At 40.8% G+C, this 108,693-nt stretch overlaps 5 protein-coding genes across 5 annotated transcripts; 2 read left to right on the forward strand and 3 right to left on the reverse strand.

Moving 5' to 3' along the window:
• Positions 1-601: 601 nt before the first annotated feature.
• On the reverse strand, positions 602-18,255 carry LOC115774344 (potassium voltage-gated channel subfamily H member 5-like). The gene is made up of 12 exons (XM_030721564.1): positions 17,984-18,255; positions 16,663-16,786; positions 16,423-16,529; positions 16,134-16,262; positions 13,126-13,241; positions 12,643-13,035; positions 12,436-12,525; positions 11,434-11,863; positions 6,071-6,270; positions 5,374-5,626; positions 4,949-5,145; positions 602-2,658 (listed from the first exon to the last, which is right to left on the reverse strand). The coding sequence occupies exons 1-12, from the start codon at positions 18,054-18,056 to the stop codon at positions 1,582-1,584; spliced, it is 3,189 nt and encodes a 1,062-aa protein (XP_030577424.1). The 5' UTR covers positions 18,057-18,255; the 3' UTR covers positions 602-1,581.
• A 4,126-nt stretch (positions 18,256-22,381) lies between these two features.
• LOC115774773 (sphingosine-1-phosphate phosphatase 1-like) lies at positions 22,382-32,383 on the forward strand. Its single transcript, XM_030722180.1, has 3 exons — positions 22,382-23,404; positions 28,642-28,731; positions 29,821-32,383. Exons 1-3 carry the CDS (start codon positions 22,706-22,708, stop codon positions 30,370-30,372), a joined length of 1,341 nt encoding a protein of 446 aa, XP_030578040.1. The 5' UTR covers positions 22,382-22,705; the 3' UTR covers positions 30,373-32,383.
• Positions 32,384-33,572: 1,189 nt separating this feature from the next.
• Positions 33,573-45,555, forward strand: abcd4 (ATP-binding cassette, sub-family D (ALD), member 4). The gene is made up of 19 exons (XM_030721470.1): positions 33,573-33,895; positions 33,994-34,112; positions 34,332-34,459; positions 35,469-35,608; positions 35,701-35,817; positions 36,630-36,755; positions 37,294-37,344; positions 37,501-37,595; positions 37,691-37,812; positions 39,377-39,468; positions 39,579-39,668; positions 39,858-40,063; positions 40,519-40,610; positions 40,718-40,754; positions 44,130-44,179; positions 44,266-44,318; positions 44,408-44,484; positions 44,631-44,746; positions 44,980-45,555. Exons 1-19 carry the CDS (start codon positions 33,855-33,857, stop codon positions 45,079-45,081), a joined length of 1,854 nt encoding a protein of 617 aa, XP_030577330.1. The 5' UTR covers positions 33,573-33,854; the 3' UTR covers positions 45,082-45,555.
• Positions 45,556-45,719: 164 nt separating this feature from the next.
• LOC115774930 (acetyl-coenzyme A synthetase 2-like, mitochondrial) lies at positions 45,720-62,477 on the reverse strand. The gene is made up of 14 exons (XM_030722403.1): positions 62,017-62,477; positions 61,704-61,800; positions 61,435-61,634; positions 60,293-60,468; positions 58,426-58,578; positions 58,086-58,233; positions 56,685-56,822; positions 55,659-55,751; positions 50,226-50,338; positions 49,680-49,806; positions 49,429-49,556; positions 47,271-47,334; positions 47,055-47,176; positions 45,720-46,966 (listed from the first exon to the last, which is right to left on the reverse strand). Exons 1-14 carry the CDS (start codon positions 62,327-62,329, stop codon positions 46,793-46,795), a joined length of 2,046 nt encoding a protein of 681 aa, XP_030578263.1. The 5' UTR covers positions 62,330-62,477; the 3' UTR covers positions 45,720-46,792.
• A 2,865-nt stretch (positions 62,478-65,342) lies between these two features.
• LOC115774306 (visual system homeobox 2-like) lies at positions 65,343-71,202 on the reverse strand. Its single transcript, XM_030721514.1, has 5 exons — positions 70,717-71,202; positions 70,187-70,274; positions 69,382-69,505; positions 67,620-67,800; positions 65,343-66,900 (listed from the first exon to the last, which is right to left on the reverse strand). The coding sequence occupies exons 1-5, from the start codon at positions 71,147-71,149 to the stop codon at positions 66,578-66,580; spliced, it is 1,149 nt and encodes a 382-aa protein (XP_030577374.1). The 5' UTR covers positions 71,150-71,202; the 3' UTR covers positions 65,343-66,577.
• Positions 71,203-108,693: the final 37,491 nt, after the last annotated feature.

The raw sequence follows: 108,693 nt of genomic DNA on the forward strand, positions 1-108,693 counted from the left end.
GTGGTAATCAAAACACGCAAGGCAGTGACCCCCAAAACTGGGAGAACGGCTCCAGCAGATCTGTCCAGAAGACCTCCTCAAGCTCCCAGGCCTCTGGTAGAGGACACAGACCGCCACAGGGTGAGTGGGGAATTTAAGCTACTATTTGCTTCATTATTAGCAGTGCTGGTTAAAAACTCTGGAACAGTCACTGCAAAGGTGCAACTTTGTTTCCACTGTCAACTACTGAATAAAAATAGTATTTTAAAGAGACAGTCGAGTGGATCTACAGGCTAAACCCTTTTTCTGTTTCCACGAGAACGACTGTCATAAGCTGCAGGGTTCCGTCATTTTCAGCTCTTCATGTTCACAATATCCTTCTGTGACTCACCTGGATTAAACAAAACACGTTTAACACAAAAACCGCTCGCGTGTTGTTGTTACAGAGACATCCAATTTAAAGGCAGACTTTTGTGTTACGTAAGAGAAGAAACTAAACAACAGATGGTGAGCAGACATCACTTTTCATTAATCATTTCACAGTTGACAGGTTTCCCTTGGATGCATGCAAGGTCGTTTATGAACGTAACATAAAACAGACATACTTAACACATGCTGGAACCCTTACAGTTCATACTGAGATGATTTGCAGTCACAGAAAACTATGCCGTCATCATTTACAGAATTTACTCAGTATTTTCAAAACCATATGAACAAATGGGGTTTAGTGCACTGGACCCTTCATTTAGATATGCATAGTAACCCACCATTTAAAATGCATTAAAACAGGAAATAGATTACCCTTTATCTTACAAAACCGCTAAATAGTGAAATTCAGTCTGAGAACAAAGATACCTGAGCAAGATGCAAAGCTACATGAAGAAATGTACAATAAGTCTGCTGCAATAACCTGCTGACATGTACACATCTTGTTGCAGAAAAATAAATCTTTAAAAGTCCAAAAGTGACATTATTGTATTGCTTTTTTTTTTCCTTTACATGCATGTGAAATGAGTTTCTAAATAAGGTAATGCATATGTATCATCATTAACATTATATCTCATCAAAAACAGCTCGCAGTGAGGCTTTGCTATTGTAAGGCACATTTAATTACCTGACAATTAACTCTGAAGGTAGTCGATCCACTGAGGACGAGCAACAAAAACTCTCGATTCCCCCTCTTAAATAAGATAGACAGCCATCTATTTATCATACATTGTGCACGTGGAAGGTTCAAGGTTTTCTACCAAAAACTGTAAACTGACTTCCAGAAATGTAAAGAATCAAAATATGCAGCTTGTGTTCTCCACCATATTTTCATTAAACTTGCATGTTTCATTAAGCACCTTCGTCATACGTGAATTGTAGCTATAATGTGTGCATCGTTTCTTAGAAACATATTCGTTTGTTTATTATTTGTCCCCGTTTCTTCTCACACACAAGTTAAAAGTGTCTCATAAGTTAAAAGCTATAAGATAAATCCCTGGATTCTTGTGGTGCTAAGGTAACATGAAAACAATTTCTGCATGCAATCAAGTATTAAGTTTGTGGTCCAGCAGGACATGCATGATGCTTATTTAAATATTTTTTTATTAAGAAAATTTAAAGAGCCCCATCATCGGTTTTTGGTGAGGACGGCCTGGAGGTGGTCACCGAATCTTGACTTTTCCGTCTTGCTTTTGGAGAGGACACCGGTGGCAGCGAGAATCTCCTTTTGATTGACAGCAACCTGAGGATCTCGCTCACCTGAGCCTCGAGGAGTGACAGTCGGCCGCTCAGTATCTGAATGTCTCCTTTCAGCTCCAGCTTGGCTGCGTGCAGCGTCGTTTGAAGCAGAGCTTGTTCAGACAGCGGCTGTACAAAGGAGTGTCTGAGGGAGACCTCGGCGTAAACACCGAGACTGTGCTCGAATGGATTTCTCTCCATGGGGCTCTTTTCCAATGGGCTTCGCTCAAAGGAGCTTCTTGAATCTCCTGCCCGGTCGATGCGTAGATCGCTCTTTGTGATACCACTGTCACAGGAGTCGGTTTTATGCAGGGCGCTTGTTTCCTCACCTGCATTGTTGCTGCCCTCCGTGCTTCCCCTCTCTCCACCTTCCCCTGATTCCTGGTTCTTTTGGGGGGCTGCAAACTGTTCTGAGGACTGCAACGCTTTCGGCCACTCATCTACTTTCTGTGTCTGCTTCTCCTGCTCAACAGCAGGGCATGCTGATTCAGCAAACGTAGCATTTCTAAACTTTGCCCAGCCTCTGACAGCCCTGCTGCTACCTGCAGCACCCTCCCCACCTGCACCACTGCTCTGACTGCACTGACTCTCTGCACAAGGCTTTGATACAGACTCCACACCCTCCTGTGTGCAGTTTTGCTCTGACTTTTCAGGTACGTTGCAGCCGCTTCCCCCTCCTGCCAAGCTGTACTCCTGCTGCTGCGGCGGGGGAGATACCGACTGACTGGACTGAGTGTAAGAGTTTGAGTCGGTGTGCTGCTGGCGGTGCTGCAGCTCCACCTGCACGCAGTTATGATCCAAGTAGGTGTTGGACTCTCCTGCTGTTTGAGCATCTCTATGCTGTCTGAACTTCTGGAACAACTTGCGAACAGGGTGGTCTTCAGGAATGGAGAGAGCAACATCACTCTGACGCTCCTGCTCCCTCTTCACATCAGCAATCTTTCTGAAGATCACCTGCAAGAGGGAGAGTCTGCATGAGGACACTGATGCAGGACACACTGCAAATTGTCGTAGCTGCCCCAAACTTGCTGCATACTCTAGTGCAGGGCTCTTCAACTCCAGGCCTCGAGAGCCCCTGTCCTGCAGGTTTTAGATGTGTCCCTGATCCAACACACCTGAATCAAATGGCTGAATTACCTCCTCAGTATGCAGTCAAGTTCTCCAGAGTCCTGCTAATGACTTCTATATTTGACTCAGGTGTGTTGAAGCAGAGATACATCTAAAACCTGCAGGACAGGGGCTCTCGAGGCCTGGAGTTGAAGAGCCCTGCTCTAGTGCTTGACCTGGATGAAGCAGATTGCACAAAGGAAGCATAATGCAGCTTTAAAGCAAGGATAACTGCCTGCAGCTGTTACCAATGCTGGAATATTTATGAGCCCACAGCAGCAATGCACAAGGGAAACCATTAATGGAGAAACAATTCAATAATGGAGGACAATTTAAGCTCTGAGTCTCCTGAATTCCTTCTGAAGACAAAGGAAAGAAATGTCGATCAACTCCAAGCATCTTGCTGCCTTCGCCACTTTTAAATTCCCGGTTCTGATACCACTCTGGTAACAACTTTCATTGTAGTAGCTGAGAAGTTCATCTGTGAAACTCCTACTCCCCTGAATCCCAGATTAAAGCTCCCTGTGTGGTGATGGTTTTTCTACAAACTCTCTCAGCTGTTTGGACTGGTGTATTAATGGTTCAATAATTAGCATTCAATTTCTATAATATCATCTGTGCATTAATCTGAAACTGACTAGTTTAGCTATTAAAAACCAACATAGAAGATAACTCAATCCTGGGCTTATCCTGCAAGAATTTAGCTCAGTTAGAATGAAGTTAGAAAGTTATGTCATGAACATGCAAGGGAACTGAATACATAAAGATAATTAGATTACATAGGTTAGAGTACTATGCAAAAATCTTGAGCCACCCCTTATTTCTTTATATTTTATAAAGTGGTCTTGAGCAGTAGTTTTCCAGGTTTTCTGAAGGTCTTCAAAGTTTTTCTTTGGAAAACGGCTACTTTTTCTACTCATTTTCAACCCAGTCCTCGTACCTAAAGATTCAGAGGAATGTTTTGTTTGTTAAACCACTTAAGAAGCATTATAGGCATTAGAGAAGCCCAGGTTTTCAAAGATATGCCAAAACTTGGCATCTCAGCATTGTGTGCAGTGTGTTTTTTTTTATTGAAAACAGCCTCATAAGCACCTCATATAAACCAGTCGTGAACAAAGAACAACAAACTACATGTAGTGGTGTGACTTGACGGGAACATCCATTAAGAACTTAAAAGATAATATTACAGCAGTATATATAAATTAGAAACCTACTCTCAAGGCTGGAAAGTAAAGTATCTCAGTGCTGTAAAGGGATCAATATGTGTAGCCTCGAGAACCTGTGTGAAATATTAGAGCCTTAGTTTAGACTGGCTTTGCACTAATTTTTTGTGATTGCCCTTTTTGCAGACAGGCTCTGAAATCTGGATGGAGACGGCGTGCACATGCAGATTTATTTAAGTTTATTCTTTTCACATTCCAGCTGTTTAGTCTCAGCTTGTAATTTGATAAAAAGGCTCTCTGAGCGGTCGATGCAAAGAGAAAAGTGATATAGACCTATAGTCCATTTACCACAACACACGTTATGGAAAACTATAAGCAGCTCTGCCTCGTACTCAGGTATTCCATGCTGCCTAGCTCAAGGCCACAGCACATGTGGTATGATAGAAGTCTCATCTGTAAAGAAGGGATTTAATTAAAATTTTTGTCCAAGTTTATAAACATTTTTGCTCTCTTTCTGTGCTTTTATTGAGTTAGAAAGGACAATTGTGTCGATGTGTCATTGAAATACTATATTTTGCACATTTTTGTTTGGTCTGTGATTTTAGTCTGTTAGGTGGTTGCTAGGCAACATGACTGCGTCATAAAATCTGATATAGTTATACCTGTGTGTCAAGTTTGGTTACTGATTGTGTAGGAGGAGTTTGTGGACAGAGACTAAGTGTAATGAAGTAAAAATGCTGCATGTATAAAGGAGCAGGTTTGGTTGACTCAAATTTGTTGCAGATTGTAAAGGCAGATGGCTACACATTGGTGGTTTTAGTGGTATAATGTCCCCTGTTGAAGTTAAATTGGGGAGTCAGATTTTTTGCCTTTCTTGCTTTAAGCTGAACGTAACAGCTGCGTTTGACCAGCATCGATTACAAACAGGAAGGACAGAACAGCCGTAAAGGTTTTTTTTTTTTTTTTTTTTTTACCCGTTTTCGCAGGTTACAGGTGAGGATGAGGTGGCGGGAGAACGAGTTGGCGAATGCCGTGTAAAATTCCAGCACCCGCATCAGAGGCTCTCTCCGGATGACGTGCAGATCGCAGTACGTCAGCGCTCGCACGTTGGCACAAGCTCGAGCCAGTGAGGTCTCTTTCCAGAACGCGTCTCCAAACACGTCACCTTTACCTGCACAGGGCCAGACATTACTTTGCGTACTTACAACAAGCTTTTAAGATAAACATCTAATGGATCAGAGAAATATAAATTTAAAGGGGATAAAATCTATCACATTTAGGTAATATCAGTGTAAAAGGGGCTTCGGAAAACACTTTGCACTGACACAATCTTCGCTGTCATAACTGAGAGCCGCTGCTAAAACTTGGCTGCTCTCAGCATAATGTTCCACTGGATTACCTAGTATTGCGATGACCTCATCATCCTGGATTACTTCGAGTGAACCCGAGACTACAAAGCAGAGCGTATCGACGCTCTCCCCGATGTGGAAGATGAGGTCTCCAGGTGCGCAGTGTGTGGTCTGAAACTCCACAGCGAGAGAGCGCAAACAGCCGTCACTCGCCAGACGAAAGGCTGGATGGTCATTGAACACCTGCCTGTTGAGGTGGACGCAGATGTCTGCACGCATGTCTTTAGGACAGATAGCGAGAACCTAAAAGAGATGGTGAGATTTTACAGCAAACAATGCATCATCCAGGGAGATTAAATATGTAACATTTCCAGCTGCTCACCTGCAAGACATATTAATGGATATTTTAATACCCAAGATTTAACAAAAGGCAAGCTGCTTAATTAGGCTGTTGCAAAAATCCATAAAGCAAAGCATGAATGTTTAAAGACCTGCAGTAGTGATCATTATTGAGGCAATTATCAATCAAAGCTAAACCTACACTCTGCTACCACTCTGGATTACAACATGGCCAAATATAACTCGGTCTGGGATTATAAGGACAGACAGACATAACTGAGGCATCCTAACTTCACAGAAGGACTATGCTAAGTTTAAGTAACTGCACATCAGTTTGATAAATAAAAACATATTACCACATTGTTTTTGAAAGCACCCCTCCACTTCAACTTTTGCACAGATCTGTACCTTATCTGTGTCAATGCCCTTAGACATGGCCCAGGTGGAGACAATGAAGTCCATAACCCTCTCGCTCAGACCTTTGGGAACCTGATAAAGCTTGAGAAAGTCACGCACGTTGTTGAGCATTTCGTGGTAGCGGTTTGTGTTGGTGTACATCTGCTGAAAGATGGTGGTGACGTTTCCAAAGATGGTGGCATATAACAGTGCTGAAAGAAAAGATGAAGAGCAAAATCAGGTACTGTGGGGTGGGGGTGGGGGGGCAGCCATACTGAAAAGCAGGGCAGCTTTACTCAACAACAAGAGGCGGGAGAGCATGTTTTAGGTCATCTTATTTATTCAAACTGAAGTTTATATGGAAGTCTGACAAATAATCATATTTATGAGATAACAGTATCCAGCTTTTGGCGCTGGATCCTATCCCAGCTGATATAGCAGGAAAGGTGAAGTACACCCTGGACAGGTCACCAGTCTGTTGCAGGCCAAAACCAGAACGTGCTGATACTTAAAAGAGCAATTCTGCCCTCTAACTGTACAATGCTTTCCACGCTACCAGCTGACACACGACCACATGAAAGCTTGTGTTTGACCCACATTTTTAGCATGTGGCAAGATAAAGTGACTCTTTCATCAAACCTTTTCCCTCCAAACTATAGTCTTCAAACAAACCAGCTCATCTACTTGCCTTTCTAGGCCTTTGAGGAAATGTTGCAGCTTGTCATAAAGTCAAAGGTAAGGCTTCCTCCTGATAAGGAGTAAACCTGTAGACCCTGTTCGTGCAGAATGGTTGTTCCTCCAAGCCACTGTGAGCAAAACCTTCTTGCAGCTCCTCTGCAGTCATATGAAGGCTTTTGCTTTGCCCACCTGCCCAGCAGATATTTTTATTATGGAATTATTTAATATGGGGTTTAATGAGACAAAATTGTGGAGGCACTCAGTTAGCTTTGTTTTTAGGAGTTCATGGTTGATGAGTGTTCCAAAGATCTGTAAGCCCTTGAAATGCCATCATCTTTTCTTAATGGCAGTTCCTGAATGGATGGATGGATGAAGGCCTAATAAGCTAAAGGTTTTAGAACAAAGTTTGGATAAAAAATACAAAAACAAATCTAAACTGTGAACATGTCACTGTGTAGTTTTATCTATTTCAGTTTGTGAAATGGAAAGTGCTGCTGCTCCACTTTTAGCCCCACCCCACTGGGGCACTTTGGGCCAAGTGGGTGGCACGGTGTTGCAGTGGTTAGAACCACCGCCTCAGAGCAAGAAGGTCCTGGGTTTGAATCCAGTCTTTTGATGTGGAATCTGCATGTTCTCACCATGCCCATAGTCCAAAGACATGCGGTTAGTGGGGATAGGTGTGAATGTGAGCATGAATGGCTGTCTCTATGTGTTAGCCCTGCAACAGACTGGTGACCTGTCCAGAGTGTACCCCACCTCTAGTCCTATGACAGCTGGGATAGGCTTTTTTTTTTTTTTAATAATAATGACCAAATTATGTAGTTTAATCATGATTGCCCAAATGTTTACATGAAGTTGTTTACTACAATCTCCTAATTTATACGTGACACATTTTATTAATAATGCTGTAATTCATTGGTGTATAAATTAAATGAATTTAAAGGTTTCAAAGAGTTTACAGTGAGAGAAAAATAAAAACCTCATTTGACATAATGCTGTATGAGTACTACAAGCATATAATTACTATATATTGGTTATGATAATATTAACAATAATTTTTTTTTTTGAATTTGGACGAAACTCTTTGGTGATTTTTTTTTTTGCAAATAATGGAATTTTGTTTTGTAATTTAGTGAAGTGTAAATACACAGAACACCACTGACAGTGCAGTTTTCTTAAACACATGCATGCACAGCCTCATATACACAATGAGGCATGGGCTAACTCTTTATGATATAATTTCCAATCCACATTTCCTCAGTAAGAGCGCTGTGCTGCAGTGACCTCAAAGAGTCAGTCAGCATCTCTTATTGCGAGGTTTTATCCACTCAACGGGAAAGCTTCGTCTCCGGTCGCCACAGCGTGATCACAGAGGTTAGGATACATATCTAACGTGATGGCTCATTGTCCACTTACTACACCCGAGCCTGCAGGCAAACCAGCCCTCTCTTCGATTCCCTCTCCACTCACATAATTACTGTATCTATAGCAGGAGATTTATGTGCCATGATTGAAGCCGACACTGCAGTGTGACTGAATGATCTTTGTGAGCCAGGCACCATCAGAATAATGGGTGTTTACTTTCGGTTGTACAAAGCTTGAAGCGTGGCTGTCACTTTCTGTGTTCTCACTGGTCTTATTGCATCACTCTACATGCTGTTTTAGAGGAGTGGGCCAAAGGTTAATGCACAAAGGCGAGTGATGACCAAGGTACTATACAGGCAATGGCACTGAAGGTGAACCTATTACTCTATCTGCAGTGTGTGATGAAAGCAATACACTGGAATAAAAATAGACATTTCTATTTTGGTGAAGTGGAACCACCAAAGGTTATTAAGATACAAAATATATAACTTCAGAAAATAAACCCACTGGTTTGTTTTTTAAATAAAGCATTTGTCTGTGTGGCATTAATATCATTACAACATTAAGTTCTTGCTAGTTTATGAAGTTGCGTTATGAATATTGCGTGACTTATATGTAGACTTATATAACATAATGCTTAATTTCTAAGTTCATGTTACACAAGACTCTATATAAGCTTCATGCTCAGCAAACTGACAGTCATGTCCCAAACTCAAAGTCATGTAACACAGAGAATGTAAAGATACATATTTGTATTTGCTGAAGCTTTTAAAGGCAAATCAGAACAGAATGAAGTATTCCACTTTGTACTGACCGTGTGCAACACAGAAGAACTGCAACAGCATTTGTTCCCTGCATTTAAAAAAAGCAATTAAAAGAGGAGAACTTAAGGAGGAAAACGACTGACTGAATTAAGACGCGATACTATTCTGATATGATGGCCGGCCCACAGACAGACACTCACAGAGCAGGCTGTGATGGGCGCTGAACATGTCACTTTTGATTATTGACAAAGCCGAAACTCAGAGTGGTTCAAGCACCGCGGCTGCAGCTAAATGTGAATACATGACGAGAACGAAGAGAAGAAAATGTTGTCTGTGGCTTATTTTGTCCTCTAAGGTAGAAACACTTATTTCCCTTTCTGATTAGTGAATACTATCATTGTCAAAATGGGATTTTAAATAATAAACTCTCGTTTTGTTCCATTAGGGTGGCAGTTACAGACAGACAACCTATTTACACCCCTGGCTAAAAAAACTTTAAGTGTGTTGGATCAATTATAACATCTCCTTACTGTTTTTGTCAAAAGGGTTTTACATGGTGATCTTGATGGCTGCTGGCTTTACAGCTTTCATGGAGAAATTTTACACTGAAATTTCTTTTTAGTATGTTTTAAATGGATGCCTATTTTATATTCTTGTGAAGCTAATACACTCACAGGCCACTGTGTTAGGTACACTTATCTAACTGCTCATTAAGGCAAATATCAGCCAATCACATGACAGCAACTCAGAGCATTTCGGCATATAGACATGGTCAAGATGACTTGCTTAAGTTCAAACTGATAATCAGAATGGAAAAAAGAGATGATGTGACATGGCTGTTGGTGCCAGATGGGATTTTTTTCCACATAACCATCTCTAGGGTTTACAGAGAATGTTCTGAAAAGGAGAAAATATCCAGTGAGTGGCAGTTCTCTAGGTGGACATGCCTTCTTGAGGTCAGAGGAGAATGGCCAGACTGCTTCAAGCTTATAGGAAGGCAACAGTAACTCAGATAACCGCCCGTTACACCCATGGTATGCAGAACCACATCTTTGAACGCAAAATATGTCAAACCTCGAGGCAGATGGACTACAGCAGCAGAAGACCACACTGGGTGTCACTCCTGTTAGCTAAGAACTGGTAGCTGAGGCTACAATTTGCATGAGCTCAGCAAAAGATTGGAGAAACCTTACCTGGTGTGAGTCTCGGGTCAGAATTTGGCATAAAAAAACCATGAACGCAAGGATAAATCCTGGCTTGTATCAAAAGTTCAGGCTGCTGGTGGTGTAATGGTGTGGGGAATATTTTCATGGCACACTTTAGGCCCCTTAGTACCAAATGAGTTTTGTTTAAATGCCCCAGTCTACCTGAGTATCGTTGCTGACCATGTCCATCCCTTTAGTGTACCCATCTTTTGATGTCTGCTTCCAGCAAGAAAATGTACCATGTCACAAAGCTCATATCACCTCAAACTGATTTCTTAAGGATGACAGTGAGTTCACTGTACTCAAATGGCCTTCACAGTTACCAGCTCTCGATCCAATAGAGCACCTCTGGGATGTGATGGAACGGGAGATCGACATCATGGATGTGCCAACAAATCTGCAGCAACTGTGTGATGCTATCATGTCAATCTGTGCCATGAAGAGTTAAGGCAAAAGGTGTACCTAATAAAGTGGCAAGTGGGGGTATGTAGGTTATCATGCAACATAATAAAAGACAATACATACAGAAAAGAAAAAATGGTTCAAAAATATCTTATTAAATCAAAATTTAAACCTATAGTCTGATCTGCAATGTTTCACTTTCACTTTGTTGAAAATGTAAAAAGTCAATAGCAGGTACATAAAAACATTCATTTCTAAACAAAGTCATCAACAGAAAATACATTTTCAGTGCTGTACGCTATGTTAACTTTGTGTAACAGCAGCCATGTATTGATCACAGCAAGCTGGGACTTAATTTCCCGCACACCATGAAGATCCTCCCCATATTGTATAACTTATATACCATATGTTGCTTTACTGGCAGCTGGTAGATAGCCAGCAGGACTGTGGAGAGCACGTTATCTTGACTAGCATGCAAGTAAGTGCGACCAGATTGTTTCATCTCCTGCAAGGTTCAACTGGCATATTCTGAATGGATGAATGCACAAATGACATCAAAGGACGTATGCTTTGTTTGGTGTGGAGTGATGGGGACACAGGACAGTTTTTGTTGTTGCAAAGCTGTTGTTCTGTCAAACTTTACCTGCAAGAGATGCTATTGAATATTGTTAAAACATTGCTTCCTAGTTTCAAGTGCTGTTTAAAACTCATGGATTATGCCATTATATGACACTATTACACTATCACATTGCAGCTGCCAGATAAATGATTTGAGCCTCAGCATAACAATAGCTAAAACTCCAGTAACCAAACTGGAGGGATCTGGCATTTGAAGGTGAATGTATTTTAAGGTTTTTTAATTAAAAAAAAAAAAAAAAAGATTTCCAAGGTTTTGTGAAACCTTTGGAGCAACTTTAAATGTGATGAATACTGAGAATGTGTGTGGTGACTGAGTACTTACAGCCCACCATCATCATAGCCACAGAGAAAATCTTCTCGCCATCCGTTGTTGGAGCAATGTTACCAAATCCAATGGTGGTCAGACTCGTCATGGTGAAATAAAGAGAAGAAATGTACAGCGTGTCTTTGTTAGGACCCCCTTCCCACCGCCCGTTACCGCTGACATTGTAGCGGTAAGGAGTTCCAATGCTCAGTGCCAACTGGTAAAGCCAGCTGTCTGTCTGAATGGTGTTGGTGGTCTCATCGATCACCTCGTGGTCCCCAATGCTGTACCAAATGCAGGCAAGCCAGTGAGCCACCAGGCCAAAGACACACACCAGCAGGACCAGGACCGCAGCTCCATACTCCAGGTAGTGGTCCAATTTTCGGGCCACGCGGCCCAGACGGAGCAGGCGGATGACTTTAAGGGAACTGAAGAGGCTGCTGAGACCCTACAGAGTGAGAAAAGGGAAATGTGAGCTAGTACACCCTAGACATGTCACCAATCTATCACAGGGCTAACACAGAACAGACCACCATTCACACTCACATTCACACCTACAGCCAGTTTAGAATCACTGTTAAAATAGTGCTCCGCACAGAAAAGGCCCCAGCCTGCCAGTGGATTCAAACCCAGAACCTTCTTTCTGTGAGGTGACGTGCTAACCACTGCGGCACCATACCACCTGAGTTTGTGGATATTATTGGTGATATTGTCAAAGTTCTGGGTTGAAAACTTAAAACAAAGAGCTCAAAGATTCTGAAATATTCCATAAAACAGGCAACTTCCAACTTTGTGATTATTCAGTGTGAGTTTGTCACCACGAGGGATCAATAACATGACCTGATTTTCATCCAGCCATCCATTCTCTTTCGCTTATCCAATTCAAGGTCACAGGGGGGCCAGAGCCTATCTCTGTTACAGGGCGAGAGGCAGGGTATACCCCGGACAGGTTGCCTGATATCAGTTTTTAAAAACCATATTTATCATAGCAGATTTAAAGAAAGACATAAATTTACTTACTGGGAGCACAGAGTCTTCTGTCCGTGTGCTATTCCTGTGGAAGTGTGACTCACGAAGATGACCTGCCGAAGAGGCATGTGTGAGGATATCCTACATTAAAACAAAAAAAAATAACAGAAGCATTTTAATGTTTACATTGAAAGAACTACCACTGTCTGAGCAATTAATCCCACATTATAAGAATTATCATTATTCAAGTTTACTCACGTCGTCACCATTTTCAAAGGCGTTGATGATATCGTAGGGCAGGCAGGACAGCAGGTCGATAACAAACCACGTCTTCAGGTAATTCATTCTAATGAGCTTGGCATCTGAAATCACCTCTCCAGCTGGACCCACAAAGGTGGTGTGGAAGTTAAGTACAATGTCAATCAAAAAGATGACATCGACAACACTGTCCACAACCAGCCAGGCCAAGTTGTTCTGCTTGGTCCTAAAGGAAACATTATAGGGCACCATGATGGCAGTGTAGAAGGTGAGGATGAGGATGACCCAGTCCCACGTGGTCTTGAAAGTGCAGTAGTGGAGGATGATGTGTGGAGGGGTCTTAGGGGCCTCCTGCTTGTACTGAGGGAGAATGTCTGATCCCAGCTGGAGAGCCTTTCATTGAGAGGAAACATTTGCCACCTTACTGATTTAACTGGTGTTATTCTTAAGAAGATTCTGGAAAGAAAACTGGGTCCTGCTCACCTCAGCCAGTCTGGAGGGCTTGTGGCTGACCTCCGACTTATTGAGTGGTGTTAACTGCTGCACCAGGTTTCGATTGTTGGCCAGTGCCCGTGTGAGCCTGGCAAACTTTGTCCACCCTGTCCACGGACAGCAACACAGACCGTTTTATGAATGCACACAGGACAACCTGGCATCCGGCATTATTTAAGAATAAAGGAACATTTAATAAAAATGTTAACACATTTTTATTTTACTGAGTATATGGCAGCAAACAAGACAGTCTATGGGAGTATTAAGTAATGTTTTTCTTTATTAAATGGGCAATAGACACATTTTGACTTGAACTTTTTGCCATTGAATAACAACATCTGTGTTTAGACTGGTTGCCTACTAGCCTCACTTTAACTGTGCGCTTCTGTCTGCTACCTGCCACAATCACAACTGCTCCGTCAAAACAGGAAGAGGACAGAGCATTTGTTTTCCTGACAGATGAAATTAGGAATGCTGAAACACTTGGAAACTTTACCCAGCAAAAGAAACCCTGTTCCAGTGCCCGAGGAAGCACAGAAGTGACAGAACCTGAAAGAACATAAAGAGTGGGCCCAAAAGTGACTTTCCATTTCTACAAGATTTATAATAAACAAACCTCGTGTACTTACAGCTAATATATCAAGGAACCACTGTGTGCATGTCTGTATTTCATCTATTTTGAAAGTCAAAACAAATGAAATACAGACATGCGCACAATCCACTTCACACTAAGAGGGTGTGCTCCTGCAGACACAAATAAGCGCAGTGCCAAATTTGAGGTCAATTGCATGCGCAATTGCACCTGGAGTGGTGGCCTAGGGGAGAAGAAGAGGGTTCATCACTGAGAGGACCCTGGTTCAAATCCTCGGGCTGGCATCACTCTGGGTCCCTGAGCAAGCCCACCCCCCCAGGTTGCTCCCTTGGCTGCCCCCTGCTCCATGCTGTGCTGTGTGTACTACATACTCCATGTGTGTGATGGGTTAAATGCAGAGAATGAATCTCACTGCATGTATATGTATGTGACAAATAAAGCTCTTTCTGAGGGGTGGTCTCAGTTCCAGTTTCTGTTTGCATTAGTTTATTTGTTCCCACAGTGTTTCTCATCCTCCTGTGGCTTAACCCTCTATGTCAAGTTCATTCTTGTGTCTGTGTTTCCCTGTTTAGCTGTTGTTTCTCACTTTCTGTTTAAGTTTGTTAGTTATTTGTCTCCTGAATCTCGTGACTAGTTTTACCCCCCCCCTTGTTTTGTTGCCTCGGTTGAATTCAGCTGTGCCTTGTTACCCTTTAGCTTCCAATCTCCCTGATTAGCCTCATGTGCATAAATAGTCCCTTCCTTCCTTTCCTCTCAGTCTTTGGGTGTGCTTCAATAGTCTGTTTTGCTTAGGAATAAGATCTGTTCCAATTCTCCAAATACTAAGGAAAGGAGCTTCAGTGCTTCCTTTATTGCTTCCTTTAGCAGAGGATGCACTGGGACCATCCTTTATGAAAGGAGAGGAGAAAATGCCATAATTCATTGTAACAGACCATCCGACCATTCATAAAAACAATCAACGTAACAAAGTGGTGCAGATCATGTACATGTTAATTATAACTGCATTTTCCATTTCATCCCATAACCCGCTGATATATTTAGAGTATTTAACAACATGCATGTGTTTCCCTCTGGAAACAGTGAGGCAGTTCAGAACCACAACACAACCACAACAGGCATAAGACATGATTTTTTTTTTTTTAGCATTCGTCCAATTTGCAGTAAACTGTGTGCCACAGACTTTGTAATTCACCTTTGCGTGACTCATCAAAATATTCTCCTCCTGAATACATTTGCCATAAAGCCAGTGGCAAAAAAAAAATCCTGTTCATACCTTTCAGTCACAAAATTGTCACTCACTGTGCTTCTTTAGTAAATCCAGCAGCTTTTTAAAATCAAAAGAAGGCTTTGTACTTCTGCAGATGTTAGCAAATCTGGCTCTATATGTTCCTTTTTCTTTAAAATTCCAACCTCATTTTTCACAGGCTGTTCTCCTTTAAATGGCCTGCATAAAGCAACAGGGTTAGAACAAGTTGGTGAAGAAAGACGCGCATTTTGTAGTCCATCTTCTGAAATTTGTAGTTTCCACATGGCAAACGTCCAGCATCACGCGTCACGTAAGGTCATTCAGATTCTCAAAGCACTGCTCTTCTCTTTTCTTAACTCCTTAAACGCTCCACGCAACTCTGCAGATTCATGACTTCAATAAATCCCAACTTTAAATATATACTGAAATTGAATTTTTTAGAAATAGAAGCTACTTTCAGCTGCTTCCTTATTCACACAGTGGGTGGCTCCGCATATTTGATTTGGCAGATTTTTACACTGGATGCCCGTCCTAACACAACGCCCAAGGGATTTGTGTCTCCTCCCCAGCGTGAACCATCTTTCACTTGTTAGGCAAATATGTAAACCACCACACTGTGGAGGCATAATCAAGACAATTCAAAATTTTCATATTTTTGAAACCACCAAAATAGATTTGATCTTGAATGAGCACAGTGTTATGTAGCTCAGCAGTATAAGTTAATGCAATATGTTTCAGCAGCTCCGAGACAATAACGGTCTTGATAGCTTGCTGCTGTTTCCGTCTTCACTGGAAAACCTGCCTTTTTTGTACCAGCAGTATTTTCATACAGCTACCTCCTCCTTGTGCCCTTACTATCATTTAGCTCTGCTTGATGTATGTAAAAAGTCTCTTTATGCCCGGGGACATGGTCTCACAGAGACCAGTGTTCACTGACCCGGACAAATAACACCTGGACAGTTGCATGTTACACACCAGGGGAAAAAAAGGCTTTTTAAGTCACAGCAACTCATACGCGCTCACGACCTTTCACCCTCCTTTGTCTTTCATTCTAACGGCTGGACCTTTAGAGATCGCTCCAAACCTTTCCATGTAAAAATGCCAGAAATGCAGAATAATGTCAGTTGGCACTCATTTGGACGGTAACATAAACTCCCTCACCTCTTGTGGAGTCATCCTCAATTGGCTGTTTGAACAGAGTGATATCTCTGAAGGTGCAGAGGAAAAGCACCACCTTGTCATTTTCATTTCTGATTGGGGCTATCTGCATGTAAAGCCATATTGGTGTTTCTGTGGGAAACAATCAAAATGAGAGTCCTGTATTAAGAGGACAACTGGGAAAAACTGCGACGTAGTACAGTATAAGAAAGAAAGTAAATGAGTGCATATCACTTCTAAACATGCATTTCATTTTTTTTTTTGTGATTCTAAAATATTTTATAGTACTTACTGTTCTTTGTATACAGGAGCACTTCATAGAAATTGGACTCATAATTGTCAAACGTTTGTCTGATTTTGTCTATGGTATTTTTATCAGTCAGATCGCCGTACATGAAACTGCAAAGTGAGGCAGAGAGACAAGGAAGAAAACATAATCAAACGTAGCAGCAGACCACACGAGGAAACTTCAAACATAAACTGTCCGCTGGTGCTTTACGTTCAGGTCATTCTAAGAAAAAGAGCATCTTACTTGCACGTGCTGCTCTTGTGCATGACCTCTGCTCTGTGGTATCTGGACAGCTTGCAGAATCCATCGTTGCTGTATACGACCGGCCACTCCACGATCTGTGCATTTCCCAACAGGAAGCTTGTTTCTGAGACAAAATGCAACAAATATCACAGATCACACAGTCAAGAGGACAATTAGTTATGCAACAATGAATCTATTTTATATCCCATTAAGAAAAAAAAGTTGCATTTTTGTAATGATTTATTTATGGTCTCTTTACGTGCCGACCACTCTCACAAATTATTTACCATATCAACAAGATGCAAATGTCATCCACATTTAGAGCAGTGGTGATCAGGTGAGTGGCAGAAATAGCTGTTTATGTTCCACTCCTAATGCAAATGAAATATTGATGAGGAGCTAAAAACTTATTCCGCTTTACTGCAGTTTCAGTGCAGTCTGCAGTCTTCAGACTAAAGGCTGACGGCATTTCTTCCAAATTAAACTCTGCAGGCTTTTGTTGTGGGACGCTCAGATAATAAAGACTAAATTTCAGATAATCATCACATTACTGAAGGGAAGAGTAAATTTTACACACACTGAATCAATCTTGCACGTCTCCATCTCTGCGTTTGTAAGAAAAACCTTCCGTTGTCATGAGAATAATGTCCGTATTGTCTCTCCTGCATACACTACTTTAAATTTTAAAATCAGCAATACTATTATTGGCTGTTTTGCTGACATGTGTTTCCTTTCTGGAAAAAAAAAAAAAAAAAAAGAAGTGTACAGAAAATCTATGCTCTACTCAGTGGCATGTGTAGCTAAGAGATAAAGTGCCATAAATCAAATTATAAAGGAAGGGCTGCAAATCCAATTTTTGCAAGAACGTGAATGCATGTTTTCATATTAGGAGAACTTTACTCTTCAATGCCTTTGAGCAGACACCGCGCATCAAATCTGAAGCTACAGACTGGTCTGAATTTCTTTTTTTTTTATGAACTTTATCTTCTGTCACAAGGTATAGAAATAAAATCAGCTACTAAAATGCTCAAATGACTGTCTTAAAATCTTCATAACATGATACTCATTATATGCGATGATGTAAAATCGCAATCATCACAAAAAGAATAGTCTTTATTTTGTCTTTATTCTCACCTACTTTCTGGTAAATTTTTACTTTAAAACAAAACAGGCGTTTGCTGATTCTGTTTTCCAGTAAACGGCACAAAATAACCATCGGTTTACTTTAGCATCCCAGTCCTGTGTTGGTTCCCAGACTGCCAAATCTAATCGAAAGCATTTATTTCTGGTTTCCATGTCAGAAGAAAAAAAAAAAACTCACCGCTGGAGCGCCTGACTATATTTTCCAGGAAAGTGTTCTGCGGAGCCACCAGCCCTCTTTTGCCCCCATGCATTATGGAGGTTTCAGGTCAGAGACTCGGTGCTGCTCAGTGGTCGCGCTGGTACTAACTGACCCTCTCCGCTGTCTGCCCGCCGGGAGCGCGGTCCACTAGAGTCAAGTTCACCGCGGTGGGGAACTGTGTATCCGGACTGAGGCTTCAAAAATAAAAGCCTCTTTGTGTAGTCTGGACTTGGTCCAGATTGGTGGCCAGTTGGTTGTGTGGAACAGGGTCAGTTGTAATTATTATGCGCAAGTGCTTCCACTGTAGCCACAACAATCTACACAAACTCAAAATGATTATATGCACTCATAAAATGAATGCCAACTGTTATTCACTGAGAAAACTAACCTTTATTTTTAAATACTTTTTCTTGCTTATTTCTGGTATTAATATATCTGGCTTCCACAGTGTCCAAACACATGAGCTGGCCTGAAATGTCTGATTATTTTCCGCATGAATTTAAATGCTGGAGTTGGAGACTTATTTGTATTTGAGAGACTTGTTAAAATATGTGATTTTATCTTTTTACTAGGGGTGGGACTTTAACGCGTTAATTTCGATTAATTAATTATGGGGAAATTAACGCGTTAAAAATTTTAACGCATTTTAATCGCACTTTGCACCGTGGAACGTTTCTCAGTGCGCGAGTTCCCGGCATACAGATTATATCGACGCACAATGTCCAAATTAGGGGCCGCATCCTGCGAAGGACCCGGCCCACGTCTTTCGCAGCCCACGAACACCACAAAGGCCGGAAGTGAGCGGCTAGCCTTCATATCAGCTGCCGTCACCTCTGCGTAGCTCATGTCGCCTAGCAACCGTGAGTGTGAAGCACAGCTGTGTAAAAGCAGCTGTTTAAACGGAGAACGAACTTTTTCTCCTTTTTGTGGTTTAATTTTAAGTCTTTAATTCAAAATAAGCTGTTAAAACAAGGATGACACATTTCAACATCAAGGAATACAGCTGAGAGAATGATTAATTTCCAACTATAACAAGTGAGACATTAATGTTGAATAAAACTATCCAGTTATGATGCTTAACTTTAATTTCAGGAGTTTATCACAGGAGTACTTCCACCCTTCGTTGGTCTGTGTAGTAGACTGGTGGGAAAATAAACAACATTTTGAAGTTTAAGCTTATGTATATTGATTCATTCATCAACTAAACTTAAATTAATATTTCTCATGCCAAATATTGAAATGCGATTAAAATGCGATTAATTTCGATTAATTAATTACAAAGCTTGTAATTAATTCGATTAATTTTTTTAATCGAGTCCCACCCCTACTTTTTACTATATATATAGATATGAATTAATGTAACAGACTGCCATAGGGAATTTTTAGAGTATAATTCAAATAAGTCATGCCTTCAGCGTTTCAGGGTTAGGGGGTTGAAGGAAAATTCAGTGCAAAAATCTTGAGCCACCCCTCATTTCTTTATATTTTGCTTCTAATGAGATTTTCTTGTAATTTTCAGCCTCTGATATGAATCATTCAAACATAAAATAAAATAAATTGTACTAACAAGGTGATTCCCAAAGAGCTTTTAGCTGAAAACCTGTCATATTTTGGCATGGAGTGCAGGTTCTTGACTCCTGGTCACTAAATCCTCATCAGAAATGGTCTCAGTGGAAGGAGCCATTCTTAAGGAAGGGAAACAGGGAGAAAGGGCTGAGGTATGCCACATTACATAAGAACTGGACTGAAAATCAGTGGCAACAGGTCTGATGGAGTGATGAATCCAAATTCTTGGTTCAAATCATTGTCAGTATGTACAGAGGAGGTCAGGAGAGAGGTATAACGGTGAGTGTCTACAGCCATCTGTAAAACACGGTGGAGGCTCTGTCAGGGTTCGGGGCTGCATTTAAGCCAGTGGTGTTTGTGGGGATCTTGTCAAAACTGAAGGAATTATGAATGCAGAAAAGTACAGTCAGATTTTGATCCACCAAGCATCTGACTGACTGCAGCTTCATTTTTCAGCATCATCTGACAATGAGTTGAGTTGAGCTGAATTGAGGTTTTATTGTCATTTCAGATATAAACAAGTATATATTGAAACAAAACAATGTTCCTCCAGGGTCCAGGGGTGCTACATAGAACAAAAAGTGCAAGACAAATTTAAATACAAAAAAATATATATACACTACATTAAATACAGAATAAGTTCTTATTCTAAAAGTAAGAAGTAATAAAGTAAGAAGACAGTACAATGGATGATCTACATTAATATACATTAACAGCATAGATTCTAGCAGCAAGATAACAAAGTAAGTGCAAATTGCAAGGTTGCAGTAGTGCAATAAAATAGCTGTGTGCATTAAGTTGTGTGTCAATAGGCCATCACGTATGTATGTGTGTAAGTCTATAATGTATGCATGTGTGTGTATGAGAGTCCGTCATGTGTGCATGTCAGTCCATCATATGTGTGTGTGTGTGTGTGTGTGTGTGTGTGTGTGTGTGTGTGTGTGTGTGTGTGTGTGTGTGTGTGTGTCTGAGTCCATCAGTTCAGGTTGGAGTTCAGGAGCCTGATAGCTTGTGGAATGAAGCTGTTGCACAGTCTGGTTGTGTTTGTGCAGTGGCTACCTCCTCCCAGATGGCAGGAGAGTAAAAAATCCTTTGTGAATGCAGCGGTTATTAAAAATGTTTGTGAGAGATGGAAGAGAGACCTTGATGAGACCCCTGCAGTTCGCCTACCGGCCTGGCATCGGGGTGGATGACGCCATCATCTACCTCCTGCACCGAGCTCTGACCCACCTGGAGAAGCCTGGAAGCACTGTGAGGATCATGTTCTTTGATTTCTCCAGTGCTTTTAACACCATCCAGCCAGGACTTCTGAGAGACAAGCTGGAACTGTCAGGAGTGGACCACCACATCTCCGAGTGGATACTGGACTACCTCACTGACCGCCCACAGTACGTGAGGACACAGGGCTGTGTCTCTGACAGGCTGGTCTGCAGTACGGGGGCCCCACAGGGAACTGTGCTGGCACCGTTCCTCTTCACCCTCTACACTGCAGACTTCTCCATCAACTCCCCACGCTGCCATCTGCAGAAGTTCTCTGACGACTCTGCCATAGTTGGCCTCATCACAGGTGAGGATGACTCAGAGTACAGACAGTGGACTCAGGACTTTGTGGACTGGTGCCAGCGGAACCACCTCCTGATCAACGCCGCTAAAACCAAGGAGCTGGTGGTGGATTTCCGCAGGCGCAGACCCACCACACGGACACCGGTGAACATCCAGGGAGTGGACATTGAGATAGTGGACTCTTATAAGTACCTGGGTGTTCACCTAAACAATAAACTGGACTGGACTCATAACACTGATGCGCTCTACAGGAAGGGTCAGAGCAGACTCTACCTGCTGAGAAGGCTGAGGTCTTTTGGAGTGCAGGGGACACTCCTGAAGACCTTCTATGACTCTGTGGTGGCATCAGCCATCTTCTATGCAGCAGTATGTTGGAGCAGCAGCTTGTCTACAGCTGAGAGGAAGAGGATAGACAAGCTCATCAGGAAAGCCAGCTCTGTCCTAGGATGTCCTCTCGACTCAGTGCAGGTGGTGGGAGACAGAAGGACTCTGACCAAAATAACATCACTGATGGACAAGGTCTCCCATCCCATGCATGAAGCTGTTGCTGAGCTGGAGAGCTCCTTCAGTGACAGACTGCTGCATCCTAAATGCACAAAGGAGCGTTACCGTAGATCCTTCCTCCCAGCAGCTGTAAGACTTTATAACCATCACTGCTCCCAACAAAAACCACAATAGCCTACACAATGTAGGATAATATATAATATACTGTAAATAGTCCGGCCTGTTAAGGTTCAACACACAGGCACATCATGTACATTGTATATAGTGTTATTATTAGTAGTATTAAGGTTAATATTGTTTGTTGATTTTATATATATTCTTTTCTTAATAGTGTGAATTATTATATCTTTATTTATATTTATAATAACTGCGGCTGCTGTTACACCCAAATTTCCCCTCTGTGGGACAATAAAGGCTGTTTCTTCTTCTTCTTCTTCTTCTTCTTCTTCTTCATTTTGACAGAGACTGCAACAAAAGGCAGCGAACATTAAAAGAAGAGCTTTGAATGTCCTTCAAGAAACCTGGAGAACTATTCCTGAAAACTAAGAGAATTCAGGATGACGATAAGTCTTAATGTATCTCCTTAATCAGGGATCATCAGACTGAGTGCCTGATTGGCATTAACTGGCCATCTACCTTGGGCAGTATTTTTGAACAAATGTAATGTGCTACTTGATCGGCAGGGGGTGCTAGGTGAACATTTGTGTATCGGCCTTAGATTGCATTAAATCAGGTGAAGAAGAATCCAAGGAAACCCAGGAGTAACTGGCTGACGCAGTTAGTCGGCGGTTGTATGAATTTGCGTTACGGACGCAGTGACGTAATGGTTAACTGTAACGGACTTTGGGTGCTCGGGGCCAGAGCTTCCATGCTACTATTCAAGCTCGGTGCTTTGAATGCAGACAGCAGGCAGGAGTGTAAACTAACCGTTCTGCTAGCTCGGCAGCCGCCGACGAGCTGTGCTTCTGTCTAGCTTCCTGGATGATGAACTCCGTTTCTTAGACTAAATAGAGCTGCGTCCTTATTTTATTTATTTTTTAAAAAACTGTTATAAAACTATTTTAAGTCATGGCGAACTTTGTAAAGACATTTGTGCAGATTTGTAATTATTTACAAGACCCCCAACTTGTAGCGAGGTTTCAAAATTTCTGCGGCGTTAAAGGGACATTTCCGGATAAATCGACCACACCGGACAGCGGGGGGTCGGAACCGGACCGTCCCGGGTTGAGGAAGAGGGTCCAGCAGAGCGCACAGAGCTCAGATGCAGGTGTTGGGAATGGAGCAGCCGGAGATGGCCCCATACCGCAAGTTAACGGGACGCTGGTCGACGATACCGCCGAGCCCGATGGCTCCTCCTCCTCCTCATCAGCTGCAGCAGACTCAGAAACCACCATAGCAAAACCCCTCCGGAGGAACTCACTGACCGGGGATACCGGTCAGGAGTTCCTGATCCACAACAAGTTTCTGTTTTACCTGTTCACCTTTGGCACTGAGCTGGGCAACGAGATGTTCTTCATCGCCTTCTTCCCTTTCCTCTTCTGGAACATCGACGCCCTGGTTAGCCGGAGACTCATCGTGGTCTGGGCCTGGAACCTGTTCGTGGGACAGTCCACCAAGGACATGATCCGCTGGTCCCGACCGGCCTCTCCCCCTGTGGTAAAGGTGGAGGTCTTCTACAACTCCGAGTACAGTATGCCCTCCACGCACGCCATGACGGGCACGGCCCTGCCTTTCTGTCTCTTCATGCTGACCTACGGACGGTGGCAGGTGAGTGTATGTAAACAGGCCAGGTGCTTTATGCACTTAAAATAAAAAGGTAATAAATATGTAGTCAGAGTTTGTCACACCCCAGAAGAAGAAAATCCAAATAATTAGTAACTAAAACTTTAAAATTAATGTAGTAGAGTAAGTGCTTTAGCTTCACAATGCATGCTGCAAATGTCAAATCTAGAAAGAGACAGAGTGGCTGAGGTTATATTTTAGATGATAAGATATTTACAAACTAAACAAACAGTTTGTCTGCATATGGAGAGCTTTCATCTTAGCTTCTTCTTAATTCAGTGGTGTAATCAAGTGCCTCCATAGTGTAGTGGTTTACACATTTGCCTAACAAGCAAAAGCTGCTCTGGGAGGAGGCACAAATCCCTTTGGGATTTCATCAAGAAGGGCATCTGGTGTAAAAGCTCTGCCAAATCAAACGTGGTGCAACCTGCTGGGGTGACCCCTTGTGAACAAGGGAGCACCTGAAATGATGTGGTGTTCTTGTTTTTAATTCAGTGGTGCAGTCACTGTGTAAACCGTTGGTGGATGGGAGCAGGTAAATATCTTGCAGTTAAAGCATCTCAGCAGGCGTTTTAATGAGTTGTTATTTTAATGTGGAAAAAAAAAATTGTTCTGTCCCAGAATGTGCCTTTGGATGTTCACTGTGCATGGTGGTAAGCATGATCAGTCCGCATAAAATTGTGATTAATGCAGTTAAAATTACAGAGAGACTCCAGTACAGTCTGATCCTCCATAATAAAACTGAGATCCCAGTAGTCCCAGCTTCATAGCAGAGTTTTCAAGGCCCAATCCACGCAATGGCTTTCCTCTGGCTCAACCTCTCTGGAGGGCACCAAAAAAATCCTCTGTACAGGAACAGCCCTGAACAGAATGCATACACTTTGCATGCACACTGTAGCACCCCTGGAAGTGTTAATCCACACTGTTTATATAGAAATATTATGTTTGACTAAAAGGTGCTATTTAATACATCTGCTGGTCAAAGAGAATGTGTGACTCTGTAAATGTCTTTAAAACAACCACAATGTTTAGTGATATTTCTATTTCTTATCTGAATCTGTCATATGAGATCAGTACATATGTCTGTATTGTGTAAAGTGGAGATTACGGTTCAGTGTTGGCAGCTTTAGACGGCCTGTCTCCCCACAGAAGAGCGTCTGTCAGATGCAGGCAGTGTCAAAAATATGTGGTACAACTGGTCTGTGGGCTACTCTTGTTTGTGCTGTTGTTGGTCCATCAGTCAGCCGTGGTGAACAGTGAAGTTGTAACATACAAAGAGCTGAAGAGAAACAGACTCTTGAAACAATGAAAAGTGTCCACTGCAGCTATTGTCTGTTTTTCATCCCACAATTTATTTATTTAGAAATCTTTTTATGGGTTTTTGCTCGTCTCCCATTTCTGGTGAACTCCGCTGTCACTCTTCTCCCTGTTCTGGCCCATTTGTCAACCAATCAGCATTCAGCTGAAGCACAGTGTCATCCACATCAAGCACCATGCAGTTGGGATTTTGGAGGACTGCACAGGAGCATGTTTGCATTGGTTGAAAACCCCTCTCCACAGGCAAATACCTCTGCAAACAGACACAATTGTTGTATCATAAATTATGCCTTAAGTGTTACTTTCACCTCTATAGTGGAGATCTTTTTGGTTCAGAATGACCTTCGAGGGGGTGACTGCATACATAGGCATGTTTGATCTGCACATATTCAAGGCAAAGAGCATTTTCCAGTCCTGGTGACTTTGCTTTGCAAGGGCTAATTTCTTTCCTTTTTTTTAATTTTTTTGCCAAATTCCCTTATATGATGGTGAAATGCTGCATAAGCATGATTTGCTGCTGTTTCGCTTCTTTTTGTGTCAGGATGACACTTGGTGAACTTCTCATTTTGTTTTCCACTGGGGGAGGGGTGCACATTTTTGAATATTTTGAGGGCAAATGTCAAATATTAGTTGGCTTTACTTTAAATATGGTATTAATACACAGCTTTTCTTTATATAAGCTTTCCTTTATATGCCATCACAAAGGATTTACAAATGTGAAATTTCTAAGGCATGCCCTTTGAACACTAGTGCAAAGACTCTTCTTCTTAACGTTGCCTTAGATTCCAAAGATCTAATGTTAACATCGACATTAGGGCTGCAGCTGTTGATCAAGTATTCTGTCAGTGTTATGTCAATCTCAAATGCAATAAGGTATACATACAACCTAAACTAAGGCATAAAGTTAAATAGCCTTTACTCAGTCTTCTTGGAAGGTTTTCTTACATCAGTAGGAAGCAAAACAAGAGATCTGACAGTGTTGTATCTCCTGGATTAGGTAAATTTGGTGTGTGTGTGTGTGTGTGTGTGTGTGTGTGTGTGTGTGGTCGTGCATGTGCATGCGTGCGCGCCTGCATGTTTACGTGTGCTAGTGAGTGAGTCAGTATGTGTGTCTGTAAGCCTTAAAAGGAGCATGAAGAAAAGTGAGCATACCAGCATTCTCAGAACTGGGGTGTGTCCTGTGCTTTAATACAATGTTTTCAACAGACGTTCTGATGGTGTACATGATAAAAATTTATGTTAATAATAATTCAGTGTCCAGCCCAAGAGCCCCAGGTCAGTGGCCCAGAGCTTTACTGGCCTCATGTATTTTTTAAATAAAAATTTTCACTTGCCTGTGAAAGAAAAGCTTTTATATTTTTATATATATTTGAAAAAAAAAAAACCAGCTCCGCCTCTTTGCGGTCCGCCATGTATGTAGACAGACTCCGGCTTCACGTTAAACTGTGATAACATCGTCTTCACAACTGCTGTTTTGTTATCAGGCCTTTTGTTGATAAAGTCGGGGCTGCATGGACTTAAATGTTCTAATACTTTTTTATTCACACACATGGTCCTAAATAGTATCGCAGGTTTATTTTTAGTTGCAAATGTGGGTGAAATGCTGGTGCTTACATGGTGACACCTGAGCGCAACTGAATTTGTGAATTAAACATAGCATTGAAGCAAAATATTTGCATTGAGGATTTATTTTATAATTGACTTACTCAAGTTACTCGAATCATTGCTGCTCTAATGTAAAGACTGTTTTTCATGTTGCCTTAGATTTCAAAGGTCCAAACCCACAGAAAGCGCAGCTTACTTTCATTTTTTATTTTTGTGCCTGGACACTCTGTGTCAAAGAGGTTCAGCTGGCCAGTCTGACTGAAGGACTGAAAAAGCACTGGCTGCCTTTTAAATCCCAGTTAATCCTCTGTGAGCATTACATTTGTGCCCCATATAAGACATTCAATAAGTGGACCAACAGGTTGTATCAGAGGTTCATGTAAGGAGAGAGAAGGAAGCTTCTTTTTTTTTTTTTTAATTTAAATAAACAATGACTTATTGTTTGATCATATAAAAACAAAAGGAAGTATTGAATTCTACTCGGGAGGAGACAGTGTTGAAGTTGTCGTGTGATTGAATCTGTTCTCTGGGAAAGTGGGTGGGGAAGATTAGTTCAACTCGACAACTTTTTTTTCAACTTAATCCACTGCCTGCATACGCCAGTTAAAATTGTGTTTAACTTAAAACACAACAATGAACACAGCTACAAATGTGTCTTAATGCTGTGAACGGGTTATGATCAATCAGTAAATTACCAAAAAAGAAATTAACTCTGCCCCAAAACAGATAAGACAGCGACTCTTAAATCCATCTTTTATGATTAATTAGAGACCCAAACTACAGTTAATGCTTACCTAATCTTTCTTTCATTTGGAAAGGTAAGACTATTACCCTTCTCTTTCATATGCCTCACTACTTTTTCCAGCCTGCACAGTGATGCAGTATCACAAACCTAAACAAATGAAGGAAACATTGTAACAGGGGTCCTTTTAAGTTTCTCTTCTTAAAATGTTGCAGCGTTGATCTGTAGTAATAGCTGTAATGCATAATGGCACATGCCAGAGACAAAAACACGAGTTGTCAAAGAATCTGTGGTCACTGCATGTGGCCTGCATCGTTGAGCAATGGCAGAGACAGAAAAAGGAAGTAAGGAACCAAGACAGGCAGGATATAAGGGGAGTTTTGGCAGAGAGATAAAAAGTAGGGAAAGAGAGAGCGAGGTCTCCCACCAGGGAGGAAGCGCTCAGCACCTGAATAGTTTTTGTTGTCGATGTACACCTGCACTCAGGCCTTGAACTGAATAAATGCAGCTGTGTGTACTGCGTGAACTTTTTCAGTGTCATTAAGTTGCTGCAGTGTCAGGACTTTAAAGGAAGATGTGAAATATTTCAGAGAAGCTGGTTACAAAAGATAAGATGTACACCATAAAGCACTTTCAAGGTTGATTTGGAGGGTTATCTAAATGTATAAACCACAAGTTGGCTGATAGCCAGTGCCAATGTTTTTGCAATTTTGTTTTTGGTGTTATTTATTCTCCCCTCTTGTGCTAGAGAAACACAGGAAGCCTCAATATCAGAATAGCTCAGCTGCTATAAAGATGTTCAGCTTTTCTTCATACTATTTTTCAAACATTTAGCCAAGCCAATATTAATATGGCACGACAGATACAGGGTTCTAGCCAGTAATAAAATTCACAGCCCGGTGGTATCGGTCGCCGGAGTGGGGGTGGGGGCTGCTCATGTAGAAAAGCGCTATGAGAACCAGACCATTTACCATTTACAATCAGGTCACTGTACTCTCACAATACTTGAGTTTACACTTGGAAAAGTGACAAGGATCTCACTGGCTTCAGTTCTCACCAGTGTCCTGTTACTCAGCAAATGCTGGTGGTAAACAGATCCCTCAGCATTGTGGTCACTGTGAGCGTGCAGATGTTAGTATTCAGCTCCACGCACTGCTGTGCCAAAGTGCAGGCTGACGGAGCTGCGAGCATGGCCGGAGACTTTGACTTGATTTCACAACCTGCTTTCAGTGACCTTTGTATCAGTTTCTTTGAGAACATATATCAGCCAAATACAGTATGATTAATGTGCTGATCACAGTAGTTCTTAGAGCTGTTATTTCTTCTGACAGTAAACAGCCCGGGTGACTTAACGTCAATTGAGCATATTGCTGTTGTAATATATGTATTGATCTGAACAGCTTCTTGCTGCTTTGTGGCCGTAAGATAATTAAAAAAAAAAAAAAAGTCCTCCAGATGTACTGCATGAGGCTGCTCTGTTCCACAAAGTCTACATGTTTTTGAGTGTCTTCAGGCATCTTTCCAACTTTTTAATGCAGCGTTCTGCTTTCTCTTACAGTATCCTTTCCTCTTGGGCTTCTGTGTGGCTCTCAGCTGGAGTGTCCTGGTCTGTGTAAGCCGAGTGTACATGGGGATGCACTCTGTTCTGGTAAGCAGGTGCAGTCTTTAACATGAAATGAATATTTTCTCACTGAAATAATAAGAAAATAAAGTGATGATCCTCATCCCGGATCTTTTACTTCCATTATGACTTGCAGCCTTTTATACTGCAGTCCCACTTCAGCCTGAACCTGGTCAAATGTAAAACTTCAGGGAAGCAAAATACATTTCCGAGAACTTCCAGTGTCAGTGATTTCATTCATTTGTGCCTCACGTGTTGTAAGAGCAGATGTACAGTACCTGCTGTGAGCTGTCTGTGTCTATGAAATCACTTGTGCGCATATTTTAATTTTCTGAGTGCAGCGGTTCCAGTGAGAGCAGCTGTCAGACCAGCTTTAGTGTAAAATTTCTCTAAAGCCACAAACAAGTTCTCAAGTATTTTTTTCAACTGTTAATATCAAATTAACTGATTTCTGATTACTTAATACGCTTCCTACTATATGTAACTTAAGTAATTAGAAAAGACGTGTAGCTCATTAAATGCAAGTAATCCCACAGAGGATTTAGTGATAAACTTTTAATACCATTTCCTGGATTTATTTATATCTAATTTTAATATACAGTGTTTTGACATTTCTTTGTATTCACTGAAGTGCATTAACAGGTTGATAACATAAGAATGAACTTGAAATTTATGATTTTAATGTAAATTTATGTTAGTAGAGCCAATAAACAAATTAAAGCCCTGAGATTAGATTAGATTCTCTGACCTGAAAACCTGTGACCTGGCAGCATCTCTGAGGAGATTCTGTTTCCTCCAATGGTAACACCTGTTTCATCAGTCAGCGCCTCACCTGATCTTGATTGGACTTTTTTATGACTGGGGAAATCTGCAGCTTAGAGGAAATGTTTTGGGGAGGAAAGTGTAAGTGAAGCGCCTCCTAGGGCAGGTAGCAAGAAAGGAATTTTTGTTTGGTTGTTTATTGGAAATGTGTACTGCTATTCCTTTTTTTTAATGTTAACTCCATTATTAAGCATACATTATCAGTTTGCATTGATAGGCCTTTTTCATTACTTTAATGCAACTGAAACTGTCTTTTGCTGCTGCTTTACAATAATTTATGTCCCTGTGTTGCAGGAGGTAATCAGTGGTTTCTTGTACGCCCTCCTTGTTCTTGCCTTCTTCCAGCCAATCCTGGGAAAGATCGACAACTACTACATGATGGGCCACTATGCTCCACTTGTGATTGTCTTGTCGCATGTGAGCTTTGGACTTGTGGCTTTCTCTCTGGATTCCTGGAGCACTTCTCGGGGCGATACAGCTCAGGCACTGGGCACTGGAGCAGGAGCTGCTTTAGCTTCTCATGTGAACTATCAGCTGGGGATGCTGCTAGATCCCCCACTTTCCTCGCTTCCTCTAACTTTACCATCACTCAGTATTAGCTTAGTGTTACGCTCCCTGCTACGCTTCTTCATTGGAGTTGCCGTCATCCTCGTCACAAGGATGGTTATGAAAGCACTGACAATTCCCTTCTTATGTCGACTATTCGGGCTGCCCACAGACGATGTAAGACGGGCGAGACAGCACATGAAAGTGGAGCTGCCGTATCGCTACATCGTCTACAGTGTTGTGGGTTTCAGTTGCGTGTGCTTTGTGCCTCTCCTCTTTAGGGTCTTAGCTCTTGCCTAAGCATTGTGTGTAAACTGTCATGTCCTGCTGACATGGTGACGGCCAACAGCACGTGGAAACATGTTGCTTATTTTGACCCAAGTGAAGTTTCTGTTTCTGCATGATAGAGGATGATTTAAAGGATAAATCCTATGCTATTCTGTGTTTCCCTTATCATTAAATCACATCAAAAGACTAGAACCAATAATGAATCGACCCTCAATATGGGGTGAATCCAGCCAGAGGGGTGTACTATGAGTTACTACTTAACTTCAGAGTTTTGTGTGTCACAAAAGTTGATCTTTTTATCTGGCTAAATCACTGTGGTGAACACCATAACCTGGTTGGGAGCAGGTTGTGCTCAGAGTTTTGGTTTAAAATGAGCTCATTCTCACTGATTCTTTGAGAAATATGTTCTATATGTGCAAGCTGTATCTTACTAAAACCACTGAACGAACCACCACATGTGCATGTATAAATTTGGCGATGCAGGAAATGTTAGAGCTATTATATTGTTATATTGTTAGAGCAGCACATTAGAATCAAGGATGTCTGTTTTGCATTGCTGGAATTGCAGGTACTAGAACACAGAACACATGCCGAGAATACCTGTTAGGTTAGTGAAATTAATTTCACTTTGATCTGCAGACAAACTGAAGTGATTTCCACGTCTCCTTAATTAGGCTGTGAGACAGTAAAGCTTTAATATTTAAGTGGATCCCGTGTAAAGTTTCAAAGCCATCACTAAGAAATTAACAGCAGCTTCAAGATCGATAAAACAACTAACTTGAATTAAAATGTTTATTTTTACCGCTCTGTGTGATAAATCCTCACATTAATCTCTTGCGACCTGTCCAGGTTATACCCTGCCTGCCCCGCCCCCGTGACCCTGAATTGGATAAGTGGAAGAAAATGGATGGATGGATTAATGTCCTATTTGTAATGGTATAGGTTTTGTCGAGTCCACTGAGGCAAAGAAAGCCTGTCTGTGTTGAACTTCATCTGTAATATACCCCTCAGGTGTTGCGTTTCATTACCATGACTTGCATATGCGGTCATGCTGCTACAATGAACTGGACTGAGTATTAATTATTCATAAATAATTACTGGATAAAAACTACAGTACCCAGTTGTTTTAAAGAGCTATAGGCTTAAGTTCAAGGGCTGACAGCTACACTCTGGAGGAGTTTAAAAGTCATTTTGAGGTATTAACACATTGTTGGTTTTGGTCTTTTGGGGGGATTTTGTTGACTTATTAAATAGGATATCAGCCGCCTTATCCTTTAAGATCTGCCTGTGGTTGACACATTTAAGTGTTAACTGGAACTACACAAATACAAAGTACTGTAATGATGCTCATGTTCATCATTGTGGAATCTATTGTTCAAATATATCATAACATTTTTATTGGAGAGTTTCAGTCTCTGGGAATAAACCAAACCATTAATATATATAAAGTCTGAAGTTGCTTCATCTTTAATTTGTTGCCATTTTTAAACTGAAACTGCCTGAAAGCAGTGACAGGTGCTGTAAGTATTTAAGCTTTTGGGTGTCAGGGCAGTTAATGATCTGTATGTAAATATGGAGAACTCTTTAAATTTGAGTGGGTTTTACATGTCGTCACTTTGTTTCTACATTACCACAGTCAACAGTGTCTTGCCAGTTTTTTTTTTTTTTTTTGTATATTTCTTGTGCAATTTTGGCCCAAATTTAAGTAAAGTCAACTGAAAGTAGAGAATGAATGAAAACAGATATTTTTGATAAACTATTTTATCATTGGATTTGATGAGTGGTTGTCTGGGTGGGGGAAAAAATAAATATAATATTCATACTTTATGAAGTCCAGTGACATTTCAGTTGTCCTTACTGTGCAGTCTGCAAAGGCTTGGACCCTATTACTTGTCTGATTGTTGTAACTATTTGTAATTAATGCCCAACTTATATCAGAACATATCGGGCTATTTATAGATCTACTACATCCATCAGTTCTCCCTTTTTTGTTATCTGAGGCCTGTGTCCATTTAAAACATTTGGAAACAAAAAATAAATAAAAGAAAAAAAATGTTTCTTTTTTATTTTCTTTTATTTGATTTCATCTGAAATTTACTCACATTCACCAGATAGACTGGCGACCTGTCCTGGGAGTACCTCATCTCTCGCCCTATGATGGTTGGGCTAGGCTCCAGCCCAACCACAACCCTGAATTGAATAAGAAGGAAATGGATTGAAGCCATTCAGTGCATCTGGGATTTTTAGACTACTGTGCTCTCATTTAGAGTGTTGTCAACACTGATCATAAGATAGACAACAACAGCATTAGGATTTTTAAGTGCCTTCAATTCCTTATATAGTTAAATCATTTTAAAGACTCATAATCCACTTATTTTTGGCTTGCACTAGTCATGGTGCATATTATACATTATGTGAAAGAGTATACATTTTGTTATTTTTATTTTTTTCCTTATTTAAATTGTATTCTAACCACCTTAAAAAGCTAGTAGTTGACAATCTAATGAAAGCATTAATCAGTGCCTGTAAAACAACACACAATTGTGCAATATTAATCAATGCCTCTGTTTCAACAAAGACTGAATATAATAGTCATCATTAAACCAAGATGCAGTGGTGACTGAATTCTCACCTAGGGATGCCTGGTACAGGCTAGTAGGTGTTTTTTTTTTTGTTGTTGCTTTTTTCAGAGCATAAATGTGCTGAATATCACAAATTTTTGCTAGAACATTTTGAAAAATAAACTAGAAGCACTCAGAGAGCGCAAACCTCCGCCAAGGCCATAGAGTCACTGACGCTGTAATACGTATATCTAAATACTGTGAAATAATCTTTCATCTTTCCCAGACAACAATAACCTCCTATCCCGCAATAGTGAAGAATCCTTAAAAAAAATTCGTGGATCCAGATCGTGATCCGGATCACCTCCAAAATTTAATCACTTCTTCCTCTTGTCATTTCCAACCAGTCCACAAAATTTCATCGAAATCCGTTCATAACTTTTGGAGTAATCCTGCTGACAAACAAACAAACCAACGCGACCGAAAACAATAACCTCCTTAGCGGAGGTAATAAGTCTGATCAAATATTGACACGTGCAGTGGTGTAAAATAACTTTCACCAGTGAATTTTTTAATTTCTCCTTAAAGCTGATGGAGCTTTTATTTTGAAAACCGCAGTTAAACCGGAAGTCCGTAGTTTGACAGTCACCGTTCAAAACATTGTTTTTTTTTTTTTTTAACTCCTGCGGTTCACGGTGGAGCAACAGGACAGCAGGATTTGTTACATTAAGGATACCCGGCGTTAGCTAACGGATGTTTCCGGGACAGCAATAAATAAGATAATTGTTTTAGATCGTTTTTGTTGAATTTCGTTTCCAATGTTCCTCGCTAGCTGTTAAAATAGTTTACCTGCTACTAGTCATTAGCTAATGAAACACGAACGACTTCTGTGAAGTTTTCTCTGCATAAACAAGTCCTCTGCCGGTAGCGCATATGCCTCGTTTGGAAAAGACAAATGCCAGAGGCAGGGACAGGTAAGAAGCTTTCCTACTCTGCAGGATGGGAAGTGAAGGTCAACGTGAAACGTGGTTTTTAAATTTCCTCTCTTTCTCTCTGTGTTTCCGTAAATCAGGCCGCAGTTAGACTGGAGGTTTGTGCAGAGGTTCTGCAGCATCCAGAAGGTCCTGTTCCCATCATGGACCAGTCAGAGTGCCCTGATGTTTGGGACGCTGCTGGGCGTTACTCTGACAGGTAACAGCTGGAGTTCCAAAAACAGAAGGAGAAATACAACAACAAGAGCAGAAAACTATTAAATGGCTGTAATTTAAGTTTGGGCAAGTTTTCTTCCCTGCCTGTTCGACTCCTCTTTCTTGTTGACCTTTAGCTCATCGCGTTGCTCTTTTACGAGTGTCTGTTTGAACTGACTCCTCACAATGCAATGTGCTGACACATCTGTTTTTCTGCCATCAGAGCAGCTGATTATTTACCAGGTGGGAGTCCTCCCCAGCCACTTCTACAATGTGCTGGCAGACAAAGACTACTCAGGCTTCAGGAGCCTGGTGGGCACTGCCATGGTGCTCATTTTATTCAACTCCACAGTAAGTTGAAGTAGCAGAGGGAAGGCAGAAGTCAACCTACTGACACAGAGGAACATTTATCTGTCATTCTTCAGATAGCCCCTCTTCTTTCTCCTTTGCTGTACATGGAATTTGGACTTTCAGCTTTTACTCTTCACTCATGTCCAAATTTAGCTGTAAAAGATGTCTGTCTATGCTTTTTTGGCCAAGTCACTCCAGAAAATTGGATTTTCGGGAGTAATACGACTCGCTATTATAACTTTAATTTATAATAGCGAGTCGTATTATATTCATGACATTCATGTTAAAAAGAAATGCCTAACTAGCTACTTTTGGCTGCTCCCAGATTCACAAGGGGTTGCTGAAGCAGTAGTTTCAAGTCTTGATACCGGATCCCCTTCCCGAGGCAACCCCAAAGGGATTTTGTGTCACCTCTCGAGATCAAACTGGGGCGGAAATAAATATAACTTAATTAACCCAAGTAGAGTAGTAAAGGTTTTGTTTATGAAATAAAAGATTTTTACAAACAGTAAGTCTCTGCAACTCCACATTATTAAACAAAAGCTTTTATTTGTTATGCCATCTTTTTGAAAAAGGGGACAGATATTCTGTTCCCTGTACTGTACGTTATCTAGCTAAATCAAAAGTTGAATAAATAGTTTCTTATATTTTACTGCATGACATCACCCTTTTGGATCATTGCTGTAAAAATAGCAACGTTATAAGGTCAGAGCAACCTGACATGCTCATTTTATCGCCTCATGCGTTTGGTCTTGATTATATCTGCTTGGATTCGGAACCTAAGGAACTCTAACTTTAGAGTCAGGGGAATTGGACATTCTTCAGTCAGCTTATTTTACCGTGTTCCTGTTTAAAGGAACGTCTGTGGCCTTTTCTGATATTTGAGATTATGTTTATTCGAGTTAGTCTCGCAGAGGTCACCATGTAGGGTCCCTTTTTTGTCTCGCTATTTGTCTCTCTAAAACAACCTTTCTTTCTCTCTGCCTTTGTTCCTGTCTCTCTCACACAGCTGAAAAGTCTCGACCAGTACATTTGCAATCAGATGTATGTTAGCTGGAGGAAGACTCTAACAGAGAGCCTCCATTCAGCCTACTTCCAGGGCAGAGTCTACTACACGCTCAATGTGCTCAGGGAGGACATAGACAACCCGTAAGCCTGAATGATTTTCATATTCGGTGCATTATTATGTGTGAAAACATTTGTGGCTAAAACGTGACTGAAGATTGGATTGTTGCGTGCAGAGACCAGCGGATCAGTCAGGATACAGAGAGGTTGTGTAAGCAGATGAGCAGCATGGCGAGTCGCCTGATCATCTCACCGTTCACCCTGACTTACTACACGTACCACTGCTTTCACAGGTGAGCGTGTTGTATGATCATCCCCGTCATACTGTATGTCAGAGATCATTAAGGCGTCACAGTTTTACAGCCACATTTACGAGCATTTGTCCTTTAGAGAATTCCAGAGAACATATAAAAAAAAAGACTGACTTTGAAAAATAGAAACAGAAATACATTTTATATTTCATTTATAGGCAGCACATGTGCTCTATTTATGTGCTACAACTACAAAAGGTCTGCTGCAGCTCTGACCTTATTAAAATTCAGGCTAAATTGGGGTGTTTTTTTTTTGGTAACCCCTAAGCCCATTTTGACATTTCCATCTGAAAGAAACAACCTCAAATTAAGTACCAGGCTGCAAAACAGTGAGGGCAAAAGAGCAAGCTCTGGTTCTATGGATGGGAAGAGGCTCATCATCCTTATCATCAGTCCACAGTAAAAGTTGGGAAAACTCTGGAAAATAATGACAGTTTACTTTCAACTTATCAATGACTGTCATTTAGAGAGTGGATAACAGCCTTGTAACAATAAGTGACCCTTAACCCTTTCTAAAAATCCTCAGCTGCAATAGGCTCAACTAATTTTACATCCATTTTAGTCATTGTAGTACCAGGTGGTCTTCGTTGTGATCGTGCCATACTTGGTAACCTTTGAAAATGGTGCATTTATATAACATACAGTATATATGCATGTCCTGGACTTGATGCAGTGGCCTCCAGAGAGGGAAAAGGTTAAATGTGCGTTGTAACTGCAGCAAAATGACTCACTGCGTGTGCTTTAAGTGTTGTGCTGTTTTCATGCATTTTGATGTAACACGCTTTGCTTTGCAGCACCGGCTGGATCGGTCCTGTGAGCATCTTTGGTTACTTTGTAATCGGGACGATTGCCAATAAAATCCTTATGGGGCCAATTGTGTCAACCCTGTTTGAGCAGGAAAAGCTGGAGGGAGACTTCAGGTAGGTGCAGTCTTTGTGAGTAAATTTGTGCTAACAGATTGAGTTAACCTTTAACAGAGCTGTTGGGTGTTTTCCAGCTTTGTTTGATGCAAATCCTTCCTGTACTTCCTCTGTTTATTGTCAAAGATATCAGGGCTTTGTTAAGAGGAAGTATCTGGAGACTTTGGTGCAATGCCTTCTTTGTAACACAGGATATGCATCAGTTTGCTATTTTTTTTAAAGAGGAATCTGTCACATGTTCCAAGAGTCTCACTTTGTGTTCAGGGACTGACTGTGTTGAACCTGCTTTGAAATCTTCAAACCTTCTGTTTGCAAGGGGCAGCCAATTCAAAGAAAGCTGGCTTCAAGGGAGTGAATGAACCAGTATAAGATACAGCAAATGGGGATTAAGTTGAACTGTGAATCATGCAAAGATACTATAGTAGAGAGTCTAGTATGAATCAGGAAATGGGCAAAATAGGTCTCCTTTAAAATTGTAATTTGCATAGTTTGAAAATTGAAAGTGCGTTTTTTACACAAACATGTTTTTGATGTCTAGATTCAAGCACATGCAGATCCGTGTCAATGCAGAGTCTGCAGCTTTTTACAGGTGAGACACAATTACAACATAAAGGATGCTGCAAAGGCGGTTGTTACTGAAAGTGCTAGAAAGTTTTATTAAGTTTTTTTTTAATTTAACTTGTTTGGACACCGAATGAAACCAAAGAACAGCGTGGAAAAAAAATGTAACTGTCCCTACTTTCAGAGCCGGTAAAGTGGAGCACATGAGGACGGACCGCAGGCTGCAGGCTCTGTTGCATACTCAAAAGAGGCTCATAAACAAAGAGCTCTGGCTTTATAGTAAGAAAATTCTGTACTTTACATTTATCATGATTGCATTACACACATATTTTGATTAAGCAAGTAGTCTTAACCTCTGACGTCTCCTTTCACAGTTGGCGTGAACACATTTGACTACCTTGGAGGCTTCCTGAGCTACATTATAATCGCCATTCCCATCTTTAGCGGCGTTTACGATGGCCTCAGTCCTGGTGAACTTAGTGCTCTCATCAGCAAGGTAGACACGTTTTATGTCTTTACGGACTTAAATTTCTCTTTTTCTTTACATGAAAATGGAACCTATAACAGAGCCACTTATAACAATGCTGGGTGGTTTTAAAAAAACAAAACAAAAACATCATAGTTTTGATTTTTAAGTCTTTGGAATTATATACATCTGTCCTGGTTAGGCAGCAGTGACACAGATGCATGATTTCATTTGATTTTGTTACTGGGCACTGCAGTATAGATGAAAATGTGATTCATTCTCAGCTTTTCCTAATCCCAGTATATCACACAACCTGATGGATCTTTCAGTTTAAGAGAGAAGTTTTTTCAGCTGTGAAACTGACGCTCCTCGACCTCCTGATCAGGCTTCAGGGTCGTAGTTGTGCTTGAATTGAATACAACTTCAAATTTTGTTTTTAAGAAAATATTTTTTTAACCATTTTTTTTTTTTGTATGTAACTTACTTTATTATGTTGCCTGATAAGCTGTTATTACTTAATTGTACATTAATTGTGCCACTATATTAAGTACACTTTGCTAGTACCCAGTTGGACCCCTTTTGCCTTCAGAATTGCCTTAACTCTATGTGGCGTGGATTCAACAAGGTGCTGGAAATGCTCCTCAGAGATTTTGGTCCATATTGACAAGATAGCATCACGTGCTGCAATTTGTCGGCTGCACGTCCCTGATGAGAATCTCCTGTTCCACCACATAGGTGCTCTGTGGGTTTGAGATTTGGTGACTGTGGAGGTCATTTGAGTACAGTGAACTCACTGTCATGTTCAAGAAACCAGTGTGAGATGATCTGAGATTTGTGACATGACGTGTTATCTTCCTGGAAGCAGCCATCAGACGACTATACGGTCATAAATGGATGGGCATGTTAAGCTGTGGTGTGCAAACAAAGCTCAGTTGGTACTAACGGACCCAAAGTGTGCCAAGAAAATACCCCCATATCATTATGCCACCAGCATCAGCCTGAATCATTGATATAATGCAGAATGGAGCCATGTTTTCATGTTGTTTATGCCAAATTCTGACCACACCTTCCAAATGTCACAGCAGAAATCGAGACTCATCAGATGAGGCGACGTTTTTTAAAGTTTTTCTATTGGTAGCCTCAGCTTCCTGTTCTTAGCTGACAGGAGTGACACCCAATGTCGTCTCTTCTGCTGCTGTAGCGCATCTGCTTCAAAGTTCAACATGTTCTGTTTTCAGAGATGTTCTTCAGAATACCTTGATTGTAACCAGCGGTTATCTGATTTATCTCATTTAAAGAGTTTTTAAATTACTTTAATAACAAATTAGAACATAAAATGAAACTATTACCTTACATGGGTGTACATTTTTGTTCTAATGTTTTCCTTGTAATTAAGTTGAAACATTAAATATATCAGTGTTTGTTGGTGTTTTAGACACTAGGTGGCACCAAAATCCTTTTTATACCCCTCAACATTCCAGATGCCTTTTTATGCACACAGATTTGACTTCCAAGTGTGTGTCTGTGTGTGTTTAATAATCTTGTCTCCTATTTACTCTCTCCTTGGATTCTCCCCCTCCTTGTTCATATTCAGAACGCCTTTGTGTGCATCTACTTGATAAATGGTTTCACGCAGCTAATAGACCTGTCAACGACTCTGTCAGATGTGGCTGGATACACCCACAGGTATCAGGCTGCATACTTAAATTCATCTCTCTCAGGACAAATGATGACAGCAAGGTTTGTGTATACCAGCCACCTTTCCATAACTGTGTGCGTATGTGTGTTGTGCTCAGGATCGGGGAGCTGAGGGAGGTGATGGATGACATCCTACGCAAGCAGTGCGACTACGACCCGGCATCAGGAGAAAGCTACGACTTTGACAGGTTTGTATGAGCATGTTATTCTCTTCAAAAAATATACACAGTGCAAATGATTTAAGAAGCAGGCTGTATGTGAACAGAATTTATCAGATTACATTAAACATATAGAAATGGCAACAGAAAAACAAGATGGTAATAATTAATGTTTATACCAAAGCCTCTGAGCCTAACCTAAATCACTTCTCTGCACAGTGACTTCAACATCCACGCAGGCCCAGTGGACACAGCCTTCATCGTGGACCACCTTTCATACAAATCCCCTTTCTGTGACCAGCTGCTGGTGGAGGATCTGTGTCTGAAAATATGCCAGGGAACTCATCTGTTGGTGGTGGGGAACACGGGCACCGGCAAGACATCCCTGCTGCGAGTCCTTAACCGTCTGTGGGAAGCACACAGTGGTGAGAGAGCAGAAGAAGTGAGGCTGTTTGGTCCATTGTGATCTATTTAATGTGAAGGCATCAAATGGCAGGGCAAGTTTAATCAGAAGGTTAAGAAAAACTGATTTATTTATTTATTTATTTATATATAAATATATAGCCCAAACACTCAATGTTTCCCCTTTAAAAATCCAGTAAGTAAAAAACATGAACAACAGGTCATAGTTTTAAATTGATCTTGTAATGTATTGTTAGGAACCTATCAGTACTGCAGTTCACTTACTTGAGGGACAGTAAGAGCAAAAGTTTAATTTCTTTGCATTTTATGTTTTTAAAAATTCAAGATATATGTTACATTGGCAGAGATGTGTGAAGGTACTATCAAATCAAGGAATATGAACTATTAAGCAAAAAAATTTAATAAATAAATGTATTCAATAGTTTTTCAACTGTGTCTTCTGGTCGTTTTTGCTCAGGTTTTGTCCAGATGACCACGTGTTTTGGGCCCAGAGGAACCCTCTTCCTGCCACAGAAACCCTATCTGACTGATGGCACTCTTCGTGAACAGGTCTCTTTCCTTTGTTTGGTGTTACATTTATGAAAAGTCTTCAAATCTACTAAATCTAATTTACTATAATGTTGTTGTTTTTTTTTTCTTTTTTTCCCCCCCAACAGGTGATCTACCCACTGAAGGACATTTACCCTACATCAGGTATCATATTCAGTGTGTTCAACAGCTAATTAGCCAGAGGGAAAATACCTTTATTAGTTGATCTGTGTGGAGTCCCTTTTGGCGGGACAGAGGCATGCACTGTTGCCAACTCCTCAGCACGGAAAGTAGCTATTGGCTGTCCTAAAAGTCGCTATATGATGTCATCGCCTAATTTGCATAATTGGTTATTTGCATGTAGTTGGCTGTAGGAGAGAGGAATAACATCTTTGGAGAGACAAAAAGTGAAGGGGAAAAAAAACACCCTAAATATGTTTAGAACTACTAGGGCTGGGGAATATAAACCAAAATAATATCTCAATATTTTTTACCTGAATGTCAATATACAAAATATATCTTGATATTTTTTTCCTTCCCAAAAGGTATAAACAAAAAGGCACTTGTGAGTCAAAGCTACATGTCCCAAATGTCACACAGACACTTCTATTAACATTCAGCTGTAGATGTACATGAGAAATTACTCAACAGTAAACCACTGGCATATCTGAATATTAATGCTCCTCAAATAATTGAATGCTTTTTTCCTCCGTAACGAAAGACTCGCAGCCGTGCTATTAAAATGTAAACAGAAAAGATACAGAGCAAAAATAAAAGGCTGACTGATTCCTTAAAAAGCCAGTCTGCAGTGAGGGAGCCTAAACCACAGCGCTTCCTCCTGTGTAAGATAACAAAATATGTAAACAGACTGAACAAACTTTCATCCTTCAGTCAGCAGGATTTCATCAGTGAATCCATAACAGAGCAACGGGCCCACCCGCTCAATGCGGCGTCGTATCCATCGGCTGCATTACGAGGACACGAACAGACGCGCTTCCGCCATTAAGGTCACGTGACTCACGGTACATAGCAACAGCCAGGTACTCTTGGGGGTACTCTTGAAGCTACTACCCAACCAGTCGAGGCAGATGGCTGCCCCTCCCTGAGCCCACTTCTGCTGGAGGTTTCTTCCTGAAAAGGGAGTTTTTCCTCCCCGCTGTCGCCACATGCTTGCTCATAGGGGGCCGTTTGATTGTTGGGGTTTTCTGTATAATATTGTATGATCTTTACCCTGCAATATTGTACAGCTTAACTCAATTTTATTTGCATAACACCAATTGAGTTGCTCAGAATACAGTACCAGTTAAAAGTCTGGACACACTATGTCCAAACTTTTGACTGGTACTGTGTTAATAAGATTAAAAACAAAATGTAATACTCAAATAAAGAAAGATTTAAAAAAAAAAAAAAAGAAAATGTTTTTTGTCTATATATTTATTTTTCCACTTTGAAATGTTTTAGTGTCAGAAGTTATTTTCAGTGTGACAGGTCGTGTGATTTTTTTTTTTTTTTTTTTGTGAAGGAAGACACCTGAAACACGTTAATTAATCTATTAGAGAATCAGAAGAAATCACGTGTACATGTGGGCAAATCTTGTTGAGGGAGACACAGGCCTGCCTGTGTCTCCCTCAACAAAAGGGTAAACAGCTGGGCACAACAGGTGAAATGAATGAACCTAATAACACAGGAAGCAAAACTAAACACAAAACACAGGGAACACCGGACTGTCAAAATAAAACAGGAAGTAACTACCGTATTTTTCGGACTATACGTCGCTCCGGAGTATAGGTCGCACCAGCCAAAAAATGCATAATAAAGAAGAAAAAAACATATATAGGTCGCACTGGACTATAAGTCGCACTTTTTTTTGGGGGGGGGGGGGGGGGGGGGGGGGGGTTGATAGAATCCGAGACTCAGAGCACAAATTCCATCTTGAACGGCAATTTAAAATAATAATGGATTAAAGAACAGGACGAACACGGTTACACCTACGTTATGCTAACGTAGCACATTCAGCTACATGACGCACAACGAACACGTGTTCGGTATGTTAACGTAACATTAAGTTATTCAGATAACCATAGCATAAAGAACATACTAACAAGTTAACCAAACCATCAATCCATTGAATTCTTCATCCTCGGTGTCACTTCTAAACAACTCCGTACACTCCGTAGACGAAGCGCCGCTTCCTCTTCTGTGTCGCGTTAGTCAGACTCGTTGTCAGCTGCAGTTCCAATTATTCCAGCCTTTCTGAATCCCAACAGGATGGTTTGTCACTGAAGCCCATGTTTTCTTGATCCATCCAATGACTTCCAGGAAAGTTGGGTGGCGCATTCTCCCAGTTGCCGTTAAGCTGTGCTCTCCATCCATCATCCACTGCGCCCACAGGTTACGCAAGACTGCCTTAAAGCTGCAGTTCACGGAGATGTCAAGTGGCTGGAGTATTTTGGTTCATGTGTTATAAATGTCACATATACGTCGCTCCGGAGTATAGGTCGCACCCCCAGCCAAACTATGAAAAAAAGTGCGACTTATACTCCGGAAAATACGGTAAACATAACACACACACACATGCAGACTTAGCACAAGAAAACCTGAATAACTTACAGATAACTAAAAACAGAACACCTAACAATAAAATACTGAGGATCTAGACAGTAAGAAACACTCGGAAACACAAGCCAAAAAATACAGTAAAATGAAACTACATAAAAAGGAACTCAAAACACTGGGCCACTGGCCCACAACCATGACAAAATCGTGTTGAGGGAGACACAGGCCTTCCCAGCCAGCTGCCTGTGCTCCCTCCCCAGAAGAGCACTGCTCTAAGCAAAACATAACAATTTTATACTACAAGTGCTATCAATTCAAAGTTTGAGAGGGCTGGGGTTTAGACTGGGCCTTCTCAGATTGGTTCGTCCAGTAGTTGGTTCCGGCATCATGGCACAAGCTTCTCCAATCAGCAATAAAAGCTCCATAAAAGACACACACACCTTCCCCTCTCACATATTCCTAATCATGACTTGGCAGTTTTATTCTCCTTAGGAACAGAGTACAATGACCTACATTTATCCTTCCCTCCTTAGACACGGAGGCACATGTTTTGGCAAAACCTTTGAGGATAAGATAAACATATTTTTCTTCAAGATCGAGAAGGTCACAAATAAGATAAACATATCGCCCAAAGGCCGTGAAGTTGGTCCAGCACTATCTGTCGCTCTCTGTCTAATGTATTATTTAGTTGTCTATTATTTGGTTCAGTCACTGTTTATTATTTAATTTACTGGAGTTTACTTTAAAAATGTTTGTCATTTTATTCATTGAGTAAAAAAAAATAATCCCCAACAAAAGCATTGCATACATTTTCATTGCTATGCAGATGACCCAGCTTTATCTATCCATGAAGCCAGATGACACACATCAATTAGGTAAACTGCAGGAATGTCTTAAAGACATAAAGGCCTGGATGACCTCTAATTTCCTGCTTCTAAATTCAGATAAAACTGAGGTTCTTGTGCTTTTGTTATGTGTTTTCAGGGTCAGTGGATGATGACAGAATAATAGAATTCCTGGAACTAGCTGGAGTGGTAAGCTAAATTCTGCATTCACCTTGAAAATGTGAAAATACTTTGCATTTGCACTCGTGGTAAATAAAAACTCAATCTGTGTGCAGGCCAATCTCCTGAAACGGACGGGCGGGCTGGATGAAAACGTAGATTGGAACTGGTAAGTGAAACGATTAGAAACTTAAACTTTGTGTATTACTTGTTGCTATTCAACTGTCATGTGTTTTGGGTTATTTTTTTCTTCTGCAGGTATGACGTTCTGTCTCCAGGTGAAATGCAGCGCCTCTCCTTTGCACGACTTTTCTACCTGCAGCCCAAATATGCAAGTATGTTCTTGGGATTTTGTGCCAGTATTTAAAAAAAACTCTTCAGTCATTCTGAGTGTGTTTTTTCAGGTGAGCTGAAGCTGTTTGCTGTGGTTACTGTACCAAGATATGCTCTATTCTGCAACTTTCTGGTGTTTAAATTTCAGTTTTAGACGAAGCCACTAGTGCTTTGACTGAGGAGGTGGAAGCACAGCTGTACCGAACCTGCAAACAGCTGGGCATGACGTTGGTCAGTCTGGGGCATCGCAGCAGCCTGGAGAAGGTAGGCTGAACATCCTGAATGTAATTAAAGTAACTGTAGGAAGTTACAGTCTATACACTCAAACCTTTTGCCATTATTTCATACAGCTTGTGCTTTAGTCACTATTGTTGAGTTAAAGGCCAATCAGTTGAAAGTTGATCAGTAATACATTTTTGTGTGTCATTTTCACCTACCTCCTCTCACTTTGTTCTCAAATCTGTTCAAATCATGTTATGTGTTAACTATTTTTCCAGTACCACGATGTCCAGCTAAAGCTGTGTGGTGAAGGCCGATGGGAGTTAACCAAGTTAAAAGGAGCCAGCGGGAATCTCAGTTTCAGAGACGAAGCAATGTGACTGCGGTCATGTTTTTGAAATGCCTTCATTAGTGTCTGTGTTTACATGGAGCCTTTTGGAAGAGAAAATTCTTCATAGAACTAAATCAAACTAGTACTTAATTTTAGAGCGTGGTGACTGAAAAAAATTGTATTATCTGATCACTTTCTGGCTCCGTTTCTCCTATGCATGCCATGTTATCTCCTTCCAAAAACTGCAGCTTCCAAACTGAACTGGTGTTCAGTGGAGAGTTTGTTTTAATCCAAAGCTTTTTAAGAACTAAGAACAAGACAGTAAGATACTGTAGCAGTATCTCCATGAAGACTGCTTCATGGAGCTGATCAAACACATGCTGAACAGATAAGGCAGACGGATGTACTGTAAGACTATACTGATTACATTGTATTAAATTATATTCTGTGTAAACTGTTGGCCCAGAATATTCCATCAGTGTGGGAATAAGATACATAAAGGCTCCTTATTGTGTCACTCAATAAAATTCAAGTGTTCTTAAACAACACACTTTAAGGCTCATGGTTCTGTGTCCAAAGGTAATAGTTAATAGTTTAAAGGCTTGTGGGTCAAAAGTGTTCTGGTACCACAAATGGACAAAAAACAATTTCTGTAATTTCTTTAATGCATTTATGTGAGATTACAATAGCTTAATGTACGACATTTACAATGACAGGTTATTACTGTGTAACAACTTAATTCCTACTAAGTAGTACATCAGTATCTGGACCCCCCCCCCCCCCCAATAAATTATTTAATGAAGACATGTAAAATTACACCTTCACACTATAATATCTGCAGTTTCAAATCCTCAAAGCACATCAAAATTTTGTGCCTTTTATCTGAATTATTCTTTCTTGCATTTATGAGCCCTCACCAGCATCTCCTCCCTTCTTAATTGCAGGGGTAGCTACTGTAAAAATGACAATAGAGAATTATTTTGACCCAGAAGGAATCATGACTAGAAAATAATCCTTGTGTCAAAATGTAGGTTAAAGGAGACCTTTTATATGCAGCACCTTGTTTGACCTGTATGGTGATATGAACCTTTAAGTTTAACCTAAAGTGCAATTTTTGACGTTTTCTGCAGCCAATCATCAGCAACTAATTTTTTTTCTGTTACTGTCAGACAATTTGGTGCAATTCTGCTACTGAAACTGTGCTCCCCCCCCCCCCTTGATATTAATGCTCAAATTTTAAAAATTTGTGCTGAACAAAAACAAGATTTTCCCTTCAGATTGTGAAACTTAGTGTGTGTAAAACTGATTTGTTTGCATTTATTAAACTGAGGTTTGATGTGTTTTCAGCCCTGAAAATTTCATATTGCCATCTTATGAGGGTTCAAAAATGCTGGAAAAAATATAAAAGTGCCCTGTTTGGACCCACTCCTTTCTACTTCAAGGGCCTATATCTTGTAAAATATTCAAAAGTGAAATTTTGCCTGTCTACATTAAATATTCAACAGTTACAGAGGAATTCTGAGGGGGTCAGGTGGGAACTTTTTAAGATCTTTTGGACTGATATATCTGTAGATTGCAGATAGCATTCAAAAGAGCTTATCTGATTTCATAAAAATTTTCATATTTACAAAAAAGAATTTGGTGATTAAAAATCATTATCCATACAAAAGGCACAAGTCTGGTTAATGAAAATGGAGTACAGCAAGCAGGCATCACATTTACACTCCTCTCAGATATGCATGTTTACAGAAAACAGATCATTATGGTCCACGTTTACTTAAGAGCTTCTCGTGACCTTGAATAATCTCCTGAACTGCTGCAGGATCATCCAGAGTGCTGAGGTCACCCAAACCCTCCAAGTCGCTCTCCACAACTTTACGCAGCACCCGGCGCATTATCTTACCCGAGCGGGTTTTTGGCAGACGCTTGGCAAACTGACAAAGACCAAAAGAATGAAAAGTTACTAAATAAAGTCAGTCTTGACTGTCTGTGCACCTTTTAAAGTCAGCACTGCAAAATTACCTGGATGAAGTCTGGACAAGCGTACTTAGCGATCTTTTCAGACACCATGCTGTTTAGCTGCCTGGACAAGTCCGCCTCTTGTATATCTACGCCCTTTTTAAGCACCACAAAGACGTATACACCTGAAAACGCATAAGATACATATTTATCGGTCCTTGCAAACTGGAAAAATGCATCACTGATTTACACTGAAAGGAAATGTGTTGATTTTCTTGCCTTGTCCTTTGATGTTGTGTGCATAGCCAATGACAGCAGATTCAGCCACTGCAGGACACTGGTTCTGTCACAGAAATCAGGATTGCCTTCAGACTTTGCAAAAGTAAAATGGCTTAACATCCAACTATGGGTAAAACTAATAATTTTGAGAACTGTCAGCTACACTCTGGTTCAAAACAAAATGTCTGTAAATGTAAACTGTCATGAAATGTTTACACTTTTTTCTTTTTTTGAACAACCAAAAGCATTACCTTTCCTGTAATCTACATTCCAACCATTCAGGACTTGGCTCTTAATTTTGCCACTTTATTTCTGCCTCCTTATAAAACACTGAGTGTTTCTGCTATATTTAGACTCCATTCAAGTCCTGCTCTGACCACTTCCATATGTGATTCAGACTGAATTTCCCACACTGGTTGTTAATGATTGAGCATGGTGTTGATGTGACCAAAAATCTTCTGTGTTTTCAGCACAACGCCTGTGCTGGATGCTCTCCCAGAAATGCCTCATGGGGCACAATCCTGTACATGTCAAAAAAATGGTGAGGATCCTCCTGGTCAGCCACATTACCTGAGTCTACGTCTTAATCAGTCTTGGACACTGCAAACTAGTCCAATGCACTAGAACCTAGTATAAAATTTTTAAGACCAATACTGAAACCAATTTATACTGCTCAAAAATAAATAACTAAATAAAGGAACACTTTGAAAACACATCAGCTCTCAATGGGGAAAAAAAGATCATGCTGAATGATGTGAGAAGCAGCATAACATTCTCCACAGCTGTCACATGTGCTCAGGGGTGAACCTGCTGTCATCTGTGAAAAGCACAGGGCACCAGTGGTGGACCTGCCAATTCTGGTATTCTATGGCAAATGCCAATCTGGCCGCATGGCGCACAGAGCCCACTAGAGGATGTCAGACCCTCAGGTCACCCTCATGTCTGTTTCTGATGTTTGGTCAGAGACATTCATACCAGTTGACAGCTGGAGGTCATTTTGTAGGGCTCTGGAGGTGCTCATGCTGTTCCTCTTCGCACAAACGAGCAGATACTGGTCCTGCTGATGGGTTAAGGACCTTCTATGGCCCTGTCCAGCTCTCAGAGTAACCTGCCCGTCTCCTGGAATATCCTCTATGCTCTTGAGACTGTGCTGGGACACAGCAAACCTTCTGGCAATGACACATATTAATGTACCATACTGAAGGAGCTGGACTACCTGTGCAACCTCTGCAGGGTCCAGGTATCTCATTATGCTACTAGTAGTGACACTGACCCTAGCCAAATGTAAAAGTAGTGAAAAAAAAAAAGAGTCAGATAAGATGAGGAAGCAAACCCATGTAAAAACCATTCCCATTTTGGGGGCTGTCTAATTATTGCCCCTCCAGTGCACCTGTTAATTTCATTAACACAAAAGCAGCTGAAACTGAGTAACAACCCCCTCTTCTACTTAACTAATCAGCTCAACGTCCCAGAAGTTTAACTGACTTAATGCTACACTCCGATTAAAAAGTGTTCCTTTAATTTTTTGGAGCTGTGGATATGTATTAATAAAATCAGATTTTCTGGTATACCGACCAATAATATACTGGGAAGTTGCAGACTACCTCTGGTGAACAAACTATGTGACATTGACATGTATAACGCAGCTGAAGGGTGTTTCTCCTGTCTCTTCTTTGCTTTTTAAATTTTCATTTATTGACCATTAAAAATACCAATACTCATAGGTAGGCAAATCGCTAGTATTGATCTATAATATCAGCCTGCTTAGCTGATAAATTGGTTGAGCTCTACAGCACATTGCTATTTAGTCTCTGAGTTGTAGCCAGACTAAGCTCCCATCACCAGTGATGCTCCTCAGCATGAAAGTCAGGTCAGTTTAACAGAGAAGCTGAAGATTGCTCTCGGTCCCAGTTTGAGGTTAGTGCAAAATCTCAGATGTGTTTGTGCAAATGGTCAGAACTGAACTTGCAGGAAGTGATGCACTGTGAGCTTCAGAAGGACAACCTTGAAGATGATAGCAGCCAATTTAAAACCAGGATTCAGTTTGGTGTAATGCAGGTACAGTTTTTGCTTTTTAAGGTCAGAGTTGTGAAACCTCGAATGTGAACTTTGAGCCTTGGAATGTAAAACATTGAAGTTTGTCAGTTATTGTCCTTACCACTACATCCTCTATCTCCGCTGTCCCAATCCTGTGACCACTCACGTTAATGACATCATCAAGGCGGCCAGTGATCTGGTAGTACCCCTCCTCAGACCGATAGGCGCCGTCACCAGTAAAAAAGTATCCTACATCATGGGCACCGATACAGAGGGATTTAGAGACTGTACGATTCTCCTTACGTGAAAACAGGCAATAAGAAAACACCATGAGAAAAGAAGCTGTTTGTTCTTGAAATTGTGATACTGTACCAGGATAAGGCTGGAAGTACGTGTCAATGAATCTTTGGTGGTTGTTATGAATAGTTCTGGCCATACCAGGCCAAGGTTGAGCCATACATAGAGCTCCAGATATGTTGTTGGAAGTCAGCACTTCGCCCTGGAGAAATCCAAAAAAATCCAAAACAGTGTTAAATGTCAACTAGAAAACTGTATTACAAAACTAATAAAACATTCAGAGGTGACAAACAGGCACAGTTTGGAAATGCTACATTAAACCTTTTTTTTTTTTTGTATGTTTTGGCTGCATTGGGGGGGGGGGGGTCATGGACACTACAACTGTCAGCACAATCTGTGCTTTGCAAAAGCAACCTCAATCACCACAAAATAGAGCAACAGATTTTTAATAGGGAGATTGGCACGCACAGACTTGGGCTGACTGTGGGAGTAGGGTGGGTATCAAAAGTGACACAGCTGGTGGTTATTTTATAATCCTAATCTGACCCTCTCCCCCAGGTCGTTTCCAGCCATTCAACATTTGCAGGAATAGCGCGCACACACACACACACACACACACACCTCAGTGTCCATAAGCACTGGCTTAATGCCAAAAAATGGTCGCATAGCCATTCCTGGGACAATCTCTGCGTCTGGGTCTGAAGGCCTTGGAGCGATGCAAATGCCACCTGTCTCTGAGAACAGAGCAGAGCAAGTAAAATGTAAATGTGCAAATCATCCGTTTCAACGTTTTCCTTCAAGTTACTCTACACTGGCAATCAGTCCCAAGCCATCTGGTTACAGTAAACAAAAATCTTTAAAAACCTTTCCAGATAGATACATTTGGTAAATTTCATGCTACAGAGGAATAAATGACATCAGACTGGCAGATATTGCTATTAATTGTTATTAACTTATTTTTTGTTTGTGGTGTTCCTCAAGGATCCGTGCTTGGCCCACTGATGTATTCAATATACACTGTATATTTCTGCTTAGCCACATAAATGCAAACAGCTCTGTCAATTAAATGTTGCTCTTCAAACCCATAACTTTACTATAGATCAGGGCTCTTCAACTCCAGGCCTCAAGAGCCCCTGTCCTGCAGGTTTTAGATGTGTCCCTGATGCAAAACACCTGAATCAAATGGCTGAATTACCTCCTCAGTATGCAGTCAAGTTCTCCAGAGTCCTGCTCATGACGTCTATATTTGACTCAGGTGTGTTGAAGTAGAGACACATCTAAAACCTTCAGGACAGGGGCTCTCGAGGCCTGGAGCTGAAGAGCCCTGCTCTAGATCTTTTACCTGCATAACGGATATCTAATGCTGGATATCCCAATTTAATGATAAGCCTCAGAAAATGGTCTTTGGTCCATCAAATTTAAACACAAGAGAATTGGTCGACTAACTAAAAATATTAGGCTGCTTTGATGTTCAAGTCAAGAATATATTCAAGTATTGCTGCTTTAAGGAAATTTCCAAAAATCAAATCATTCAGATCATTGTCTCCAATCATTGTCTCACTGTCACACTGCTTCAACATTATTGAAGCAGTGTGGGATCATCTTGACAGAGAACAGAACAAAAGGCAGCCAACATCGAAATGAGAGCTTTGAATGTTCTCCAAAAAGCCTGGAGAACTATTCCTGAAGACTGCTTAAAGAAATTACAAGAAAGCTGCCTAAGAGAGTTCAAGCTGTGTTGAAGAATAACGTTGCTCATACCAAATATTGACTTTCAAGCTTTCAAGAATTGTACAAACTCTGCTTCTGCCTTTTATTCTGTATTTCCATGTACATTTCAGTAAGTCACAGTTCATGATCTACTGTGAATCTACTGTAAGCCCTTCTCATTGCTACAGATGTAGATTGTGGAATTACAGCCATACTAAGTAAATTAAATGCTATTAGGTCTGCCTGGACATCAGGGACCTCTGGTAATCCTCTTGGTGGTGTTGGTAGCAACAGAGGGGACTTTCTAAAAAGTAGGACACAACAGATGATTCCACAATAGCATTAGCCACTGGCATCCTGTTCATATCAACTGTAACTGTGAGAGTTGCTGCTTCACAGTTCCAAGAAACCATTTAACACACACACACACACACACACACACACACACACACACACACACACACACACACACACACACACACACACACACACACACACACACACACACACACACACAGTCCAAGTCCAGCACACAGACAGTATAGAGACTGGAGGCAGCAAGCCCAGCTTCTAGCTTGAACTTTGCTGACTTTATACAGAGCCGGGTTATCCATCTCTCTCATGCATTTTAGTCCTGAGGTGGCATCATGTGCATTTTCCCTTCATTTGTGCTGATTGAAACTACTTTCCAACCACCCATCATCTCACCGCTCAAGTCCTGTATCATCTAACATGGAGACTGTACACCAACAACAGATCAAAATGTATTTTCCTCTCTAAACAGGCTACTTGCTTCCAGATAAACCAAATGGCATTATGAATAATGCCACTTAGTCCTAATTGAAAACACTGGTCCATGAAAATAACATAATCCTTTTTACAGAAGTAGGGTATTTAGGTCATATCTGTATCTGTAATTCTCAAGCTCATGATGCTCTAATGTTTAATTATTGTCAATTAATTATGGATTTTTGCCATTTGTATGGTAATTAAGCCTGCTCTGCGCCACTATGTCATTACGCAATCTAATTTTGTGGGTCTGACGATGAAACACGTGTGTTTGTTAGCAGAACTGACGCTATTGGCAAAATCAGCTGATTTCTAACATGTTATGTCCCATCCAAAGTTACTGCAGGCACCATCCTTACTTAGGAGGACAATTTTCTTTTGCAAGCTTTCTTGTGTCAGACCCAGTGGAATTAATCATAACCCCTGCAGTGAGTGCATCCTGCTGTCGAAACACAACTGCTAACTGCCACAACTGCCCAATAAAAAGGAAGTGGGTAGATGTTTTGTCACACATGTTTCAGATCAAACTAATTTTAATATTAGACAAAGATACCCTGAGTAAATACAAAATTCAGATTTAATTTAATTTTCATTTATTATAAGAAAATGGCCTTATGTGAAAAAGTAATTGTCCCTTGAATCTAATAACTGGTTGCGCCACCTTTGGGTTTGTGATAACCGGCAATGAGTCTTTCACATTGCTGTGAAGGAATTTTGGCCCACTTTTCTTTGCAGAATTGTTTTAATTCAGCCACACTGGAGGGTTTTCAAGTATGAAAAGCCAGCTTAAGGTCATACCACAGCATTTAAGTCCAAGCTTTGACTTCGCCACCCCAAAACCTTTATTTTGTTTTATTTGAGCCATTCACAGGTGGACTTGCTGGTGTGTTTCATATCATTGTCCTGCAGCATATCCCGAGCGCACAGGGAACTAACTTATGGCCGGACATTCTCTTTCACGGTTCCATCAATTACTGCAAGTCGTCCTAGTCCTGAAGGAGTGACACAGATCCAGACCATCACACTACCACCATGTTTGTCTGTTGATATGGGGAATGTAACAGGACTCAAACCTTCCAAAAAGTTAAACTTCTGTCTCTTCAGTCCACTGAATATTTCCAAAAAGTCTTGGGGATCATCAAGATGTTTTTTGGCAAATGTGAGATGAGCTTTTGTGTTCTGTTTGGTCAGTAGTGGTTCTTCTCTTAGAACTCTCCCATGGATGCCATTTTTGCCCAGTCTCAATCCTGACCTTAACTGAGACGAGTGAGGCTTGCAGGTCTTTAGATGTTCTTCTGGGTTCTTTTGTGACCTCCTGGATGAGTTGTCGATTCGCTCTTGGAGTAATTTTGGTAGGCCGGCCAATTCCATTCAATTTTATTTATATAGCATCAAATCACAACAACAGTCACCGCAAGGAAGGTGAAACTCCTGAGAAGGTTCATCACTGTTCCAAGTTTTCTCCATTTGTGGATACTGGCTCTCACCGTGGTTCACTGGAGTCCCAAACCCTTAGAAATGGCTTTGTAACCCTTTCCAGACTGATAATGTAACTGTTTCCTCATCTTTTCTTGGTTTTCTTTAGATCGTAGCACGATCTGTTGCTTTTTGAGATCTTTTAGCCTACTTCACTTTGTCAGACCGGTTCTATTTAAGGGATTTGTTGATTCAAGACTTGTAGCAGTAATCAGGCCTGGGTGTGGCTAGTGAAACTGAACTCACCTTTCAAAGAAAAACGTGGTTTATCAGAGTTAATTCATGATTCAGAGTTTATAATGATATTCTTTAAAAAACTGCATACTTGGGTTATCTTTGTTTAATATTAAAATCTGTTTGATCTGAAACACGTAAGTGTGACAAATATGCAAAAAACTAAGAAATCAGGAAGGGGGCAAATACTTCTTCATAGCACTGCAAGTATGTCTTTACTGTGTGTTCACTTTCTAATCACACACTCTAATTGGCCAATAGGGAAACAGAGGTTTTTTTTTTTGTTTTTTTTGTTTTTTTAAAAAAAAAGGGGGATAAATGACAAAATTACAGAGCTATGTGTGGAGGTGGGCTACAAGGCAGACAGGTTAACATGTTTGTTGATGTGGGCAGAATAAATTGTGCAAGTTCTACCCTGTTTACATTTGGGTACTTGACGCTAAATGGTTAGTTTAGCACCACAGATTAATACACTGCAGAAGCATATCCTCTTCAGAGACTGAATGAGCTTATCTAGGTTGGTTCTATTTTAGAACTGAGCCATAAAAAAAAAAAAAAAAAAAGATTTCTCTCATTCCTTTGGTTTCCTGAGCCGCTTCTGAAATTATCTTCGAGAAAACATGTGGTTTGATTCTGAACTCCTGAGAGAAGAGAAAATTTCTCTCTCTCTCACACACACACACACACACACACACACACACACACACACACACACACACACACACACACACACACACACACACACACACACTTATGTAACACTGTTAATGCTGCAGGGACTGAAGGAACTTCTCTCCCCCTTTAAGATAGGCTGTTTTAGAGCCTGTAGACGTGGCTGCATTTGAGGAAGAGTTCATGACCTTACAGTTAGTTCCCATTATGGAAGGATTAGGTAGGAAGAATGTGCTAAGACTCAGCATGAAGCAAATCCCAATGTGAACACAAAAGAATTTTCAAATGATTGACTCATTACAGATCAGTTAGAGAATACAGGGTGACATAAAGAGTGTAGGACAGACTGTAGACTCACATCCCAACTAGCATATATAGGCTATACTTTGTTAAGAGATGATCCAGTTCTTCCAACAACGATGAACCTGGCAGCAGCAATATAACACTACAAACACGCAAAAACCAAAGGATGTACAATTTTGGATTAATTGTATTTTGTACCTTTTTGGTGGTGCTTATGCTGCATAATCTATCTAGTGCCTCACATGCTTATCAAATTACTCGGAGACTGCATTTTCACTTGTAAATCCCATCCTCATCAAATTGTTCAAATATGTACATGATAAGTGCCAATCATGTTTCAGAACCAATCACAGTGCAGAAGCAGCTCTTAGTAAAGTCACTGATGACCTGATGATTGACAGTGTTTCACAGAGAGTTTCAGTCTTAGTTGATCTCACTGCTGCCTTCAACACCGTTGATTCAAATAATTTAACAGGTCAGGTGCTTGACTGGTGTTAATCGTACTGAAGACACAAGTTTCTATGTGTCAATTAGCAGTTTTAAATCTGCAGAAATAAAAATTCCATCAGGGGTTCCTCAAGGGTCTGTTCTTGGTCCATTACTCTTTAACCTTTACATGATTTAACTGTACATGCATGAAAGTCACACCTGTATGTCTTTTGCCTTCTCCATTCACTTTCTCTAAATTACTGTCAAAGGCCTGCGAATGGCAACTGTTTCTGCACCATCATCAAATTCTAAACAGAACTTAGTAACTTTGCTCTTTTTAATAATCAAATCCCTGGTACAGCTAACTGAGTTTGTGATACGGTTGTAAAATGTTGCTTTGTATAGTGAATAAACTCGCCACTTCACTGTGTTCACAGTTACCAGTTTGCCACCAGGTGTCCACCACAGGACAACGTCCACCTCCGACCACTCTGTGGTACCACTCCCAAGCTTCAGTGTTGATCGGCTCCCCCACTGCAGACAGACAAGGATAGCTTAAATCATATAGTACTATGTAAAAGTCTCGAGCCACCCCTCAGTTCTTTATATTTTGCTTCAAAGGAGCCAGACTCTCTTTGGGATCACTTCAGTTCACTCCAGTCAGTAATTTGGCATACCTCAGCCTTTTCTCCCTGTTTGCCTTCCTTAAGAATGGTGTCTTGACAGCCACCCTTGCATTGCCTCCCTCAGGTCCTGTGTCAGGTCTTTGCTAGTTTTTTTTTTCCAATAAGCATGACTGTTGGATACTGGTCATCTGCTGTAGACAGGTTTTTTTTTTAGGCCTGTCACTTCTTCTTTTGTCCTCCACTTGTCCAGTTTCCTCAATTTTTTTAAGGAAACATTGTAGGACTCAAATGTCTTTGGTTAATGGCTCTTTAGGAATCACCTTGTTGGTGCAAAAATATTTTATGTCTGTCAAACTGTGTTATCCTTGGCACTTTTCATAAAGTCAAATGATAAATGGGAATAAAGTATGTGTTTTTGTGACAAGCTGCTAGCAACAAAGTGGCTAAAGATGCAATTTAAAATTGATTCTTTGCCAAGTTGTCTGTTATGTGTAAACAACACTGATGCATCCCTTGAAAACAAATTCCTATGAAAATGGTCAGGTACAGGGACTGCACTGAAAAGCAGCCCATGTTCAAAGAAAAACTTTGAAAGACTTTCAGAGAGCCTGGAGAAGTATTACTTGAGACCACTTTAAAAAAAAAAAAAATTACAATAAAGTCTGGCTCCTTGGAAGCAAAATATAAAGAAACGAGGGACGGCTTAAAACTTTTACAGAGTATCACCATGTCTAACTGCCTCATTGCTCACTGTTCAGTACTACAAAAATGAGAACCAGGTGGGGGGGCGGGGGACCACAAAAACAGTGTTTAGGTTTTCTAAGCATCATGTTTCACATACCAGACCCGAGGGTTTTGAGGGTGGACCGGTCGTACTTGTTCACCCATTTATCTCCATACTTGAGCAGCAGGCGGATTGCTGTGGGAGCTCCATAAAACTGGTTGATCTTGAGTCTCTCAACCATGTCCCAGTATCTTCCTGTGAACAAGACAAAATTTTCAGATATGTTATCCTATGTGTTGAGAATCTACTGAAAAGTTTGATTCTAAGTAAGAAATGGGGGATAAAGTACTACTTAGGTTATAGTAGTAGCCTGAAAACCAAAGATCTGAACTATGGAGGGCTTTCAGCCTTAATTGGTGCCTTTTCCCTTTGACAAAAATAAGGTAGGATTGCAGACACATTATGAAGCCTGGACTGTGACCCTGGCTTCTGTTTATACAGACAATACTAATTTAAGTGTACAAAATATGGCCTAAACTGTAAACAGTTATGCATAGACAGGCCCAAGCAGGGCTCTTGGCAAAAGCAGGAATATAGAGCAGATAAGGCATGTACCAACACTGACTACAGAAAATAAAATTTATAATTAAAGAAAAAAAAACTCAGCTTATGACTAGAATTAGGATAAGTGCTCTTTTAAAAGGCACTTTTTGTAATTACCCTCTGCAAAGTTTAACCAAAATCTTTGGTATCAGCAGGGCAGTGTTTTACCACTGGGTGTGTAAAAATATTTTGGATGTGTGATGTTTTTGATATTTCTTTTTAGCCATACACTTCAAAAAGCTTTGTAGCCATTTACTGTCATCAGGGGGCACTGTCACAAACAACCAGTCTGTGGACTATTCTTGCTTGTGTTATTGTCAGTCCTTCAGCCAACAGAGAGGGAGTTGAGCATTAAATCAAACTCTATGCTTTTCATGCTGTTTCTCCAATGGGGGGAACTCAGCTATCACTTCCTGTTCTGATCCACTTTTCAACCAGTCAGCATTTAGCCTGCATACTGCATCGTCCACATCAAGCTATGCACTGATGTTTTTTTCGGATGACTGCACACAAGCATGTCCGTATACCCATGATCCTTTGCTCTGCATAGGCAAATACCTACGGAAACTAACACAAACACAGTACCAAAAGTCCCTCCTAATTACTTGCCTGGTTAGCTTGCTGCACCGTCTTGTGGTGCAAACTGGCATTACACAAAAGTACAGCCCAGCACTAGTTCAACTTCAGTTGAGATCTCTTCAAAACAATATATAACATGAAGATAGAACATTTGTTTCTTTGAGTTAGTTAATTTCAGAAGGGTTTAAACTATTTTTTAAAACACAGGATCTTACAATGAATACATGTAAGTCTTTTGTTCTTTCCATCAAAGAAACATTTATCCTTTTTGTTGTGTGACACCGTATTTAGACATCTTAAATCATAATTTCCACTTTGTTACAATCACATTAATACCTGGGTCAGGGTAAATGGGAGTACTCTCAAACAGCACAGTGGTCGCCCCGTTGGCCAGGGGCCCATAGACCACATAACTGTGTCCTGTTATCCAGCCAATATCTGCCACACAGCCAAATACATCACCGTCATGGTAGCTGAAGACATACTGGTGATCACAGGAAGGAATGATTTAAAGGATTACTCAATGCCTCTTTGCTCAATGCTCATAATTTATCATTCTAAGCTTTAAATGTATAAAACTATAGAACTCTACATTAATAAATCATGCAAAAACATTTTAGTGGCAAACAGCAGCTACATATTGCATGAGAAGAAAGCAAAAACAGCGATCGCTTACCCTGTGTGTAAGTGCAGCATACAGCAAGTACCCAGCCTGAGTGTGGACAAGACCTTTGGGCTTCCCTGTGCTGCCAGATGTGTAAAGGAGGAACAGGACGTCTTCACTGTTCATGACAGCTGGCTCACACACAACATCTTCCTTTAGCATCTCCTGCACCATGCAGTGAATAAGCACAGTGATGGAACAACAAGATTTTTCTTTTTGACGTTGGATCACAAGTAGACACAACAACCCATATTTAGATTTAGCATCTGTCACTTCTGCCAGGAGCTCAAAGGGCCCTGTGCACAGTTGTCAGCAGTCAAGCACCAGATTTGTTTAGCGAAGGCTGACTAAGAAAACAGGTTTCAAGAACTGATAAAGAGACACATATTCCAGCTGTTTAGTATAACGGGGGGGGGGGGGGGACTTTTTGGTGTAAGATTCATAAACAGCACCACATCCTGCATTAATGAAAGATTTAATTTTAGGTCCTTGTTGAAGACACATCAGAACACCCGGGCATTTACACTACAAAAGATGTGGTGAAGACCACCTCTGCAAGTGGTTTGAGAAAAAACATAGAATTACTTGTGATCTAATTTCCAAAAATTCAACTGGAACAGATGAATGGCACATGGAAAAGATATGCAATATAAGGTGCAAAATGCACAGGGTAGTACTGATTACTTTAGTCGCTGAAATCAGAAACATCTCGTCTCAGAGTGATGCTGAAAAACTAGTTTGTGAATTTATTACTTCTTGGCTGGACTTCATTACTATCAGGCTGTCCTAAAAGCTCCCTGAAAAGCCTGCAGCTGATCCAAAATGCTGCAATGAGGGTACTGACAGGGACTAGAAAGAGAAGAGCATATTGCTCCTATATTGGTTTCTCTTCATTGGCTCCCCGTTAAATCCAGAATCAAATTTAAAATCCTTCTTCTCACATACAAGCATGAGCGGAGAATTAGGTAGGAACGGTAGGAACGTGTCCCTACCAATATCCAATGATGGCTGTTATGTCCCTACCAATATTTCTGATTGAAATACCAGACTCTGTTCTCCGTGGCTGCAATTACTGCTGCACCGGTCCACGATTCAGCCCCTCATAGTACTGCATGACCCCAATAGAGCACTCTGCTCTCAGACTGCTGGCTTACTAGTGGTTCTCAAGGTATTTAAAAGTAGAATGGGAGGCAGAGCCTTCAGCTTTCAGGCCCCTCTTCTGTGGAACCAGGTCCCAGTTTGGATTCGGGAGACAGACACTCTCTCTATTTTTAAGATTAGGCTTAAAACTTTCCTTTTTTAATAAAGCTTATAGTTAGGGATGGATCAGGTGACCCTGAACCATCCCTTAGTTATGCTGCAATAACCCTAGAGTGCTGGAGGGGTGTCCCATGATGCACCATTTCTTCATCGCTCACCTCTTTTTATTCTGTGTTTATACACCACTCTGCATTTAATCATTAGTTGTTAATCTCTGGCTCTCTTCCACAGCATGTCTTTGGTCCCATCTCCCTTTCATCACCCCCAACCATTCACAGCAGATGACTGTCCCTGCCTGAGCCTGGTTCTGCCAGATGCTTCTTCCTGTTAAAAGGGAGTTTTTCCTTCTCACTGTTGCCAAGTGCTTGCTTATAGAGGCTCATCTGATTGTTGGGTTTTCTCTGTATTATTGTATGGTCTTTAACTTACTATACAAAGCACCTTGAAGCGACTGTTGTTGTGATTTGGCTCTATATAAATAAAATTGATCAGGTCAAAATAAACTAATAGGAGTAAGTGTGATTTTTTTTTTTGTGCGCAAAAACACTCTCAAGTCACTCTCAGCGGCCTGTATTTGGATTTTAATTACACTGATTTGATTGGCTCTCTGCTCTCTCACCTCATCCATGGCGATGTCCCTGGCTGTCATAGTTACTGGAGTCTCTGTTCTCATAGCGACAAACACCTGCTTCACTGTTGGACAGCTCTGCACTGCTGTGTCCACGGTCTTCTTCAGCTCTGTGACCTTACCACCCCTGACACCCTGGTTCACTGTGATGACAGTACTGGACTGAGCTGCAAAGAAGACGCAAAAAATAAATAAATAAATTTCCTGATGGACTTAAAACTGCTTTTCATGATATGAAATGTGCCCTTCAAAATGAAAAAGCCATAAATAAATATCATCTACAGCGATAGTCACTTCAGGCCAGAAAAAGCTAGCACTGTGCACCAACCAGCCACAACATTAAAACACCAGTCTGATGTTTTGTAGGAACTAAAAAGCTCTGACCCTTTGGGGTATAGACATGTGACCACTGCGGGTGTCCTTAAGTGTTTTGCACTGGGATATTGGCAGTGGATTATTTGGGTCCTTATACTTGTCTTACAGTATGAATTCACCTTCATTGTGGGGCCTCTTGATTTAAGGACTAGGTTTCTTCCAATGATTCCTTAATCAGATTTCTGGGAACTGAGGGGCTGTTTCAATGCCACGGGGTGTTTGTCATGCTCCTTGAGTCAAAGGGAGTTTTTGTGTAGTGGTGAGCCGAACTGGGAATGCTCAGCGGGTAGGCCGCTGTTATGTGGCAAATGCTTAGATTACAGCAGTGTTTAAGTGGGTGGTATGGGTAGAAGTATGGATGCTAGGATCCAAATTCTCCCAGCAAACCATTGGTTTCAGGATATAGTATGATCAGAATTAATCACTTCATTCAGTGGCTTTAATTTTGAGGCTTCTTGGTGTTATAAACTTAAACATCCTGCAGATGCAAAGTAACTGAAAATCACGTTTCCACCCCCTATAAATGCAAGTTAGACAGTCATTCCTAGTTTTTAGAGCAGTTTCACTGAGACGGTTGCAATATCACGGCTTACGAACCAAAACTATGATGGGTGGCTGTAAATCACAAAAATGAGCTGAAAGATAGAGCTGAAGGGAACTACAGAGTGGGCCGCTATTACAGCACATGATGTAATTTGCTCCACCACTGACAGGTGCAGCTCTCAGGCAGCTTCAGGAGGTCATTAATACCATCTCACCATCTCTGATTCGCTCCGCCAGGGCATCTGCACTGAATCCCGCAAACACCACATTGTGGGCAGCACCAATGCGTGCACAGGCCAACATGGACGCCACAGCCAGGGGGCAGGTAGGCATGTAGATGGTGACGCAGTCCCCCTTCTTCACACCATGCCGCCTCAACAGGTTGCCCAGTTGACATGTCATCTCCATCAACTCTCTGCAAGCACATGCTAATGAGCCTCAGGAAATAGAACCATCAGTGCAACACCATCTCCAAACTGCTCACCTGTAGGTGTACTTCATTTCTGACCCCCTTTCATCTCTCTCCCAGATCAGGGCCACCCGCTCAGGACAGGTGTGTACATGGCGGTCCAAGCAGTTCACTGCAAGAGTCCAAAAGGAAACACACAGAGAGATGATAGTGGTCTCCTAGTGTACTCATCACCACAGGATACTGTTTGTGCAGATATATGATATACAGTAGTAACTGGCTTTGCTGATTTTAGACAAGTGCTTCTCAAAATAAAAAGGGCACAGAAAACTTTGCGCACTGGCACACCTGCTTATTGTAGTCTACTTAAATGTGGGCGTAATCTCACCAGACACATTCAACTTTCCTCCTTCAAACCACTTGATCTTGCCTCGGCTCAGATCACAGTCCTGCACCGTGTGGAAAGGAGTGATCCAGCTGAGTCTGTGCCGCGCCACAGCGGCCCAGAAGCTGTCACTGTTGGAGACGGACAACTCCCGCAGCGCTGCGCGACCCGATACTCCCTCAAAGCCAGCAGCCTCCGGCATGAACGCCGCGATGTTGCACCGACTTCGACCCAAAACATGATAATAAGTTGTGAGAACCCGACGACCGAAAGAAGAAGCGACGTACTTCGAAGTGCACCCGCGTAGCAGCCACATATTGTCAGTGAAAGTGCTCTGCGCTGACCAAAAGATGTTCCCAAACCATTTGCGCCACAGACGGGGTCATTAAGACATTCTGGAAACCACACAGCTGAGCTTTTCGAGAGGTGAAAACTTGGAAACTCCGAAAAGTTTAAAGAGGAAGGGCTTGAGGAGTGATGCGTAAGAGGGCGGTTACCCAGTGGGCCGAGACTTATCAGCGTTTAGCAAAGAAAAAAAAAAGAGGCTGTGAGTTGTTTTTCACAGGGAAGTTGGACCATCTGAAAATGAACCCCGTTAAAATACGAGAAGACTTTGAAAATATACCTCTGCACACAAACTGTTTCTCAAGACCACCGCTTTCAGTTTTAACATTGTTTTCGTTGCATGCTGGGCCGTCATACCTAATTATTATTATTTTTTTTGTTGTTGTTAAATTTACAATGCTTTACAAATGTACAGTGTTTCAGAGTTAAGCCGTTTAAACAACTTCACTGAGCTTCTGTCTCAGGATATGAAAGAAGATCCGCCGCTCAGTTTAACTTTCGCTTTGATGCCTCCACTTCACAGACTGCCACCTATGGTGTCATCTGCAGCCACTTACAGCTTGTATTTAACTTCATTGTGTTTTCAGATATGACCACCAAGTGGAGCTGCTTTGTTTTGCTCTAACAATAAAGAGTGGTATTTAGGGGTGGAAAGAAGAGCAGCTTCGGGATCTGTGAATGAGCGATAACAAGAGATACGGTCTGCAAGTGTGAAGTTTTGTTTACGCATGCCTGTGAGGATTGTTTTAAAGATCAGGAAGTGGTAACCTGAACCTTCGTAAAAGTAGAGCTTTGACAGCAAAACTGAGTAGCCTACTGTCATGCTCACTTCCAGCTCTGCACTCTTCTTTGAATAGAGTAGCTTTGCAAAATTGATAGTTCAAAATAATCCTCTTTTGTCTTATACTGGGCCTATCTTCTGATTGTTTGCTCCTTGGAAAGAGGTTTTAAACAGCAGGTTGGTAAGCCTGTGTGCCTGAGATGGCCATATTTGGGAGATCCCCTCTAAATGACATCATGCAGATCCAGGAATTGAAAAACCTGCCTGGAACCCTGAGATTTTGAGTCACATGGATTGCTTCCACATATGTATCCCAGGTGGGATGTATCCTGGATGTATGAAGACAGACAGCCCTTCACGCCTATACAGCCATTTTAAAATCACCAGTTAACCTAACATGCATGACACTGGACTGTGGGAGGAACTCAAACCCAGGACCTTCTTGCTGTGACAGTGTTAACCACCACACTACTGCACCATCTACAACTTTAATGTTAATATAAAATATTTATTTTAATTATACCTTTTTCCGCTTTCTGCAACTTGCATTACACACAGAAATATAGATGTATGTTAAAGCTAAAAAGGCTCCTGAGTGTCCTGCAGTGTATTCTATAATAGGTTATCTATAGAGACCATCCATCCAATCCAACTATTTTCATAACCACTTGATGTCATTGTGAATCTTTTACAACAGGACAGGACTCCCATTACCCCTGGCCTTAACAGTTGCAGTTTTCATGTAAAAGCAGCTTTCAAAGGTTTCTTTACCTGCAAAATATCCCTGAAACAGATGCTGAATCACCGACTTGATGCTTATTTTATTCACTGCTAAAGCCAGCCTATTTCATATGCAGGATTTAGTGGCTCAGCAGGTCAAAGGCTTCAGTGAGCTAGAGCACAGGGATGTGACTTTGACAGCTGGTCACTCCTGGATTTATACACTCCTCAAAAAAATTAAAGGAACACTTTTTAATCAGAGTATAGCATCAAGTCACTTAAACATCCAGGATATTGATCTGATCAGTAGCAGAGGGGGTTGTTACTCAGTTTCAGCTGCTTTGGTGTTAATGAAATTAACAATAGGTGCACTGGAGGGGCAATAATCAGAGAACCCCCAAAACAGGAATGGTTTTACAGGTGGAGGCCACTGACATATTTTCTGACAGTGTAACTGGTAGCATGAGGTGATACCTGGACCCTACAGAGGTTGCACAGGTAGTCTAATTCCTCCAGGATGGCACATTAATATGTGATGCAGTGGGTTCTGTGTTTCCCCTGATACAATAGTATGCAGGCAGTTCCTGGAGGATGAAGGAATTGATAGCATCGATTCCCCCCCCCCACGCTCGCCTGACCTAAATCCAATAGAACTCCTCTGGAACGTTATGTTTCAGTCAATCCAATGCCACAAGGTTGCCCCTCAGACTGTCCAGGAGCTCAGTGATGCCCTTTTCCAAATCTGAGATGAGATCCCCCAGGACACCACCCGTTGTCTCACTAGGAGCAAGCACGAATGTTGTCAGGTATGCATACAAGCATGTGGGGCCCATACAAACTACTACCATTTTGAGTTGCTGCAATGAAATTTCAGCAAACTGGACTAGCCTACTATGTCATTATTTCACTTTGATTTTCAGGGTGTCTTTGAATTCAGCCCTCTGAAGGTTGATAATTTTGATTTCCATCAAACGATGTGGAATCCTTTCATTCCTAACAGATTACTCCGTCCATATCAGTACACATATCAGCATGATTTTTTCCCAGTGAGATCTGATGTGTTTTCAAAGTCTTCTTTTTTGAGCAGTGTAGTTACCTACAGTATTTTAAAATGCCTGCGTTTGCTTACCTTTCAGCATCAGTAGCATTACTTTAATTTAAGCTGTAGATAATTTTTATCATTATATGTGCTCTCAGGAAAACAGCTTTTGGCCTTTTGCCTCTAGTCCCTGCATAGTTTCAGCTATTTTTTGGCTTTTTTTAAATGCAGTGTTTATATCAGTGACAGACAAAAGTAGATTAGATTATCCTTGTTTCTTTCCAACCACGCGGGTTTTCCTGTACCTAAAAACAAAACAACAAAACACCCTGATCTCATATTAAAAATTACCAAAATAAAATAATCCCTCCTCAGACTCTGCATAGATCACATGAACCAACAACAAGCAAAATATTTTAAATATTTATATGTTTTAATCGCTACAGTTACATTTATACAGAAACAAACACACAGTTTGTGTTAACTATACATAATACAATATTACCCAAGGTGAATGTTCAAAATGCACATCACGAACATCATGAACAGCTGAAGAGACCATTTTTACAGGATTTGGTACCAACTGCAGTGATACTGTACCTGTGGCAGCACCCTGCACCTACCCAGCCAAAATGTATCGTCATGAAGAAGTTGGAGGTCAAAGCTATATTAATACCTAAAAAAAAAAAAAAAAAAAAAAAGTCTCTTTAATCCAGGCTTTCTGGTTACATTTCTCCATGATGCCTCTGTGGTCCAGTTATTCAAATAAGGTGTTTTTGTTGCCTGAAAAAGTTGCCACATAACAGAGCTGTAGCTAAATGACAGACAGATGACAAACTAAATGAAAAACAAACAAGCAAACAAACAACAACACAAAGTGTGTTGTTGCCAGAACAAGTTCAGCGTGCCACAGGATTGATCCTCCAAGTCTCTGGAGCCTCGTTGCCTTGATCAAAGAGCACTCTTCAAAAATATATATTCCTTCGTTTGGTTTTGACAAATCAAAACCTCCCTCTGGTTTCCAGCTGAACTGATATCTGACAGGAGCAGCAGCCATAAGCACACGAGTCACATTATTTTAGTTGCCAAACCATTCATGTATCCTGTATGGATGACAGCACTGTCATCCAGCAGGACAGAAATGTTTCATCGTAGCATGAAGGTGATCACTCAGATCAGCTCTGTATTGATTTGCAGTGGCCCTTCCCTCTGAAGGGGACGAGTGAATCCAAACCACACCAGCAAAGTGCCCCCCACAGCATATCAGAGCCACTGGATCCCCTCACTGTAGATGTGAGGAGATCAGCGTTTTCCTTTAATTCGCCACCTGTCAGTATGAATTATATATTTAGCCAAAATGTCTTTCATAATTGCAAGGAAACATTTTTGCGCTCAAGCCTCCTCCAGTCCCTTCCAGATCAACCGCAGGAGGAGACATGCAAATATATTGTGCAGTTTTGGTTAGCTGTACAAATATTTTTAGGATCAAAGAAGCAGAAATATTATAATTGGTTGAGTTACTGAACCTCAATCAGTGGAGCTAAAGAACCTATTTCACATCTAAACCTAAGTGAAGGTATGACTCCACATGTGTCAAGATTCAGTTTAACCAATAAAAGAAGACTGCTGCCTCTAAACATTAAAAGCTCCACTCTGCAGAGTGCATCCCGTAGCGTCTTTCAGTTTCTCCTCGCTTTCACCATTTCCTGCTCCGTCACCTCCTCCTCGGGCTCCTCCTCACGACTTTTATGACTGTTCGTTCTGTCGGAAACTGTCCCGAGCATCTTAGCACTGTGCTCCAGCGCCTTTGCTCGCAGTGCAGCAATACTGTTCTCCCTCAGTTCCTCTTTAGAAATCAGTGAATTGGTGTCTTTATTCTGCTTATCTTCCTCTATAACCTTGTCTGCCATTTTCTCCTGTGCTGGTGGTGCTGGTGGCGGTGTCAGGCTGGGGGCTTTTCCTGGAGACGTGTGGACATTTTCAATAGACTTCTTGTGCATACCTGGACAGGAAAACAGTATTTTAAAAGAGAATTGATGAGTCATAGATAAAAGAACTTTCCTTTTGCAATGATTTCTGTGAATTCAAAGGATTTGGAGCTGGAAGGGAAATTTTATTAACGTTTTTTATTAACGAGCCAAGATATTTGACAGCGAAAGAAAGTGTTAAAGAATGATCCATACAGAGGGGATAGATTGGCGAATAGGACCTCTTATTCAATTAGAGTTACCTAATTGATTTAAACTAATCAATTGACATGAGGTGAGAGAGGAGATCCAGCCTAATCTGTCCTGATGAAGTAGGATTATCACTGTATTGACTTCTACCTTTTAATGACATGCTGATGCTTTTATTGGCTCCTGATCTGAGTCAAGCTAACCGTGCCCCTTCCTTTTACGACAACTCAGTCTCAAACACAGTCCACAAATATTTAGTTTTTGCATCAGGAGACTTTTTTGGACTGACATTTTTGCAACAAAAATAGGAACTAAATGTAGTTAAAAAAACAAACAAACAAAAAAAACCCCCAAGATAGCTTTTATACTTTAGCTTTTGCATCTTTGCATGATTTGTCAGCCAAAGAAAGGGGAGTGTTAGCAGGTTTCATGCAAAATGGTCCAATATTTCTATGCGCTTCTGAGACATGTGGAGACATGTCGATTCATCATTAATATGAGCTGTAAGGAAGGCGTTTGACATATTCCTCCTACAGAGACTTACCCAGTAACCACGGTGCGTAAGAGTCTGTGCTGCCGTCCTTGGCTGACTTGAGGATTGACTCGGGCAGCGGGATGGAGTGACGGACCATGGCTCCATACAGGCCGTACTCCGCCATCACGCTGCTGCGGCCCCAACACTTCTCCCTTTTCCTCCACTTGGCACGGCGGTTTTGAAACCACACCTGGACAGATGAAGGTTATGCAAAGATCACACATGAGGAATCCAAACTCTCTTTTTCCTCTGTTTGACCTCTTGTCATATTCAGACTCCTTGACTGGTTAAGCTTATGCATGCAGTGGCAAAACATGTGACATCAGAAGTACAACACAAGTATCTAGCACGCAATGACCACGAGTGTGTGATATGGAAACTCAAAACCTTTCAGTGAAAACAGACACATTTGGAGACATTCTGCATAAGCAGTTTACACCTGAAATGAAAAATATTTTTGCACACTGAAAGAATAAACATGTTCCTGAGCTATGAAAGATTACAAACAGTTCATCTTCCTTTCATTTCTACATCTTGCAGCTTCTTGAGCTCCTTATACACAATTCATATCAGTGCTGTGCGGATGCAATAATCTTTAATTTGTTGCTCTAGGATATAAATAATAGATCCAAGTGAAAGGCTAAAAAAAAACACACCTTAAAAGACAGACAGGTCTTTACACAGATTTAAGCTTTTGGATGTGCATGTCCTGTACAAAATAAATCTGTAACACATGAACTGGACTTTTTTTTTCTTTTTTAGTTTTTTCTGTATAAATGTGTAGAATTTATTGTCTTCTATCAAGTGTGTGCATGCCTGGGTGTGTTTCTGTTTCAGGTGCCTAAATTGATTTCCACCAGGCCAGACCGTGTAATCATCTCAGTGTGCTCGTGAATATGGATGAGGAAAACAGCGGGGAAAAAAATGAGCATCCTAAAATGGCCGTGGATGCTGGATGAGATTGTAAGAAGTGGTGTGGGGAGTGCATGCGTGTGTGTGTGTGTGTGTACATGAGCGTGCGTGTGTGTGTTTTGCAGACCTGGAATTAAAAACGATCAAAGCCGGGCCTGGAAAGCTATTCAGGTAGATCTGACGATAACCTCCATCTCATAAAAAGATGGGCCCCAGATGAGCAATCATGCTTTTTGACAGCAGCGGTGTGAGTGTGCATGACAGCGTGTGTGTCTTTGCTTCCTGCGAGGTGACCCGAGGGGGGCAAAGAGGCTGATTGAAAAATAAGTTAATTTCCAGGCCCGGTCGATGGGAGACAGGCGCTCAAATATCACGGGAAATTAAAATGCTCATAGCAGCCAGGCGCAGCCCTCTGCTCAGCCGCTGACCTCTGCTAATTAATTTCTATGTAGTTATCATTTCATTTCAGGGCTGCGGCCTGCCTCTCCCAGGAAGAGATGTGATAAGTTCTCCTCTATTAACTAATTACAGTGCGAGGGTGAAGTGCCTGCTAATGTGTAGACCTTGTGAAGATGATGGAGCAGATGATTGCTGGCTCTACCTTTGTGCTTTAGTGTTTTTTTTTTTTCCCCCACCCTAAATCAAAGTGACTGAAAATGTCACCTCTGACAAGGTGTTCATATTACCTGCCCACACTCTGATGTTAAAGATACCATTTTAAGTTATAAACACATCTTCATATATAAAATTTGACATATCAGAATGTGAATTTACCTTACATTTCTGCTTCCACATACACACACACACACACACACACACACACACACACACACACACACACACACACACACACACGCACCTGTATCCTGTCCTCTGGTAGCTCAGTCTTCATGGAGAGCATTTCCCGGGCGTAGACGTCTGGGTAGTGAGCCTCATTGAACGCTTTCTCCAGCTCCTCCAGCTGATAGGAAGTGAAAATGGTTCTGCGGGCAAAAGAGAAAAAAAAAAAGAAGATTGGATACTTTCTTTTAAGTTAATTAATTTAATTAATGAATTAAATCTAGTCTAATCTTTTAAATGCTTTTCAATCTGGTCAGTTACTAATGATGATGGCTTTATTTGTGCCTGCAATTATTTTGAGTTTTTTTTTTTTTTGTTACAATGTATATTTTTGCCTTAGTTAATTTAAAATAATTTCAAAAAGGCAACATTTAAAATAGATCAATAGTGCAGTGACCTCAAATAGAAGCCCTCATTTTGTTTTCTCTTATGAAAAAAATTCAATTAAATACCAGTGTAGAAGCTGCAATACAGGTGTAAGAAATTGTAGGCTGTAACAGTCAAAGTATGATTGTGTGTGTTTTTCACAAGCAAAAACAAAACAAAACAAATCTGCCTTTTGAATCTTTTATCTTCACATTTTTCCATAAATAAAAAAAAAAACTATAATAAATTTGAAAGAAAATCCAGAAAGAAATCATAAAAATCCTCCTTATTTTTATGCCAAATACGTTGTTAAATAAAAACACCGTTTGTGCTCAAATGAGCTTCACCGACCAAAAAAAAAAAAAGAAAAGAAAAGAAAAAAGAAAGAAAGAAAAAAAAACCCCGAAAATAATTATCTAACAGCTTTCCGTTGTTTTTAATTTTCCTTCTTGTGTTACCTGTGTCGTCTTTTCTTTCGTTTCTTGCTCTGGTTCATGGATGATTTGGAGAATTTTTGATCACTGGAGGAGCTCAAATCATCAGAATCTGTAAGGAAACATTATATAAATAATGACAACAAACTCTGGATTTATTTAAACAGTCATATGAATTTACTTTAAAACACGATAAATATTATTTTATAAAACACAGATACTATAATGGAAAAGTACAATTTATCACACCACACAGGATTAAAAAGCCATTTTAAAAAATATTTTATGAAGCATTTAATTAATAAATAAATAAAAATGTAACGGCCTCTGATCCTTTTTTTAAACCAAACCTGGCTATTTTAAAAAGAACTTTTTCTCTGTCTCGGTTTAAGTAAATTTTGTTTTATGTTTTTTTTCCGTTGACTCATTTTAGCGCCGGGCTTTGTTGCTGCCGTTAATTTTTACATAAACTTAAAAATATGACACTGTAATTATATATTGCTGAATGAAATTATCTTCGTACTTCAGCGACATTAAGTCACCGTATTTCTCACCGGAGCTGGCGGAGTGCTGCGCGTCCATCTCCGAGTCCACGCGCGCCGTCCGGTGCAGCGGCTGCAGGTGCACATTTTGCGCCTCTGACAGCACTTCCAGAAAAGCAGGTTGACTGTAAAACGAGTGTATTCCCTCCGGTCGCAGTAAACCCATGCTGACCCCGAGGCCTCCGTGTCCCAGGGCTGACCTGGCGGCAAGGACGTGTGCCCTGTGCGGTAGAGCCTCCAGCGGTCGCCTCGGTGCCACCGGCGGTTCCACGTTGAGGCCGAGCAGCTCCTGGATCCCAAAGCCGGTGCGCCGCTGCGCAGTCGGGGCCATCTTCCAGGTTGCATGCATCTGTTGGTTTGCTCCCCCGTGGCTCACGGAGGTCTGTGAAACTGATTTCTGTTTATTCTCAGAGTCTGAAAGCACAACTCCCTCCTTCCCCGTCATGATTCCACTTTTTGTTCTGCTCCCCCCAAAACACAAAAAGCTCGAGTCCCCGGTGCCGTCGGCGCTGTGATGCTCTCTCTTTAGCTCCGCTGCGCTTTTTATTCAACAGGCGGCAGCCAATCACGACAGAGGAGAGACTGCATACCAAGTTTCTAGCAGCTCCGTGAAGCTTTATTAGCGCTCAGAAAGGATATATTTACAGAGACATTGCTAACGATACTGATGGATTTTCTTTAAGACAGCTACTAAAGTGAAGTCTGTTCTCTCTTTTTTCCCAGCTGTTGATCATCAATCACTATTACAGTTTGATGAGCTACTTCTTAAAAACCAATCGAAAAAAACCAAACAAAAAAAACTTAAGGACATTTTGATTGTTTTTTGTTTTGTTTTGTTTCTTATCCTTCAGCCACAGTAAGCCTTACTTTCACTGCAGCTGTTTCTGTGAATGATCATCTGCTCACACTCTTCAGGTTCAATCAGCCGGATAAACCTCAAGTCCAGGAAATCAGCTTAATTTGTGGGTATGCCGTCAAACGATGCCACTGTTGAAATTTAGTCGCAAAATAACCAACAAACAAATAAGAAGTAAAAATAAATAAAAACATTTTTAAGTTCATTTAAACTAGGACAAAATTGTCTTTTTTCACTCCTAAAGAGAATTTTTAAACTGACTTTTATTAGTCCCAATATTTTTTCTATATATATTTTTCCCCTCAGAAAAATAGTTATTTTGGTAGTCTACAAAGCTGTTTTGATCTAGGCTGTGTCAATAAAACTCACGTCACAAAAGAGGCCATAATTAATTAAATAGTTATAACGTTAAGCTAGCGAAATAATAACTCTATGAAGATATGAGCAAACTGGTTTGTTCAGAGCTGCAAATTCATCTTAATAACAGTCATGGTTTCTCATTAATTATGCCAATAAATATATTCAGAATGAACACATTCTCTTTGATGTGAGAAACAAAAGCAAGAAAAAGATCTTTCAGAGGTCAAATTTAAGGAAGCGCCCATAAACTCGCATCTGCCAACACCCCATATCAATTAATCAATTAATTCGTCTTCTTCTCTGATTGATCCGCTGGCAGCTCCAAGCGTCCCATATAACTCACACGGTGATTTGCATATTCTAATTAGGGTTCCGCACTAAAGGTTTCCTCTTTGGTAGCGGTCTGCGCATCTGTTGATGGGTTATTAAGCTTCTTCTTTTTAAATTATTATTATTCTGTAGCAGGCCACGTGATAAATACAATACGCTGTCCCAGTTCGGGGTATTTAGGACACACCCGGGTGTCAATTAAAAACGTGAAAACAGCCAAACGCAGCGCACAACGCAGCAACAGATTACCCCCACCCCCACCCCCTGCCTCACCGCCCCCCCGAGGTGCAAGTGTCTCTTTTAGCTGGAAGTCTGATATCACAAACTGTGGCTGAAACGTTGCGCAGTGTTTCTGTGGGTTAATCCGATTTTGAAAGTGAGAACAAACGGAAGAGACCTTTAGGACGTCAGGGGAAATCTGCAGCTTCCCCTCATTTATCACAGAATAAACCTCAGACCAAATCCAAAGCCAGTGAGTTGTGAAATAGAGTGAAAATAGTCCCGTTTCCCATCTTTACCTCCTCGAACCTAATCTCCTCTAATCAGCTATTATTCAATTATTGCTGAGTTTTAATTGTTCGGCGATAATTTGAGGCACACTTTTGGACATCTGGACGGATAATTACGCCGAGGAGAGTTTATGGAGATGAGTGGACGCGTTGCGGAGATGCGGCATTGTCAGCGGGACATGTGGCGATGAATAAATAAATAAATAAATAGGTGGTTCCTGGGGGACTGTTTGTCACCCGTGCGTCAGGCAGTCATTGACGGTCAACCCCAGGTTTGCTGTCGGTTATTGTTGGTTAGTAATCGGTGATGTGATCAGGAGATGTGGCATCAACTTGATCGAGCCGATTATTGGCTCACTGCCGTCGCTGAGCGTCAGGTTTTCACGCTGCGCGTCATCCTGAGGCCTGATCATATCAGGACTACATTACCTTTTATTTAGCTTGCGGCACAACCCCCTGTCTCATGTCACAAAAATACATTTAAAAATGGGCCAAAAGATCTGGAGAGAGAAAGAGAGCATTGAAAATTAAATTACCTCCAGCGGCTGAGACAATTCATTAGAGGTGAATGAAGAGATCAATGACATACCAATAGCATGTTAATGAGGTTTGGGGCGCGGGCGCGCGTGCGCACACACACAGAGCACATAAACACTTAAATCACATCGTTTTCATTATTAGGACGCAGCGAGAAACCAGTTGTTGCATCATAATTGTCTGAAATCAAAGAAAGGAATAAAATGATCCTAAGACACAAGAAAAAAAAAAATTTTTTTTGTAAGAAATCTGCAAGTGGATTAAATGTTATGAAATTATTGCTTTGATCCTTTTTTGTCTGTGAAGTTCTCTGTATACAGTTTGGACATATACAGGTTAGAGGACTTAAATGTTATTTTTATATATTATGTGTTTATTTCCTGATATTGATCTTTTCTGTTATCTAAAATAATTGTAGTTGGGTTACAGTGTTGTATTTGCCAACCCCCCCAGATGTTTCCTACCTCATGTGCCGCAATATGGGTTACAATACAGCTAATAAAGCACATTTAAGGACCAAATATGAGGCAATATCATGTAAATATCATATAGGTCTCAGATAAAATGGCCCATTTAAGGTTGGAGCATCTTAGCTCTTTAATAACTGCAGGTGATTTCAAACTGTTGCCACAACAATATTTGACATTTAACTTTTGATTTTATTGGTCTGACGCTGCTGAGGGGAGCGGGGCTTTCATTTTGAAACCACCCCAGAAAACTGATAAAGCAATAAGAAAAAAAAAAAAAAAGAACATCTATAAATAATTATTCAAAATCCATGTTGTGATGCCGTGTCAGATTTAAGAAAAAAAAAAAAACGGGGTCTCAGTTACCGGCCCAGCTTAATGTGTTAGATAAAATGGACCATTCATTTCAGTTAAGATGGGCCACCTCCTGAGCTGGATTTTAACAGATATTCTTGTTGGTTCTGCTTACTAAAAAGAACTGATATTAATAATATATCTTATTATTGCCTGTTGCATACCTTTTCCACATTTTTCCTTCTAAGTGTGTTTGTGTGTGCACATTAGTGTGTATATGTGTATGTACACAAAAATGCATACAAACACTAACACAGTGTTTCCGCCACTGAAAAAAAGTGGCGGAAAAAAAGTCAAAATTTCAAGTTATTTTGTCAGAAGTTTAGTAAGTCAAACTTTTAAGAAACCTAACTTAGAATTCTGAGATAATAAGCCAAAATTTAGAGATAGTGACCCAAAATTTTGCCTTGTGAATGGCAAAAATAGTGTGTGTGTGGGGGGGTGTTTTCTCTGTGGCAGAAGCAGGTTTCCATATTAACATGCAAACATGAATGTAGTGCGCACATAATTTGGTGCTATATAAATAAAATTGAATTTAATTGAACTGAATAAGCCCACACTCATTGAAAAGGCAGCGAGTGAAAGAGTGAAAGAAGTGATAGATGTTGAAGTAAAATTACTTATTACACACAGCATGCTGAAAGGAAAGGAACAGAAAGAAGATAGAATGACACCTGCAAGAGAAGGTAGAGGAGAAGATGAGGGGAGTTGTAGTTGAGTACAGGGAGACAGCTGAGAGACACCAACAAGCAAATGTAGGCCTGCTTGGAAGTGTGTGGAATTGTCATGTGTTGAAGGTGAGGATGTGTCAAAGTTGAGTCAAATCCAGACTTTCAGACAGAGTGGCAGATACAAAAAACTAGCCTTTATTTGTCAAAGAAAGGTGTAAGCCACGTTATATTAAAAAAAAAAACAAATCCCATAAAGAAAGCAGCTGACAAAGAGGGAACAAACAGTATGACACAACTGAGAACACAAGCGGGGGGGGGGGGGGGGGGGGGGGGTTGTTTAAATACAGACGAGAGATAAGGGAGAGTGGCGACACCTGGGGAACTACACACAGCTGAACAAAATCTGGTAAGGCGACATGGGGACGTAAACTAAAACAAGGCACAAGGAAACATGACTATCAAAATAACAGGAAGTAACTAAACTGGGAATGGTGACCATGACAGGAATATCCTGTGTGTTTTAATGATTTAATGCCATTTAAATGTAATGTCACATTGTTGTATTATCAAATTAAAGTCTTTTTAAAATTTGCTTTATCAGAAATGTCTCGTTTACACTTTACCTTTTCATGATCCATTTTTGCTGATCAGGTCTCCCATTTTACCTGAAAACCGCTCCTCTACGACACGTGGGACAGTTGATGTTTCAAAAGCTGTAGGGCCTGAACAATTAAATTTTATTACACCAATTCAACACAAAAATGTTAAAAACAGTCATTATTAATCATACAAACACAGTTAAATGCTACACATAGGTTTTTCCTCCTAAGTGATTAATGAGAAAATGGCCCAGTTTACCTGAGCTGACTGCATGCTGCAGCTAAAGTCACTGTAATCTATATATATATAAAAAAATCAGGCTTGGCTTGTTTTGTTCTGTTAGTTTCATCTGCTCCTGTCTGATCTTTGTCTGTGTTTGAGACTACACAAATGGCTCTTCTAATCTAGCTAATTGCCATTTCCCAGAGCTTGGCATTTAAGAAGAGGAGCTGGGTCACCAAACAGCCATTGATGAAAACATCCTATTAGAGTGGAGAAGACAAAAAAGCTCTCACAGTCCCAACAATGTGGCACCAGTGATTCAACAGTTTGCTCTGTGGGCACAAAGCATTAATTAGGGCAATAACTTCATGCTATTGCCATTCTATAGTCTCCATTTCTGTGTGAGTGCATCTATTTATGCTCTGAAGTTTGTCAGGGACTTGCCGAGTGTGCCGCATTCCCCTGTTGCATGTTCAGATGTGTTATTGGCGTAATGAGGAAAACACTCTGGGAAACGTGGGAGAGAGGCCCCCCAACACCAAAAGTTTCTAGACAAAATAATATTACACATTGTGGCTACTCCTAACAAGAATTGACATAATTACTTGGGCCCATTTCTTGTCTAATTAGCACATGTCCACAGTGGACAGAGACTAGCAGTAAGGCAGGTGAAGGGAACTAGACAGGCATGGCAGCAGCAGCAGCACAAAAGGGGCCCATGCTTTTAGTGTAATTAGGTGAGACAATGCCCCTGACTGTTTTCAACCATGGCAGTGGCTCAAAACTGGGGCCAAACCGGCAAGCGGACGCCCCATGAGGTGCATCGCCCCCAAGACCCTAATAAGCCCCTAATTGTCTTTTTGTGATTCACATGGGCAGAACCAGCAGACATGAAGACAGCCTATTCCTGCTGTCCTGCAGCGAGCTTGGTCCCTGTCCTGAGGAAAGCCTCTAAAAGCCTCCAGACAACTTGTGTTAACATCATGTGATAGCATCCAAAATTTGGGGAGCTTATAAAACAGACAGAATCATGATTTGTAATAGATATTAATCCGTCCATCAATTATTAGCGGTGTTGTAGATGCTTAAAGAATATTAAAACCCCATGAAAGTCTTAGATTTTTAAGATTTCAATAAATATCTCATGGACCATTTTAAATCTTGGAAGCAAAATGCAAGCGATTCAAGTCTTGCAGACTTTTTAAAACTACATTTCTTGTTTATCTGTCTCTTTGTTCAGACATAGAAAAGAACAAGCAAAACTCTTATTAATACAGCCCATAATACAAATGGTAGTATTCCTACATGTTTCACGTTAGAGCCTTTGTATGAAGTAGCCAAAGTTCTGCCCTTCCTGTAATTAGAGAACTGTTAGGGGTGCTGACTGGAATTTCCACTGCTCTTGCATTCACAGAATAAACAAACACTTTCAAACATTACAGGTTCTGTGCTCATCCAGTTACAATGACGAGCACAAGATTACTTTATAGCAGCAGCACTTAATGACAACTATAGGAAATATGTTATAGACTCCTATAATTACCTCGGAAAACTTGGAAAATTACAAACAGATTTTGATGACAATTTCTGAGATGTTGGGGGTGCTATAAGGAACAATTGATTATATTTTGTTTGTGATCTTGTTCACCATCTGGATCCAGGAATTTTTAAAAGAGATTCTTTACCACTGTCTGATATGGACAGTATTCACATATTTGTGCTATCTCAAAAAGCTTTGAACCAAAATTCATGAAACTTTATGGAAATATTCCTTAAGGGCCCAGGAACGTACAATATCATTTTCAAGATCAGAGGTCAAAAGTTAAGGTCACAAAAAAATTTCAAAATGTAAAAAATCCCTACCTCTCATCATTCACAAAATTTTAAAATTCATATTTCAGTGATTTTTTTAAATTTATCATGATGAAATATAAATATTTAAAAAAAAAAGATTTAGAGGATGCTAATAGGGTCAATAAACATAAAATATATCCATTATCCGTTCATGTGGATCTTACTTTTTTTAATAAAAATATAACATGATGTTTAACAGTTTTTAAAAGCCAATAAAATTAATTTCTAGTCTTTGTGATCTAGTAATTTATGATGGAGTATGACAACACTGGGTGGTATCTACTGCAGCGTAGTATCAGCATGTGGAGAATTTGGAGGTACTAAGGGTCCTTCTAGTTACTGCAGAATATTGTTAACTGTTTGGCTCTGTTTTACTAATTCTGTGCCCTGTAGGTACCCAGTACTTATTTCTCCTTTTGTCTGTCAGTTGCTGCATTGCAGTTGTACCTGCAATAATATGGTAAAAAGAAAGTACACCCTCTGTCAATTCTAAGGTTTTACATATCAGGATATAATAAAAACTCATCTGGTCCTTACCAAGTCTTAAAACTATTTCTTTAACAAAAACTAAGTCAAAATGCTGAAGAAGTGTGTGAGAAACCAAGCACACCCTGCAGTAGCAGCAGTCTTTGTTTTCTGCATGACTTTATCAGTCTCTCTCACATCATTACAGAGAAATCTTGGCCCACTCTGCTTTACAGTGTTGCTTCAGTTCATTGAGGTTTGTGGGTATTCGCTTATGTACAGCTTAAGTTCACAACATCTCAGTGAAGCTGAGGTCTGGGACATTGCAACACTTCGATTCTTTTCTTTTTTAGTCATTCTGTTGATGATTTTCTGCTGTGCTTGGAATCGTTGTCCTGTTGCTTGACCCAAATTTATCCAGGTTTAACCCAATGGAGAGATGGCCTCACATTTGACTCTAGAATACTTTGGTATACTAATGACTGCAGTGTTCTCAGCACAAATCATCACACCTCCACCACTGTGCTTGACAGGTGTTTGTGCTGATATGCTGTGTTTGGATTTCACTAAATGTGGACACTATGCAGTATGGCCAAACATCTCTACTTTGGTCTTTCAGAAGTTTCAGAAGTCTTGTGATTTTTTTCAGATACAACTTTGCAAACCTAAGCTGTGCTGCCATGTTGGTTTTAAAGAGAAGAAGCTTTCTTTCTTCCTGTCAGCCCTTCCAAACAAGCCAAAACTGTTCAGCCTTTTTCTACTTGTACTTGTCATGAATTTAAAACATTTACCGTGTGTGTGTTGTTCATCTGATGTTGCATTTACCAGATTTTAAGACCTGGTCAGGACCAGATGATTTTTTTTTATTATGTACATAAAAACTTTAGAATTGAAAGAGGGTGTACTTTGTTTTTACTGTGACTGCGTAGTACTGGTTTCTACAGTTAGATTACTTCAGAAATTTAGAGGAATTGTTCAGCAGATATAAAGACTGGCTGTATTATGCAGTGTTGCTTTGTTTTCTTTCTCGTTTAGCTTGGGAGTAGTTCAACAAACCATGATTATAGCAGTGGCATTATTCCATACACAAGAGTGATTTGGACCTGACAGTTGTGTTTTAGCTGTGTTTTTGGTTTCCACCATCTTCTGAGGGATATCCATCACATTAGCTGCTAAATTCTTCACTGTGTTGCTCAGCTGGTGTTTGTCGCTGGACACATAGCTGTGAAAAGTTATGGCCCCTGAAACAAAAGCAAGACAAAAGATGCTAAATATAGCACTGAAAGGAAAATTAGAGTAATTTGATAAGGTTTTTGTGGAATTATCATGTAAATGATATAAAAGATGGAGAGATAGTGTCTGTGTCTGAAAAGTGAAGCTAACCTGCATTCTTTCCAATGGCCACAAGGAGGTGACGCCTATTGTATTAAAAAAATACTCTACTTCTATTTTGACACTTTCAAATGACGTTATGCCCTTGGTGTCTGGTTTTAACTCATATTTGATAGATCATTGCATTTATTTTATAAATTACGGCCCAATTTAGAGAATACAGATGATTGTTTAGAGTGTGGCTTTTGATCCACCCCTTTCATCCCATCATTTATATACAGTCTATGGTTTGTCTGTATGAGCACTGCATTCCAGAAATGGTCTTTTGATCCATTGTTGTATACAAATATTGATTAGTCAACTTTAACTTTAAAATCTGTTTAAAGTTTAATTAAATTGAAAAATGTTCTGTTTCCAGAGCTCTGTTTGATAGGTTGGTGGTCAGATGGTGACATTTTTACTGCTAATTTTACTGTTTGAATACAGCATTAAGTTTCTGCCGGCATTTACTTGTAAATGTTTCTTGTTTGTTGATTATAAAGCCTTTTACTTAAACCGCATGTCTTATTCACTCTCTTTTTTTTCTAGCAGTTAATGAAGCCTTGGCTCACAAGCAGCTGTGCTCTACAGGCTGCATTTCAACACTGTAGGATGAGCCTGCTTAACCACACACAGACAGACTGCTCCATATGTTTGAAGCCACTTTTAATGGCAGGTGGTTCTCATGAGATTCAATATTTCATAATGCCCTCTCCCTATGATCCCCGGCAGTCAAGGTCCAGCTCAGAGGGACATCAGTTTGATGTGCCCTCACTCCTTTAATTAGCTGTCAATTAGTGCAAATGAATCAACTGTTCGCCTAATTAAGCAATGCCACCAGGCAGCTCCCATACACAGGCCATTGTGTGTGCAGCATGAGAAATCCACAGCTAGCAAACTTATTTTGGATCACGAGTGCAACTTAACGATCGCACTGACAAACTGTGTTCATCGAGCTGGGAGTGTGAGTGGTGTTTGTCTGTTCAGGGCAAAGGTCAGGGTAAGTCAGTCTTTCTACTAGTGGGATCAGACAATACTTGCCTATATATCTTTTTTTTGTCAGCTTATATATACTAAGTGCATAACAAATACATGGAAAATTATCAGATTTCCTAATTTGCAGCCCACTGACAGATTTACAAAGACAAATACTCTAAAACAGTTTTATGAGCACTTAGCTCTTCAACACAAACTTTACTGAGAAGACTTTTTCTTCTGCCCATTGAACAAAGCTGCAGCTGGCAATATAATATCTGAGGTGTTTTTTTTATGCCATGCATGCTTTTATAGTTGATTTTGATTCAATCTTTTCTTCATATCAAATATTGATTTTTTTTTTCAGTGTTTCAAACATGGGAAATAAATAAAATATTTAGCTGAGCAGGTCACACTTTTGGATAATCTTCTCCACCTTCTCCTGTTAGGCTGCTGATTCACGTGAATGACTATTAATTAACAGGCTGCTGTTTTCTATCTGGAAGCCACCGACTCCAGAATATTATTTTGTCATGCAGACCGCATATTTTCTTTACAGTTGGAGTGGAAATGTAATTTCCTCAAACATCTGTTCACCCATTTAAATTTTTTTTTATTTATTTAAAAAAAAAAAAACTGCCAGCATTTCAAGTGAATAAATAAAACAACACCATAACTGAATTCAAGGTCAGTACATTGTGTGTTTGTAAGTGGTCACTGAGGTCACTGAATTAAATAAGCTGGAAGGTCGCAGAGTTGTAGCTGTGCTTTTAGAATCGAACTGCTCACACCATTGTCACTTATTTTTGTAGCACTTCTTATGATACCATAAACTTATGGTTTAATTTCCCTCCATTTACCATGAAATTTATTTGGATTTAGGACTGAGAGAAATTAATTATACTGTAAGTATGCTCTTAATTAATGGGTACCTTTGTGGTATTTTGGAGGAAAGGACAAACAATAGTTCTCTGTGTTACAATATTTAGCATTATAACGGCTGCGATCTGTATCATAAAGTAGCCTAGCCTCCATTATTGCATTGTAATTACACATTTTGGTGTGAGGTCTCTAATACATTTCTGTTTTTCATTTACAGGTGGAGAAATCTTCCAAAGGTATGAGCTTTGGCATGTCCTCTTAGGCTTGAAGTATTCCTTTTTTTCCATTTAGGTTAGATTAAAGTAGTCACCAGCATTAACTGTACTAAATATATTAAATCAAACACAGTAATAAACATTGCCATCTTTAAGTGCAGAGCCTCTATAAATTCCCTTAAGCTTGAGTTGACTAAACAGCCCAGAAATCACCTCAGTGTTAACATAAGACACATTTGTATTAACTTGAAAGCATTACAGGGAATCTGTGCACATGTTATTAGTCTTACATCTTCATTTTGTCTGCTTGTGTGTGTCGATAATCACATTTAATGGATGCACGCTGTTTAGAGGCTTGTGAGCAGTCTGGGTGTGTTTCCTCATTCCCTCCTTCCACCAGCCACTCTGGACCATTGCAGGCTGTAATTGTTATTTAATGGATTAAACATTCATCCTCTCTGTGCAAAGCCCACAGAGAGCATCACCATGTTCACACAGCTAAACATCCCCCGCATCAGACACACACACACACACCAACACTCATTTGACAGCAGTGTTTGTGCTTAAAATTCAATTACCCACTTATTGATAGCTCTCTGGGGTGCTAAGGAAGTGGACAAAATGGTGCTGGTGGAAGTGTGGATGATTTCCCAGGAGGCCACGGTCTCCTCCGCACATCTCCAGCTGGATCTATTTCATGGCTTTACTCATCAGCAGCAGACGCAGATGGAGCATAAGCAGCCGTCACACACCTGCACGCACCAGCGCACGCAGACACAGAGACCAGGGCTGTATCACACACACACACACACACACACACACACACACACACACACACACACACACACACACACACACAGACAGACACACAGACACAGACAGACACACACACACAGTCATTTAAAGTGCATGCTAACTGTGTAATAAGACATTTGGTCAGCTCTGATTTTCCCGGGAAGAACAAAACAAACAAATTCTCTGGGAAGATGTTGAAAAAAAATTCAGTTAAAGTCTTTTCATGAACTTTAACTGGATATAAATCCATAACATTTTAATTTGGATTACACAGTTCTTGCAAAAACAAAGAAATAAACCTAATGTATACTTTGGTCAAATGTAAGTTAAAAAAAGTAAACCCAGTGTGTTTTAAATAAAGTTTTGTATATTTAAAACAATTTGGATTTATTAGGCAATTGATTTTAATGTAAAAACACCTTGGGCATACCTGTTTAAGCCTGATTGACAAGCATGCATCACAAATGGTTTGTTTGGTTATAGTAAATAAGTAAGTAATTAAATTTTATTTATTTAGTACTTTTCACAGACAGTAGTCACAAAGGGCTGTACATGCAAAAACAAAACAGAGACAGTAATTAAACACCATAATAACTAACTAAAAAATAATAATGTAAAGCTAAAATAATTAATATTGTATATATATATATATATATATATATATATATATATATATATATATATATATATATATATATATATATATATATATGTATGTATCTACAATTAAAATACAACTGAGAATGCATGGTATTTCTTATAAATACATTTTATATAGAATGAAAACTGTTTTTTAATGACTTTTTCATGCACTTAGGGCTAAAGATTACTTTTTTAGTGCTCTATTATTATTTAGCCCAAAGTGATATCTTGGAAGTTTTAGTACAAAATCCAAAGATGAATATTTTTTCTGTTTATTTCCCTAAATTTAGGATTTTGCATGGTAATATGTATCCATATCTTGCTGATTCTGCTCTTGCTGCACTGATTGCACACTTTACAGTCTTTGCAAGGTGGTTTTTGTGTAGTGGTGTCCTTGTGTTTTTTTTTTTTACCATACACAAGCCTTTGTGATAGACAGTTTGTTATTATAGGTAAAGCACAGATATTATTTTAACATTAATACCCTTCAAGTGTATCTGAAGCCTTGCTGATTTTATTACACATGACATGCCAAAAAATGTACTTGCTTTACAGTATTGTGTAAAATGGAAAACATGTGCAGGGATTTATTGAAACATGTGCAAACATGCATGGAGATACAGTATATAACACAGAAACAGAGTTTTTAATGATTCTAACAAGCTTGAAAGTCAATAACTGTTGTGACCACCTTTATTCTTCAGCACAGCCTGAACTCTGACGCAGCTTTCTTGTCATTTCTTTGAGAAGTCTTCAGGAATAGTTCTCCAGGCTTCTTGAGATTTACCCGAATCTCATTGTGTATGCTTGCGTATGCAATGACAATAAAAAGGAACCTTAATGTGAAGGACATTCAAAGCTCTTCTTTGGATGTTGGCTGGAGGTCCAGCTACTGTTCACTGAGACCATTTCTGATGAGGCTTCAGTGAACAGTAGATGGATCAACTGAAGGGCCAGTTGTGTTGGTCTTTGGAATTTTTGTGTTCTATGTAGACACACCACTGGTTCTTCTCTTGTCTGGACAACTATTTCTCTAAACCACTTTTAAAAAATTACAAAAAAGTCTAGCTCCTTGGAAGCAAAATATACAGAAATGATTGGTGGCTCAAGACTTTTGCACAGTAGTGTATGTATAACAAATCAGCCCTCAGAGCCACAGGTAGTGCACCACAGGTTAGCCACGCGTCTCAGAGTCCCCGGGGGACTCTGGTGGCCCCACACAAATGCTCTTATTGCTGCTGGCCTCATTCCCCGCTAATTACAGCACTCATCTCTGCTCTCCCACGAGACGCCACAATACTGATGACAACACAGGGAAGGTTCTGCATCACCAGCAGCTGGGGCTGCCGCCTGCACATCAATACCCAGGGGGGGCTGGGTGGAGGTTGGGGTAAAGGAATAATGATGATGTGTTTGTTGGGGGTTTGAGGTTAGAGTTCTGCAGGGATTGTTTTCTTGGTATTATCAGTTTGGCAAAGCCTAAACTGATCTATTACATGCTACTTGACTGTGTTGAATCTGTTGCATTTCAGCGTTGAGTGTGAAAAACACATGAAACCTAAAACTATAACCCCACAGCGTAAGGTCTGATACACAACACCACATGACCGAGCATGGGTTCTGATTAGAAAATAAAGATGAATCTTGTTGTCCTTTGGTGCCATCCGGTCAGACTACACCTTACATGTCCATAAGGATGAGTCTTGATCGATGAGCTCCAAAGATACTGTATCCCTCGGTATGATTGTTCATTAGCAGGACACTGGGATCTAATGGCCTGCACACTTCTGTCAGCCATAAATCTCCAGACTCCACCCAGGTTTGCTCCCCTGTCTCATCAAAGCCCTGTGAAGAATGGAGCCAGTGTGATAAAAAAAAAAGAGAGAGAGAGTGGGATTTATATTTTCCCTCCTCTGCCTCCTCCATGCACTGAGACGAGCTAACACGCACAGAGAAATGACAAGTGGGGCCTCGCCATGACACCCCCATAAATGTGATGATGCCGCTGGATGTGTTTAAGATGCTGATGAGCCTGCTGGACAAAGACAGCATTTTAATGCCGCTTTTCCGTTTATAATACTTAAGAGTGTTAACAGTGTTGTGAACTCCACTTGTATCTCAACTGGGCCCTAAAATCAGTGCATCTAAATGGAATTTGACCTTAAAGTTACACATCTGGTTTTCTTACTGTGACTTGACAAATTGTCTTCCATGAAAAGGTTTATGTGGTAGATAGAAATACTGGCTGGGTTGTGGTGGAATGGGGCCAGGTGTGGTGACAGGTGAAAATCAGGTGAATGGAGAACTGACTAGCTGGACAGGTGTGTAAATAAATACTATATAGTGAAATAGTGCAACCTCAGAAGACTTACTTTTTGGCTTGCTTCTCGTGTGTGGCCTTAATGTGACCTTGACTGTTTGCCTGAAAGCATGATGCCTCATTTATTACATGTCTTCTTCTCCTTGTATGCTGCATATACAGTGATTGCTCTGAAAGATAGCTTCACATTTTACAGTACAAGAAGTTCTGTTGTTCTTGACCTTTTCCTTTGTTTGTAACATCTGTCATTAACTTATCAGTGTATGTGTCTTGGCAAAGTTTTGGTAAACGAGATCAGATATGCTCATTGGTTAACATCTTTCCTAAAACACACTTTCCTAAAATAGTGTTTGACAGTTGAATGATGTCATGGTCTGACCAGTGTGTGTGGGGCAGTGGAGAGTGAAGACATTGCTGCTGCCTCCCATTCACTCTGACCTTTTTTTTTCTGCAGTTCCATGTCATGAAATTTAGGTCAGAGAACAATGCACTCTCTCTGCTAGACCCTAGCGGGGGTGCCAAAACCCTTTACATACTCCCCTCTGACCCTCATCCCAAGCATTCACATTCATCTACTTTCCACAACATTTTACTTCACAGACTGGAAGGCGTATACAAAAATCAGGGTATTTTTTATTTGGAAAGCTGTTTCTCCTGTAAATTATGTTTTAGCAAGTATGCTGGGCCCCCTTGTGGTTAATATTACAGTTACAGTTCCTATCTATCTATCTATCTATCTATCTATCTATCTATCTATCCATCTATCTATCCATCTATCTATCTATCTATCTAACTATATACAGGAATGACTACGTCGCATTTTGGGTGATTATGGGCACTAGCCTGGTGTGATGACGTCACCTCAGTCGTCCTTAAAGGCTCTGTGAATGAGGTTGCTTCTCGCCGGGTGCGGTGGCGCGCGCCTGTAATCCAAGCTACCGGGAGGCTGAGGCTGGCGGATCGTTTGAGCTCAGGAGCTCTGAGCTGCAGCGGACTATGCCGATCGGGTGTCCGCGCTAAGTTCGGTATCGATATGGTGCTCCTGGGGGAGCCCGGGACCACCAGGTCGTCTAAGGAGGGGTGCACCGGCCCAGGTCGGGAACGGAGCAGGTCAAAGCCCTCGTGCCGCTCAGTAGTGGGATCGCGCCTGTGAATAGACGCTGCAGTGCAGCCTGAGCAACACAGCGAGACCCAGTCTTTTTAACCTACTCACACAACACACTCCATCATTATCTGTCTCTGCGTCACACAGCAGCCTCATCAGCCCTTCTTTGTCTCCATATTTTTATTCGAAAATACTCACAAACCTGCTGCTCTGCCTGTCCTGCACCACCTCCACCTGCAGGACAGCTGCAACTACATCTTTCACCCTAAATACTTCTGCTGCCCCACAGGTGGAGACAAACTCAAAGGGCAGGACTAGTTCAAATGAGGAAACACGACACATAATGGAGTCGTTCACAAACTAAAAGGATTACTGATAACCTAATTTCATATTTGCAGCCTATAATCACAGGTTCAAAAGACTCTTGTGCAAAAAGGCTTATCAGGAGTTAACTGTCCGCAGAGGACAAGCCCTCTTTTAAAGACACAAATATACCAATATGATTAACAGCATCTAAACCCCCACATACAGCCCTCTTTACTTGTCTCTATTTCACACAGCAGCTTCATCACACATTTTTCTTTTTCCAGTCAAAAACTTTCACAAACCTGCTGCTCTGCTTGTCCTGCACCACCCGAAGGAAAGCTCCAACTACAGTCTGGCATTTATAATGAGAATTTCTAATGCTGTGAGGTCATCAGGTGGTTCATTTATACTGATGACTTTTAAGACAACAAGACATAATTCACATCGTTTTCATACCAGTCGGTGACCCTCTCATACCCTTAGAATGTGAGCTGACAATGCTCTGCAGTTGAGGCTGTCCTCCAGGTGGAGGTGGTGTAGAACAACTTTTCACACTTTTCATATACAAGGCGTAAGGAATTGGATTGGATTTTGTCAGAACAAGGGTCCAAACAATTGCATAAGAACAAGTTTTCAAAATTGTCTAATGCAACACATGCAGGAGGACATGCTCAACTTGCTTTTGAAGACAGAAGTATCACTCTTGACCTCACACAACCAGGTCCCACCGAAATAAGACATATTTGATCTTTGTCTAACTCAGGAGGAATAAACTGCTTGTTCCATTCCAGTTTATAAACCTTTAACTTATCAACGGTGCAGGGAGTCTGAAACCAGTGTGGATGTCAGGGGCCTTTCAGCTTCATTTTGAACATTTTGCTTTTGGTGTATTTGTTGGAAACAGGACTTCTTGTGAGATCAGCACACAAATGAATGAATGAATTGAATGCTGTGAGGGTTTTATCAGTGCATTTGTTCCTTTGCTGGAAGGTGCTATTTCCAGTTAAAAGCTCTGTGAGTGAGGTTGCTTCTTGCCAGCTGCGGTGGCACACCTGTAATCCAAGCTACCAGGAGGCTGAGGCTGGGACCACCAGGTCCTCTGTACTGCTTAGTAGTGGAATCGTGCCTCTGTAGTGCAGCCTGAGCAATACAGCGTGACACAGTTCCAACTCAGATCACTGGATTCAGAGTCCAGAGTGCTCACCATTACACCATAGAACCTAAATATATGACTGCAGATACTGCCTAATCGTGGCAGCCTACCGAAAAAAAAACAAAAAAAACAGTGGAGGTTTGGAGAGCTCCCACTATTTTCTTTAATCAGCCTTGCGATTAAAAAAAATCTATACACTGGTACACCTTTACAGGCTACACAACAAAGTTAAGGATAAGCAAGCGATGCATAATTACAACCATACATGGATATTACATTCATAGAGAAATGTAGCCACAGTTACAGACGTGTAAAAATGTCTTTGATTGCAGGAACACAGTGGGTGACAAACAGGAGAGACATTCTCTCCAGGTGCAGACAGGGATCAGTGCATTCACCACACACACTAGGACAGTGGACTGCGAGAGCAAAATATCTTCCACACATTTCCATTTGTTTTTGCAGTTTTCAAGTGATGTAAGTAGAAAGATAGAGAAGGGGTGATGAAACTGCTGTGTGATGCAGAGACAGCTATAATGATGCTGTGTGTTGTGTGAGTAGGTTAAAAAGACTGGGTCTCTCTCGGGCTACACTGCTGTGGTCTATTCGCAGGTGCGATCCCACTACTGAGATGATTATGAAAGAATCACTTACTAAAGAGACTATGATGCATTTCTCTTCCATCCAATGATTTTATTCCTGCTAATCATCTTGGGTTTTTACCTTTAAAATAAATTGCCACTACTTAGTAACCGTAATCTGTCTTATTTTGTTTTCCACTCTACAACACTAGCGTACGATTTTATTCTTAAACATTGCCTAGGTTACCAGGATGCCATAATTTGGCAGGGATTTTAGCTTTGAAGCTGTTCAGCTCTGTTTTGTGTTGTGTTTCCTCATTTGAACAAATGCTGCATTTCAACTATCCACCAGAATATATTTTCTAGTTTGAGTTTTCTCCACGTGCGGGGCAGCAGAAGTATTTAGGGTGGAGGATGTTACAGCTGTCCTGCAGGTGGAGGTGGTGCAGGAAAAGCAGAGCAGCAGGTATGTGTGTTTTTGAATGTAAAAAGAAGAAAAAGGAGGCTTGATGAGGGTGCTGTGTGATGCAGAGACAGGTATAATCATGGTGTATGTTGTGTGAGTAGTTTCTGTCTAGTACTGTCCCAGTAGTTTAAAAGGACTGGGTCCCACTGTAGCGCTGAGGTTGCATTACAGGTGCGATCCCACTATTGAGCACCACATGGGCTTTGTAGCTGACCGACTGACTGGTCCTTATATTTGGATAAATGAGGTAGTGAGCTGTCAGGTGATTTTTAACTCCACAAATTCAGATTTCAGCACATCGGTGTCGATGCAACATGTCCAAACAGAGACAGCTGAAAGACTCTTAGTTGTATATAAGCAATCCCCTCAGTCTAGTGGATTTTGTTAGAATTATCCCGGAGGGAATTACAATGTTGATCATGACAAAACCCATAAGAGTGTAGGGATGACAAGTGTGTAAGTAAGAGACCCCTGGACTTCAGAGCTGTGCAAACACTGATGAACATTTCACACATTTCAATGATGGGGCAAGAAAACTGTTAATGATTTCAGTACTTGAGGGGATTTTGTCAGAACAAGACAAACAGTAGGACTTGATGAACATGTCTTCTTAATGTTTGAGTGCACAGAAAATATTTGTTGTCAGAAGTGGGATTCAAACCCACGCCTGCAGGGGAGACTGCTACTTGAACCACTCGGTCAGCCTGACACTCCTTGATAGCTAATTTGTGTGATCCCACTACTGAGTGCATGTAACACCTTAGTCGTTACAGGGTTTGGACCAGATGACAGGTTCGGCTATGGAGAGTAGAGTTAGTGTCACCACAATTAAGGACCACAGACCAAGAGAATAAATTTAAATTAGCCGGCAAGATTTATTTACACACAACAAAAACCATAAAAGACTTTAACAACAGAAAACACAACAGCATACACCTTCCTGGTGTATAATCCCTCTTTTTGTTATCTTAACCAAAAGAAATAACTTAAATTTAGGGTTATTTGTTCAGTTCCCTTTGGTTTGTCTGTTTGAGTTAACTCAGTAGTCACTAAACCTAGTTTAGTTCTCTAGCTTCAAAATCTATTTATCTATTTTATTATTATTTTTTCCCAAAATTAATACAAAAATTAGGCTCTGTATTCAGATTCGGCAGACTCAATGTTATGTTAGGTTTAACCAACAAAATAGTTTGCAATCTCAATAATATCACAGCAGTACCACACAGGGTCATTCAATATTAAAATAAAAATATTGAACCAAAAGACACAACTCAAAATAATCCAGCAAAAGGCTGAACAAGGTGCGATGCACATGAGAGTCTCTTTTCTTTTGTCCTGCTGTTGATCCCTCTATTGTCTGTGTTCTGCGCTAGTCTTGAATCCACTGCTGTTAGCAGTCAAGGATAAATCCTACCAGTTCGGATGAAAACGGTCAACACTCCGCAGACAGCATGTTGCTCCACATGCACAGATCAGCAATTTCACAGTTCATCAGGTCCGGTGGCTCGCCATCTCGTTTCACCGCGTATGAAGTCCCACTTCAGTACTAGCTCAACTTTTCTCCACTCCAACTTAAATGGCCTAATGTAAGCAACATAAAATATCAATAAATAAACAAAATAAAGCGTTGGCTGCTTAAGACATTAGCCAAGAGTCAGCGTTTTGCTTAATAAATGCTGATTAAGCTGCACACCTGCCAAAATGGCGGAGCGGAGATAAGTGAAAACACAACACTTGCACTTCAATTTCACACATGGGCATCATAATATCAAGTTTTAAAACACAAACAACATAAATCTGACATCTTAGCTTATACTGTTTCCCAAATAATACATTCAACATAACAAAATTCTCAAAAGAAATAAAATACATTTTTACGAACTCACCAAGTCCCATTCAGCAATGTACACACGTCTGAAGGGCAGGATAAAGTGGAAAAACAAAACAATTTCTCAAAAATTAAAGATATTCTTTTAGATAAGTTTCCTTTGTTTAATAACGGCAGCTCGACGTCTGTGTGTCTGCAGCGATCTTGGTCAGAACCGAAAAGAATCCGGTTGGCTACTACCAGTCACATGGGCCACGCTGGGACACTTTCAGAATAAAAGCTTGCCTATTTAAAATTTCAAATATACATATTTTTAACCAACCAATAATCATCCATGGATTGAATGCTTGGTTTTAATATTTTTAAACCAGTTTTTTCCAAATGAAATAATAAACAAAAATAAATTTTAATCAGGTTTTTACCTCATGCACACTGTCACCTGGGTTACACCCTCCCCTCTAAAATCTATGCAAGTCCCTTTGCATAGTGCATATGTTCAGACTATTTAAGGTGCTTCAATGGAATTAGTTATCGCTTCACTTAAGCTTTGAAATAAAGACTCAACTATGCTAATAAGAGGGTTTCCCAACTCAGGGTAAGTTAAGAGTTTTGGCTTTGTTCTTTCTCGAGAAGACCTTCTGACAGTTGGTTGTGTATCAGGGTCATGCTCTTCTGTGTTATTATCCACGGGTTCGTTCTCCTTCATTTGGTTATGAGTTGCTTCCTCTGCTTCAGGTGCAGTTTCCACTTCACCAGTGTCTGTTTCCATTTCTTTTTCCATTCCAGGTACAGGTAAGTTTTTGAGGTTCAGTGGCATATCCGGTTCGGAATCAGGTCCAATAATCTGCTCATTACATCCATCTGGAGCAATTTCAGGAACTGTCACAGGTTCTGAGACTGTTGCATTATCAAAGGTTGGTTGCTCAACAGTAGAATCTGAATGATTACTGGGAGAAAGGACCACTTCGTATTCCTTTATGGACTTTGAAACTTCCAGAGGAGCAACTGGAGGATAATACAATAGGTAGTTATCCTCATCGTCCAGGTTGTAATCCAGGTCTTGTTCGTCAGGATCAGTTATAGGGTGCTGACGTGTACTTGGCCGGCTTGGCTTTTCTTGCTCTGAGGAGACATTCACAGGAACGGTGGGTAAAAACCCACATGGCAACAAAAGGTCTCTGTGAAGAGTTCTTGTGGGACCAGCCTGATGCTCAGGCTTGACAGTGTATACAGGTAAGTTGCCCTTTTGACTCAAGACAACATGTACCACAGGTTCCCACTTATCAGCCAACTTGTGTTTGCCTCTAAGCCGGACATTCCTCACAAGTACACGATCACCAATATCAAGGACAGATTCAGTGACATATTTGTCATAACGGGCCTTGTTCCTTTCAGCAACTTTCGCAGCATTTTTGGTAGCTATTTGGTAGCTCTCCTGAAGATGGGATCTGAGTGCTTTGACATACTGCGAGTGGGATTGTTGCTGACGACGATTTAAAGGAACATTGAAGACAAGGTCAATTGGCAGCCTAGGTTGTCTTCCAAACATTAACTCATAGGGTGTAAACCCAGTGCTTTCATGTTTGGTGCAGTTATAGGCGTGCACAAGTGGCTTAACAAAGTCACGCCAGTGTCTCTTGTCTTCGTCTTTGAGTGTTCCAAGCATGTTGAGTAATGTTCTATTAAACCGTTCAACCGGGTTTCCTCTAGGATGATAAGGTGTCGTTCTGACCTTTTGGATACCAGCAAGGTCACAAAGGTCTTGAATAAGCTTTGACTGAAAGTCTGCTCCTTGATCACTGTGCAACTTTTCGGGAAATCCATAGTGAACAATGAAGTTTTCCCACAAAGCTTTGGCTACAGTTTTAGCCTTCTGGTTGGGAGTAGGAGTTGCTACAGCGTATTTAGTGAAGAAATCAGTAATGACGAGAACATCTTTGGTGTTGCTCCGGTCTGGTTCAATAGTCAGAAAGTCAATACAGACTAGTTCAAGAGGTCTGGTGACTTGAATGTTTACCAGAGGCGCTGCCTTCTCTGGCAGTGCCTTTCTGAAAACACATCGACTACAGGTTTTGATCTTTTGCTCAACATCTGCGGCCATTCTTGGCCAGAAAAATCTGGATCGCACTAGGTCGAGAGTGCGGTCTATACCAAGATGACCCATGTCATCATGGAGACTTTTTAAAACCATGAGTCTGAGGCTCTCAGGTAAGACCAGTTGACACTGAGACTCTTCACCAACTTGCCTCTTTCTGTAGAGAATCCCATTCTGCAACTTAAGCTTTTTTAGCTCTCGCAGAAGGATGGAAAGTTGTGGGATCTCCTTTCGCACAGCAGGGGGTGATGTTTCACCTGTTCCAAGCTGGCGAATGATTTCATTGATCGCAGGGTCATCCATTTGATGTTTTTTTAACTCTTCTACTGAAATGCATGGAATGACTGGATTACTGTCACACTGATCAAAACCATCAGGAATGGCATTAGCTGACATGGACAGGGAAGTTACAAGTGGACACGTAAATGCATGGTCATTTGTGTCCGAGGAATGGAGAATTAGGTGTTTTTCACAAATTGCATTGACAGCATTTTGAGAAACATGAGTGAACAGATCAGTACCAGGTAAGTGGTGCTGAAGGAACTGACTGATTCGCTCTTGTTCTTTCTGGGAAACAATGTCATTTACTGGTTCTGGGTGGGGACGGCGGGATAGCCCGTCCGCATCTATGTTTTGTTTCCCTGCTCTGTACTTGAGCTGGAAATCAAAAGAGGACAGAGCAGACAACCAACGATAACTGGTTGCATCCAGCTTAGCTGTGGTCAAGATATAAGTTAAAGGGTTGCTGTCAGTAACCACAGTGAAAGCATTTCCATACAGGTAGTCACAAAACTTTTCAGTTACAGCCCACTTTAGGGCTAAAAACTCGAGCTTGTGAGCTGGATAATGGCTTTCACTCTTTGACAGTCCCCGGCTTGCATATGCGATTACACGCACCTCTCCTCCCTGCTCTTGATAAAGAGCAGCCCCTAACCCTGTTGTGCTTGCATCTGTGTGTAGCAGATAAGGCAACTTGGGGTTGGCAAACCCTAACACAGGAGCTGTAGTGAGTTTGTCAATTATGGTCTCAAATGCCTGTTGGCAACTTTCTGTCCATCTTTCTCCAAAAGGGGCCTTTGGCTGAAAGTACTGGACATCTGGTGTTTTAGGACTATTACCCTTCCTCAGTGGTGGGTATCCGGCAGTGAGATTGGTCAGGGGTTTCACAATTTTGGAATAGTCTTTGATAAATCGTCTGTAATACCCAGCGAAACCTAAGAAGGAACGGAGCTCTTTGAGGTTTCTGGGACTTGGCCATGTTTTCAGGGCTGCGACTTTTTCAGGGTCTGTTTCAACACCCTGTTGGGAGACAATGTGTCCCAAGTACCGTACTGATGTCTGGAAGAACTTGCACTTTTCCAGAGACAGTTTCAGCCCATATTCTTTAAGGCGATTGAGGACATGAAGAAGGCGTGTTTCATGCTCCTCAAGGGTTTCAGAGAAAACTATAAGGTCGTCCAGAAATACTAGGACTTCCTTAAGGTTTATGTCCCCCATACATTTCTCCATCAGCCTTTGAAAAGTGCTGGGAGCGTTCGTTATGCCTTGGGGCATCCTATTGAACTCCCAAAACCCCATGGGGCATACAAAGGCTGTCTTGTGCTTGTCTGCCTCGTCCACCTCAATTTGGTAGTACCCACTTTTGAGGTCAAGGACCGAGAACCACTTCGATCCAGTGAGGGCTGAGAATGCCTCTTCCAAGTTGGGAATGGCATAGGCATCTTTGATGGTGTGCAGATTTAGCTTTCGATAATCGACGCAGAGTCTTACATCTCCATTCTTCTTCCTCACCACCACTATTGGCGAAGAAAATGGTGAATCAGACTCGCGGATTATTCCTGCCTCACTCAGTTCTTGCAAATGTTTTCGAACAGCATCAAGGTCCTGAGGTCGTACTGGACGGGGCCTGTGTTTGAAAGGCGTTTCATCACTCAGTTTTATTTGATGTTTTACCTTGTTTGTACAACCAAAGTCTGTATCATGTTGTGCAAAAACTTCAGGCATAGTACTGAGTTTTTGTACAATCCGCTCTTTCCATTCAGCTGGAACTGGAGAATCAGCGAAGTTGAGATTTAGCACTGTGGATTCTTTTGATTTGGGTGGCTGCGTGGATTTTAGTATTTGGCTGGTTGTCACTATCTCCTGCATAGCATGGATTTCAGCAATGACACTCTTTGCAGGAATAATAATGTCATGTTTGCTCTCATTTCGCACAACAACTGGAAGCTTTTGTGAGGGCCTTTCAGGAAAGGTGAGTAAACAATTGGTGACTAGAATGCCACCAGGCAAAGAGGATGTGGAGGGTGGCTCAACAACAACCCACTTGTCTGGGGTTTTAGTGTTAACATGGACTGACCCCTCCAACACTCGGCTCTGGCCTGCAGGTATAACTTCTGGCTCTTTTCCAGATAGTCTAACAAGTCCGAGACTACTGTTTTCCTTCTGCTTGTGTCTCTGTTGCAACACGCTTAACACCACTCTGTAGCCGTAAGGTAGTGCATGGAGATCTGCACCGGTCAAGAAGAAATGCTCATAGAGAAGGTCAAGAGTGTTGGTACCAATCAAAAGAGAGGACTGGGCATTAGAACGTGTGTCTGGGACAACTAATGCAAAGGTGGACACGGTCATTTCAGAACCAAAACAGCTCTGTGGGAAGGTAATCTCGACCTCAATGAAACCTGAGTAAGGAACATTTTGACCGTTTGCAGCTTCAACTTCCAGCAGCTCATTTATTGGATGAATTTCCAGGTGAGAGAGATTGTTTTCATAGAATGAGTGTGACACGGTAGTCACCTGAGATCCTGTATCAAGAAGACAACTGCTAACCTGACCATCAATTTGGACTTGAGCAGTATACTTAGCTCCAACTAAGCCTTTAGGTAGTTTAACAGTGGTTGATTTGTTGTGCAGTCTCTTTTTTCTGAATGACTGTTTCAGAGAGGGACTGGTCTCATTAACAGCACCCATCTGTCCCGCAATGAGGGCTGTTTTTAGTTTAAAGAATGGGATGAGTTTTGATTGTTCTGTTTATCCCAAAGTAACTGTTTGTCTTTTAATTGTTTCCTTTTATCAGCAACCAAGGATGGGTTTGGGTCATTTGAGCATGCAGAGGCAATATGCCCATCTTCACCACAGTGGAAACAATACCACGGCTTTGGTCTGTTCCTTGTGGCTTGAAGTGTAGTGGAGATTTGCTCAGGCATTTTGGGTCTAGGCTTTGTCTTAGTATTAGCTTGTGGTGTGCTAGGCTTCTTTTTGGGAGAACCTGGTGGCTTAAGTCTAGCAAGATGGCTCTGAAGCTCAGTGATCTGTGCCTTCAAATCTGCGACCACATTGCTTGGAGGAGCTGTGGGTTGGTCCGCTTTCTGTGCTCTTAATCTTGTCAATTGAGTTTGCAGCTCAGTTATTTGTGTTCGCATTTCAGTGATTTGATGTTGCAAAATGGGCTCCGATGTATCAGTGGCTGCTGCAAGGGCGTGGGAAGACACTTTTGGTCTTGTAGCAGCAAAGTGTTTTTTCATTCGGCTTTCTTTTGCAACATGTTTATCTTCCTCCACTCTCAACTGTAGCAACAACTCTGCAAATGGAGGAGGGTTATCTTTTTGTCGCTCGAGCTGAAGGTCTGCCAACAATGCGTTATCCCAACACCCACGACAAAACTGCCGTAGTAGGTGTCGGTCTGCCTCGCTAGCTGAAACACCACCTCTGTTCAAAGCTTTGGAGAGAGCTGTATGTAATCGATGGAGGTAATGTGATGGCTTTTCACCTGCATCCTGCAGTGTGTTAAGAAATTTAGCAAAAAGCTCATCGCCATCTTCCACTGTACCAAATGCTGAATTGAGCAGCTCAAGGTAAGCTGAAGGCAAAGCTTGAGGGCCTAAATGTTTAACTATATTGGCTGCAGGAGGTACAAGACTGTCTGAAATTTTCCGTGAGCACTGCAAGTCAGACAGATCAGGATCTTGCTGCATAAGCTCAACACTGTGGCGCCATGTGTCAAAGTCAACCTCGTGACTAGGGCAAGGTAACCTGCCTGAAAAGGGTCTCAGGCGAAAGGATGCACTCGCCTGTGAGACTGGAGATTCACTCCGAACTATGTGCTCCACAATAACCTTTTGAACCTCTGGGTGGGTTATAAGGGTTTTTGGAACATTGCATGGCAGATCAGGTTGTGTTGGCTTGCCTGAATCAGATTCAGTTACATTTAAGTTGGTTTCATTCACCTTAACTGGGTCACTTGGAAGAGCTTGTGATTGTTGGGTGACTGTGGCTGTAGGTCTACTTTGTGTTTCTTGCATAGGAAATGCAGTTTCAGCTGGTTCTGGATCACCAGCAACTGACTGACTGCATTCAGACAGATGCTCATGCAAAACATCCTCAAAAGGCTTGCCACTTAATTTGGCGATTTTCTGTAGTTCACTAATCAAGCTGTGGGTGGCGCTGGTTGTAACAGCTGACACATATTCCGTTGACAGGGCTCTGATGTAAGGGACTCCAGTAGGTCTCTCAAATTTGTAGGGCAGCAAGGGTTCAAGCGCTATCAAGGCAGTTCCACTCTCATACTCCACAATGGCATTTTTGGGGTAGGGAGAGTGGAGATCATCAACTTTAATGGTTCTCGAGATGCGCCCATACTTGTTCAGGAAGTCAGATAACTCTTCATCAAAGTCTGCATCAGTGAAGCCCCCAATGATAACTGAGTTAGGGATTTTAATGTTTTCTTTATCAACAATGTCCATTTTTGCCGGTCTTGGCCTATTTTGAGGTCTGGGTCAAAAATAAGGTTTTATGGTTCTATTTACAGTGTGGTTAAGGTTTTATTACTACTCTCCTGGCTGGCTCGCCACTTTTGTACTGTAACACCTTAGTCGTTACAGGGTTTGGACCAGATGACAGGTTCGGCTATGGAGAGTAGAGTTAGTGTCACCACAATTAAGGACCACAGACCAAGAGAATAAATTTAAATTAGCCGGCAAGATTTATTTACACACAACAAAAACCATAAAAGACTTTAACAACAGAAAACACAACAGCATACACCTTCCTGGTGTATAATCCCTCTTTTTGTTATCTTAACCAAAAGAAATAACTTAAATTTAGGGTTATTTGTTCAGTTCCCTTTGGTTTGTCTGTTTGAGTTAACTCAGTAGTCACTAAACCTAGTTTAGTTCTCTAGCTTCAAAATCTATTTATCTATTTTATTATTATTTTTTCCCAAAATTAATACAAAAATTAGGCTCTGTATTCAGATTCGGCAGACTCAATGTTATGTTAGGTTTAACCAACAAAATAGTTTGCAATCTCAATAATATCACAGCAGTACCACACAGGGTCATTCAATATTAAAATAAAAATATTGAACCAAAAGACACAACTCAAAATAATCCAGCAAAAGGCTGAACAAGGTGCGATGCACATGAGAGTCTCTTTTCTTTTGTCCTGCTGTTGATCCCTCTATTGTCTGTGTTCTGCGCTAGTCTTGAATCCACTGCTGTTAGCAGTCAAGGATAAATCCTACCAGTTCGGATGAAAACGGTCAACACTCCGCAGACAGCATGTTGCTCCACATGCACAGATCAGCAATTTCACAGTTCATCAGGTCCGGTGGCTCGCCATCTCGTTTCACCGCGTATGAAGTCCCACTTCAGTACTAGCTCAACTTTTCTCCACTCCAACTTAAATGGCCTAATGTAAGCAACATAAAATATCAATAAATAAACAAAATAAAGCGTTGGCTGCTTAAGACATTAGCCAAGAGTCAGCGTTTTGCTTAATAAATGCTGATTAAGCTGCACACCTGCCAAAATGGCGGAGCGGAGATAAGTGAAAACACAACACTTGCACTTCAATTTCACACATGGGCATCATAATATCAAGTTTTAAAACACAAACAACATAAATCTGACATCTTAGCTTATACTGTTTCCCAAATAATACATTCAACATAACAAAATTCTCAAAAGAAATAAAATACATTTTTACGAACTCACCAAGTCCCATTCAGCAATGTACACACGTCTGAAGGGCAGGATAAAGTGGAAAAACAAAACAATTTCTCAAAAAATTAAAGATATTCTTTTAGATAAGTTTCCTTTGTTTAATAACGGCAGCTCGACGTCTGTGTGTCTGCAGCGATCTTGGTCAGAACCGAAAAGAATCCGGTTGGCTACTACCAGTCACATGGGCCACGCTGGGACACTTTCAGAATAAAAGCTTGCCTATTTAAAATTTCAAATATACATATTTTTAACCAACCAATAATCATCCATGGATTGAATGCTTGGTTTTAATATTTTTAAACCAGTTTTTTCCAAATGAAATAATAAACAAAAATAAATTTTAATCAGGTTTTTACCTCATGCACACTGTCACCTGGGTTACATGCAGAACCGATGTTGTGCCAAAAAGTGATTTTTGGTATTTGCCAGAAAGTGATTGCCTGTATTTAAATGGCTGCAAATTATCTATAATTTGTGAAACGTGTCAAACATATTTTGGATGAATGATTTCAGGTCATTTTTAGTGGGAAACATCATTTTTATCACAAGGTAGCAGCTGCAATCAGTTTTTGGCAAAGTGACTTCTATATATTCACTTTTTATCAAGGTAAAAACTGTCCTTGACATTAAAAATGTCTTTTTAAACAGAAATCTGGCTCAGAAGGCTGCAGAAATCACAACAAATATAACATAAACATATTTTAAGTGGCCAAAAAGCATTGGATTGATTATAATGTAGATACAATAACACAGACTACAAAAGATTCTTGAAAAACAAGTTATTTCTTCATTTTATATATAAGCTCTTCATAAATCATGCTGACTGCACTCTATTTACCAATATAAGCAAAGACATTACACATAAAATCACATAGAAACATCGGAAATCACTTTATGGTAGATGATCACTTTTTGGCACAACACCGGCCCGAGGCATAGGCGACATATGCGGCTGCATAGGGCCCCCTGGTGGTCAGGGGGCCCCCAAGCTCACTTACATTTGTGATGAAACTCTTTCTTAACATGCCAGTGTCCTAAAAGAAAGAAGAAACTATTCCACCTCTTTATATTTGTACAATTGTAACAACACTAATTTAATGAGTAGACCACTTGCTGACTGATTGTGTGTGTCAGCGTGAATTCACATAGTTTGGGCAGGCATGCCCACTGTGTCACCGTCCTCAGTGTGTTACTAGGTAGTATAGATTTTGCTTGGATCTTATCATCATGGTCCTGGGTTTTTGACCCAGCGTTTACAATTTTAGGACTTTCATTTTTCAGTTTACATTGTTAATGTTACTGTTTGATTCCTAGTTTACTGTGTTTTTGCAGTGTTGAATTTTTGTGTTTTTCTGCTAATTCCTGGTTGGTTTAACTTTTTATATCCTCAGGCTTCTTAGTTTTCTGAGTGCTGTTCTTGGCTGTTGTTAAGTTTCTATTTAATCCCGTTTCAGTTCTTAGGCTTCCCGTGTTTCTGGTTCTGTTTGGTGTTTCATTGTTTCTGGTTTGTTCTCCTGTTAAGTGGATTTTAGTCCTGGTCTCTGTTCCTTTGTGCTATCTTTAAGTGCTCCTCTTGTGTCTAGCTATGATCTTGTTCCAAAAGAAGGTCAAACACCCTAAATCACATGGTTCCTAAAAAGTCTATCCCTTCTAGATTGGATATGGAATGTATTCAACTATGTCATGGACATAGTATTACAATGTGTATCATATTTAAATTAGCGGTGGGACTCAATTAAAAAAATAATCCAATTAATTAGAAGCTTTGTAATTAATTAATCGAAATTAATTGCATTTTAATCACATTTCAATATTTAACATGAGAAATATTAATTTAAATTTGGTTGATGAATGAATCAATATACATAAGCTTACACTTCAAAATCTTGTTTATTTTCCCACCAGTCTACTACACAGACCAACAAAGGGTGGAAGTGCTCCTGTGATAAGCAAACTCAGCATTTTTGTCTGTACTTCCATCTGGAAGTTTCTTGTATTTAAATTTCCCATCCTCCAGCGTAGTCATCTCCGTAGCTGTGTCCAAATTCAGGGGCGGCATCCTGCGAAGGACCCAGCCAACCGGGTCCTTCGCAGCCCACACAGACCGCAAAGGCCGGAAGTGAGCGTCTGTGAAATTGGACGGTCTAGCCTTCATATCTGTGTCACCTGCCCTCACCTCAGGGTAGCTCATGTCGCCTAGCAACCGTGAAAGTGCAAAGCACAGCTGTTTAAACGGAGAACGAACTTTTGCTCCTTTATGTGGTTTGATTTTAAGTCTTTAATTCAAAATAAGCTGTTAAAATAGGCATAACACATTTCAACATCAAGGAATACAGCTGAGCGAATGATTAATTTCCAACTATATTAAGTGAGACATTAACGTTTAATTAAAAATGTTTAATAAACATTATGATGCTTAATTTTAATTTCAGCCAAACCGAATTGCTCAGGAACAAAGAAACACTGAAACAAACCAAACACCAGCCTTTAGAGATCATCTGAGTGAGTTATATCTGTGTTTAACTTCCACTCAGCAGTGAAAACCAGCGGGGGTTGAAAATGATGTTACGGCAGTCGGGCGTTCTCTCCGGCTAAAGCGAGCCTCGATAGCCCGGTCAGCTGACAGCTAGCGAGGCGAGCTGCTGGTAGAGCAGCAGCAACCAACAGCTCCGAAAACAGCGGCGCACTTTTTGCAAATAAGCGATATGAATTTGGACACAGATCATCACGCTTATCACATTGTGCGTCAATATAATCTGTATGCCTGGAACTCGTGTAGTGAGAAACGTTCCATGGTGCAAAGTGCGATTAAAATGCGTTAAATTTTTTAATTCGCTATTTTCCCTGTAATTAATTAATCGTAATTAACGCGTTAAAGTCCCACCCTTAATTTAAATACATTGTTTTTCAATGGGCTGGGACTGAAACAGCAATGCATCCCAAAAATAAATATTCAATTTCAACATTTCAGCATTAATAACCGTTAGGCTCAGGGGACAATGTAGTGCGGGGCAAATCAAATTTTGATTAGGCCCCTTCAAGGCTTGGGCCGGCCCTGTATGGATCCCACAGTTGTGGGATTTAGGGTAACAACTCCCTGGGCAAGTTGAAGGTCCAGCATGTAATCAGTCATTTAATACAGTCATGCATATTTCAATTATAGAAGAGCCAATTTTGATAACTATGGGTAAACCTGATGAGCATGTGTCCCCACATACGTGAGTGTTTTTATCTAGCTTTTCCCTGACACCTAGTGGAGACTGAGAGAAGATATGTGGCATATGATGAATGTTTCAAGGTCTGTAGTGTTAAAAAATAAATGCAATTTCAAAACAATTTTTGTGGGGAGACTTCATAGGATCAGTAAAATCCTGTGATAAATAACTAAAGATAAAATGAGTTTATAACATTCATGAGGCGAAAGGGCCATACAGGCAAAAACAGAAGTTAGTTCTTCCTATATATCTCATCGTGCTGTACAAACTGACAGAAACCTCTTTTGTTTAGTTTACATTTCTTTATGCATCCATCCATCCATCCATCCATCCATTCGCTTCCGCACATCCTGTTAAGGGTTACCATCTGGAAGGCCTGGGTTCGATTCCACCTTGGCCCAGGCCTCTCTCTCTCTCTGTGTGGAGTTTGCATGTTCTCCCCGTGCTTGCGTGGGTTTCCTCCTTTTTTATTTATGCATATGAAGAAGAAAAATATAAATACAGTTCAACTGCACTAGTTTATACAGTGTAGTGCTAAAAGACTCAGTTAAAACAAAGTTAAAGAGTTAAAAATTAAAAAGTTAAAACCCAACAGTCAAAACAACCCCCTATGAGCAAGCACGTGGCAACAGTGGGAAGGAAAAACTCCCTTTTAACAGGAAGAAACCTCCGGCAGAACCAGGCTCAGGGAGGGGCAGTCATCTGCCACGACCGGTTGGGGTTGGAAGTGAAAAAGTTCAAATAAAGTTTGAAAGTGAAAAAGTTAAAACCCAACAGTCAAAACGACCCCCTATGAGCAAGCACGTGGCAACAGTGGGAAGGAAAAACTCCCTTTTAAAAGGAAGAGTCCCCCGGGAGAACCAGGCTCAAGGAGGGGCGGTCATCTGCCATGACCAGTTGGGGTTGGAAGTGAAAACGTTCAAATAAAGTTTGGAAGTGAAAAATTTAAACCCAACAGTTAAAACGACTCCCTATGAGCAAGCACGTGGCAACACTGGGAAGGAAAATCTCCCTTAAAACAGGAAGAATCCTCCGGCAGAACCAGGCTCAAGGAGGGGTGGTCATCTGCCATGACCGATTGGGGCTGGAAGTAAAAACGTTCAAATAAAGTTTGAAAGTGACAACGTTAGAACCCAACAGTCAAAACAACCCCCTATGAGCAAGCATGTGGCGACAGTGGGAAGGAAAAACTCCCTTTTAAAAGGAAGAATCCTGAGCAGAACCAGGCTCAAGGAGGGGTGGTCATCTGCCAAATATATAGTTGAGAGGTCTGTGTCAAAATAGAAGGGATCAGACTGTATCGGGGTGATAGCACATCCATGGCCACCGGTTCAATGGGTGCAACTGGAGAGGCCACTGATGTGGATGGAGGGGAATCGGGGCGGATTTGATACCCTTGAGGACCTGTGCAGGGCTCTGAGTAAGGACAGACGAGCTACAGCGGCTGTGGAGCAGGAAGGAGGGGCTCAAGGTGTTCAAGTATTGATAGTAGATCCTCTCCAGTGTCGTTGAAGAAGATTGCTTCTGCTTGGGGTTGAATTGGTCAAGCTACATGTTCAGTGGGTGCAACTGGAAATTACAGTTGCACCCATTGAATTGATTCCCCTACATCTACATCAGTGGATGTTCAGCAGCTGTGTTGACTTGTGTGTTTTACTTACAGTACTCCAACAGGATGCAGGTACGGCATCATGCTATCAGGAATCCTGAGCACGTTGCTACACTGGAAACACAAAAAACACAGAACAGGTGGTTACACAAGCTGCAATATCTTCATCTATCCACCAAGTGGCAGAATTTACCCTCTTTTTGACAAAAACACTGAAACTGAACATGCTACATCTGTGAGATGAAAACAATATGCAGGTGAATAATCTTAATATGCCTGAATGTTTCTGCTGAGGCTCACAGAGGTCAGTAATATGTGGGAGACCACAGTGTGAGAACAGGAGCTTACTATGCTTGAAGGAGCAGCAAGAGGAACAGTGGTGATATGCTCAAGTTTTCTTTGATGTCCATCTTGATAGAGAGGGGGTTTATGTTAGTTTGTCTGAACAGAAGAATGACAAAGTCTGTCTGGGATCCTGTGGCACACATTCATAGGAGGTTTTGATCCTCTCAGAATGGGACTGACTTCTTATATTATACATTATACAGAACTAAACTAAGGACAAGTATTATATAGGAACAAGGTGTACTTTCCAGTTAAATCAGTTAGTTTTAGAGTATTTAACAAAAACTTTTACTGACGTATTTAACATTAAAGGAAATGTGATTCAGTTGTTAATACTGATTATTTGGTTGTATTTTGAGTTGTGATTATTATTGGAATATAATAAGAATTACGTGTGAAACGACATGGAGGCACTCTGTTTTTGTTCTGTAGTTTTCACGGTGTAACACTGTCTGGTGTATGGTGCTCGCCAAAAGAGAAGAAATAAACGACACCCTCTGAAACTCTACACGTCTGGTTCATACATCCAAGGGGCCGCTACAGTGTGGTTTCAACATATTATGACAGTAAAAATTAAAGTTAAATCTTGTCTCTTGATTTACGGTGATTAAATGTTTCTACTATGGAGATAAACCATTTTGGATTTCATGGTCTGGTACTGTTGCCATTTAGCAGTTTTTTCCACTGTCATTTGAACAACTTTTTTTTTTTTATTGTACTTTAATTAAAAATCATGCTAGTAATATTTTATTTTATTTCTTTTAAACTATATCTGTTAGTAGGACATGTCAGAACATCCACTACCGAGCACCCGCAAAGCCACCACTTTTGGAGGGTTACACTCGTGCGCAAGCACGAACATGCAGGAGCAGTGTGAAGGGGTGACGGTGAGGGGATGATCAGACTTTCTTTCTACTCAGGTTTGAAACAGTGAATCCAAACTCCTCGGTCTGACTTTGTCAGCTGATCACATGGCTGACGGCCCATGCTTTAACCTGGAAAAATAATGTGGTGAACACAGGTATTCAAATCGCTAAGAAACTGAGTGCTGTGCTTCTCATCACACAAGCTTACACAGAATATGTTGAAGATCCCGATAGAGAGAAATCCACAAAATTTACAGGCAGAAAAAGGAACCCTGATGTGTTGGCAACAGAGGGAAACTTCCAGACAAAGAATTACATTTGAAACACATCACAGCACTGAAGTTGTATTCACTACATTTTAAAAACCTACTTTAATTTTAAAAAAAATGACACTGGTAGTGGATATTTTATTTCATGTACATTAAATTAGATCTGTTAGTAGGATGTAAGGACGCATTCAGCCGTCTGCTGCAGAATCTGCCGCGTATAAGGCTCCTAGTTGGCTAGAGTGAAACACACTGAATAAAAACCCATTCAGCTGATGCTTTGGGTAAAAAAGGATTTTTGTAATAGATTAGGAAACATATACTAGCATCAGACTTTGTTACTAGCTATGTAACGCCACCATCCATATACTACTGTTATTAGAGACTGTTAAAATCAAACTGCTGATCTCTCCAGGTGAAATCTGCCTTTGACTCGGTTTATCTTGAACTGACTCTTGGATGCTGCAGGAAACATTTCCTTTGTTGACTCTGAGTCAAAAACAGCTGCAATGCTTGAAAACAGTTTTATATTTACAGTATTTAGTTTCAAAAATTTCCCCATCTACAGGGTTCAGTGTTCCTTTGTGTCAAACATCCAGTCAGATATAATTAATCTGTAATCCAACAATCAGTGACCGCTGTGGGTCACAGTGTTTGTCTCCACATCACAGATGTTTGCATTAAGCACAAACCATTTTACTCCTATACCTTCAACAAGTCAAATACTCCGGAAAAAGTCACAAACATGCATTTGTTTAGGTTTCCAATTCATTTTTATTTGGTGACAAACCAATTGAGATGCAACAACCCAAATTACCCAAACAACCCTCCTTTGGAGAAAGATTCAGAATCAACTTATGGTGCACAGTGCAAGATTTTAAAAACTGTCCTGTTGTCTGAGCAAAACTGCAAGGCAAAGACCCTGCAGCATCAAAACCCTGACAACCGGACAGCCCCCTATGAGCAAGCACCAGGCGACAGTGGGGAGGAAAAACTCCCTTGTAACAGGAAGAAACCTCCGGCAGATCCAGGCTCAGGGAGGGGCAGCCATCTGCCGCGACTGAAGCACTAATTTACTTTAAAATAATTGAAACTTTTCAAAAGAGGGTTGTGACTTCAGATTATGTAGAGCTTTTTAAATTTGGTAGCTTGACAAAGCAGAGCTGGGACTTAGCCCTACTTAATTTTCAAGAGGATTATTCTCTTGTTTCATTCACTTTCACTGCTGGTAGTGCAGCAAGTGAATGCCTTCCTCAAACAACCAAATATGGAAGCGCAGGTCCTCCTGAAACCTCTGCCCTGTCTGTTGTGTTGATGGGAGGATGTGGATCCATTCGTTTCATCTTCTTGGCTGTGAGACTTTGCTGATTTATTCTCACAGACTTCAGGACCTTTAGTGATCCTTTTGAAAATTCTCCACATCTTCTTTGGCTCCTCTGCTTTTTTAAACTGCGCTTTTAGTGCAGTCGCAACAAGAGTCACGAAAGACAGATCAGCCTTTGTCATCATATCCTGAAGTTTGTATTTGGATCCACAAATTTGTTTCAGGTTCTTGTATATGATTTTGTGCAGTTTTTTAACATCTTGTGGTACGGTGTAACTCTGGTCTTTCATAAACCAGTCCTTTACACCAGTTATTATCGGTACCAAATCGATGTTTCCAACTGATGTCTGGGTTTTCTTTGCAATGTAGCCGACTAACTTTGCAAGAAACAAGGTGAGAAAGTTGTCAAACTCAAGTAGCAGAGTTTGGCTCTCTGCGCTCTCAGCGCTGGTCACGGCGCTATTCTCGACGCTGGTCTCTGTGCTGTGCTCTGCGCTGGTCTCTGCGCTATTCTCTCCCTTGGGCTCGGCACTATTCTCTGCACTGGTCTCAGCGCTGGTCTCTGCGCTATTCTCTCCCTTGGGCTCGGCACTATTCTCTGCGCTGGTCTCTGCGCTATTCTCTCCCTTGGGCTCGGCACTATTCTCTGCGCTGGGCTCTGCACTGGTCTCAGCACTGGTCTCTGCGCTATTCTCTCCCTTGGGCTCGGCACTATTCTCTGCGCTGGGCTCTGCGCTGGTCTCTGAGCTGGTCTCTGCACTATTCTCTCCCTTGGGCTCGGCGCTATTCTCTGCGCTGGTCCCTGAGCTGGTCTCTGTGCTGGTCTCTGAGCTGGTCTCTGTGCTGGTCTCTGAGCTGGTCTCTGCGCTGGTCTCTGAGCTGGTCTCTGTGCTGGTCTCTGCGCTGGTCTCTGCAGATTCTTGTAGAAGACTGTCATCTTCATCCAGTTTTGGTAAGTTCAGCATTATGTCATAGATATTCATATTATTATTAGCTGGATGTTGCGGAGAAAGGGGCTTTTTGCACATTTTTACGATGGTGATGATGTTATTATTCATTTCCATCGTGAGTGAATGTGATTTCACAGAATGTGACCCTGTGCGATAACTCATGACTAAGTTGACTCTCTTTGCGACCTCAGTTGAAAGTAAAGATCGGAGTCTGGCTGAGTCATAGGACGGTATTTGGACAACAGCCAGGAGCTGATAAAAACAGTCATCCAGGATGTCTCCAAAGCAGGCCTCAACATCATCTTCTGTCACCCTGCAGTACCTGCACCCACTCAGCAGAGAGTCACTTATTATCCTTAAAAAAGAAAAAGAGAATTTAGTCAGGACTAAAGTCTCACACACACACACACACACACACACACACACACACACACACACACACACACACACACACACAAACTTAGGGGCTTCATTAAATGACTGATTTCAAACATGATGGAAAATATTCTGAGAAACAACAGGAAGAAAAACTGTTCTTTAAACTCTGAGAATCACCAGGATCACTCAATGATCCGTGTAATGTGGATTATTTAAGGAAATACAAGCGTGTAGAGCTGAGTTTGACTTGAGAACTTACAGGTTAGAAGAGGTGCGTGCGGTGACTTTGGGAACACGTTTGTGTCGGTGGGCTGTAACCCGAGGTTCGATTTTATCGAGGATCGAAGTGGTAACATGTCCTAAAAGCCACCGACACATCTCGGCCAGCAGAACATCCACTTCTGACTCAGAGGCACCATCGGCTAATGCCCTCCAATAACTGAAAGAAAAACAGATTGATTGAATAAAACAAACCTTTGACCACTGTATATGTGTGTATATGGTGAGAACTGATGACTTCAAACTCATGACTTACTTTTCTGATAAAGCCTCTACATAGCTGGCGCAGGGCACTTCAGTATCTTCAAAATTGAGTGCTAGCAGGTCTAGATGACTCTGCCTGCTTTTCCTTGGTTTAGCTGATATCTAGAAAGAAAAGACAATCAGGTGTTAGTGAGGAGGCAAGTTTTACACATCAACACAAAGTTCTCATCATGATGGGACTTTGAAATCACAAAAGCTGTCTGCATCCAAACAACAGATAAAAGATGCAACTTGAAGCATTAAGACTGCACGAGAGAAAGTAACAATTCAATGTTACATATTAGCGTGTGGAAAATATATTTTTATAATGTCCTCAAAGCATGACAGAACTCTTCATTACAAATAATTAAAGTGTTTGATTTTCATCTTCTCTGAAACTATGTGTGACTTGTTGTGAGTGCTTAACAAATTTATTAGACCAGGATTTGTGCCACAGCTGCCCTGCAACTAACAGTATTGGTAAGTACTGAATCATTTTAATGCCAAAGTATAGTTAGTTATCCATGAATATACAAATTTGCTGTTTTACCAAAAA

Source organism: Archocentrus centrarchus, chromosome 24 (genome assembly GCF_007364275.1).
Source record: "Archocentrus centrarchus isolate MPI-CPG fArcCen1 chromosome 24, fArcCen1, whole genome shotgun sequence".
NCBI classification, from domain to species: domain Eukaryota; kingdom Metazoa; phylum Chordata; class Actinopteri; order Cichliformes; family Cichlidae; genus Archocentrus; species Archocentrus centrarchus.

Bases quoted from the DNA above. Each gene is read 5' to 3' on its own strand.
- LOC115774344 (XM_030721564.1), bottom strand. From the start codon at position 18,056: ATGCATGGGGGCAAAAGAGGGCTGGTGGCTCCGCAGAACACTTTCCTG. The intron at 12,526-12,642 runs GTGAGTAAACTT...GTTTTAATGTAG, and splicing joins CCTTTGAAAATGGTGACGAC to GATATCCTCACACATGCCTC. The intron at 6,271-11,433 runs GTAAGTACTCAG...CTTTTCTTTCAG, and splicing joins GGCTATGATGATGGTGGGCT to CACTGTTATATGCCACCATC.
- LOC115774773 (XM_030722180.1), top strand. From the start codon at position 22,706: ATGGCGAACTTTGTAAAGACATTTGTGCAGATTTGTAATTATTTACAA. The intron at 23,405-28,641 runs GTGAGTGTATGT...TTTCTCTTACAG, and splicing joins TGACCTACGGACGGTGGCAG to TATCCTTTCCTCTTGGGCTT. The intron at 28,732-29,820 runs GTAAGCAGGTGC...CCTGTGTTGCAG, and splicing joins TGGGGATGCACTCTGTTCTG to GAGGTAATCAGTGGTTTCTT.
- abcd4 (XM_030721470.1), top strand. From the start codon at position 33,855: ATGCCTCGTTTGGAAAAGACAAATGCCAGAGGCAGGGACAG. The intron at 39,669-39,857 runs GTTTGTATGAGC...TTCTCTGCACAG, and splicing joins GAAAGCTACGACTTTGACAG to TGACTTCAACATCCACGCAG. The intron at 40,611-40,717 runs GTCTCTTTCCTT...CCCCCCCAACAG, and splicing joins ATGGCACTCTTCGTGAACAG to GTGATCTACCCACTGAAGGA.
- LOC115774930 (XM_030722403.1), bottom strand. From the start codon at position 62,329: ATGTGGCTGCTACGCGGGTGCACTTCGAAGTACGTCGCTTCTTCTTTC. The intron at 55,752-56,684 runs GTATGTGAAACA...GTCTGTCTGCAG, and splicing joins CCTCAAAACCCTCGGGTCTG to TGGGGGAGCCGATCAACACT. The intron at 49,557-49,679 runs GTACAGTATCAC...CCCATGATGTAG, and splicing joins GTACTTCCAGCCTTATCCTG to GATACTTTTTTACTGGTGAC.
- LOC115774306 (XM_030721514.1), bottom strand. From the start codon at position 71,149: ATGACGGGGAAGGAGGGAGTTGTGCTTTCAGACTCTGAGAATAAACAG. The intron at 69,506-70,186 runs GTAACACAAGAA...TTTTGCCCGCAG, and splicing joins CGAAAGAAAAGACGACACAG to AACCATTTTCACTTCCTATC. The intron at 67,801-69,381 runs GTGCGTGTGTGT...TCATCTGTCCAG, and splicing joins TACCAGAGGACAGGATACAG to GTGTGGTTTCAAAACCGCCG.